At 31.6% G+C, this 121896-nt stretch overlaps 1 protein-coding gene across 3 annotated transcripts; it reads right to left on the minus strand.

Annotated features, from left to right (window-relative positions):
• Positions 1-17305: 17305 nt before the first annotated feature.
• On the minus strand, positions 17306-114614 carry hpo (serine/threonine-protein kinase hippo). Of its 3 annotated transcripts, none has more exons than XM_035362388.2 (12): positions 114401-114614; positions 93522-93602; positions 93242-93422; positions 92802-92864; positions 92504-92668; positions 91986-92153; positions 76123-76260; positions 67042-67158; positions 47910-48108; positions 47484-47821; positions 44648-44749; positions 38928-39066 (listed from the first exon to the last, which is right to left on the minus strand). In XM_035362388.2, exons 1-11 carry the CDS (start codon positions 114412-114414, stop codon positions 44669-44671), a joined length of 1545 nt encoding a protein of 514 aa, XP_035218279.1. In that variant the 5' UTR covers positions 114415-114614; the 3' UTR covers positions 38928-39066; positions 44648-44668. The 3 variants fall into 3 exon arrangements, with proteins under 3 accessions (XP_035218277.1, XP_035218279.1, XP_035218278.1); XM_035362387.2 differs by having other exon boundaries at positions 38929-39066; positions 44627-44749; XM_035362386.2 differs by lacking the exon at positions 44648-44749 and having other exon boundaries at positions 17306-39066; positions 114401-114612.
• Positions 114615-121896: the final 7282 nt, after the last annotated feature.

Here is a 121896-nt window from a genome sequence, read left to right on the forward strand (position 1 = left end):
AGCAAACCATGGCTTTCCAACATATGCTCGAAATGGCAGTTCTGTTCAATAATGCATGCGCATGCTCCTTTTGCCATGTTTAAGGACACACTGTACAGCCATCTATACACTAATGTTGTTAACCACCTCCCTAATGTTCCTCTTTAGATCCTCCAGTGTATACGGATTATTTGTATAGACATTTAACCGCCACAAGAAAATATCTGCGGGCAATAAATTAGATGAATACAGAGTTGCAATCCTTTCAAGTAGATATAATATGGGGGTTTGGAGCTATGTGGCGCTCACAGACGACGGACAAGGGGGGGAGGAAGTTTACGGAGGAGCCCGTGTGGGTTGATACGTCACCAACTACGGACGCGTCGCATCCTGTTCGTGACGTCATCACGCATTATCACCTCGGATTATCTTGCTATTGCTACGTCACCCGCATGTTTCATTCTGTTTGTGTTGTAATCCGGTTTCATGTCCGCAGTTATCCACTGACGTAGAACTCCCCGCTACTCTAATGTCATACTAAATCCGCAACCTGATTGCAGCATGCAGATACATGTTAGAATTTCTAGAACATTCTATTTAGTTCACCAATGGGCGCTAGAGGGCAGTAGTGTCCCCTTGCCGCTTTTCGATTGGTTCTCGTGGATCCTGAACAAGTTATTAACCATTATTTTCAATTGATTATACTATTTGACTTAATAATTAATATAGTTAATTAAAAAGTTCACCTATTTACATGTAAATTTTACTTATTTGTCCATCTATGGCATGAGAAACGTGGACGATAACACAAAGCTGTGCTTTTATCTCATGAATCATATTATTTGATCTTATCTATCCGATCGTATCTATCCTCTTTGTTCATCTTTGTGCAGCCGAAACCAGCATGAGACTGATGGATTGCACATAGAGAATTCTGTTCCAACTTGCTCAGAACTTTGTACATCCTCGATAATGAATGAATTCATAACTTTAAATTTATTTTATTTCTATTTTAGGTTAAGATATTTTAAATTTCTCATTTCTTTATCTTACAAACATAATTTACGTATTTTTCTTTTCTACTCGCCGTTAAATTAAATGTACTAATTTTCACACTATATTTTTTATATACAAACATAAGATTTTCTTTTTTTTCCCACCATTTTTAAGTTTTACGTTCTTTACCCCCTGCGTTTAACGTGCAAAAGTAATAGATTTTATAAAAGTAATATGTTTTCACAATTTTAATTTTTTTTTTCTCTTTTTATTTTACAAAAGGTTTTTCCTCTTCAGTTTAATCTTTCCTTTCCGTGTTTTACATTCTTCACTTTATTTGTTTACAAAAGCTGAACTTATTTTCTTACGATATTTTCTTTCTTTTTTACGAACTCGGTCTTTTTTTCCTATATTTTACTTCAAGAAGTCATTTTAAATTTTTCTTTTATATAAAAGTATTTTTTGTAATTCTTTGAAGAATTTTCTTCTCCCATTTCTTTTTTCTTTTTATTTTCCTCTTAAGGTTTTTCTTAATGTTTTAAATACTTATTGATGTTACACCTCCATTTCTCGAAGCGTAAAGTTACATATATATATTTCTCTGTCTATGAAATTTAAGCTGGAACTTACACGCATATAATTTCCCTCTAGAGGCTTTCATGGATAATATTTTCTGCAAATTTAAACTAATAAGTACGATGTTCCTTCCATATAGCTTACTTAGCATATTATATTTCTTCTTATTTTTTTACGCTACTAATACTTAAAATATACAAAACTTTCTCTTCTAACGTATTATACTAACTCTTTGAAACACTATACTAAAACGTCGCGAATTCTCTTTTACACATCTCATTCTTGTTCAAAGGATTCACGAAATGTGTCAAAAAATGTAAATTTTTAACTTTCTATTTTTCATTTAAACATTTTGCCTTACATTTAACCTTTATCATGTTTCTAAAACATATCCCTGTTAATATTTCTGATTCATTTTTTTTTTTCCTAAAAATAATTACAGACTTATACGGATTTTTCAAAGGTCTACTGACTTTGAATTAAACCTTCTAATTCAGAAATAGTAAATTTTCACAACATAAAATCTACTTGAACTAATATATGGAAATCTCTAGCCAGTTTAGTTCAAATACATACGAAACAATATGAAATTTCTTATTATTGTCTACCCAAGTTTAATACGTACCAACAGCATTTCATTTCTTATTATTTTACCCTACAGACATTACATGAATATATTCAGAACACTCCTTTTTATTGAGCAGGAGGTTTCAGATATATTACTAACACAGATTGACTCTTTGAAATATTTTACAAAAATATCTGGGATTTTCTTGTACACATTGTATTTAAATCACCGAACATACGTTAAATTTTGATTTCTATCACGTGAAAACTTCACTCGGATTCTTAATGTGATCCCACCATTTACCGCAGACCTTCATAAACACTGCTATATCTGAACTTAACACAGCCTTATTTTTTTAACAAGCTACAGAATGTTTAACTACAGATAAGAATATCCACATTGTAATGTAATATTTTAAATTCACTATAGAGCCATATTTGTGTAAAACATGTAAAACGAAAGGATGTTTGGACATGGAATTAATGTTCAGTCACGGAAGTGAAACTTTGTCATCTTTTTCCCTACTTTGAATATAAAAATTTCTCAGCTCGGAATATTTTTTTCAAAGAGTATGATCATTATTTTTACAAGTCTCAAAGCTTTTTAATATGTTCCTTCTAACTTAAGATATGCATTTCAAATTGACAAACACTGAACTCTTACAGCTTTTTGAGGATGATTTTTAAGTTATGATACATAGCAAATAAAATCCTAGATAACAGGGAATATTGACTTGAATTCCCAAATAATAATACAACTTCAATATATTCAATTTAACTTAAGATACGCATTTCAAACAGGCATTACTTTACTTAAGCTCTTTAAGTACATCCGATATTTAATTTTTCACAGATATGAGAAACATTTTTGCATAAATACCATACAAAACATATAATATTGACATGAACTCCATATTATGGTTAAACATTGGTAATTTAAATGAACCTTTAATACATTTTAGTGTGAATTAATCTTAAAAAGAAAAATTCAAATGCAAGTATTCAAACAGAAATGCTTCACAAATTTACATATTAAGCAAATATTCAAGAGAATACCTATATATCTAGAGATATTATTTACAATAGTTGGTAATGTAATTTATTAGAGCAGTCGCAGACGTATATGAGAGGTATGCAATATCCATGAAAAAAACTTACTGCCAAGTCAAAGAGCAATAGTGAAATATAACATATAAGAAGGGGAAAAAATGTCTAAATATGGAAAACATGAACAAGGAATGAATATTTTTTCTGAAAATATCTCGAATGGGATAAGTCAGGGGTAAGAACCTTAACCAGTTTCAGGAATAGGGCCTGAAAACTAATGAAGTATTTTTAATCATATTTTAGTCTATAATGCATTTATTTATACTAAAATATTTTGTTTGAAGACTATATTCTACACTTAGAAGGAATTTGATAAATCAGAATGATTTCATTTTCTGAAGATTCATGTTCAGAAATATTACAACTCAAAAGAAAAAAAAAAGGTTAGAGCAAGAATGAAGTATACTGTAACCAATAAAAAATGTTTTTCTTTCTAAAAAAATTAAAGTAAAACTTTTTCGACCTAAAAAAATCTAAATGAATTTTTTTCGACTTTTCAAAATCAAAGTGTAAACTTTTCCCCTTACACTTTAAATTTAACATGGGTTTCCCATAGACAAAATAAAAGTGGAGATTTTTCTCCCTAAAAAAATTAAATTGAAACTTTTTCCACCTAAAAAAATCTAAATGAAATTTTTTCGACTTTTAAAAAATTAAAGTGTAACTTTCCCCCCCTTACATTTTAAAATTAACATGGGTTTTACCACAGTCGAAATAACAGTGGTGATGTTTCGTCTTAAAAAATTAAAGTGAAATTTTTCCAACTCAGAATAGCAAACTGCTTCATTTGAGCCCTAACGGAAACTGCAGTGAGCAATTTTCGCCTTAAAAAAACAAACATATTCAGATATTATCATCAAGGTTTTCTACTCAGATATATTTTTCTGCTTTTCATACCATTACATTTCCAATGAAATTTGATTCATAGCCGGTTAGTTAAATGTTTATTATTTTTTCTTCGCATCCGAATGCATTTCATGTCTCACATAGGCTCATTACAACCAAGTTAGAAGTTAAGTTACTTCCTGAAATACTGTACATTTCATTCCGGAAAGTATCTTCATTTTGAATCCTCTAATTTTTCTTTTTTTCTTGCATTCCAAGTAAATTTTGTGCATAAAGTTTTCAGTTTCGATGGAAGTTATTTACGGATGACTATAGTGTTATCGTGTTTCCATAAACCTTTTGAAAACTTTGAGTATTACCAATTTTTAACGTTACGGCCACTGCAAATCATTGAATTTTCAAATATTTTCTTATTTATCTTTTACATTGCCTTGTAAAGATTTTGGAATAAATTTTTATTAAATAGTTATATTGTTTGATTTAATAACGTTTTGCACGTTTGGAAGATTTAGCTTCAATAACACTACCACGCTGAATCAGAAAATTAAGAAAGGAAATGTAATTTTTCATCTTAGCATACTATGGGAATGTTTTTATTTTATTCACATGAATGAAATTAATGTTTTCTTAAAATTTTATTATTCAGAATATTAGTCAATTATGGCAGAATGCCGGATTTGTTCCCAGTATTTAACATTCATTTGAACTTCAGTATTCTAAATCTCTCACGTAACTTTAATTTTTCCTATTAATAATAAGAAGACGAAAACACATCCACGAATTCTATCACAAGTGTCAATATAAATGATCTACAAATATATTTTTAAGTATTTAAATAACTCATAAGCTGAAGATAAACCAAGAGAAAATGTATCGAGAATCCATTGGCATATATCAACAACAAATATAAAATAGTTCCCAATAACAAAGATAAAACAGTTTCCAAGTGTTTAAAAGAGTATCGAGAGCACACTCTCTCAAAGCGTTTGCAAAAAGCCAACGACATTACAAATTCATAAATTTTATGGAACATGACATTATTTAAAAATTGTCGTTCTGATATAGGAAAATACTCATTAAATTATTAAATGTGGGTATTCGGTACGCGTTTTTAAAGAAATAAATGTACACATTTTTAGGGAAGTTTTGCATTCTATTTTGGTAATAATACTGATAAGTTAGAAAATTTTTCTGTATTGAACACATGTGTCTACGAAATTCTTTGCAAAAAGCAGATAGTAAATAATAATCATTTCGATACTTCATTAGAAATAAAGTGTTACAGATGAAACACAATTTAAAATTAACCAAGAGTACAACGGAGTACATGTATAAACTATTTTGCTAACCAGTTATGAACGTTTAAGTAGGATATATCCAGAATCTTCAAAATTAGTAATGAAAAATTCAGTTTAACGTTGAGATTTTACTAAAGTCTCTGTAATAGTAAAATGTTCGTTCAAATTGTGCTAACAGAAGGAAAAAATGTGCCTTTTTTTATAATATTTGCATGATATGTAATAAAAATGAAAGCATGGCCCCGGTTCAGCAATGCAATGCAAGGTGTTAAGAAGTAAGAAAAGGTTGTAAACTGAGTTTTTGTCACATACGAAAGACACTGAAAAAGCGAAAATTAGCAATATATTAGCACTGGACTAGGAAACAAATTTTCAAAGATAATCAGGTGGTATGAAAATTAATCAAAAAGCACAACATGTACAAATGTTTCTTCGCAATAACTTATGAATGTTTCCGTTTCAGTAAAATGAAGTCGGAAAGTACAAATTTGGTAATGAAACACTCATTTCAGCCTTTGAGATTTTATCAAAAACTGCAATAAACACATGTGTGCGTTAGTAAAATTCTACTTGAAAATGAGCATTTAGGGGAAAACATGACTTTCTTCTCATAGTCACTTAATAAGTTAAAATATAACACTGGTTCATCAATGCAATATATTACTTATATACGGTTAGTTGTTCACTTAGAATATGATAAAGAAGAAACATTTGAGTCAAATAGAAACATATTTACAAAACAATGGTTCTTAGTTTCCTAGTCATTTAAATCAAGGTGCTGATGTTTCTCATGAATGTCAAATGAAATTAGTATATAAACTTCTTTTAAGAAAGAAATAGACTACATGAGAAGAATCTATGACAGTGCAAGTCAGTGATTCTTGGTAACTTCGAGAAAATATTCTGTATGAGGTGGGTTAACAGTCTCTATTCCCATAGTATACTAAGATGAAAAATTACATTTCCTTTCTTAATTTTCTGATTCAGCGTGGTAGTGTTATTGAAGTTAAATCTTCCAAACGTACAAAACGTTATTAAATCAAACAATATAACTATTTAATAAAAATTTATTCCAAAATCTTTACAAGGCAATGTAAAAGATAAATAAGAAAATATTTGAAAATTCAATGATTTGCAGTTGCCGTAACGTTAAAAATTGGTAATACTCAAAGTTTTCAAAAGGTTTATGGAAATACGATAACACTATAGTCATCCGTAAATAACTTCCATCGAAACTGAAAACTTTATGCACAAAATTTACTTGGCATGCAGGAAAAAAAGAAAAATTAGAGGATTCAAAATGAAGATATTTTCCGGAATGAAATGTACAGTATTTCAGGAAGTAACTTAACTTCTAACTTGGTTGTAATGAGCCTATGTGAGACATGAAATGCATTCGGATGCGAAGAAAAAATAATAAACATTTAACTAACCGGCTATGAATCAAATTTCATTGGAAATGTAATGGTATGAAAAGCAGAAAAATATATCTGAGTAGAAAACCTTGATGATAATATCTGAATATGTTTGTTTTTTTAAGGCGAAAATTGCTCACTGCAGTTTCCGTTAGGGCTCAAATGAAGCAGTTTGCTTTTCTGAGTTGGAAAAATTTCACTTTAATTTTTTAAGACGAAACATCACCACTGTTATTTCGACTGTGGTAAAACCCATGTTAATTTTAAAATGTAAGGGGGAAAAAGTTACACTTTAATTTTAAAAAGTCGAAAAAATTTCATTTAGATTTTTTTAGGTGGAAAAAGTTTCACTTTAATTTTTTTAGGGAGAAAAATCTCCACTTTTATTTTGTCTATGGGAAACCCATGTTAAATTCAAAGTGTAAGGGGAAAAGTTTACACTTTGATTTTGAAAAGTCGAAAAAAATTCATTTAGATTTTTTTAGGTCGAGAAAGTTTTACTTTAATTTTTTTAGAAAGAAAAACATTTTTTATTGGTTACAGTATACTTCATTCTTGCTCTAACCTTTTTTTTTTCTTTTGAGTTGTAATATTTCTGAACATGAATCTTCAGAAAATGAAATCATTCTGATTTATCAAATTCCTTCTAAGTGTAGAATATAGTCTTCAAACAGAATATTTTAGTATAAATAAATGCATTATAGACTAAAATATGATTAAAAATACTTCATTAGTTTTCAGGCCCTATTCCTGAAACTGGTTAAGGTTCTTACCCCTGACTTATCCCATTCGAGATATTTTCAGAAAAAGTATTCATTCCTTGTTCATGTTTTCCATATTTAGACATTTTTTCCCCTTCTTATATGTTATATTTCACTATTGCTCTTTGACTTGGCAGTAAGTTTTTTTCATGGATATTGCATACCTCTCATATACGTCTGCGACTGCTCTAATAAATTACATTACCAACTAGTGTAAATAATATCTCTAGATATATAGGTATTCTCTTGAATATTTGCTTAATATGTAAATTTGTGAAGCATTTCTGTTTGAATACTTGCATTTGAATTTTTCTTTTTAAGATTAATTCACACTAAAATGTATTAAAGGTTCATTTAAATTACCAATGTTTAACCATAATATGGAGTTCATGTCAATATTATATGTTTTGTATGGTATTTATGCAAAAATGTTTCTCATATCTGTGAAAAATTAAATATCGGATGTACTTAAAGAGCTTAAGTAAAGTAATGCCTGTTTGAAATGCGTATCTTAAGTTAAATTGAATATATTGAAGTTGTATTATTATTTGGGAATTCAAGTCAATATTCCCTGTTATCTAGGATTTTATTTGCTATGTATCATAACTTAAAAATCATCCTCAAAAAGCTGTAAGAGTTCAGTGTTTGTCAATTTGAAATGCATATCTTAAGTTAGAAGGAACATATTAAAAAGCTTTGAGACTTGTAAAAATAATGATCATACTCTTTGAAAAAAATATTCCGAGCTGAGAAATTTTTATATTCAAAGTAGGGAAAAAGATGACAAAGTTTCACTTCCGTGACTGAACATTAATTCCATGTCCAAACATCCTTTCGTTTTACATGTTTTACACAAATATGGCTCTATAGTGAATTTAAAATATTACATTACAATGTGGATATTCTTATCTGTAGTTAAACATTCTGTAGCTTGTTAAAAAAATAAGGCTGTGTTAAGTTCAGATATAGCAGTGTTTATGAAGGTCTGCGGTAAATGGTGGGATCACATTAAGAATCCGAGTGAAGTTTTCACGTGATAGAAATCAAAATTTAACGTATGTTCGGTGATTTAAATACAATGTGTACAAGAAAATCCCAGATATTTTTGTAAAATATTTCAAAGAGTCAATCTGTGTTAGTAATATATCTGAAACCTCCTGCTCAATAAAAAGGAGTGTTCTGAATATATTCATGTAATGTCTGTAGGGTAAAATAATAAGAAATGAAATGCTGTTGGTACGTATTAAACTTGGGTAGACAATAATAAGAAATTTCATATTGTTTCGTATGTATTTGAACTAAACTGGCTAGAGATGTCCATATATTAGTTCAAGTAGATTTTATGTTGTGAAAATTTACTATTTCTGAATTAGAAGGTTTAATTCAAAGTCAGTAGACCTTTGAAAAATCCGTATAAGTCTGTATTTATTTTAATTAAATTAATTATTATTATTAAAAAAGAAGAATCAGAAATATTAACAGGGATATGTTTTAGAAACATGATAAAGATTAAATGTAAGGCAAAATGTCTAAATGGAAAATAGAAAGTTAAAAATTTACATTTTTTGACACATTTCGTGAATCCTTTGAACAAGAATGAGATGTGTAAAAGAGAATTCGCGACGTTTTAGTACAGTGTTTCAAAGAGTTAGTATAATACGTTAGAAGAGAAAGTTTTGTATATTTTAAGTATTAGTAGCGTAAAAAATAAGAAGAAATATAATATGCTAAGTAAGCTATATGGAAGGAACATCGTACTTATTGGTTTAAATTTGCAGAAAATATTATCCATGAAAGCCTCTAGAGGGAAATTATATGCGTGTAAGTTCCAGCTTAAATTTCATAGACAGAGAAATATATATGTAACTTTACGCTTCGAGAAATGGAGGTGTAACATCAATAAGTATTTAAAACATTAAGAAAAACCTTAAGAGGAAAATAAAAAGAAAGAAGAAATGGGAGAAGAAAATTCTTCAAAGAATTACAAAAAATACTTTTATATAAAAGAAAAATTAAAAATGACTTCTTGAAGTAAAATATAGGAAAAAAGACCGAGTTCGTAAAAAAGAAAGAAAAAATCGTAAGAAAATAAGTACAGCTTTTGTAAACAAATAAAGTGAAGAATGTAAAACACGGAAAGGAAAGATTAAACTGAAGAGGAAAAACCTTTTGTAAAATAAAAAGAGAAAAAAAAAATTAAAATTGTGAAAACATATTACTTTTATAAAATCTATTACTTTTGCACGTTAAACGCAGGGGGTAAAGAACGTAAAACTTAAAAATGGTGGGAAAAAAAAGAAAATCTTATGTTTGTATATAAAAAATATAGTGTGAAAATTAGTACATTTAATTTAACGGCGAGTAGAAAAGAAAAATACGTAAATTATGTTTGTAAGATAAAGAAATGAGAAATTTAAAATATCTTAACCTAAAATAGAAATAAAATAAATTTAAAGTTATGAATTCATTCATTATCGAGGATGTACAAAGTTCTGAGCAAGTTGGAACAGAATTCTCTATGTGCAATCCATCAGTCTCATGCTGGTTTCGGCTGCACAAAGATGAACAAAGAGGATAGATACGATCGGATAGATAAGATCAAATAATATGATTCATGAGATAAAAGCACAGCTTTGTGTTATGGTCCACGTTTCCCATGCCATAGATGGACAAATAAGTGAAATTTACATGTAAATAGGTGAACTTTTTAATTAACTATATTAATTATTAAGTCAAATAGTATAATCAATTAAAAATAATGGTTAATAACTTGTTCAGGATCCACGAGAACCAATCGAAAAGCGGCAAGGGGACACTACTGCCCTGTAGTGCCCATTGGTGAACTAAATAGAATGTTCTAGAAATTCTAACATGTTTCTGCATGCTGCAATCAGGTTGCGGATTTAGTATGACATCAGAGCAGCGGGGAGTTCTACGTCAATGGATAAGTGCGGACATGAAAGCTGATTACAACACAAACAGAATGAAAAATGCGGCTGACGTAGCAATAGCAAGATAATCCGAGGTGATAATGCGTGATGACGTCACGAACAGGATTGCGACGCGTCCGTAGTTGGTGACGTATCAACCCACACGGGCTCCTCCCCCCCTTGTGCGTCGTCTGTGAGCGCCACATGGCTCCGAACCCCTATATTATACCTACTCTTTCATACTTTTTTAGGACAAAGCACGCGAATGCTAACCCTGATGTACTATGGAGAATTATGCCTTCGTGGAGGACTTTCTAGTGGAAACTGACTCGTATCCACGTTACACATGGGGGGAGGAACTACAAAAACGCCCATGTAGCCAGCCTGTTCACCTAGATTCAAATCAAGGTCGAACTACCAGTGCTCAGCGACTTTGCAGCTAGGCCGCTGGTTACGGCTTAATCCTTTAGAAATGATACTGTTTCCGAAAAGCCCGCATAAAGCTTGCCTGATTTCACTGGATACATGACAAATAGCACTATCATATTGGTTTGATTTATGTAATTACGGCAAAACCTTGAGGACTATCTGCCTAAGGAGAGAGATGCCTTTGTGGAGGACTTTCTAAGAGAAACTGGCTCGTATACTCGCTACAAATGGGGAAACCCGCTAAAACGCCCATGCAGTCAGGCCGTTCGTGGAATTCGAACCTCGGACTGAACTAATGTTCAGCGACTTTACCGCTCGGCCGCTGGTGAGCCCCCCCCCCATGTTATTGGAATAATACTCATGTTCATCAACTTCAAGAAGCACAATACACTGCGTAATGATAACTCGATTGATTGTACACTGTAGCTTCAAATACTGTTCAACAACGAAAATTCACTACCAATGGAAAAACGAGTTAGCTACCTAATAACAGAAACAGTGATCTAAAGGAGTAGTCATATGTTTGGTTAGGCAATAGATGGCGTGTATGCTCGTTGTTAATATTCCTACAGTGCAATATAACGATAGATGATACAAATATTACAACTGCTTTTCAGTTCATAATAAGATACTTTCATGATGTACATAACATGACAGATATAGGTTATTTTTACTATTTTCTAGAACTAATTTCTAAGATATGCAGCAAGCAATTTTTGACATTAGAATTCTTATGGGCAAAATTACTTTGGTGCTAATTTTATGTGCAGTGCAGTTACACACATAAGAATGTATATTTCAAATAGCAATGAAGAAATATTACATTAAATCCAAGCTCATTCTATATCTCTGAAATCTAAAAAAACATTTTTGGACCATTTTTATCAGTATCTTAAAAACATCTTGGTTCCTGCGAGCTTTCGCATTGCTAGTGTATACTTCCAATTGCATGAATATTTTTTTTTTTTTTTGGTAAAGTTTGAATATATGTTAGAAAAGCAGAAATATCAGCGATGAATTAAGGGACGTCACTGAACTCGAGCTTTAGGAAGAGCATAATCTTGTTTCTCTACTCACCTTGGGGCATCCAAAAAAAAAAAAAAAAAAAAAAAAAAAAAATCGGTTCACCACAGTGGGTGAGAGAATGAAGACAAAATACGAGGTCAAAGCAATGCACAGGGGTTGAAGGAAGAAAAGCAGATGTGACTGCAATAAACTCTGGTCTGGAAACATCTGGTCAGATCTGTTAGGTGGCCGCAAGCAACGAAGCACTTCTGGGAATGGCTCTTTCATGTAACAGACTGAACGACGTCGCGGTGAGTTACAAAAGAAACTTCCTCCTAAACCTAAATTAGCGATTATCTGTTTTTGGTTGCCTTTTATTTCAAAAACTTTCCTTGAATAAGAAGGAATTACAATAAAAAAAAATCGCTTTCATCTGTAAAAGTAATTTTTTAGATAATGACATCCTACAGGGGCCTTGAGAATGCAGACAGCACAAGATGCTTTAAAATGGCTGTGAAGTTACAGAAATTGGATTTATACTCGCTTGCAGAAAACAAGTGTAATATGAGAGAAATTTGACTAAATTTAATGACCGAAAAATAAGAGTTCACGAAATTAGCGAGAAAACAGGCATAAATTATGGAAGAGAGCAGTTTATCATTTGGAATAAGCTGAATTTTCAGAAAATCATGGTAAGATCGGTGCCTGGAATCTTGAATGATAATCAAAAGGATGCAATACGATAAACTTGTCAGACATTTGAATTGCTATGAATTTTAGAATGCATTTTAACCTGAGATGGATATTAATTGTACCACTGCATTTCGGAAACTAAGCGGTCCCACATGGTTTGGCTTCAGAGAAACTGCTTCACTGAAAGCAAAATTAGGTTATTTAGTTGGCAAAGTTCTTACCATTTTGGAGGAAGATGTTTTGGAGGAAGTCGATTTCCTTTCTGAACAGCGTACAATTAGTTTTTCGTGAAAGTAAAAGGCAGAACATCGTCCATTTACTTGAAAAATGGCTCCATACAGCTAGTGTAAAACAACAAAAATCGCTGAAGGTTCACTGGACAAAACCTAAGCATCCTCCCTGAAGCCCAAACTTAACACCTTCGAACTATAATTTGTCTGAACTCATTAATCAAATGAAGTCGAAGGATTTATGTGCAATTTACATCATATACTATGTTTTACTTTTAATGTCACGTGGGGCCCAAATGTTGGGAAAAGTGTAGAGATAATAACAGAAGTTATGCAGAAAACTGAGAGTGAGAGTGATGTTATATTTTAATTATAGTTGAGAATATATATGCAAATTTGTGACATCGAAAACTAAGCGTTTTAGATAAAGAGTAAAAAGTGATCTGCAGCCTTCCTTCTGTAGGAGATTAAAAACAACTGACATGCATTGAATGTTTTGTAACAGTGAATACGATGTGTCAGCAAAATCACTTAAGTGAATCGGTAGCCTGGAGTGTCATCGGTCGTTTAGAGGCGGGTCAAACGCAATCAGTTGTAGCGGAAGTTTTAGAAGTTTCTCAAAATGTCATTTCCAGACTTTGGAATCGGTTTTTGGAAACTGGAAATAATCACTGAAGATCAGGAAAAGGACATACGCCTGCAATAACACAAAATGAGTACCGGTATTTAACACTAAGGAAAAAAAAAAAAAAACAGCACTATGAAGTCACTTTCTTGCAGCAGTACTTTCAGAGGGCTACTGGTACCAGAGTTTTGACGCAAACTGTTTGAAACCGACTCCACAATGTGGGTTTATATGTTCGCAGATCTATGGCTTGTGTTTCGTTAACACAGGACTGCCATGCTGCCCATAGAAGATGTGCATAGGAGCATTTTAGATGGGGATGAGCTGAATGGAGCAACGTGCTCTTCATGGAAGTGTCCCGCTTTAATATACAACCTGACAACAAGCGGATTCTCATCTGGAAAGAATCTGGTAGATGGAATAATCGTGCAACTGTGCATGAAAATGTCCGATTTGGCATAGGTGGAATTGATGACCGCACCCAACTACACATTATCAGAAACGGAGAATTAAGGGCTCAGCGATATAGGGATGAAATATTGTTGTCCTTTATGCTAGAGGTATTGGTATATTTTATTATGGAAAAGTCTCGAGGGCTATCTGCCTAAGAGGAGGGATGCCTTTGTGGATGACTTTCTAAGAGGAACTTACTCCTATACATGTTACACATGGGAAAAACCACAAAAATGCCCATGCAGCCAACCCGTTCGCGAGATTCGAACCTCGGACCAAACTACCAATGTTCAGCGACTTTCCCGCTCGGCCGCTGGTGGGCCTCCTTGATGCTACAGGAATCGAGGATTCTCATGGGTGATAATGCCAGGACAATTTCCTTTTCAACAAAGGAATTCATCAAATGGATTGGCCAGCATTTCCCTAGATATGAAGCCGATAGCGCATGTTTGAGACATTCTAGGGAAAAGGGTATCACCCCTAGAAAGCGAAAAGCTCTCATCCACAGAAGTGGGAGAGAATACCCTAGTCCCTTATTTATTACATGCCTCGTAAATGTGTGAAATTGCTTTTGATCAAGAGAAACCATACATAACCCTTATTGAAGCTCATCCGAGAAATCACATATTTTGCTTGTTTGTATAATATGCACAAATTGTGCATTTTTTTTTTTTTGTTTACTGACAAATATCGTCAATACAATTTAATTATTCCTTACTCGATGCTTTTCTCTTTTCACATCTTACAACACCTATAGATTATATATCAATCACCTTCATTACCTGCAGTTTATGTCCAAAATAATAATATTCCCTAAATGCTGTGGAGCAGTGTATTAGAAATGTGTTTTGAATGCAATTACCGCAGATTTAAAAAATACTTCACACATATACATAATTTACTTACAAGGAACCGACTTGTTGGTGATGTTCTAAAAGAAGGGTGTCACTCCCACTACACAGTGGAAACGTTTTTGTTATACGGAGATGTTGAAAATGGCATATAGCACGTTTGATGACTGGATATTAAATGTTTATAGAATTACTTATAACTACTCAGAAAACAATCATTATGAAAAAGACATAAAAGAGTAAAAATCATATTTGTCGAATGGGAAAAAAAAGTCTTTTTCATTTTTTATCGAACGACCTATGTATGGTGACATAGCATTCTAGAACTATCTGATTTGAAAGGGATGCTTCCATGGATGACTAGCTCTTATTTTCGTTACACATGGGGACAATCGCGAAAATTCCATGGAGGCAGCCATTTTTAGTAGCCGGAAGCCAAATTAGGGATGAAATTGTGTTCAACGATTTTATTCATTCGGCCGCTGGTAGATTGCTGAATGCTATTTAAAAAATGCCCTTTCCCAATTCAGTTATTTCAAAAAGCTGGCACTCCAATAACAAAGTGGATAAGACAGCTGAACACTGATAGTTTAATTCCTTGCATGAGCAGTATGGACATCAACTAAGTTTTCTTAGAAAATAAATTCCATGATGGTTTACCTACTCTTCCGCAGATAGCTTTTTCCTTGTATCATCTCTAACATATACTGTTTCGGATAGCCACTGATGTAGATCTGAACGTTATATGTAAACTACTTTTAGATTCCCACAAGAATACTGTCACACAGAACACACAGTTGATCAAAAATTGGAAGTTGACCATTAATTTGTGATTTTTGCAATGTTTAATTATTTTGATAAATTAAAAGTGGTTATGAAACAAATATATTCTAAAATTTTTTCTAACGTCGAAAAAGAATCTCATCAAATTATTAATACAACAGTGATATGATGATACACTGTAAACAAAGAAATGAAAGTTAATAATCCATAACATGGAATCTCCTGCTGACGGGAACAAAATAGAAATTCATATCACTGGTGGGCAAAATAAAATTAAAAAATCAAACTAACTAAGAAGCGTGTTTATATTGATTAAGGTGTAAAACTTTCTAAATGCTCCTCAAAGTACAAATAAAGTTGCCAACTTATTTATTGGAGATGGTTTGATAGATAAAATAGTAAACGAATTCTATGCAGTGTGAATGTAAACCTGTTTGGTTTAAATTTGTTGCAGACAAAAAGTTGAGGAAAAAAATGTATCCAAATAATCCTAAAGTAATAAAGGGAAGTTTTCATACTATTTAACATTTAGGAAAGTAGCTGAATTCGAATTATTTGATTTAGGCAAAGTAAGCAAGGGCTACCTGCCTGTTATTCAAAACATATTTAACATTTAGGAAAGTAGCTGAATTCAAATTATTTAACTTGGGCAAAGTAAGCAAGGGCTACCTGCCTGTTATTCGAAACAATTTAATGGAGATGTATGTGAAACTACTAGGTATTATATGTTGAATTGTATTGCATGTAAAAATAAAAAATTCTAGCAATAAAATACTGAAGGAGCAAACGCGAAACACTAAAACCGGCCATTGTTAGCCGATTAACCCAGTAATAGCGGCGCCTCTCATCTCAACAGTAATGACATGATATAGATTCCAACAAATTTTGCAGTTTTTCATTTTCACAGTAATTTAGAAACAGCACAAAATCATACAAGTTAGTAAAACACGTAATAAATTATGCCTGGAAGTAAGTAAGCAAAATTACATCTAACATATACACATAAATACGGAATGAAGGTCTTAAAAATTTGGTATTAAGCAACTTTTTAACAGGTAAATTTTTTAAACTAGAACAGTTTCCCCAAAACACATATATTTTGAAATACATTTTATAACAGTTATTCTGGTCTTCATGACATAAGGCTAGGACAATTAGCTTTTGAATTTCTTTGATCAGTATCAGAAAAATGAAAGAATTCACCACTTGTGCATATGTTAATTACGCAAGAATTAGTCATGATATTACAAACCCATCTTACATCAGACATAAAACCTTATTTTCCTTTTTAAAAGTATACATATTGTAATTAATAATTTTCCCTTTGATGGGTACATGATTTAACCTTTAAAAGACGGGTGGCCTAAGAATCAGCCAGAGCTGCAGTGTCTCAAAGAGACGGCCAGAGAATTCCCCCCCCCATCCTTCAGGGTGCGGAGACAGTCATTGTCCGAATAACCTCCCTTGCCACTTATGCGAGATGACCTTCGCGATGAACAGCAGAAAAGAGAACAAATTCAACAAATTCTTTTATATTATTCCCTAGTCTTTTACCTGAAAATTAACAAAGGTGACCTACAGGAAAAGTTGCAAAAGAGTAGTAGTTTTCCTTTACAATGGCAGCTAAAAGGAGGGTGGAAATGCATTTGGATTTCCCGTCTTTTTAAGTGAAACCTTCCCAAACTGCCCCGTCTCTTAAAGGTTAAGACTGATTTTTGGTAAAAAAAACAATTTATTCAGTGAGATGAAGCAGAAATAATGAACATTTGGAAAATAATTTTTATTAAACCTCACAAAAAGTTTTTCATTATCATGTTGATGAGTTAACTGTATTTTCATGTTACACACATTAAAACAGCATTGGCCAAAAGTACTGGACCAGAAACCTGATAAGAATACCCCGTCCCCCATTTTAAGAAATATTATGTGTTGGTTATAGTTATATATAACATAATAAATGAAGAAACTGTTATAGAATTCAAAGCTTCATGAAAAAATAAATAAGAAGGTTTATGAATAAACTTAGAAAATAAAACATGCATAAATATAAATCTCTATACATTTACTTACTCTGAAATCTGTTCTACTATTACAAAAATTGTACTCTTTTGTCAGTTCAATTAGTAATTTGCTTGGCCACCTATATAGCACCCATGTTTCTCACAATATATCAATGCTTTAAGATCTACACAAATCATACCCACCTTTTAATTCGGGGGGAAAAAAAAAAAAAAAAAAAAAAAAAAAACGTATCATTTTACAAGAAACTGCTGTCAAATATGCCAGTAATAACTCATGGTCCTGTACAATATTACATTATGAAAACTAATTTTGGAGAAACAGGGAGCAAAACATGTTGAGTGGATGTGGAGATGAAATTCTTATAGTTGGCATTCATTAGCATTAAGGTATCAAATAGCATAGGACCTCAAAAACCATTGAGAAATAAGAACTGGCTGAAATGTCCACACATGGCACTTAATTATAGATTGGAAAGGAAAGAGACCTGATCAAATGAAAAGCTATAAGAAATATACCTTCAGTATGACACACAAGGTTTACAGAATTTTATCTCTTAGGATGACAATGTTGCTACCTACAAAAGCTGGTAACAGATTGGTTCACACAAAGGAGAGATTGGGTTAGTTTATTTGACTATGGCAAAGCCTACCTATGACAGTGAATGCCTTAGTGGAGAACTTTCTAAGTTAAACTGGAAAACCAACCATGCATCCAAACAGGGTGCAGAGTATCAAACCCAAGCAAATCCAAACTAACAGCACCACAGATAAAAGAATAAAACTTTATGGCTTTTACTAACCATATAACAAATTTTTAGAAGAAATTAAAGACACCAATGTGCTTTAAGACCAGACAATATCTAAAAATGCAATGAATGGATCTGCAGCTGAAATTATGACATCAAAATTAAACTGCTACAGAAAATTTATAAAATGCCAACAGAAGTGCTATGATTTTAAACAAGCATGGTTCTTTATTCATCATGCATTCAGTTTTCGATTCATAACTTTAATTCCAGACGAACTAAGTAATAGCAATAAAAAATTATTATTTTATGCATGTGTGATCTGCTTTTCCATTACTAAATCCTTTAAATACTATTAATAGTTATTCCATGACTAAATAGTATTAACAGTTATTAAACTAATAATCTCTGAAGTAGTTTAGATTGGCAGAAAATTCTTATATATGCATTAGTTTTCCATTTATACAATAACTCTTTTACTACTAAACATTAGTAAATGAAAGAAATTGACCAAAATTATTTTATCCAGTAGCTAGTAAATGACTTTTGACCATCACTGTATGATGCAGAAGTTTTTTTGAAAAAGTATTATCTTAACCCACAAAAACTGGTATCTTAAAATCATTCTACCTGCCAACATAAATGGAAATAACAACAAATAAATATTTCATACCTCTGGCTGAGTAAAATTCTTTTAAAGCTTTATGTTATTTATTGCTAGTGAGACAATAATATAGTTAAAACCATACTACAATATATATTTATATACAGATTGTCAGAAAGGTGTGTTTAACTCCTTTCTAACTTGATTGCCAAGCTTTTGTTTTACACATTAGTAAATTAAAACAATTTCAAAAATAGTACAATACTAAAAATCCATTTAACCATATTTTAGAATACAACAGATTTGAGAAATAAATTCGAGGATAATTATTGCACCTGGAAGGGACAGAAACTGATTCACAGACATTATAAAACAATGCAAAAATTGCTGAGTTTTTATGTATGACAACATATCAATTCACAACAGATTTGTAATCTTAAATACGGTGTAAAAATCAAACTAATTATTCTTTTTACATTTACTTCATTTACATTGATGCTTTTCCTAATAAATATTAAAATCCTATAATTTATTCACATTCAAAATGCAATGTTCGCAGAATTAGAAATATCAAGTCACTTTCAGTACTTTTCACTGATGCTACTAGATTAACATCAGAAACAGATATATATAAAAATAGCATTATTGAAATTGGCTTTTCTTCATTAATTCTAGTATTTTACTTGAATAACAAGTTATCATTCATTGAAGTTGTCACACACTCACACACATACAGGAATATCATATTTACTGTTACAAATATATGCAAATAATCTGCAGATATCTGAAATACGAGATTATAACAACTGTGAAATGTTTTAGTTATGCAGTAATGCATAAGATTATGTAATATTTCCTAATGCATTTTAAACCATGACTATATACCTTTCAAATATATATTTATATTCTGAATGTTCAAAAGCATTTAAAACATGACAACTCTAATACATATAATTAAAATAATAACTTAAATCAATGATTTTTCAGTTTAAAAATAGAGAAAAATAAATACACACACAATAATTTTTGAGTTACTTAAAACTGTTTATGATGGCCTGCAATGAAATAATTAGAAAAGTTAAACATATGAAACAGGAAAACAAATAAAATATTATATAACTTTCATTAGTATAGTTTATTTTATACATTTCATAAATTTGTTCTTTGCTAAAACTTGTGCAGTTATCATACACTGGTACAGAACATTTGTATCATAAATGAAAAATAAATGTAATATGCCTCTAAATAAAATCATTTTATGATATGTCTATATTTAACCAGCTATCCTTAACATTTCATAGGCTTTTAATCTAATAGCCAATAAATGAAAATTCTGAAATTACTTTCACAACAGCACAAAAAATACAAAAATATTTCAGTAATATTGGAAATATATCTCTTCATATGATGAAAGGCATTTAATCAACCTGACAACCTGAATTTAAAAAGAAAGGCACAAATAACTGACAGCATCTTTATTATCTATATAACCTATACAAGCTAAAATGTCTTGTTTTTGCAGATGTAAGAGAATTGAACAGAATTTCTACATCTTCACTTCAGTTTGCTCATTTGAAAGAAATGCAACAGGATTCATTCTAGATACATTTTGCAGGAAGGCAAAAAAAAACCTGCTTCTTAAGTTAATACATATAAAAACTAAAGAATTGAAGCTAAATAAGTTCAGAATGCTGTTTCAGAAGACTGTGAATAAGATTTGATTCTAATAATTAAAGGATTAATAATAATTATTCTTTTCACTAACACTGACTTACAGAATGAAGCTGCATTTTACATCAGTTCACAACTAAACTTTCAAACTAAAAAACTTTAGTTGGGAAATATTTTTAGGAAGAATAATCTACCTCTTGATTGTCATAGCAATTTAGGAACCATCTTGTTTCAAACCATAGATACTGCTGCAATTAATAAAATTTCACAGGTATTGTTCATATTCCTCCTTCTCCCAGCTACTTCAAAATTTACCATCCCATTGAAGAAGATTGATTTTAGAATAAATAAAACTTAGAAGATTGATATGGTTTATTTGATTATGGCAAAGCGTGCTATGGCCATCTACCTTTGTGGAGGCTTTTCTAAGGTAGAAAAGTTTGTAGTACTTGTTTGAAGGTATGTTACAAATGAGAAAAACCATGAAAACACACCATGCAGCCAGCCTGCTTGCCTGGAATTGAACTAAGGCCAAACTACCAGTGTTCAACAATTTAGCACTCAACTGTTGGTGGTTAACTGGCTACAAATAGCAACAAGGAAACTACAGATTGGCCTATAGCAAAGGTAATTAACAGAGAAAACGTTGATCAAGCGTCTTGGACCTAAGTTAGCAAATTTAAATAGATGAAGGAATCATTTCAATCAGTCCTCTACTTGACTAATGAAATCTGCTGTTACTGTACGACTATTCAATGTTTTTTTTTTTTTTTTTTTTTTTTTTTTAGACACAGGTGTATATTCATGTTCTGCTTAAGCTGAAATCTAAGCATGATTACCTTTTAATAAATAATCTAATTTGAAAATTTTAATGCCCCTCTGTCACTAATAACACCAAAGCTGTAACTTTCTAGAATGCATCATGTTTATGTCAGAAGCAATTTATTTTAGTTAAAGTCAAAAAGACGTTACATCAAGTTACTAGGCTTATATCACTATAGACATATCCTGTGCTTCAGGCATACGTTAATTTCCAATACCAAATTTAATTGATCTGGATGTATATTTTCCAATTAAAACTTTTAGACCAAATGTTTAAACATAACTTAAATAATCAAAATCATAAAAACAACCTTGTATTTAGTGTAAGTATATTGAAACACTCAATCGATTTCGAGGGCAGCTAAAGGTCCCTCCTCATCAGGAGAAAGAAATACCTAGAAAGAAGAAAAATAAAGGGGAAGGAGTCTCAGAAACATGTGGTCCTTATCAGCACTGCACGTGGTTATAACCAGATTTTTAATCAGAGTTACACTGGCCGCCTACTTTTACTGAGCCAGGCTATCTGATCAAACATGAACACAAAGGACAAGAAAATTAGCGAAGTTAAAAATCTGAACAATACATTTTCCCCTGATTCATCCATTATTGGTCTTAAGATAGTTTACTGCACAAGCTATCTTACAAAATATCTTTCTCATAATGATGTTGCCTTGGACGGTATTGTAGTTAGTGGAGACTGCTAGTCCTAACACTAGAATGCATGCTTAAATCCTGCATAAGGGATTTAAACATGCAATCCTGAACTTAACATGGGCCTTCTCACAGGTTACTCCCAGGGGTGCAACAAGGATAAAAATTTCTTTGATGGTGAGATAGCTAAATGACAAATGAGTTTGGCCATTTTTAACAAATGCAAGTGTTTTGATACTTGATTTAAAAAAAATACTCATAATGGTTAGTTCAAGAGATAAAACTGATAGACCCAAGAGAAATACTGGAAATTAGAATCTCAAATGTAACTCAAATAATGCTTTTCTCATAGTGAAAGGCAAAAGGATGGGATTTTGACACTAGAATTGAAATTACGACTTTTGGAAGTGCATAGAACAATGACGATCAGGATTTAAGACTCCAATAATGTTAATGCAGTCTCCAGAAGTAAAAGAAATTTCCAATCACTACAAATAGCCAGATTAGTTTAGACCAAGATATGTAAATCGGTGATTTAGTTACAAAAAAAAAAAAAAAAAAAAAAAAAAAATGCAATAAAAGAAAACTCACATTTACAATCAGTGTTATGAGTATGATGGTAATCATTCTATTGTGGAAATGCAGGATGATTATAAATGAAAATGTCTCAAAGTTTTTATTACATGAGCACAAAAAGTATTTATACTGAAAAATTAAGTCATCTTACAATACCTTCATTGCCAGGCCTTTCAAATGCCCAGTTTTCACACAAGTACCCTCCCGAGTGGGCAGATGGGCATGGGTCCAGAGATAACATTAAGCCTAAATAACCTCCCACAGCATGCCACCTGTCAGATCACACGACCGGCTGAAAAGCATTCGCCTAGAGAATAAAGTTTCTTCCATCAATATGCACTCTAAAAGGATGATTTTTAATGATCTCAAATTAAGCATTCAAATTAAATTAGAGTAAGTGACAAACTGAATGAAGCTAAAGAAGCTCTCAGTGTCCTCATTGCTCTGGTTTCTATAAGAGACAATGAAAAACTTCAAGAACAGATAGACTACTCATCTGAGTCAAGCATAGCAAAATTCCTCCAAGATATCATGAACAATACGCTTATTTTAAGCTGTTCTCCTATGAAGATTGACATTTTATTATCGGAAAATATGTGGACTCTGCAATTAATATTACCATTTCAATTTCTGCCTTTATAGGTTTCATGGAGGAGAGACAGCAATATATGTGAAAAGTAATTTTCCCTTAATTGAAGGGTATGAGTAATACTAAGGTATATGAGGCACATAAAAGCTTTGTGAACCTCTGCAAATATGGAAATACAACTGGCTTGTATTCATGTTATACATGCTATAGGAAGGGACTATAACGTCAAGCAACAAGACTGGGGATGCAGTTGTATTAATAACAGTAAGTTAGGTTATTTGGTTAATGGCAAAGCATGTGGACTATCAGCCCAGAGGAAGGGATGCCTTTGCATAGGTCTTTTCTTAAGGAAACTGGCTCAGAGTCATGTTAAACGTTGGTACAACCATGAAAACTTCCATGCAGCCAGATTTAAACTCAAGACGAACTATCAGTGTTCAGTAGTTTTACTAATCAGCCATTGGCGGGCCTAATAACAGAGGAATAGCAGGACATTGGTATATTTTCAGCTTTCTTCATGATCTCTATTTCTGGAAGTACTTGCCTACATAGCTCACATTAGCAACAGATAGATGAAAATACTTAACATTTTATCTCTTTGACAGATTTTCTAATAGCCCTCTCTGAACAGAATGCATTTACTTCAGATCATCCTCAGGTGTTAACCTTCTTAGAATTTGTAAACCAGATATCGATTTAGACAAAAAATCATGAATCGGACTAATACCATCTCATGCATTTGGTATTGCATTTGCTTAGTAGATATATAACTCACATGAAATAATAAAAGAATAACGACACTACCTTTTATGTGAAAGATTTTAATTTCTCAAGATTTTATTTAATGGAAGCCTTTTGTTGCTATGAATGTCAACTCAATTCTCATTAATAAACATTTATGTTTAGGTTATTTGACTATCACAAAACACACAAGGGCTACTGCCTAACGGTATGGATATCTTCATGGAGGACTTTCTATGGGAAACTGGCACATATGCACACTACAGGTTGGTTTTTCATGGGAAAAACCATGAAAAACCAACCTTGCAGCCAGCTTATTCACATGGGATTGAGACCAGGTCAAACTCCCAGTATTCAAGGGCCTTAACCATTTGGCCACTGGTTGGCCAAAGAGAAAGAATGATAATATTAGTCTGTTTAAGGGGTGGTTCTTTTTAGGCATTTTCAGATGTATGATAATTTCCAAATACAATAACAAGCATTTGGACACATATATGAAGAAGAGAAAGACAAACTTTAGCAAATTATCTCAAATAACAGTCATTCTCAATGTTCAACCATCTTATCCCAAGTCTGAGGATCTAATCAAACAAGAAGTTAAGAACTGGTTACAAGCACCTATAATAAAAATTGCCCTAAATTCATTACTCTGCCTGAAATCAACTCTACATTAAAGTAAACAAATAGCAGCAGAGCTCCAGAGATTGATAATATTTATGCTATAGGGATAGTTATTATGATAATATTTATTTAATTTTTATATAGAATAACATGCTCATTAATTTTCAAAACTGCCAAAATTTGCAGCAATTTCAAGGCTTGTCATTTTTACTCCCATATCCCAGTTGTTTGGAAAAAAGCTAACATTTTACTCATCCTGAAACCTAGAAAGAAACTACAATTTGCAGATATTTTTGTGTGCTAATAGATCTTATTTCTTTACATGGCAAGTTATTTGAAAGGATTACACAACACAGAGCATTTATTCGGGAAATATGTATTTTTGTGCAATCATTAGATTTTTATAATGGACAATTTAAAAATAATTTTCACAAGTTTTTGACAACATAAAAAATAGAATTTTTAAACCACAGAAATGACACATACTCATCATCAGTTTTATATTCATGACATCAGTTTTATATTCATGATTTCTCCTGTTATGGTTATGACAGACATTGTCTTAACCACATGCTAGACACATGAGACTGACTTTCCATCAAAATCAAGACACTCAGACTATGTGATAGCCAGACTAATGAAGGAAATCCCATAAACTGATGACTAACATCTCCATAATGTCTATTTCTAATAAGAAAATACAAACAAAAAGAGACTGTCAGCAATATCATTTCAGAAGTCAAGGCCGCCTAACTATAAGAGTGATAATTAACACATTCTTTATGTAAAAAAAATCAGGTAAACAGAGTCAAAAGCAAGGCTTACAGCATGTCAATCAAGCCAATTCTGAATAAGAACTCGCAATTAAATCTTGGGGAGAGCATATTTTCTTAGCTGTTATATGCCAGATTATTATTTGTGTCTCCAGCCTGGACTTCTATTTCTGACAAGGAATTACCCCACTTTAAATGCTTTAGAACCAGTTTTTGACAATTACAAAGGAGCACTCCACTTCATAAGTGCTTCAGAGAGACCTTAAGCTGGAACTCCTAAAAATTACCTCAATGATTAATGAAAAATTCTTCAGGTAAACTTAAGCATTTGTGCTATCATTACCTGCTAGCAAAAAGTTGATTATCAGATATTACTAAATTACTATTACCCAAGACCATATGCTATGTGCATGATCAGAGGCCTCATTATGCTGTAGTGACTTCATTTTCCACAAAAAGACATGGCTTCCTCAATGTTTATTTTGAGGAGCTCTTTTGGCTCAACTGCTTGGGGTTTTATGTTGCAGCACTGGAGGATTGAAAAATGAACCTCCACTTTAACACCACAGCAATCCCTAACTGGTGTCATTAACTGCCAAACATCACAATTAACAAATCCAAAGTGTTCTCCAATAACAATGGGTTCCAACAACCAAATATAGATGGCTGTTAGACAACAAGGTCACATGGCAACAACACATGTACGAGCTGTTGTCATGTAAATTCTTCAATTATACAATTGTTTACACATTTCTTCGCGAACATACACATCAATGAATCTAATCATTTCCTGTACTGCATTCAGGCACCTACCTTTTTTACTCCTCCCATCTCAGCTTCCAAGCTCAACTATTTTTTAAGGAACCTGCGCTCATTTACTCTCATTCATCAAATTATTATCGGCAGATTGTTAAAGGTTGAATTATGCTTTTAATTATAACATAGTAAGGTATTATCTCACAAAAATACTTATTTTCACAATAAATATCTAAAATTTTATTTGATTTACAGTATAAAATTATACACTCTCTTAGCATTTCCTTCATGCTAAAACTATTTTTACATATTCTTAGCTTCCAAAAAGTTTCTTAAGATTTCAGTCAGTGTTGTATACAATTTCTAAAAATGTATCAACTGATGAATAATTATGCTTTCATTAAATTTGCTTAAAACAAAACTCAGTATGAGGAACAAACAGTGCTGGTCCTGAAGAGGATTAGATAAATTTACAACAGTAAAAGTATTCATATATATTGAATGATTCACCACACATCATCAACGTTTGAAAATTAGATTTAAACCTATGAATAATTTTCTACAATTTCTTCCTGATTTGTAATGCAGCTCATATATATTTTGAAAGATAATACTTACAACATCAATTGATAATTTCTGCCCCACTTCAATAATCATACGTCGCATACAATATTCATTCAACAGGAAACAAACAAACAAACAAAAAAAAAAAAAAAAAAAAGCAACACATCAGCTTGAACTAAAAAAAGAAGAAAACAACACAGGTCATAATATGCAATGTAAAGCAAAAAATTATACATATATAAAAGACAAAAGGGCCGGATCCATTCCCTTTGCTGAAAAACAGCAAGAGATGACATTCTGAAATATGTTTCAAGACAGACAATTGCTCCTTCACAGCTGATACAAAATATGTTTCTGAGCATACATATTCTTCTGACAAATAAAAGGAAAGAGTGGAAAAATCCGAAGTGTTCTGTTTAACTGAGTACGCTGTACATTAGATTATTTTGGTTATAGTAGAGCATGTGAAGACTATCTAAGGAAAAAGATGCTTCTGGACTTTTAAGACATTTTATGGAAGACTTTTCAAGAACTGGCTCGTAATCAAGTTACATATGGAGAAAACTATGAAAACTCTTGTAGACAGCCTGTTCACAACTATTTTAACCCAGATTGAGCAAAACTACCAATGTTCAGAGATTTTTACTATTCAGCTACTGATTGGCCCATATGCTGCACACAGCCATTACTTTCATATATTGTGGATTTAGTTCTAGTCCACTGCAATGAAAAAAGTCATTTTAATATTTTGATTTTGCCTTGCATTTAAAAGTTATATTTCATTCTACACATACTATAATTTCTACAGCAATGAAGCTCTTTCGCCTTCTCACTATTAAGTGTATGTAGTGAAGTAAGATTTTTTATTTCCATCAAATATGTTTGTTTGGATTCATATTTTAGCTTATAGTCTGAGAAACAACAATCTGCCTATCACAGCATTTAACAAGTTTTCTCTCTAAGATAGATCCTCTCTTCAGTTCTAGTTTTAAATTTACAATAAATGAACTATGACTTTTCCTTTTGTTTGAACACTTATAGGAAATTGTAAGATTATTAAGAGCCTTAGATTCAATACAAACTTCTTGAAAATGTTTGAAATATTGCAAAGGTTAACAATCTGTACACTACACAAATGCAATTTAACTGAATGCAAATCATATTTTTTAATATTTTGAAAACAGAAACTCATTAGGATTATTTTAACAACAAAAAAATTAAATAACAGTGTTCTGAAAAATTAGGTAAAAAATATATCACCACTGAACAATTAGAAGCAATTAAACGATTGCAGGGTGCACACAAACAGTCCCTGATTTCAAGATGTTACATAGTTACTGGAATATTTCCATGAAATTTTGCATGATGCACAATTAACTGAAAATATTTTCATATCTTTCTTAAGAATTACTAGTTTTGCCTTAGGCAACTAGAGTCACATCAAAAATAGCATTTACTGCACAGTAAAAAAAGCTGGTATGCACTAGAACTTGCCAAACATGCAGTGCTGTGATTTGTATATAGCTTTCTGAACAAGACAGAACAACAGCTTTATTTTCCAACCTGATGGATAGGATGAGCTGGACCCAATAATAATTTTTGCAAGAGATCATCCTAGGATCACCAGGCTTAACCACTTGAGACTTTTACTTTTGGGGGCTTGTTAAGGGCAAGGTCTATGTACCTCCACCACTCACAAGCTTGAATGATCATCAGGATTGCATCCATGCAGCTGCATCACATCAGACACACACCTTCAAGATGTAAGGTTAGAGCTAGATTATCATCTCAATGCTTACCACTTCACAGGTGACATGCACAAATATTTGCAATTCTAATCGATATCACCAGATTTTTTTTTTTTTCCTAGTTCATGTAACTAGTGTTAACATTTGGACCAGATAGCTCTTAGGGTATTAAAGAAATATCCTTTCAAAAGGACTGATCAGGGACTGGTTTTGTGCTCGCCCCATATTAATTAGCCTATTTTCTGCACAATGAAAAGTATGAAATGCAAGAATTATAATATGATAGAGATGCAAAGCAAGCAATATGCTTGGCAAAATAATCCCGACTCAGTAGTAGCTCAATGTAGGTTTGCTCCCAAACTTCTGTTTGGGAGGGGGGACTTAAATGCACATCAATAAAATAAAACTGCAAATGTTTATCTTTTCTAATGACCAAAGGCTTATTTTTTTCGGTTTATATAATCATAAAATCAAAATGAGGGGGGATTGCAACTTCATTCTGTTATAAAAATTCAAATATTTAGCTGCCTTTAGTACTTTCATTGATACACAAATATTGAGAAATGTGTTAACATATGTATGTAATGCACTTTAAATACTTCATATTGAAGTTACATATACCTTATATCAAATAAGTCTATTCTCGAAAATAAACAAATAATATACTTTTCTTAATTTCCCATATGAAAAAATTATAAATTTATAGCTTAAAATAGAATAAACTGCTGCAAGAAAAAAAGCTTGTGCTGCATAACATTCATGAATTTGAGTATAACAACTTCTTACATTCCTCAAAGTTTTACTAATAATTTATTATTTTAATGAAAAACTAAAAACAACTATAGATGAAACCTTCCATATCAAATAAATGCAGCTTCAAGACAGTCAATTAAATAAATATTAAAATACTTTTAGCAAAGTGAAATTTAGCATTTTTTCAAAGATTGTAATTCATCCTTTTAAAATGCTAGAATGAACCCTGAACATAAGAGGAAATCTACCTGTGCAACAGTATAAACACTTTGGCTTAGATGTTGAATCATACAAATTTTGTTTCTTAAATGACGAAATTTCAATTACATTATGGAAGTTAAAAACATGCATTAATTTAACAAAGTATTACTATTCTTAATATATAATCCAAATACTTTAATATGAAAAATTCAGCTTTATAAAAATGCCAAAAAATGTATGAATTGCAGAAATACAAAGAAGTCACTGAAAGAAAGAAATGCAGCATTTAAAATAACTGTATTTCAATTCAATCAAATATTTCAGTATTTTTTCCCACACAATACATAGCCAATTATAATACAATCATTCATTTAATATATATCAAAAGTGCATTATTCAACAATTAATTACCAAGTTACATTCAGAAATAACAAGTAAAAATTTTTTAATACATGTCAACAAAGACCTGCTTGCTAAGATTTATCCTAAATTCTAAAGTATTATGAGTAGATAAACTACCATGGTTACGTATATGTTTCAAAATGTTTTGTTAAAAATATGAAATAAACAGTTTTTCATGAAAGCAGCAATGAAATACTCAAATAAAGAATTATATAATAAAAAGTAATCCTTAAAAAAATCTAACTATTATTATCCTTGTGTATCAACTAAAAATAATTTCAACATTAAAAAAATTTTAAGCAATTATTCCTGTATTAAAAAAGGTATTAAATTGATGAATGGTCCAATTCAGTAGTTCCCATAAAAAAGTACATTTCAAGCACCAAATAATAAAATAATTTGGTACTTGCATAAATTTCTAAACTATTCACTCACTATACTGGTGACTTTAGTTAAGTTTACTATATTTCACAAAATATATATACTTCTGGCACTGGACACAGTTACTCAAGGCACACCTTGTAAAACTGATAAAATACAAGGTAAGGAAAATGAGCTTATGAAATGATTGCAAATGTTTAACATAAAAAATTTATTTCCTCACATACACAAATTAGAGCAATTTAATTTTTGACGCCTATAAAAAGAATTCTGAAAACAATAATCTAAAATGCTTGATTTCTGGGTACCTGCATATAGTTTGCTTACAACAAAGCAAAAGAGTATGAAAAATCGTAAATAATGTTAAAAAAAAATATATTTAATGAATTTCTGTGTTAAAATTCAAACCTTGAAAAGAATAAACAAAGCTATTTTTATCCGATTCATCTTATGCACATAAAAATGATATGCATTAATTAAAATTTGAATTGAAATTAAAATTTTTAAAGAAATACAAATTGTTCATACAAGAGAAAAATACAAGCTGTATTATACACGAGAAAATGAAATCCTGTTGTTTAAATTGTTTCTGCTGCACAAAACAGGTAAATAAATTTAAGACAGAGATAACTGAAATCACATAGTACATCTAAACAGCATTTCAAAACCAACTATGCCTTCTCCATGGCAAAACCAGAGAACTCCAGAGGAAAGCTGAATAAGATTTAGTTTTCTCTTTATGAATTTCTTGGTATTTAACACTCTAGAAATTGATGCCCCACTATTTGGATGTTCATTCAGTACTATGCAAAATTTCCAATCCACTTTACTTACTGCTCTGTACTTGGAAAAATGAATGATCACCATTAAATTTTTTCCAGAAGTAAGCAGCTAAACAGTTGCATAAAAGAAATAAAAAACACAATACTGGTATTACTTTTCTGCTAAATTATATTTATCAAATATATCATTTGATGAATGCACAACACTTTATGTTTCCCAAGTTAACTTCACCCTGAATATTATAACTGTAATAATGTCACCTACCGTTTAACTTAGAAATCAAGAGGAAAAATCTTTTTTTTCCCCAGCAATGTTAGTAAAAATAGTATATGATACGGAAGTTAAGAAATTTTACAGTTGGCAGTTAATGTAGGATTTATATAATTTCACACAAGAATTCCAGATGCCATTTTCAAACAAAAGCACAGTAATAAAGTTTGTTTTGTAAATAAATTTACTATTAAAAAGGAGCTTCTTACACAAGCTGATAAAAGGGCACACATAGTAAAGAATTTCCTGTCTTTAATTTCAAGCCATCGCTATGCTTGAAATAATATATCACTTGATAATAATGGTTTAAAATCTGTTCCAATTTAAAAAGAGGTAAAGTGGGAATAATTAATGCAATTAAAATGGCTAGGGGATCAGCAAAAAAATCCATAAGATACAAACATGTAAAGTATTTCGAAGAGTAAGGGTGCATGTCAATAGAAGCTTAAACAGTTCGTGAGAATTTGACCAATGATTAGGGTTAATTTAGACAAAAATCATCAAAGCATTTCAACAAAAGAATTCCCTCTGGAGTAAATTATTCAGTGGTAGAATTTTTTACATATGAACAACACAAAAGACATTGCTCGTCTCTTAAATTTGGATTTATTCCTTCTGGAGTAAATTATTCAGCTGGTAAAATTTTTTACATGTGAGGAAAGCAAAAGCCATTGCTTGTCTAAAATTTCCCCTTAACATTTCCATTTAAATTACCACCAAACAAAGATTCAAATTTCAACACTTACTAAAAGTAATGAGAATGATGACCTTTGTTAAACATTATGCCAATAAAAATATAATTGACTCCAGAATATATATGGCTCTTAGAAATATGGATATGAAAAGATTGTGAAATAGATTATTTTATGAAATGCTAGAGTGGATATGTTTATACTTTCAGAAACATTTCATTCATTAGGAGACAGTAAATGCAGAAATTAATCTACATGAATGTCTATAACTGCTTCTAAGTACCAGACATTTTGAATCTAAGCTTATATTAAAGATGCAAAACCAGTTGCAACTGGTTGGTAATGGTTTATTCTCTGTTTCTAGTAAAGGAGAGGGGGGACGAAAACTTTCTGGTTGTTCAGTGTACCAAAAATTTGAGTATTCACATACGAAATTTTTATTTATATTAGTATTTTCAAATTACAGCTTGAGAAGTGAAGTTTTAATGTAAAGATCTTACATTAAATGAATTTTAGTACATCTCTCAGTTCTTTTACTTCATAATGAATTGATACAAAAGGACACATAGTTTTCTAAATTTTTAAGAAGGGGAAACTATCAAAACTGGGTTAAAATCAGATTATTTGTTATAACAATACACCTGATCATAATCTGCCTAAACAGACATCTAAGTGAAAGATTCCTAAGGAAATAATTAATTATACACATTACACTTGGAGAAAGCTATGAAAATTCAAATGCTGCAGGCTAGTTATATCACCGAAACAAGATTTCATTAAAGTAAGCCTTCAGCAATGAAATGGAAACAATAAAATTAACTTGCTCAAAATTTTCATTACAACTTCCATCTTCAATAACTACACAATTATTTTGTATTGTCCACTGAAAAGTTTTACTAACAGGTGAAAGAAAAAAGAGAGCAAGTTAATAGAAAAACAAATGAGAATATTTTTGCAACATATCAAGACCTTTTGATAAGGAAAGTAATAGTGTGAAAAAACTAAAAACTGAAGGAAAAAAAGGGGGATTACATAATGCGAACATTTCAAAATAAACCACAAAAAATTAAACAGATTACACAGTTCTAAGAACCAAGCTTTCAATTGAATGGCATGAATATTTTGATAAACTTAACTGTGATAATTAATAAACAACCTATCACTCTGAATTTTGTGCCAGATGACTTATATGTTAAATGTGAAATCTCTGGTCTCGTATACAATTAATTAAAGGCATCCATTTTAATAGTGAATACTTTTCTTCTATTACTACTATGCAAATGATCTTAATAATAAATACCTTACTGCATGCTTAATTTTTTTTTTAAGCATCAGAAATCTCCCCTTTTATTTTGGAAAGCTGTATAAGTATTTAGAATCCTCCAAGACTGATTCAATGAAAAAATGCAAACACTGAACAATTAAAAAAAACTATGTCATCAGATTTGGATTGTTATTATGCTACTGCTTATACTTCACAGCCCTTATAAATTACACAGCAAATGTTGGTCCCTCTTTGTGAAGTATTTTCTTATGAAATTGTCTGCTAGCAATCCCTTCATGGAACAAAAAGAAATGTATTTTCAGTTTTAATTTTTCTGAGGGTAAGGAAGGAATGGTTAAACATGCATTTTTTTGCAAAACATTAGTGCTAGGTGGCTTTCTTTTAATTCATTGCAACAGAATGACTAGATATTTTATGATTTAGGTATTCGATCTTGAATGATTTTAATTCAGTTTTAAATGCTTACAAACATTCTATAGCCTTCCTAGGAACAGGTGTGGGAGACACTATATATTAGGATATGACCAACAAGAATATGAAAGAATACTAATCAGGGATTGGATTATTTAATAAGGTCAAAAGCACACTATGGTTATTTACTGCGGATATCTATGTGTGGTTTAACAAAGGCAACTGCAATCCCATGCAAATTTTTTCAGAAGTATGGCTGCATTTACAAACTCACATGACATCAGACTACTAATACAATGCTCAATAATGAGCAGGGAGATCAAAGCACAGCATTTATAAAACTAAGCACAGTACAATAAGCCACTTCACAGAAAATGTATAATATATGAACTTTACAGAAATGATATATATATATATCCCTTCTATTACCACATTGCAGATTTCCAGCTTAAAATGACCTGCAGTGAATACAGATTACAGCTTTTAAATCAAACAGGAAATTTTGCATTGATAGATTCATGGAAGAACTACAATTAAGTAAACTTCATTTTTTAAAACCCCTCTCCTGTTAATAAGATTTTTTTCAATTTTTCTACATATTTTAGCAAATAAAATAACTAAATTTTGAATATAAAACATTATTATGAAGATAATAGCGACGAGATATTAAGCAGAATTACATGGGTTTTAAAAAACTTGATGGAATAATTTATGCAACAAGCCATACTCAAAAAAATTCTTTCATACATATGAAAGGCAGAAGATTCTATGTATAAGATCTTTGAAAGATCAGAGAAATGCTTTAATTGATCAAATAAAAAAAGTGTGCAAAAGTCAGCACAAATTTATAAAAATACTTGTTTAATTAAACATAACTAAATCTGTGAAATAAACATGTATATAATTAAAATAACATTTCTGCAAAATATTTACAAAGTATTACAGTTTAAATTTTTTCTAGTTGATAACTATTTGACTAGGCAGGCATTATAGGCAGAATATTCAGAATCTTTACTTCATATTATATACTTAAAAGAAATCAAAACGATAAGTGTATTCTTGTAAATCACTTTAAATGACAAAAGTTTCATACCTTAACACAATGCTCGCATAACAGAGATGCAATAAATATAATTTAAAAACTTTCTTACATTGAAATTCCCAAAGGTACAGATATAGGAGAAAAAAACCACGAAAAGCAATATCAGAAACAGAAGACATGTTAAACTTTAGGTAAACAAACAAGAGAAAAATTATATAATGAATTATGAAGAATAAAACAAAACAGAATTTAAAGTTTCATTACTTTTTAATAAAGCACTTATGCAAGATACTTTTATTCTTGCAAGATACTTCTATTATACTTTCAGTTTACCTAATTAAAAATATTCTAATAAACCTAAACAAAAAAACAAAAACAAAAACAAACTTTAAGATAAAGCTTACGCTGCTTGGAAAATTTTAAAAAATAACGACAATGATCTTAAAAGCTATTTGCTGGAGACTGCTCTTTGGGTAGGACTTTTTATCACGGAAAACTAGTTTATATTTAAATGAATATAACACAAAAGTTCTTGAAAACAACTATGTCATCATCATGTTCACAGCTAGGAAAAGAATACAGAATAAAACAACGTTCTACTGTCTCAATTATTTGTATATTTAGGGCTCCGCTTATAAAACAATCTTCATTGCAAACTTAAAACAATAATTTACATGAATTTCTAAAAGAAAACAAAATGCATGTTTATATAGGGTTCACAGAGTATTCTAAACTGAATTAAAAAAAAATAATCTACATTGTTAATACGTCTTACTTTCCCAACAAATGAAGTCCTCCAAGACATTCACTTTAATAAAATCATTAAAAAGAAATATTTGCACATATGGAAGCTGGAGGAAAGTTGTTTTGCTGCCATTAAAATCCAGATCTCAGTCTCATGTGTCATCTATATTTGGCAGTCAAAACCAACTGTTTATTGATCAATGTTGGTTGCACTTGTTCATGACAGATAGCACAAGAGAAAATCAATGTCATCTTGTTCTTCTGCTCATGTTGAAGACAGAACATGTGATCCACTGAATGACAATTCTGATTGTCCAAGCGACTGCACAAGAGTTCTTTTACAAATACGAGGATCTGAAGTGGTCTTTTCTGTGTGACAAGCAAACCTACCACAAAGCCTTCTTACAGTGCCTTCATTTAATAGACAGCATATATATAGCAGTACAAACAATGAGCAAGCCCACTCAACTTCAGGACATTTTAACCTAATGGCAAACTTCGATCTGTCGGCATGTGTTCCACCATTGGACTGTGGACTGGAGTGTTAGCATCTAGTTGATGTTACTGTGATGCAGCTGGTTGTGTGCAAGGAGGCAGCATATCACATACAGCTTATGACTGTGAGGCAGTCTTGATGACCATTCAGGGCCCACTCCAGGAAATAGATCCAAATATCAGCAGGACAAGTTGAAGCACACTTTTGCCTGGCAGTATGATATTAGGTTTGCAGGAGACCTGAGTTCAACCCTCAAAGTCATTTCTGACCAACTTCATATTGAAGCACCCCTCTTCCCATCCTTACTAATATGTGGCAGTAGCTGCGAAGACAGCAAATGCCTGGACTTGCCACCCACATATTTTGTGGTTACTCCAACGTTAATAAGCAACTTCATAAAATCAAAAATATAATGAAATTGAGGTAAAAATTATACAGTGGACTTCATAACAATATGAAATGCACAATCAAATCACATATTGCATTTTATAGTAAGTAAAACAGCAATGAACACATAAAATGAACAAAAATAAATCCTATTTCAGGAAGCCATTTTCAAGACCAGCCCAAATGGAGGTGCTCTCTTACATTAATGCAACAGAAAACATATTTTCTAAGATTATTATACTGAAAAACTGTACAGCATTTTTTAAAATGAATATTACAAAATAATGAGAACTTTGGCATAAAACTGTGACTTGAGGCATTATTTACATATGCTACTGTACAAAATAACATGAAAAATAAATAATTCTTACTTTTAATGAGAGCTGATCCCATATTTTTAAACAACTTGAATACTACAGAATTTTTTTTAAATTCTACAAATCGTACAGATCTGGATCTTTGATTTTAAAAAGCAGGAAAAGGATGAAATGCCTAAAAATATTCCAAAATAAAAATAAATAATAATAATAATAATAATAAAAAAAATCCCACTAACACATATTCTACAAATATGTTTTAGCAGAGTTTTTTCCTCTCTAGCCAAATACACTTGACCCAAAAAACTGAGACTTTTGCTAACAATTTTTTTCTACTGCTATTTTCTGTTTATCAAATTTGTCCATAACAAGTGTCAAGAACTCAAGACTTCAGACAGTGTCAGGAACCCCAAAGCATCTAAAAACTGAAGCTCTTAATTTGAAATAGAACAGATAAATTTCTTCTAGCCAGTATTGATTCAATAATTTTCTTCAAAGATACTAGACAGGTACAAATATATAACAAGATAAATGGCAACTAAGGTCTCATTTCTTCTCTTGTTTGGGATAACAACATGCATATATATCATGCAATTAATATTTATGAATTTTCAAAATTATTGCAAACATATATGAATATTGTATGGACAAGCAGAATACCAAGAGCTTGGCACATTAATATTTACTGTTGAAAATGTTTGCCACTAATAATTATCTTGAAATATTTTTTTAAGATTAAATCTATCAAAGTTTAAAAAAAAAACCTTTACATTTCTTGCTGAAACAGCAGATAACTGAAAAAAGTAAATATAAAAGAAACTGATTCACATACATTACATTTTAGGAATACCAAGACAGTGTTTTGTAAATATGAAAACTAGATATTTTGACTGTTTTTACAAAGCTTTTCCGATTGCAGGCTACAGAAAAAAACGTTAAAACACCCAATTTTCTTCTCACAAAATAGATGATTTCCTGACCTCAGTAAATTTGATATGAAAAACATTCATACAGTAAATATAAGGAAGTATTTATGCAATAAACAATATACAGAAATAATTTTTTAAATACATTACTTTTGAACTCATTAACCAGTCATATTATTAAACACCAATGAATTTTAAGCTTCATAAACAAAACTGATTAAACCACTTGTTTCATTTCCTCAATCTAAGCCCCTTTATCTTGATCAAAGCAATGCATTTGTTGGGACAAAAATTCACGAAGCTAAGTATTTAAAAATATTAAAAAATCTAAAATCTCTATGTTTTCATAGCTACAAACACATATATTTTGAAATTTACTACACTGATTTTAACATAACTGATTATGATGAAAACAGAAAATATTTCACACTACTTTTCATCATTTTACGGCATAGTTGTTGATTTTATTTACTCAAAATGAAAGAAATAACAAAAATAACCATTCCATCACTAATGTAAGCAATTGTAAGATACACAATAAAATAGTTCCACATGATTTTAGGAAAAGAAGGAAGCTTAACTGGCAAAAGAGAGATTTACGAAAATATAAAGCAATAAATTACTGCACAGACATCACTGAATTACATTTATAAAGTTTATTTTTTAAATTTTTTTTAGGTTTGAATATTTATGACAATGAAACAAAAACTTATAATCTGAAGCATAGAATAACATATGGAGAAAGTAACTATAACACACCAGATAAAATCTTTATTTTCTCATAATGCAAGACCATTCTTGGCATTACTGATTAGAAATTTCACTCAAGATATAATAAACATAATTTAGTAAAAACTTTTCAGGAACAATAAATCTATCATCATGCCTGGCACTTGGTTCCAGTAGGAACTACTGCAATATAACATTTTAAAACTGACTAGTGACAAGCACCACCTTTCAAGTTTGCAACAGACATTAACTTACAATTTGTATTTATTGAGTTCATATTTGAACTCATTCAACTGTTGTACCATTGGTTTGGATGTACATATTTTAGTTAACTACATATGCCTTACATGTTACACAATTTTCACAGCATCATTATTTGTCAAAGTTGTCAAAGTTAAAACCTACAAAAGCATAAACAAATAAATTCCAAGTTTCTTTAAACTTTTAATAGGATTATTTTATATGATTGTGGCATTTGATAAATTTTCCAATTTCCTGCCAGCAGCTTTCTCAATGATATAAGATTTTCAGGCAGGCGTGTTTTTATAATATATCACAAATCCCATCACAAGGCAAAGGCTTTAGATAACAGCCATTTAGTCAAGCATGCCACACTAAAAAGCAAGGTTCTTTTGTCTTGCAATTTCAAAAAATATAGCACTCAAAAATTTTGTTGCCTTTTTTTCTTGGCATCTATGGCATCTAAAATTGGTTGTCGTTTGGCTTGATAACGGCGCCTTAGCTCTTCAATTTCTCTCTCCATTTCTGAGTCTAAGCTTGCCATGCGCTTACTTAGTTCATCATAACTTAAGAATTTTAGCTGAAACAATAAATCTGCTATTACTAAACATGTTATCTGAATACTAAATATACAAGTTTTTAAATAACTTCCCTTACTCTTTTTTATTTTAATTAATATTAACAAAATGACAACAAAACATAAAAAAAAAAAAAAAAAAAAAAAAAAAAAAAAAAAAAAAAAGCACAGCAAATAAATATTTATCACATCTAATATTAAACTCAAAAACCAAAGTAACTACTGTTCTTTTATTTATGTGACCAATATTACCTATAAATTAGGTACATAAAATTTATCAGCCTTCATGAACAAAACAAAATCCAGAAACATATTTCAATGGCATTTATTTAAATACATTTTATGTATTAATCTATAAAATTACAGAGCTAGCACAAAAGTTCAACATTACTTGTCATGCATGAAGTAATGTTGGGCTACCCTGTATTTTCACTTCACAAGCATTAGAAAATTTACTCATTACCAAGTTGCAAAGCAAGAATTGGTTGATCTTTGGATTATGGTAACTTGGCGATTTTTTTGGCGAAAATTTGGCGACCAAATCTACTACAGCAACCCTCTACTTTTTTTCCCGCCCCCATTTTGTCTTCACGAAGTAAAGACATATTTCTTTTCTTTTATTTACTCAACACTTTTTCCAACAATCTACTAGCCGAATGACACTTATGCTAGAAATTTTATGTAACAAAACTGCTTAATCATGACAAATATTAACTGCAAAATTGGGAAAAAGTGCACAATCGCAAACTCCTTGCGCGTTTTTCAGAATAGCACATACACATAAACCATTTACACGTCGACTTATTTTTACTTAAAAAAACATCCCAGAATTGCACAAAAATGGCATTGTACACACTCTTAACTTTATCCATCTACACTGCTATTTTCTCATAAATTACAAAAATTTGCACGAAAATGCAGGAAAATTTTGTGAATCTTTAAACTCGGTAAAAAGCACATATATGAAATTACCTGATCGCGAAAAAGTATATACCCTTTCCAAGGATGAACATTTCCACGTATAAAATAAATAAAATATCCAAAAGCTTTTACCTCTAAATTATCTATTATATTATAAACGTCACCAACGAATTTATACGCAAACGTTAAAAATAGTTACAAATACTTAGTGTCAAATATTTAAATTATTTCCATACACGTTTACCTCAACTGAAATGCATACCAAATTCCTACAAACATAAAATTCACAAAATAACTATCATTTAATTAAAATATCACTAAACCATGTACACGTCGACTTATTTTTACTTAAAAAAAACATCCCAGAATTGCACAAAAATGGCATTGTGCACACTCTTCACTATATCCATGTACACTGCTTTTTTGTCATAAATTAGAAAAATTTCACGAAAATGCATGAAAATTTTGTGAATCTTTAAATCCGGTAAAATGAACATATATGAAATTACTTGATCGCGAAAAAGTATATACTTTTTCCAAGAATGAACATTTCCAAGTATAAAATAAATAAAATATCCCAACACTTTTACCTCTAAATTATCTATTATAATATAAACGTCAGCAACGAATTTATACACAAACATTAAAAATAGTTACAAATACTTAGTGTCAAATATTTAAATTATTTCCATACACGTTTACTTCAACTGAAACGTATACCAAATTCCTACAAACATAAAATTCACAAAATAACTATCATTTAATTAAAATATCACTAAACCATGTACACGTCGACTTATTTTTACTTAAAAAGAATCCCAGAATTGCACAAAAATGGCACTGCGCACTCTTCACTATATCCATGTACACTGCTTTTTTCTCATAAATTAGAAAAATTTCAAGAAAATGCATGAAAATACTCAACGTATACTACTCAAACGTATTCCAAAATACTCTCACAAAATCACGATCATTAAATTAAAAAACACTACTTAAAATATAAATAAGCACATACATTAAATTAATAAAAATTAGATTACAATCCTAATTACTTTAAACTAAATCATTGCTAATAACAATTTTCCAATAATACCATTTTAATTTATTTACTCCTTACATTTAGAACAATGCATAAAAATAATATCCTCAAATGATTAAAAATACTAACTTACCTAATCTTCTTCAGAATCTTCATTACGTGGCACGCACACTTCCCAACACATTCCAATCGGCTGCAGTACTACTGCTAATTTCTAAATCCGAAATCCAGTAGTCAACTTATTAATTATTACGTATTAAAAATTTAGAATTCACTTTACATAGCGCCATGCAATCCGAAAATTAATCAACACTATTTCACACAACACACAATGAAGCTTAACACAAAATAATTTTTCCAAATTTACCCCCCCTTTCCGATTAAAGAACTGTAATTCGTCCATTAATGTCACATGACACATCTTATGATCTCTTATTTCCCTCACACAAAATAATGCGTAATCGGAACTGAGTGCTTTTCACATTATTACCAAAGTCCTAGGTAGTAACCTTTATCGCCTCCAAAATTTCGCCAAACTACCTCTTACCATATTCCAAAGATCAGCCCAAAAATTTTTCAACGAAATATAGTACAAACTTTGAGATACAGACATCCAATATCCGGAATGATCTAAAATCCAGACCTCAAAACCGCCAACAACCTTTTTTTAAAATGCTTTATGCATGCACATTTGATTTTTTCCCCTTATAGATAAAACATGTGGAGAGTCCCGATTCTTAAATTTCCCTCCGGCACTAAATAAATACCCCATTATTGAAGAAACAATAATTTAGCATAAATTTGTGTGAATGATAATTTGGCTCTGTAGTTGCGTATCTGCTTGGTATACATCTTAATCACATTATTCTAGATAGAATGTTTGGGATTGTTGATTTTACACCTACTAATATTTTATATCTCTAATATTAATCACTTTTTGCAGGCTGTTTTTATTATAGTAATCTGATGAAAGTTAAAGTTTCAACTTTCGATAATGTTGAAAAGAGTTTCTAATTCTGGAGCTACAATAGAATCTATAAAGTGAAAGCATGTTTCAATGTCCATTAAACAAGAAGTGGAACTGTATATGACATAACTGTCAACTGTATGACATAACAGAAAAAGGACCTTTTTTAATTTTTTGTGGATTATGACACTCTGCTCACAACGAATAACAGGAAAATTATTCGTTATGCTAGAAGTGAAGATGATAATTGAATACAACAAAAATAATGATAATTTAATGGATAAGACAGCATCGCAGCGAGGGCGTACCATTGACGGGTCAAATGATAATGGCGCACGCTAAAATATTTCACAAAGAAATGAACTTAAAAACTGAGTGCACATATTCGACAGGTTGGTTAACCAAATTTAAAAATCGCCTTGGTATAAGGCAATTCAGAATTTCAGGTTAAAATGATACAGAACTATTTGCAAATGAATACATTGAACTCATTAATAGTTAAAAGTTATCTCCAGAACAAATTTACAATGTTGATGAAGCTGGTCTTTTCTGGCAATATGTACCACAAAATGAGGCTCGGTAGAATTCGATTGGTTTACATGATAATGCAAAAATCGTCTTGACTGTAGACAACTGATCAGCTCATACTTCACTTAGAGTTTTAGTGAAAGATATAATGTATCCATATTCTTTCCTCCAAATTGTGTCAATCATTCAGCCTATGGATATTGGAATAGTGCACATGCTGAAATGCAAATATTAAGTAGAATTTTTAAAATCCATGTTAAATTTCTTGAATAATGGGAAGACTATTAAAAATTTTTCGAAGCATTTTAGCGTAAAATCTGCTTTGTGGAGAATCGCAAAATCGTGCGAGGATGTGTCTTCAGATACTTTAAAAACTGCTTGGCATAATTTATGGCCAGCTAGCATATTTCATATTCAGGTTGATGAACATGATAGCCACAAATGTTAAGGTTTTCGGATATCGTAAACCAAAGGTTCAATTTCCCAATTAAAGAACTTTTTATTCGGTTTGGGTGTATATTGGAAGAAAAGGATTCAAGGTACAAAATGAAAGAGTAATTTTTTAATTAAAATCAAGAAAATACCACTTATTCATCACATTTTGAGGAACTTTGAAATTTTCGAGCTGAACCCGTAACGCTTGGAGAGTTAAAAAAATGTGGAGAATCGGTAATAAATGACGATGATATAAGAGAAGTTTTTTATTGTGATGACAATGCTCCAATAATCAATGAACAGATGGTGAAATCTCTAGTATGGTTCTAGATTCAGAAAATACCGCTAACGATGGTGAAGAAAGTGACAGGGATTACTGAAAACGAAAAAAATTTTCAATTGACAAGTTAGTCAGAATTCTTGACACAGCAATTACAGAACTTGCACAATGAAACTTTTTATCTGAATAAGAAATTATGTCTGTCTACAGAATTGAAGAGAAACGACTGAAAGAAATGTTTAATAAAGTAAACAAATAAAGATCCAGTTTTTTTGGGGGGGGGGTAAATTTTGTTACCTTACTTACCCTTTAGATGATAAAAGCTTCATTATTTCATAAATCACGATTTCATATTTCTAATTTTATAATTTCTACATGCTATCTTACAAACTATAAACTGATGATTCGGAAAAATCCCAAATCCGGACTCATTGCTCGGACTTTGTACTGTATTGTATTTACTCACATATTCCCCCTCCCCCAATTTTTTAGTACAAGGTACTGAAAATATTTTAAATATTCACATAATCTTCCCTTTCCTCAAGGTATTTGGAAATGAGTTCTAAATTTTAAGTTGGTTTTGTCCATGAAGTGATTGTTTTTATCTAATAGATCTTCTTGTGAAATTTGGATGCATGGGCTCTGATTAATGAAGCAGTAATAGTGAAAAGCTTTAAGAAAATGAGGATATCTAATGGTCTTAATGGTTCTGAAGATCATTACACATGGGAAGGACTGAACAATCATGAATATAATGAGAACGGTAACAACGTCAACAAATTGCAAGCTGTAGCAAACAACCATTTATGCAGCATTAAAGGATTTTAAGTCTAGAAAGTAACAATGGACCACAATAAGAGCAAGGAGATTTCAAAATACATTCAAGTATAAATGAATATATCTTAGAGATTATAATGATAATATTATTATGTATTCTAATTACAATGTAGATCTCTTTTAAATAAATAATACTGTTATAATTATTGGTGATTTACCCACAAAACTTATAATTTTGGGGGCATACATTTCATTTTGGGGGGGATGTTCCTTTAAACTTTTGCAGGAATGACTGGCAACATTTCTGCCAATTTTTCATGTTTTGCACGCTTTCATAAACGGATAAGGCCTATGAAATACACTGACTTTTATAAGACAGAGATGCATTACCCCCTTGAAATCTTAATTTTAAATGTATCGGGTTTTAACGAAAGTATCCCGCCACTGCAAATCTGCTCTGCGCAGACAGTTCCCGTTGGCATGTTTAGCCATATTTTGTCAAACTATTTTTGGCATTTCAAAGAGAATTGCTTTAGAACACTGTGATGCGAAAATTTATAAAAAAAATATCGTTATCATTAAGTACAAGATGTCTGAAATGAAATTGCCATGCTACCAGATTAGAACCATCATTTACTTCCAGTTCTGTTGTAAAAAGTCAGCTACAGAATGTTACCAAATCATGTCTACAGAGTGATACATGATTACAAAAAAGATAAATTACAGCACCTCCATTATTCTGAAAAAAAAAAAAAACAGTTATAACATTATAAAATGTGTAAATGTAACGGCATAAAATGTAAATAATTTAAAAGTAACTCACAAATATTCAGATAATTATAAATGTTCATTTTGCATATTACTGTATTATCTTTTTGTGGCAATACTGATTTTGTTTTAGAATCCAATGTTTTGTTTTTAAGAGAAAAAAATTAGTTTTGCAACCAGAGTTGAAAAATAAAAGATTTGATATTAATATAGCAATGTTCTTTGTAGTTCAGTAAAATACCCGTTGTGGTAGTTAGCCTTTATCTGCATTTTATTACGTAGTATCAGCTAAGAACGAACAACTGGCAAACCGTAACATTCAACTTTATTTAATATGACTACAGAAAGCAAAACAGAAACAACTACATTAATGGATGCTGAAGCAAATAAAGTAAGCATTAAAAATCCATTTAATTTGTCAAAAATAACCGGATATTTGTTTTCACCAAGTGAAGCCCAGTTTAAAAAATAATCACCAGTGAAGAAGCTATATTCAGTTATTTACTATCCCAGCTCGATGCTGAAAATATATGGGGCATTATTAAAGACACTAAGCCTAATACATATTATATAGTGACAGACTTTTAAATATTTTCAAAGAAAATGAAAATAAATAAATTCAGCGTCTGGTTACTGGATTAGAACAAGGAAATTATCAGCTAAGTCAGCTTTAGCAGAAAATGAAGTATATCTACAAATGACTTTCCGGAAAAAAGAGCTAAAACCTTTATGGCTGGATAAATAGCCTGATTTTATAAAAAAAAATAGTTCTCTTGTAAGTGATGAAAATTTAGACAAATTGACTACAATGTCTCACAAAATTCATGAGACCAAAATCTGAAAAAGAAATTTATGCTGTTTCACCAAAAAGAATGTTAATGATGAGCTATTTGCAAGAATAGCTAGCTGCCTTTCAACAGCAAATTACATGTTCATCAGAATAAAAACAGTGAACTGCAGAATGCTCACTGGCAAATTAAATCACAAATACCTTCAAGCTGTTAATTTATCAGAATGAATTTGAAAACTATAGTCTACTGGCTACAGACTCTTAGCCTTACTCTGAGATGTAGGACTTTATCTGTGTACATATGGGTGATTATGCAGCTCTGGTGATAGATCTGCAGATCAGAGCATCTATTTTTTATGACTTTTCTCCACAATCCTTCACGATGTAAACTGCCCTACAACAAACATTTGATGGAAATCTGTGTGCCCTCATTACTCTTCAGGATGGTTGGTTAGTTGATTATAGCAGTATACTCAACTGTCGTCTGGCCTAGGCCTGACTATTATCTACCTCTGATACCTTCATGGAAGACTTTCTAAGTTCAACTGACTCATATTTATGTTATAAATGAAGACAACCATAAAAACTCCAAGCAGCAAGCTCATGCGCCAGGAGTTGAACTATAAAGAACTACCACCTTTCAGCACTCTTATCTACTAGATTTCTTCTTCAAAGTAAAATACATTGAGAATAAGGAGAAGTAATCTGACTTTTAATTTTATTGATTAACACCTCTTGTATGGAATTCTTAAGTGTGGTGCCATTTTGGAAATGGCTGTTGCCTTTCGTGCATTAGCTTGGCAAATCAATGAGTTTTCAAATACTCCCTAAAATCCCAATGGGTTTTGCTACTTTTCAGTGGAGGTGTGGATAATAAAAAAATATAGAAGTAAGTCATATGGGCAAGTGGAACAAAAATATGCAGCATGCAATGAAAATGTAACATATTGTTTACATAATAAAAATTTGGTTGAGAGACACAATAGATTGAGAGCTATTTTCTTGAAAATCAGTGCATTCAGATATATACTGACGGCAATTTATATGCATTAGTGATGGATTTACTAACATAGGTCCTCTTCAAAGCCTGTATCTTCTTAACCTCTAGATCATTCATTCAGTTTCTTTAGAACTTGTGACTCATTACTGCCAGAATCTTTTAAATGCTCTTACCGACTCAACAGCATTAGAGTGGGTCCCTGCTCATTGTTAAGAAGTAAATGAGAGTTCAGATTTCCTGGCAATGAAAGGAACGGCTGCCCTCAAAATCCAGAAATTTTAAGAACTTTCATTTTGTTAAGAGATTGATAAATATAGAATTGAGCAAGATTTGCACATAAAAGCTAAAGAAACGGCTTGGCAAAGTCTACTGGACAAAGAATGTAATATCCTAAATTCTTGTGCTACAGCCATGGTATCATTCCACCTTTTGACTAGACATGATTACTTTAATATTTATCTGTTTACATAACACTCAATTCTCCAGTATATTTTGTTTGGGACTCTGGACAACCCATTGACAAAGAACATTTAAACACATGATCTGCACTTCACTACTTTAAATCTATAACTCAGAAGCATTAGAAAGCAAGAAGGCCAAAGCAAGAGCCAGATACTTCTAAATATATAAATAATGCGATAAAGATTTTGTATGGATTTTTCATCACATTTCATTCTTGAGCATGGATTGAATCATTCTCAACGTAACAATTACATGAAAGTACTATTTTAATAGGAGTATGGATTTAATTAGTAAATTTAAGCAATCTGAATAGTTGCTTTTATCAGATATACATAAAATATTAATATTTTCAAATGCAAAAAGTAAGCACTTCCATGGGATTTTTAATCTATGTAAGGTTAAATATGAACTAATTGTAGCATCTTCAAGAAATATTTTAAAAGTTATACTTACAAAATCAAAATCACCTTCAGTAAAAGAACGTTGAAATTTGGCTGGTTCATGTAAAACAGCAGAGGGCCCAACACTACTAATCTGACTGAGTTGTCGCTGCAAATGATTAGAAAACCGCCTTTCAGGTGTTTGTGAGAGTTTATTCTGCGAGTTTGATTTTAAAGCATTTTGTTGAAAATGATTTGGATGGGGTGTTCCTGTATGAGGCAGAGGTGTGGAGATATTATTTAGACAAAGCTCATTTCTGTGCTGCTGTTCCTTTTCTTTCTTATCAAAATGATCCAAGAAATATGGACGGTAATTTTCTTTCTTTTCACCAGGAGGAGCTGTATCATGCCCTAAAAACAATAAAATGCATGAATGCATAATTCTGAATTCTTAATAATAATTAATAAAGAAATGTTTTAAGTGGTTTATGAATCTCACTTTTCATAGTAGAATCATCATCTTCTCCATCACTATTGATTACAAGAGTACCTAGATCTGATTCAATATCACTATTTGCTACTAGAGTATTACTATCACTATGAGCAATCATTGTGCCAGATTCATTATTGCTTGGCACTAATGTGCCTGAGTCTCCCATGAACTCAACCATAGTTCTAGAGTCGACTTCATCATCATCCTGCAAAAAGAAAAATCTGGAATTTAAATTTGAATCTAAGTTATTTTTCAATGTAATATACTTGCTCTAATTAAATATAATGTGGTTTATAGGAATTAAATGGTAAGAATAAAGTAATGTAAACAACGCATTCAAATTATTAAGATTTCATTTATGCATTTAAATTTTTTAATCGTACAAACAAGATAAATTCTTTATGCTTTACTTATACATTAAATTTCTGTTAACTACTTGAAGTGAATATTTAATGTTAATCTTTTACCTGTAGTACATTTTTAACTCTTTAAATGAATAAAATCAGATGACCCAATGACTTGAGAAAAAGAACACTACTTGTTTATTTTCTATCAAATCAAATAAAAAAAAAAAAATCTACCAGTTGTTGCTGGGCAACAGTCCTATGTTGCCATCATACGAAAATTAAAATGTACAGAAATTAAAGATAAGATGAAGAAGAAACATTGAGGATGCTACATCTATACTTTTAGATTTTTAATCAAACAAACAAGATAACTTCTTTATGCTTTACTTATACATTAAGCTACTATTAACTACTAAATGAAACAAAATGGTAACATATTTAACAAAACCATCAGCTTTTCATACAGTAAACCCATTTAGGATCACCAATATTTCAGGCAGTTCTGATCTTCTGTGGAAGTGCTCATGTTATAGAAGACACACACTGGTGATAATAATTATAAGCTTGAGAGAAGACAGTTACTAGTGATAATAACTATCAATTTGTGTAATGGTTTACCTTATTGAAAGTCCTTAGGAGTCTATTATAGAAAAATACTAAAAAGTGGTACATCTATTTATTAATAATACTGTTAAATGAATGAAATCAAAAATTAATTATTAAGAATAAAGTTGTAGCTAAAAAAGGCCATCAGAAAATTATTTTTACTTACATATTTTAAAACACGAGTTTATTCACAGTATAACTGGGGGTAAGAAATTTGCTTACCATCTTACCAATGAATATTGCGTATTTTACTTGTTCCTTCCTTATAAGTAGAGAAAATTTATAAATACAGCAGCAGTTTATTTCTAAAAACTACTCTTCTTAGAGGTATGTAGTAAAGATATGCATCAGACAAAACTTTTATCTCTAATTCAGGAGGGAAAGAGATAAAAAAAGGGCTTGAGTTATTGTTCCCAATACAGGGTTCATACCATGGAGGTAGGAAAGGGAGGAGGGGCCATTCCACGCTAGAAGTGAAGCACTGCTTTGAAGCTTGGGTCACCAGAGGGGGTGTTCTTTGTTTACATTCAGAAGCTCGCTTGACAAGATTCTGATAGTATTTCGACACATGACAGTTCCATAGAAATCGAAAAAGGCACACTCTCGCATGAAAGAAACATTCGTAGTGTGATGGATAATAGCAATTTGTATAGTTTACTGACATTTACGCAAAACTCACATCTTGGTTATTTTTCGATAACAACAGCCATTTTGATTATGAATTTGTTTTATAAAATTATAAGTTGTTGCACTACAAAAATATAGATTTTAAGAAAAATGTTATGCTTAAAGAATGAAAAATACCTTACGGTACATTTAAAATTGTATACGTCTTTCGATACCCTTGATAGAGTATTCGCTACTTTTATTTTATTTTCCAAACATCTAAATGTTTTAAATAAAACAAATTTTTTTCACATCCATATATTATTGTAACATGTACCTTTTAAAATTTTTTAGAGCAGAGGCTTTACTGCTGCTCATTTTAAACCCATCGTTTTAATTTTATATATCTGAAAAATAATCACTTTGGGCTTACACGTTTTTCTTATTTGGGTTAACTAAAAATAAAATTACCATCAAATGCTGCAATCCTCATCAAAATTAATAAATATACACACAGATATGCCGACAAGTTAGGTTTCTCTTGATTTGGAATCACACATTTGTGTAAAATTATGTACAGTTTTACACAAATGTGTAGAACAGAAGAGGGATACATTTGCGAATTTGGCGGAAGTACCATGTGCGGTCAAGATGATGTGACCATGCGAACGTGCTACATCATCAAGACAGCTTATTCAAAATTTGAAAATAGGGTAATCGACGGACAATTGTGAAACAATTGTGAAAGTACTGTGAAGAAATCTAATGATTCAATGTATCTAATTATAATGATTATAAATGTTATCTAAATATATAATAACCTTAATATTGAATTGTAAACATAAATTGAAATCCTGTTGACAAATACGTTATAAAACTATTTAAGCAAGAATTGTTCGTATTGGAAAGCAATCTGTTAAAAGGTATTGTAAAGCAAATGTTTTGAGATGTGCACTTAAGAACGTAATAAAGAGTTTTGGAATATGTATTGTTGAAATGAAGAGTAAAAAAAAAATCTGATAAGTATAATTAAAAGAATTATTCCCCTTACATTTTATAATAACTCAGTTACAAGTTTTAAATAATACTTAAAAAAAAAAAAAAACTTATTTTATTCCCTTTCAGAAATGTTCAGAGAAAGTCAAATGCTATTTAATACCTATTTAATTATTAGGAATACCTATTTAATTATTAGGAAATACTTATTTAAAGTATTTCGCTAATTCCTAATAATTCTCTAATTTAAAATGAACCGACTAGAGCATTAATTATAAATTGACTTACATTTTTCGATTTAAAAGATGCCTCAGAAACCAAAAAATCATGTATTATTTAAGAAAGTATTTTAGGAAGAAGCTCTATAAATAGAAAAGAAATGATGCATAATTTTAATATTAATAATACAATAAACTTTGATCTTAATTTTTGTACCTTAACCGAATAAAATCGAATTACCTTAATTTTTTTTTCTAATGTAATTAACGAAAACTTGTGAAAATATTTCATTCAAATTAAACTATTCTGAGAAAACTGTCCTGTAAAAAGTATAGCATTTAATTCCATTCAGAATGAAATGTTGTTTAAAAATATGTTGTTTTCACATACTTAGGACTCTGAAGTGTTGTAGAAAAAGAAAATATATACATTTATATGTATATTTGCGACGTAATTACAAAATATTTACACCCGAACGCGTCAAATCCCATAGATTTCAATGGTAAATGACCCAATGTTTTGGTCACCACGTAGGGATCGCCGGTGCTTCAGAGCAGGGTACGGAGAAACTTTTTTAGGGCGACTCCATCTTACTTCCTACCTCCATGGTTCGTACACATTTCCTTACATGAAAATTAAGGACTTTTAAGGACCATCAAAGAAAAAATTAAGGACCTATCAGCAAACAAAAAAACGAATAGAATAAAGCAATTATCCATACAACCGACTTCATGCTTGTAATTTCACTTTAAGAAACTAACAGAAGTGTGTATTATGCACTATTATTAAACTCACTTTAATACTTACCACAAAACAATTTTGAAAATTAAACTAACTCCTTACAAGTTATGAAGAAGATAACATTAAATTCGGAACATAATTTCTTTAAAAACATGTATAAGTGTATTTTACACTAATAACAGTCACTATCTTAGAGATTTACATGATTATTATTTAACTTACTTGATATTTATTTAAACACAGTCAACTACTATTATAATCACAATGTAAGAATATTTTGCAGATTAAAATAACTGATTGTGAAATGTCCTTCTTGCAGCATTTATCATTCATTAACTGCTCAGCAATGAATCCCAAATAAACTTTACTTTTATCATTATAACAATTTGGATCATTAAAATTAAATTTATAAAGATTTTCTGTTTTACTTATTTTTGAATATTCTAGTTTCAAAATTTTAAAGTGCTGAAGGCAATCATTTACAAGTTTTAAGATATCTTCAGCAAAAAATGGAATAAGTGGTTTATCACTTTGATAATATTAAAGGAAAGGCAATAATATTTTCGACAGAGAGAGAAAAAAATTTAATTTTATAAGAAATGTTTTATCTTTAGTTGCCTCCAAAATATTTGAGAAGGATTTCGATGAATTTTTTTTAAACTTCCCCATTTCAACTTCTTTAATGTACAGTGGCAAGTCATCCCATATTTCAATGGCTCTTTCAACTGTTGGGACATTTTGCAACCATCGGTAAAAGCAGAACTTCACAGGTAGCTTTTTTAAGCCAGATATACTTAATAAAGCTTCATGTCTTGCAGGAGAATCTTTAAAAATCCAATATAAGGAGGATAAGAATGATGGAATGTCTCAGCCAGTGGATGACATCCTATGCTTGAAAGCATTGTTAAGAATGTGTAAACGGCATGTCCCTAATGTCAAGCATTGAATGTTATATTCCTTTGTCAAGTCCTGTTGCAATAAATCATAAAATTTCCAGTTTACTGCAGGACCATCCATTGATATTTGTAAGAGTTTTGACAAGTCTAGCTTTTCAACACATTCATAAAATTTGGATAAAATAATTTCACTTGTTGCATGCCCTATAAATGCAAAAGTAAGGTACTGAGTTCTGACCTTATTTTCGTGATGCCAGTACTTCACATACATATCTAGTTGCTTCTTTTGATTTGTCAGATTAAGAGTCTATCAAATAGTAATGTAAAAAACTCAGCATTTTTACAATGCTTTAGTAAAAAAGTTTTAAAATAAGGGCCAAGACCAAAATAACAGATATAAGCACATTCCTTTTCACCACATGAAAACTATTTTGCAATGGAACTATCCGGGAACATTTTAGTGAATAACGGCCCAATATCATTGCACGATTTAAAAGAATAGTGGGTTTTGATGCAATTAAAAGCCCACAATATTTCTGCATCTGTAACTTCAGATTTGAAAAGGAAAGAATTGATTTTATTATTTTCTACACTTATTGATGTTGAATTAGCAGTTACATCTTTTCCGGAAGTAGATGGTTCTTCTAACTTCATGATACTGACAAAATTCATGATACTGTTAGAAGAAACTCTGCCGTTGAGAAAGGAAAGATGTTTTGCAGCTAAAAGGGGCATTACATGCAAGGCATTAGTAAAATTAAGTATCGCATATATATGTATATAATGTATATATATATATAATAAGAAATGTATACTGAAAATATACATTTTTTACTATATATATATATATATACAGAACAAATTCCGAGATCCGGACATCCAATATCTGGAATGATCTAAAATCCGGACCTCAAAGCCACCACCAACCAATTTTTTAGGGCTTTTTTGGAGGGAAGGGGTATGCTTTACGCATGCGCATTAGATTTTTTTTCCCTCATCATAAAAAAACATGCCGGAAATCCCGATTCTTAATCTCAGTTTGGCGCTAAATAAAATATCTAATTATTGAAGAAATAATTATTTTAGCATAAATTTGTGTGATTAGTAACTTGATTCCATAGCTGCGTATCTGCTTGGCATAATCTCATACCGAAACATTTGTTAATTTTACAGCAACTAATATTTTATATCCTTAATGCCAAAATTGCAAATCATTATTTATTGTATTTTGCTTTCATCACCGCATGTTTATCAACGGATGACAACTTGAGTGATGACTCATGCAGCGACGCCAAATAACAGAGTATTATCCGATTACAGATTTAAGTTTAATGCGGTAAAATGTTGACAAGGGGAGATTTAACAGAAATTTCTTTCCTTATGCTAAAAATAGATTTTGTTAATGATACTCATAGGACAAACGATTATATTTAGTGCTATTTGAATTAAGAATAACTGATTTGTTATTCACATAAAGCCAGAACCAGCGCCAGAGCTCGCATGGCCACACCAGGCGGCAGAATTTAGGGAAGTTAAACAGAAGTTTTTCATTGCGATGACAATGAATCAATCAATGACCAATCATCAATCAATTAACAGAGGGCGAAATTTGTAGTATAGTTCTAAATCCAGAAAATACAGCTACCGATAGTGAACAAAGTGAAAATACAGCTACCGATAGTGAAGAAAGTAACAGAGAGGTTAATGAATGAGAAAAAATTTTGATTGACAAGTTATTCGGAATTCTCGACACAGCAATTACAGGACTTGAACAATGGCACTTAATAACTCAACAAGAAATTATAGGTCTATAGTATTAGTCTAAAGTATCAGCAGAGAAAACAAATCAAACACCTCACATTGAGAGAAATGTTTAATAAAGTAAACATATAAATATTAAGCTCTTTTCTTTTGTAAATTTTGATAGCCTTTAAATCATAAATGCTTCATTATTTCATTAATCACGATTTCATATTTTCAATTTTATAATTTCTACGTGCCATCTTACTAGATTTAAAATGATCTAATATCCGTAAAAATCTCAAATCTGGGATCGCCGAAGTTCCGACCTCGGACTTTGTACTGTATAAATATATATAATACGGAATGTATATTTTCAGTTAAACTTCTACCCAATAACTTTAGTAATTCATGAAAGTTAATTTTGCGTCTAGTTAATTCAGGAAAATTAGTTTCAATTAGTTGTTTTCAGCTTTAAAAATATTAAAAATTTTTTAATTAGTTAGTTGTTTTCAACTAATATTTGTATCGCCATTAGCAAAAATAATGCATTACTATCAACAGCATAGGATTAAACCAAATACTTAATTGTCTATTGAAGCTTCAAAACGTATTTCCAAACTTCACTTTTTCTCGGCTAGCGTTACCGAATTTGCCCTTGGCAACCTAAAATCGAAATGGAGCCAACAGATTTCCCGCGAAATCGATAACAGACCCTCTGCAGAAATAAACTCATAATCCCGATATCCCATACATATAGTATGTGCAAAAGAGAATAAACTCCGTAGAAGGTGATAAAAAATTAATTTATGGCTTAATTGAAACAAACACAGAAATTAAGCTAAGCAAAACCGTGTAAAAACAAATTGAAATGATAAAACAAAACTTAATTTTCATGTGAATTTTCAGCGCTGATTCTCCCATTATAGAAATTTCAATTTGTTTCAGACAAAGACCACATTTAGCTTTATAAGGATTGTCATCCATCAATATCCAGTCTTTGTAGTCAGCTTGATGAAGCCACAGTTTATTGAAAATGCACTTTCAAGGCATCTCGTTCCTATTGGCGTCGGAAAGGTTATGGCCTTCCAGGTTGGGATTGCTCTAATTTTGGCAAATATTTTCAGACCCCCCTTTTTTTTCTCGAGCACCTTCATCATCACTTTCACCTCTTAAAGAACTTCCGGCTTCACGCTTTCGTCACAATCTGCCTAAATTTATGGATAACACCTGTTTCGAAAGATTGGGTGAATAGCCAATCAGACACCGATACTTTCGTTCGGGTAGCTAATTGTTTTTTTTTTTATCGTTTGCAACGCAAATCCGCCAACAGATTGGTTAAGAGCAGTGCAATTTTAATTCCATATTCACGAGAAATCGCAATTCACACATAGAATGGCAATCATTAGAAATGATAAGAAATGTCAAATGAGCAAAATTAAGGACCGTTTATTAATTTTGGCCAAAATTAAGGACCAAAAATCATTTTTGAAAAAATTAAGGACTTTTAAGGACCGTACGAACCCTGCAATATCAATATTTTTAACATTCACAGCTTCTTTTATATTAACAAGTAATCCTTCCAGTGTTTTCTTGAAGAGCATTTTCATTAACAAAATGCATGACTCATTGGCTTTATCAATAATTTTGATTATTTGACTAACAAGATATGCATGAGAGTTGAATTTTCTTGTAAAATTTTTAGAAACTGTTCAGACACAAAATCAACATTAAACAGATAATAATGGACACAATGGCATAAATAGAACTTTTCAAATTTTAGCTGTATTTCCATAAAAGTTACTTTTCACAAATCTACTTCCTTTCCTAGCAGGATTTTCTAAAAATATATTTTTGATGATGATAACAAATCTAGAGTTATGTTACACATCTTTACAAGAGAAAACTAATAATTGCTTCATCAAAAATATAGTTCCTTCTTAAATTCTCTAGTCTCCATAAAATCTTTACCTAATGAAAATTTAGCAAAACCTGGAATGGAATTTGTTTAGAAAATTTATTATATTTGTAAATAATTTTAATTTTCCAGCAGTGTGGATATTGTGAAAATTAGAAATGCCAAAACTATGCAATTCAAAATTGTTAATCTGCTTCATTTTCTTATCTAATAACAGAAGTACAGCTTTATTAACAATGGAATCATATGTTCCTGTCAGCAAATAATCCAAGGTACTATTGCATGATTTCAATATGAATTTTATGCTTGCTGAAATGTTCATGCCTAATATGGCCCAGCAGTTCACTACCAATACATCTTTCCCAAGTTTTGAATTCCAATACTGCAAATATATAATCAACAAATTTCAAGTTCTGCTAATTATCAAACAGTACAGTGAAAAATCGAGATTTGATTCCTTGCAGAATTTATCAGTTACCTGTGTGATGAACTATGGACCAAGTCAATATAAGATATTGCACAAGAAACATTCAACAAACTTATCTGCATTCCTTGTGACTAAGACAAATTGGGGAATTTTTCTAATTTTGTCAAATTTGTCCAACATACATATTTATTCACACCCTCTCCTCAGAATTTATTTATAACTATTAACAGTTTAAAAAAATAAAATTTAGGATGTAAGTTGCTTTAAGACAGCCATACAACAAAAAGGAATAATTATTTACAGCTACATGGATGGCTCATAAAAGGTCAGCCTGGCACACTTTACCATCTTCACTAACTTCCCTAACATTATTTAAAATCTAGATCGATGCCTTGATTTTCTGCAATGTGAATCAACTATCAATGAAAAGTCTTTCATCTAACATGCATTCCTCTGCTTTGTAATACTAGCATACTGCATTAGTTAAACTTCTCGGTTATTGTCAATTCTTATCGTTGTTTTATGCAGCATGCAATATACTGAGTAATCATTCTCTTCTTCATATCCCATTTGAGGATTTTGGCTATATTTTTATCAATCAATGTCATATGCTATTCACGAAATGTTTTCCCTTTAACACATCATCCTAATTAATTTATCTGATATCCAAATAAAAATAAGATAATAATCTTTCTGAGAAAAAAATAAAATTTAGGATGAAACAGAATAAACACCGATGACAGAATCCCCAATACATACAAGAATATATTTACTCACATGCCGCTAACCAAATTTGTTTATAAATATTACCAATTTTACGAAAATAATAATGCAAGTGAAATTTCCCCACAGAGAAAACAGAAGTCTTTACTAATATCACTGAAAGAAATGGTGAGATAAATTTCACATTTGATATGCCACTCTTCAGTTGAGATACAGCAATAAAGGAAGACTTACAATGATATCAACTTGATTTTTCATTTGAAAGTAAGGAGGGATCAAAACACAAAATATGAATTCATAAAAATTTTTAATGTGAAGAAATATACAGGTAAAATCAAAATACAACATAATTATGACTATAAACAGGGTGGTTATAAAGTTCCTATTTGAAAAGGAAAACTACTGGACCAAATGTTATCAAACTTAATAATTGTGTAAAGGAGATCATGGAAATTAATTGTCTGCCAAAAAGAGATTAAAAAAGTCATCACTAGGGGGAAATGGTGCTGTATGCAATATTGTTAAACAAAAAAGACACAAAAACATTGCTTTAAAATGTGTTTAATCAGTTCTGAAATGTGTTACAAAGCATGTTCAAAGTGGCATCCACCATTTTTCAAAAGAAAGTTAAATTGTATTACTGCATTCTCAGCATATCAGGAGGAATGTTACGGTCACGTTGGTGTATCGCATGTCTCAATTCGACCAATTGTTTACATATCATCATAAACCGTGCTTTTGAGATAACCCCATAGTCACAGACGTTAGTTATAGTCACAGAGTTAAGTCACAGACGTTGAGGTCTGGTGACCAGAGTGGCCAAGAAGTGGAGAAGTGTTGGCCTATAACCTGCTCATTTGTGAAATACTGCCTACATAACTGTGTGACACATGTACCAAGGTGCAGTTCAGCCCCATCCTGCATAAAAAATTTAGTGTCTAAAATGCCACATTGCTGCAGTTCAGATACCACAAAACGTCTTAACACTAAGTGAGCTGCAGTCACAATGAATGCAACCAGTGCAGCTTTCGACTGCTCTTCAAAGAAAAATGCTCCAACTATGAAACTAGCTGTCATATCACACCAAATGGTGACTCTAGGATAATGCAATGGAACAGGGTAGATTACATGAGTGATTTGTTTGGCTCAAACTCTGCAGTTATGGGTGTTGACATCCCAAGTAGCACCCGATGTTGCAAACTAGTCCAAGAGGTTGCAAAGTGGTTGTGGTAACTTTTACGTCTTTACAACATTGTGAAGACAAAAAATATTTGCCGTTGCATCTTGGCATTTTGTCGACGCCACTGAAACGTCATGATATGACCACTTTTAGACGTGGTCGTTTTAGCATATTTTTTATAGTTCATCAGCATTACTTTTAGAATGAAAAGAGATTAAATCTGCCCTTTCAAGAATCTGGATGTTCACATAAGATTTACTTTCTTTCATTACTTTATTTTATCTAAATACATTAATCTAAGGTAGATTCATCTAATGAAATGTAAATTTAATATTAATACTTTTGATTTATTAAATTTAATTAGTACTAAAATTAGATGCTAAATATTTGTTTAAAATTTTGTTAAAATAATTAATACTTAAAATATTTTTTATAAATATTATAAAAAAATATTTAAAAATGAAAGTAATCTATAAAATAAGTTATTAAGTTATGCATTTTATACACTAAAAAAATCATATTTCCGAAATCATTGCAAATCACATGTTAGCAACTATTTCACTACTGAAATATGACTTTATTTCTTATTTTTTAAGTAAGGACGAATTTACGGCTGTCCTATATATATGGCGGAAGGAGAAGCAGACCTGTACATTATTTACTGGATGCTGATATAAACGAACATCTCGAGACCTGCGCGCTTTGGCTACCTTCCAAATTCGAACAACTGCGGAATTAATTCAGATTCTAGAAATTTTCAAGTCTTTGGGTAAAGATGCCATCTGTAAGGCATTTGAAAAGACTTACTTCAAGTTTGAAATTGAATCAAGCAATGGCTGATATAAATAATATTGCTTACATTAAAAGTAAATGTAATGCACTGTCAATCAAAGAAAGCATTGTAAATTTTCCCATTGTTCTGTTCAACTGCCTTCAGCGAGTGAAGTTCCATTACTGTGAGCTCCTGTTTGGAAGCCTCTGAATTGAGGAGAAATCATCAAGAGAATGCAGAATTTGTGCTTATTTTGTTTATGATTATCTGCTGTACAAGAAATGCTACAATGCTAATCGTGAATATAGTGTTCGTGAAATACTGTTGTGTTTTGGTGTTTTATGTGTTTCTGGTGATTAAAAAGTTATAAGGTGGGGTTCTCCAATCTCTGTGGTTCCAGCGGTGCAATATTTGGATACCCTGATTAACGTTGTGCTTCGACTATAACGTCCTAAGAGCTATATTGTATATCATTCATATTAATCGATTATTGTGTTCATATTGAAAGGCTGTTTCTCAGAATTAATTCATATAAAACCAAAAATAGCATACAATTTTAAGGCACTTTCCAGTTTTGCTGAAAATGCAATCAATACAGAAGCAACAATTCAAGCTGTTCTGGTATGTTCATTATTTTCAGAATACAAAGAAATTTTTGGACTGGTACCAGTACTTAATATGACTGCTGAAGATGAATTAGATATATATAATAACAAAAAGCAATACATTAAAATTAATAATGCACATTCTATAATATGTCTTTTGTATAGTATGCAGAAAAGGTTAATGATTTTAAACAGTGTATGAAATGTAGGATACAAAAAAAAAAAAACAGTGTTAGAGACATTAGCATTTCTATGAAATATTGTACAAAGTCCGAAATCCGGACTCGTCGGGACTTCGGCGATTTCGGATTTGGGAATTTTCCGGATATTAGATCACCAATTTAAATCTGGTAATATGGCATGCAGAAATTATACAATTAAAAATCTGAAATCGTAATTTATGAAACAAAGAACAATTATGATCTAAAGGGTATCAAAATTTACAAAAAAAAAAAAAGCTTAATATTTATTTGTTTACTTTATTAAACATTTCTTTCAATGTAAGTTGTTTAAGTAGCTTCCACAAAAATTCAAAAAGTTCTTTTTTCTTTTGTCATATACAGTTGACTTTCCAATGCCATACTTCTCGGATATGCCTTTATAAATTTTTTTGCAGCAATTCCACTATATGTTTAATGGACATCGAAACATGGTTTCGCTTTGTAGATCCCTTGGGAGCTCTAGAATTGGAAACTCTTTTCGACATAGTAGAAAATTCAAGCTTAGCTTTTATAAAATTGCTGTAATAACAACAGTCTACAAAAAATAATAAGGTGGATCAAACTAGAAGATTAGTGAGCAGCGCAGTCCGCTACATTAACGAAATGCCTTAGAATCAGTAAAGATAATTTTAGTCTAGCTTAAACATTTGTTATACATTATTGGCTGGGTATCACAAGATTGGCGACGAAAGCCAAGTTGTTTCATTAAATTTTCTTTTGCTCCTATTGCATACTGAATTAAGCCTAAATTGAATTAGTTTAGTTATTTACTATACCTACGTTTATTTCTTGCACATGCTTAAAACTAATTTGAGTCCTGAATAAATAATTTTATCTTTATCTAGGGCCAGCGCTAAATACCGCCTGGTGCAGTCTCTACGGGTCCTAAATTCTGCTACAAAATGCCTTCCTAAGTTCTAAATTTTCACTACACCTAAAACTTTGCATCCCAGTGCTTACCCTAAATCAAAAAATACTTCTCATCCCTTAATCCCGGTGCCTGCCCAAATTCCAAAAATTTTGTCTTCCCTAAATACAGCCGCTTCTGGGTTTATGGTGAATAACATATCAGATATTCTTAATTCAAATAGCACTAAATGTAATCTTTTGGCCTATGAGTTTCATTAACAAAATCTATTTTTAGCATATGAAAATATAATTTTATTTAAATTTTCCTTGTCAACATTTCTTAGAGCATTTAAAAGTCTATGATCATCGCCAAGCGTAATGTTAGCATAAAAGATTGCCATATGCTTGTTATTCACTTACTAATATAAAAAAAAGTTTAGACATCACCGCATGAGTTATTACTGAAGCTGTCATGTATTGATAAACATGCAATGATGAAAGCAAAATATAATAAATAATGACTCGCCAGGTCAGCATCATTCTGAGCACTCTGTGATTAATGAACTTTCCACTAACAAAGCTCACCCCAGTGCTCACGTTTTTTATTATATTTCAGCACTGATATGGACTTTTTCATTGAAATTTTTACTGTATATACTAACTAGGGACTCTTACATCCTTCAAAAAAATATGTTTTCTTATTATAAAATCTTAGTTCTTTTTTAAATTGTAATTATTCAAGATTTCAGTCCACAGCCAATGGCATGGACTCTGTCATCACATGACGAGGCTCCCAAATGGACTTTGATTCTCTTACATAAATACTGTACATCTTATATTTAACCTTCCAGCATGCGTGTATATGAACAAAATTTACAACAAATTCAGTTTTTAAAACACATTTTTTGAATATCGAAGCCGAGACATCTTCAAGTTATTTCTATTCCTCCTTTATACCCTTCCCCACATCATGGAATGTGCCAACAGGAAGTCATTTGACTTTTTTCTTTTTTAACTGGGCTTTTGTGCCACGTGGCAGCGTTTTCATAAAATTTACGACACGCACATGGTTGTGTTTTAAAATTCGGAGAATATTTTTTCCTCAAATATTTTTTAATTTTGTGTTATTAATTGCCAAGTATTATTTTAATTTTAATACATTTGGCTCTGTAAATTTTATATCGGTTTTCATGGCAAAAAAATATGTGCAAACAGCTGATTTTGCTCAGATTCTTCAAGAATTATCTGATGAAGAAAAGGAAACCTTTTGATGGGAGAACAATAGCGATTTCCATTCCTTATTTTCTTTTATTTCTATTTTTTAGAAATAAATAAAAACATTAATGTTAGTTTAAAGTGCGTTTTTGTAACCAGTATGAAGTAAAATTCCTTGCAGAAGTAAGTAATTGTAAACTTCCTTTTTTTCCTACCAACGTGTTTTCCTTTTTTATTGTCTATACTTGTCTTTGGTGAATATTGAAATTAGCTTCAATTTTAAAATATAATTATTAAATAATAAATTTAAAATTTTCTATAATAAAATACATCATTGCATTTTCATTTCACTAACAAAAGAACTTAAAAATAATTTACTTATATTTGAATATGATATTTATGTTTTGCAATAATAAGATTAATAATAAGATTTATATTTTATTTCTTAACAAATTTATTCACTCATTTCTGTCATTTTTCGTGCCAAAAACGGTAAAATAACGGATGTCTTAAAAAATAAGACTCATGCGTGCTCACGTAAAATTGCCGAGAGCACATGCTGGAATGTTAATCAAGACTCATTAATCGGAACTTTCGTCTGAGGAACTATGTTTTTTGCTATTTGAAATTATCTTTAGTATCTTCTTAATGTATGTAAACTCATCTTGTACTCGAATTATATGTTACACCACCCCAAGATGTAAAATTCTACAGTGGCAATGTGCCACCTTTCTTTTTATTATTCACATTTTGTCTCTGTGACACCTTTATACATATATTTACTTCTAGGATGCCATTTATGAAGACAACTGGCAAAAAGCCTGCAAATTCCCCCAGGCTAGGCCCAGTATAACAGTGGTAAATGGAATGGAATGTTTGAGATGTATGCCAAGCAGATACTCAGCTATGGAGCCAAAATTTTAATCTAAAAAATGTATGCTTACATGACTGTTTTTCCATAATGAGGTATTTTGTTTAGTGCCTAAGTGAAATTAAGAATTGGAATTTTAAATGAGAATCTCCACATGTTTTATTATGGAAGGCAAATCAAATGCGCATGTGTAAAGCATAAAAAAAAAGTTTATGGCTTTGAGGTCCAGATTTTGGATCATTCTGGATAATGGACGTTCGGATTTCGGACTTTGTACTGTATTGTAATCTATAATTATGTGATATTTAATTGTGTAATATTAAAAAACACTAAATATTTTTTATTGATTGCAAATTGCAAATTTACTACTTTTCGTTTGGTATCTATTCTTCCAAACATTGTGCATTTCATGTTTTTTTTAAATATTGCCTTTATGTATGTTTATTAGATTATCTCAATAAATGAATGTTGGAAAGAAGGTTTTATTTTTTATCAAATTTAAGTATATTCTATTTTCTTCGCTTACTTTTTATGTGCTTGTGATAACAAAGAAATTCATAATAAATAGAAACAAAAATTTTCATCGTGTGCTATTTAACGAAGAGCTTACTTTAGCATACTTAGCTTACTATTTTATACTATGTTATTTAAATTATTTCTGTACAGTAACAAAAGGAAAGTTATTGATTATAAAGAGTGCATGAAATAATCATTGTAATCTACCACTATTCTAAAGTGTGGAAACTAAAAATAAGTAAATACATTAACATATAATCAAAAGAAATGGTGTTAAGAACCATCAGCATTACTAGTACATACTGCAATCCATAATTATTGCACTTTTAGTTGCTTACTATTTAAAAAAATCAAATATTATTTTATTAATTGGAAATTTTAGTTCTGTTACCTTCCTTCTGCTATTTGTACTGTCAAACACTACTAATTCATGTTTTTTTCTTAAATAGTGCTGGAATGCATGTTGTTTGTTAGGTTATTATTTCCTTTTAGACATAAATATGGGAAGTTTTTTTTTTTGGTTATTAGATTTGGGTATATTTTTGTATGAAATATTTTTGATCAGATTTATTAACTACTTTATATAGTCTTTCATTTGCATATATCTTGGCGATATAGAAGTTACTGGTTATATTTTTTACTTTGAAATATGAAAAAATTTATACTTTGAGGTCAGGTAAAATACTGATTACGTTACCTTAAGAACCACTTTCTATCATGACAGGGGCAATTTTCAAAGTCTCTGAGATTTAAAAGAAATAAATGTGATAATGTTGTTATCATAAACACTCTTTTTTTTACCCACATATATATCTTTACTTTTATTTATGTCTGATTGAGTTTTATTTACTTAAAAACTACTATTAATGTTATATATTTATAATAAACACTTTCATAATTACTCTCACTTAATTAAGGCTATTATTAATTATGCATATTTAGTCTAAAGAGAAATTTAAAAACTATAGTTTAAAAGTTCTGAAAATAAGGCTTTATTATTAATTATGCATATTTAGTCTAAAGACAAAAAATTGTATTATCTTTTGGTTTTTCAGGAAATGATAAAATATTTAAACTTTAGATAAATACAAGGAATACAAAATTTTAAAAAAGAAGAAAAATATATTAATTATTAAGCTTATTTTTCTGCATAAATCAATGTATAACACAAGGACATAATAACAACATTTTCACAACTGTTGCAAAAAGGTAGAATTCTGCAAACATTTAGGCGTTGTTAAGACGTCATGATACGATGCTTTCACAATCAAAATATCACCTGCGAAAGATGCAATAACAACATCTGTGTAACAAAAACATCATCTGCAAAGACGTAATAAAGACGTCTTTGCAACAGTTGCAAAACAGTCGAGTTTTGCGGACATCTGGGCGTCTTAAAGATGACATATTGCAACGTTTTTGTAACATGACTCGCGACCAGTTTGCACTAAACAAAACGCGACCAGTTTGACGTCGTTACGACATTACCATGCTACTTGGGATCACCAATTAGACTAAAATGGGCCTATCTGTCCACAAAATGTTCCATGGGCAATGTGTGTCCACTTCCATCCATGCAAGAAATTCAAAGCAAAAGATTCTCTTGCAGGAGTATCGTTAAATTTCAGTCTTCAAAAATCCCAAATTAGCAATCTGTAGGAAAACGATTTCCAGAGTGCGCACACTTTTGCTACTGATTTGCAATCTCACATTTTCTAATCTCTAATTTGGGGTTTCTACAGAAACATTTCTCTGCTACACAGATGGCGCACCCAACTTTTATCGCCTTTAACACCTTAAAATGGCAATTTTGTTTAAGTCACTGTTTCTTAAGGATATGCAGCATATTAAGCCCCTGTAACAATAGGTTAAGTTACATTCCGACCCTTATTTCATTTAGCAATATTGCATATCACCCTTTCCCTCCTGGTGGTGAGATTTTTAAACTTTTTTCCCTGCAGAAAATAAATTCCCATGACCTCCTTTACATGATACCAAGTTTGATAACACTTGGTCCAGTAGTTTTCCTTTTATGACCATTTCAAGGTGGAACTTTAATTATAACCACTCTGTAAAATACGGGGTAACACAGAACATTTTTTCCCACATTAAAAGCAATTAATTTTCATAAAATATCACTTCAAACATTTTCTTAAAAAATTTATTAAAATCAACTGTAATTCTTAGTCAAAACAATTATTGGCCACAGATAGATTTAAACACAACTGCTGAAAACTATGGAATGTCAAACAGTATAATTTAAAACTTCCTGAACAAACTTTTAAAGGATACTTAGAATATATCAACAAATTGCATTCATTTACAAGTATTTATTCATTTACAAAGACAACACAGAGGAGTTCTAAGTAAAATAAAAAGTAAAGAATCACAGACTGCATTACAAGACATTTCCTAGAAAATGTTTATAAGCTGTTGTAAGGCATGTAATGCTCATAAGGTGCTTAAAGTACTTCCCATCAGAAGCACTACCCATGTCAGAATGTCAATACTTGGATTACCAAACATGTCTCTGGCAATGTAACCAGCTGATTCAATGATGTGCAGCAAGATCAGCAACAGATTTAATGAATATCTCAGGGACATGGTCTGTAAGTTAAACTCAGAAGAAAGCAATAGCATGTATACTGGCTGATCATAGTGGCCAAGCAACAGATCTTCCTCAGTTAATTTATCATGCCAAAAAAGTTCTATTCGGATAGTCTCACACATCAATGTAAAAATGTAAATCCTTGTTTGCTGAAACCTTATACTGACTGTCAACACCTTCAGAAATAGCATGCAGTATTTTTCTCCGAAACACTGATAATGAAGCATTACTGCAAAGCACTAGAGTATGTATACCCTGGGTTGTCATATTCCCTATAAACACACTGTGAACTTTAAACACCCTCAAGCAAGATAGAAGCTTGACCAGAGAAGAAAATTCACCCTGGAAAGCCCATCTTCACAACACTTCAGTGTGACTTCAAGACACTGCCTCCAATAACTACCTCCATTGCATGTGAAAGGGATATAAGCATTCTTTGTATAATATTTCCCAAGGATTCCAATCTGAAACATCAAATATCATGTAAATCAATTAATATACTTTTTACTACATTCAGGTTGGACTACAACTATATCTTCACATGCAAGTGTGCAGGTCCTTCATTCCTGACAGTTTTCTAAAAATACACAAGCATTTGATGATGGGACATGCACATGTTTTGGAACTATTCAAAATATATGATGCTTCACCTATTTCTGTTTAAATGCAACAATATGGCTGTTACATTACAATACACAAGCATTTGATGATGGGACATGCACATGTTTTGGAACTATTCAAAATATATGATGCTTCACCTATTTCTGTTTAAATGCAGCAATATGGCTGTTACATTACTCACAAATAAATAACATAACAGCTGTTTCCTTCATTCATGCAGAAATGCATCCTACTCAATTTAATGACTCAGAATGCTCACCTAATTTACTGCCTAACAGTGCCACCCTCTACCTCCTACAAGTATTGTTTTCGGATATATGTTTCCAAACAAATGGTGTATGCCAAACCTACCCTTTAAAATCAGAACAGGAAATTTTGAATCATTCTGTTAAAAACAGCTGTTATTAAGTTAACATAAATACATATATAATATTTGTTAATATATAAAGACTGTTACTCACAAATTCCAAATTATTTATCCTGTCTCTCCGATACGTTTCATTTTCTTGAATTTCTCTAGCTTCTGCAATCATCTGCTGAAGGATTGTCACAGGTTTGGCATTTCTGATATATTCATGCTGAAAATGGCATAAATATAAATTAAGGGGGGCAAAATGCTCAAAAAATATTTTACACATCAGGACATTCAAACATGACTTGACGAATGGCATAACTGAAAAAAGAGAATAGCTGCTACAAACTTGCAAAACAAGTCTACTCTCACACTGCTGTGCTGATACTGGGAGCTATAATGAGAATATTGCAGCCTGTCCCATTTTGCCAGAGAGAGTTCGCTTATAAAAATGTATTCTTCATTATCTGTAAAGACTGATCAAAATCAGGGAGCTTTAGATTTCAACAAAGGGACACCCCTTTATATTTCCAATAAAAACTTAACTATAATCTCTTATTACATGAATCAAGGTATTACCCACTCATTATCATAGGCACAACATATGATGGTCAGAATATCCAAGGTCATTTTTGGTATCACTGTAATCAGTGCATGAAAAATCCAAAACTTTAGGTCATATTTGAATGCCTTAGAACTTAGAATCTAGATTTTGTAAGCACAATGAACTGAGAATAAATAACTGCTCTTAAATGTTAAGTATTTCAGTTGACACTTTAAAAATACATATACAAAAATGATATAAAAATGTAATTATTACCCCTCCACCTTCCAAATGAAAGCACTAAAAAAGGTGCATAGTTTCATAAGAAAATAATTTTCCAGCTGAAACAACTCCACACATTTACTCAGTAATATTTATCGCTGAAAAGAAACTGATTTCCACTACTGCACATTTTCGGAGATAATAATTTTTATAAACTATAAATCATTCTTATGAGCTGCATATGTTTAAAATTCATAATACAGAAAAGCATTTCATAAGGAAGAGAGCATTAGCATGTTCAATGAAGTCACTTCAAGAATTCCTTTTGAAACAAACAACTATGGTCGTTTTGAGTAACTAAAAAAACGATAAGCTTGATGCTTTCTGTCTTACAATATATATACATATAACCAGGTGGCAAGCCCACCAGAGGAGCAGGCTGTGATCAAGCAAAATTTTTAAATTCTATTCCATAAAAAATTTTACTCGACCTCTGTTTACAAAAGATTTTAAAATTCAACCTTGTACGGGCTTCAATGCAGCATGCCAAACAGCAGTGAAGTTGAATGAAAAAAGCAACTCCCAAGGTGTGAAAATTAGCATTTTCAGTTTCTTAATTAATATCTCAGCTGATCAAAGTCATATGAAGATAAGAATGGTCGAAATGGCTTCCTACGAATTTTTGGAATCTGTGTGTATCTCTCTCGAAACTCAACTCTCTGCTGTTCTGGAGAAGATGATGTTACAAACAAACAGACATGTGCAGATTTTATTAGCATTTATCACAAGGAAAGGATGAAATACACAGTAGTAAATTAGTTCAAATACTTTTATATTTAGCTGTGTTATAAGCCAATCATGACTTCTGACAACCAAAGAAAGCTATCATATTCCGTAGCTTTTACCAACAGCTTAAGGTCAAACCTTTGCTTTCTTAATCAAGAGACAATGCGAAAGCTGGATTCTGTTAATAAGATGGAAACTAAGCATGCCATTGATAGCAACCTTACACCACAAACCACATCAGATATTCTCATTCATGTCTTCATCCACCAGATTTCATAAAAGAAGGTAGCCAGATTTTATGATTTGAATATGAGCCAGTTTTTCTGAGAAAGTACTATACAAAGGCATTCCTTTCCCTAGGCAGATAGTCTTCATGTACTTTGCCATAATCAAAGAAACCAAGCAAATACTTCTTAGAAAAATTAAGGAAACTGATTGGTTTTAGATTACAGAAGACAAAAAAAAGCCACAAAATTTCATACAGGCAGCCTGCTGGTTGAACTGCTGCAAATGGAATGCAAAATATATTAACAGTTTTCCACTGCTTTAGCTATTTAAACATTAATCAATGTTTATTAATAGGATCTATCTAGCCTGCTGTAGAAAGCTTTCTTGCTTTCTACAGCAGGCTCAAAATTACTTTTTTATCAAATTAGAACTCTTATAATTTGAATATAATAAGCATGCACTTGTAAATAACATGCCATTTAACAGCTAAAAGGCTAAGGTTGGTAAGCACTACTAGTCTGATTCAATGTTTAACCCTGGCAAATCAGCTGGTAAAATGGGAGTTTTTGAGGTTTTCTTAATCAGCCAGTTTATATACGAAAATTGTCCACAAAGTCCATACCCTCAGACAGATAGCCCTAGTGTACTTTAAAATATACATTGTAAATCACATAAATAAAAACTAACATTAATACCTTTTTGAACATAATGTAGGTAAATTAATTTATTTTAATTAGCTCTTATATTTCTAATAAATATTTGAAATAAAGTTCATTATCTTTGCACATTATGCTATATAATTATTTTCTATTCACCATTTTCTTAGAAACCATAAGACACATTTTTTAGCCATGTTTTATCCACTCAGAGAAAAAAAAAAAAAAAAAAAAAAAATACTGAAATAACAGATTTCAAAAAGCTTTTATGGGGTATTCTGTGAGAAAGATACTAACGGTTTTCAAGTTAGTCAACAAACATGAAATCAAAAATAAAACAAAACACACAGTTTCCTGTCTTTGAATAAATTTATGTGATGCACTCATAACAAAAGCACACATAGCCTCCTTTTCAAAGATTATTAGATCATCCTTTTAGGAAAGGCTGAAATCTAGTGAAAATTTAATAACATTTGTGACAGAGTTCATCATCAAATCAGAGTTTCACATAAAGCTACAATTGCTATACTTTTGTAAAATATTTCTTTTTTACTTTCATACATAATCCAAGCTGAAAATGGAATTACTAAACAGAATTAATGACAAGGATTGCTTATCATTCTTATAAATTAACAAATGCAACCAGAAAGGGCTCACTATTTTTTTTTTTTTTTCAAATTCAGGGTTCCTATTAAAATCCAGTTTTTAATTTCCTAACTAGCCTGGCCAAACATGATGAAAAGGTTATCAAATTAAATAACTGAATAATTCAATGCATGTACCACAAAATACAAAGAAACAACTAAGAAATATAAAATTGCATTACTTTTCCGAGCAATGTCTAGATTTTTCTTCTAAACTCCTGTATAACCAACCTTCCATGAAACTAATCTCTATAATTTTATTCTCAATTAAGATAACTAGTTTAAATCATACCATAAGAATTAAGATAATAATTTCTAATCAAGTTTTTATATACTAAAAGACACCTTTCTGAAAATTCAATTGAAGAAACTATTTGCATGAAAAGAATATACACTGTCACAATTATTCAGCTGTATGGGGAAAACACTTGATGACTTTTGAACGACTGGCATGATTCAGATAAAACTTGGTGGATGAATGCAGGGCATGTTGGGAATTTGTCTGAACATGAGTACTGTTCATTTTCACTGAAAACATCCAAATATGATGTTTCTGAACATATATTCATTGTCAAGGCCTGCTATTCAAGCAATAATAGCACAACTACAGCTCAAAGGAAATTTGTGGCGAAGTACAAGCTGAAAAAAACTGGTTTAACTCATTAGCCGCTGGTGTTGCGTTGACGCAACGGTCAAAATAAATGCGTATATAAATATAACTACCTAAGATATTTTATACCAGCAGATGATTTTGTGTAGGGAATATTATGAACATTATTTCTGTAAAAAAATATTTGCCTTCAACAATTCTTTTGTTTATAATAATTAATCTCATACTTTAAACAAAATTTATGCAAAATTTTCAACCGATTAATTTTTCTGAAAATATTTAACGAAAGAATCGCCGTCTTTATGAGTGATCTATTTTTAGTCATGGTCACCGTTTATCAGAACATTACATCCATCAGATGTTTATATTTGTGTTGGGAAGCAAGGCAAAACAGGTGTTGCGCTGACGCGACGTCAGCAGGAAATGGGTAGTCAATCTCCTTTTTCACTCATTCCTTTCGATGTTCTGGTTGTTCAAAAATGCCTAGAACGAGGTACCTTATATTAGAAGAAGGCCTTCAAAGATTTTTTGATGAAGAAACAGATGATGATAATGTTAATAATGACCAGAATGAAACTGATATTCTTGTTGTTTCCCCAGAAATTGCAGAAACTAGTGACGAAGAAGAAAGGAATGGCAATGTTTTAAATAATGATATTTTACTAAATACTGCTGGGAAAGTTGAAATTCTCATAAGAAGTTAAGTTTCAGCCTTCTAAAAGCAGTTATAGTCATACTAAAAAGTTTAAAAAGCAGAAGATTGAAATCTTGAAGTGGATAAAAAAAGGAACTGTTAGTTATGTCTCAGGAAGAACAAGAAGAAAGAGATAGAAGAGAAATTATAAAAGACAAAATGCAAGGTAAAACTAATGCACAGATTTTTGATTTTCGTTTTGGTTTAGACATTTACTCTCTTCTTGTTGAACAGATAAATATATACGCTCAGAGGGGAAAAAAAACAGTTTTTATTGCATCTGAAGCCTATATGAGAAGATTTATAGGAATAGTATTGCTTGTAGGATATTATTCTTTACCTCAAAAAAAAAAAATGTATTGGTCTTTTGATAAGGACATTTCTGTTCCTGTTGTACGAGAATTGATATCACGTTTGCAGTACAGGAATATGAAGCAGAATTTGCATTTGGCAATAGTCAAATTGACAATACTGATAAATTATATGAGGTGAGACCGTATCTAAAACTTTTTACTACTGCAAATATAAAGTCTCTTTTAGATTTCAGATGCGAGAATGCATTATTCCTTTTGCAAACTCCTATTGAGAGTGTAGAATTAGCCATAAATAGATCAGCAACAGGAAGACCTAGTAAATTCAAAACCATTGCATGGAGATAGTAGACATTTTATCGTAAAGTCCGTTGATAACAAAAGACTTTGTTGTAAAGAGTACCATAGCCAGACTGTTTATAGATGCAGAGTATGCAATGTAGCTTTATATCATGATTGTAATCAAGCTTTTCATGCTCGAATCTTTCAATTGAAATACTCTGTATTTGTAAAAGAAATATAATGTATATTTTAATATTAAATTAATTACAAGTAAAGTGATTTGTAGATTTATAAAACGTTATACAGCTAAAAAGTAATCCTGCGCTCCACTCAAAAGAAACATCACACGAGTACAATCCTACTCACTAAACATCCGTAGTCTTATTCCGCTGACGTTGCGCAAACGCAACACTCGCGTTTTCCACAGGTAAGAGCATTTTTTAAATTTTCAATGTAATTTATGTTATAAATGCTTAATTTAATATTTTTTTTATTATTTTCATGAGAAAAGAAACATTCCTTGTAGTTTTGGCGGTTAATGGGTTAAGTGTTATGAGAAACCAAAATCTGATTAAGAAGTTCAAGAAAACTGGTAGTGTTTGTGATGACAATGTTGTTTGTCGAGCAAGTCTGAAAATAATGAGAAAACATAAACTGTGTTTCATCATTGCCCAATCAGACAAGCTTCAAAACAGATTGGAATCAACTTAAGATTTTGCAACAAATTGTTGTTCAAGATCTGCAGCTCTTTCCATAAAAAATTTAATAATCCATGCAATATTCATTGCAGGCATGGTGACTGCTGAATATTATGTTAAATTTTAGAAAATGATCTCATCCTTCTATCCAAGGTGACCCAGATTTCGAGAAGATGTGGTTCATACACTACCGCATTAGACCCACAGTCTTTGAAATCCTAGAAGCACTTTGGAAAGCACAACCTGCTTTTGGGGTAACTTACAGGCTACTGGAATGGAAACTGCTTGGCCACCATATTCTCATGATCTCAACCCTTGTGACTCACTTTTGTGAGGCAATATAAAAGACAAAGTTTACACAAATAACCCTGAAACCATCGCTGGGCTCAAAACTGCTATTCCAGAGGTCATCAAAAGCATCAATATATCTTAAAACTATACAGGGTGATCGTAAATTACTTTCACAAATTAAGAGGGGTAATAGTATTCCTCCAGATGAGCAATAATTACCATAGAACATAGGGTTGCTTCCACTCTGAGAGGCAGAAAAGAAGAATATTAGAATTCTAAACTTACAACAGTTGGCAAGGTCTCAACCTCGCAACAAGTTAATTATGTAATCAAGGGCTGAATATTATCAACCAACTCCAATGTCTGTTGCATGCTGAGATTAGCATGAAAAGCTCGGTATGCGTTCTGGCTGTCAAAACTTCGTATCCCATAGAAGGGTGCTTCAAGTAGAATGAGCACAGCAGAGTAAGTCCAGGAAGACAGGATAGAAGATGGCTAAGAGAAAAACAACTGCTACCTTAATACTTGAATCAAAGTAGTTTTCCCTCCAATAGATAATTTTCCCCTAATAATTTAGATAATTAACTTGTTACAATTATTTGCAATGTGCAATTGAGTGTTATCCATCAAGTCTCAGCTCTAATTAACACTCGAATGCCAAGTTTTCGGTTTTATTCATTTTGTGCACTCTCTGCGAGGTTTTCACTATTCATTGTGCAACATTTGGTCTCATTCATTTGCTCTCCCAACACTGTTACTTCTAATATTCTTCTTTTCTGCCTCTCAGAGTGGAACGTGACCCTATGCCCTATGGTAATTATTGCTCATCTGGATGAGTACATACTTGTCAACCTATGACACTCAAAAATCAGGAGGGTTTTCACAAAGTTAAAAAGACTTTTTAAATGGTGAAAATATAGTTTTTAATAATGAATCAACTTTAAATAGTAACTAATTCTTAAATGCAAGCAACACAAAAATACCTTACACATAAGAAACATTTTTATTACTTGCATCGTTTAAGAAAACAAAACGAAACAAAAACTTTAATCATTTTTCGTACAAATGTTATAAACAGTGGCAGATTTTGATTTCTTTAAGAAACTTCATAATTTTGTTCATAGCAATTGCCCCGTACGCCTGCTTTCACTAATAAAAGTTTTTCTAATGTGTCATCACTAATTTTAGATCTAAATTTAGTCCTCGGTTTCGCAACAACACTGAAAATCCTCTCACACTCTGCATTACTATGGGGAACTGTCAAGACGGCCAAGATAATTCTAGACAGTTCACTATATTTTAAAATTCCATCAGCATCTTTCAGTTTTCCAATTAAACTCCACTGGGTGTCAATCCCAGCTGATTTTATAACTTCATCCAAGTTTTCTAATTGTAAACTGCTGTTATGCAGCTGTTGGAAATGTTTCAATTTTTCCTTCCTTTTAGAACTCCTTTCAAGATAATAGTAAATATCAACAATGTGGTCATCCACATTTATTGGTAAAGAAGCTGCCCCTTTTTCAGCTGCTAAATTTAAGAGGTGACAGGTGCACCTCATAATCTGAAAATCTGAATTTTAATTTCTCAAGATGCCTGCAACACCAGTCTTCAAGCCTACCAATACTGGTGCATTATCTGCACCAAGTGCTAAGCAATTATCCAGGGCGATTGCATTTTCTTTTAAAGTTTTAATAATTAGCTGTGCTATAGTAAAGCCTGTCAAATGTCCTTCTAAAGTGCAGACAGAAAGTAAACTGTACTCATTTTCTGAAGACTCTGGATTAAAAAAAGAAACAACAATTGGATACAGTTTTGAATCGGTTTTATTGCTTTCATCCGTAGAGAGGCAGAACAGAGCTGTTTTAATGCAATCAATAACTAAAGATTTATTTTTCAAATCCATTTCTTTAACAATTGCACATGTTTTGGTTCTTGCACTTGAGTATTTCTTTGCGATTTCATTATCGGGAAACATTTTTCTAAATAAAGCTGCAGCGTGATCCGATGCATTCAGTGGTAGGTTGTGCTCCAGTAAAAAGGAAGAGAACAGACATTCTGCATTAATAACTTTTTGGTCCTTTGTTTCCAAAGAAAAATTTAATTTTTCGTTTTTTTTTTTTTTTTTTCCAAAACAACTCATGTTGTCCTTGTGTTTTTGTGTACGCACATGCTTGAGAACATTCGCCCTTCCACCATGCGAAATCGAAAAATAGCAATGACAGGCGGTACACATCGCAAATTTATCACATTTCCTTGAGGAAATAATGGAAGGAAAGTCAACTGTGTACGATTTTTGAAACGTACACGAGTATTTCACCTTTCTCGCAGACATAACAATAGATGATAATTTCTAAAACTATTTTCCGAAGGCACGTGTACTCACACCAACTCAAGACAAAATGACCGAAATAACTAAAGAACATCCAAATAACAGCTTGCTCTGTCCTCATTGGTTAATATATGATGCCAGGTGCCACGCAGTGGAGCACGATGCCCATTGGAGAACTGGAGAATGACATTTCTGGATACGTACATGCTCTCACTCACAAAGCAGAAGTTATCTAATTCGCAAGGTTTTGTTTTAGATATAATCTAGAGAAAATTCAATTGCTTTCAGATGTCCAGAATCACTTCTTTTGTTCATATAACAAAGTATTAAGCCAAGTTCCATAAAAATCATGAGAAATTTTAAGAATAAGAAAAAGTCGGGAGAAATATATTGTAAATCGGGTTGGCGGGAGAGCGGTCGAAAATCGGGAGCGTTGGCAACTCTGTGAGTACTATCACCCCTCTTAATTTGTAAAAGTAATTTAGAATCAACCAATATATACATCAACACTAAATATTAATAACAAATAATAATTATACAATAATAATTATTTAATATACATACACAAAACAGAAGATAATTAGCTACAAGCAATTATCAATAATCCCAAATAATAGTCTGCAAAAGAAGTTATAACTTCTTTCACATACTGATGCTAACTGTTTAGATTTGCACGTAAAAATTTTATTTTTTCCAGTCAATTACCAAGTAACTAATTTGTATAACTTTTTTCCCCTTTGGTTACAAAACAGGTACCTAATATATCCACACACACATCAAGTTATTTGGAAATGAACATTAGACGCTGCTCATAACTTATGGCTTCTGTTTTCCTTTCACCACTTCTTCCTTGGCAAAACTCTTAAATTAACTGTGAACTGCAAAAGGGACTAACCTGCAACAGTTCTGAAGCAGAAGCTCGCTCATCTGGATTTTTAACTAGGCACCTAGACACAAAATCTATAAATTCAGATGACCATCTATCTGGATCCCGAAAAGATGGTGGCGGCTTTGTAGGTATCATGAATATAGCCTGAAATAAGTTTTTTAAAAGATATATTATTAATTAGCACATTAAAAAATTCCTATGAAAACATGACTTTGAAAAATTTAAGGCATATATGGAACAACATAAAGGGAAAAAGATTTCTTTTACAAAATATCTTCTACAACAATCTAGAAAATTTCTTAACTGCACTAATATTCTCAAAATAAAGGTTACAAAATAAACCGATCCAAACATTTTCTTCCTCTTAAAAAAAACTAAACTATCAGTAACCCAAGTAGCACGACATCTCAGAAATTGACAATAAAGATAGTGGAAACTTTTTTGATGTTTTTACAATGCAGTGAAAGCACAAAATATCTGCTGCTGCACTTAGCAATTTGTTGACATTAATGAAACGTTGTGATATGACTGCTTTTAGACGTGGTCATTCTAACTTCTCTTCATAGTTCATCAGCATTACTTTTATACTACTAAGATAACAAATTTAAAATTCTTGTTTTTTCCACATTTTACCAACACTCCCTGAAACGTAACTCAAGGCCACTGCGCACAGTTCATGATGTCACTGCAGTAGGGATCCTTTCATCCATTTGACAGGCTTATAAATAAGTTTAACTTCAATTTTCATATTTAATTCTCATCATTTATGAATCTGAGAAATACCTTGTTTTCATTAGAATATGAAGAACCAAGATTTTTATTTTTAAAATGTTTTTGATACGAATAACTAGAACTTTTTAATTCCATTAAAAGTTATCATTACTGATTTTACCAAATTTAATTGCTGAGAACCTCTTGTTAACGAAAGAAACTTCACACTTAATGAAACGGAATTTTATTTGTATGCAATAATTAAACAGAAAGACGATTTAAGACATGATGACAGGATATAGATCCTAAAAGATTAAGATATGTCCTAACTTATTTAAATTAGGAAGCTATTTTCCCTGGAATCATTAATTGAAGACAAAATTAATCAAAGATGTTTATTGGTCAAGGCTCGTAGTAATTATTCTTACCACAATTTATGCCTTGACTAAAAAATATCTTTGACAAGTATAAGTAATATATCTTATTTTTGACATATGTTGCCAAATAATAATAAATACTCATATCTGAAAAAATAACAAAATATGATAATTTCTTGCTTGATATAAATAGCTTGCAATGATATAAATAAGTTTTCATAATTATGAGACATTAGTTGTACAGAGAGAATTACATATTATATTGCATTCTAAATATCAAACCTCTGATAGATGTCTGATATAGATCTAAATAGCAAACCTCAGATCTCTACATGGAAATTTTATAACATGATTTAGCAGTATTATGTGGAATGCAAGTATAACAAATCCTAAACTGGGATATTGAACACAACAAATGAAAAAGACAATTATCATTGCATTATTACTGTCGAATAAAACTACTAAAATATAATGCCCTTAAGATGCACTAAATTATACATTACAATTCTAAACAATTAATACAGAAATACTTTAGATAATATGAACACGCTTATTTACAATCCAGTCAACTCACAGAGGAAGGATTGTTCGAACAGAGGAAAAGAAGAGAAAGAAGAAAATCATCGAAATTAACTTTGCAGTCAATTCAGAATTATTCAAAACTGGTCTATAAATGGTGAATGATATTACTTTTTCATCATTTACTGCATTTCATCAAATAAAAATGTATGCCATAATATTTCGTAAAGACTACAGTTTAAATTCTTTTAAGACAGCACTTTACATTCGATTTACACATAACATTTAACTTACGTATATATATAGTATCTTAGATTTTTGCTTTAATGTAGTTCATGTATTAATTTACTTGGTAAAATTCAGGTCTTCTGTGATTAGTTGGACCTAACGACACTTTTAAACTTATACATGTACATGCATGCATATATGTGTATGACAATATATTCGATTTTGCACAAAAAATTATATGAATTAATTAAATTGAAAAATTAAAACATAATAAGAAAATTTGCTTTATGCGCTTCATCATTATCATATAAATTATATATTTATTATCGTCAAAACACTTGTATGCAAAGATTATTATTATCGGATTTAATTATCTAAGCTAGAATTAAATACAACATTTTGTAAAATTTCATTTTTAATGCCTGACGTTGTATTAAGTGAATTTTAAGAATATCAGACATTAACTCACATAAATTTAAATAGTGTATTTTTTCACATTAATATTAGAAACAAAATTGTCATTAAGTACAGAGATCATGTCTTTTCAAAATCTTCAGATTTTGAGACTTCAAGGTCTTCTGATTTTGAGACTTCAAGGTCTTCAGATTTGGAGACTTCAAGGTCTTCTGATTTTGAGACTTCAAGGTCTTCAGATTTGGAGACTTCAAGGTCTTCAGATTTTAATAAATACACTGTTGCTGTGACAAATGTATTGAGGTATTTAAATGCAAGCATTTTGCAACATACAAATTGTATTTAAAATTTCAAATTTTTATTAGTCCTACATTTTATCTAATCCTAATTTTAAGTCATACATTTGTTCAATTTACTTAACTCAGTAAATAATGCCATTTACTAAAAATTAAGTGACTAGCATGATGATAAATAAGGCCATCTGCTAAAAATTGAATGATTAGCATAATGATAAACAATTCAATCTGCCATAAATTTAATTAATAGTTTGATTAAGTCATCACATTCATATAATCACTATTATGCTTACAATAAGATTAAATATGTTTCTTTCTATAAATGTATGTACTCGCTTTAATTTATGATAATTATAATATATTTAACACAGAAGCAGTTTTTAAGCACAGATAAGCATAAACTCATTCATTAAAATAAAAAGCACTTAACATTCGAAAATTTCATTAGCTTGGAATTGTTTCTATGAATCACATTTATCCATTTGTTTAACAATTGTTTCTCTATCGGAAAAAGAGAAAACCTGTACTTTTGGACCATTTGGGTAGCTGCCTTTGCAGTTGGATATACAGCACGTGTAAACCATATTAAAAATTTGAAGAATAAATAATGTGAAAGTGGAAGTCTTAAAATATCTAAAAACTGAAAGAGAATGTCGACTGTTCTAACAAATGCCTAGTGACCGCCAAAACTCCGAAAATCCACCTACCACATGCCTCAGTGGGAAGAGTTGAGTGAAATGCTATCCCTACTAACACTGACATCACAGCTGCTCCTGGGAAACATGTCGTGGCCTTGTATCCAGAGGGTCCTGGTTTTACCTCTCTTTCTCTTGCAGCCTGCTACTGTACTTCTGGTTTTTGCATTTGGTTTATTCTGAATTGAATATGGGATGAAATTTATTTTGGCACATTTTTTTTTAACAAATCAAGCACAAACTCGCTTTTTGTGTCTTGTGCAGGATGAATAAAATCCTTATTTCCAAGGTGGTGGATTTCTAAAAGTGGACTTGCTCCCATGGCCTTATTATACTAGATTTTTTTCCATAAAGCATCGTTGACTAATCTTGACCAACTCAAGGAAAAAGTCACACAAGCAACTGCAAGCCTTATGTTAAATGTCCTCGCCAAAATAAAGACTGAAACTGAAATGCTATAACTTCTGCCATATTCGTAATGAAATACATGTTGAAACTTGTTAATTTTGCACCTGAGTTTTGTGTGTGAAATAAATGTGCTTTTAGTACATCTCAAGTATTCATGCTTCTTGGAGATTTCATGAAATCCAAACACTCATTCTCACAAAGCTTGTTTTCGATGACTTGTAGTATTTCAAATGACCAGTCATATATACTATGAAAACTGATAAGTGTGCAAAGCCTTGTCATCAAAATCTTTAATCTACTGATAATTTTTAAAGGATTTTAATTATTACTGTTGTTGCTAAGTTATACCTAATAATTTAGCTCCAATTTACAATATAGTATATAATATAGTGTAAATTATTTCTTGCCAACTAAGCATGTGCATTTCTATGATATCGTTTACAGTTTTTTATCTTTTAGCAGTATATGTAATTGATATAATTCTGAACATATTTAGTTTGTAATATATTAGTAACTTGTATGGGCATTTGCTGCTTTATGGTAATCAGGATTTAGTTTTTAGCTTTTATTATGAGCACAGGTAAGAAATTTTGTTTTATTTATATTACATCCCGTTTATGAATAAATGTCTCTTCATAAAATTTTTTAAAAGATTTGCTAATGCTATATATTTTATAAATATACTGTCAATGCAATTAACACATTAAAGGTGGGAGTCGTAGTAGTACGATTTATCTCGACTGTAGCTTAAAGGTGGGAGTCGTAGTAGTACGATTTATCTCGACTGTAGCTTAAAGGCGGGAGTCGTAGTACTACGATTTATCTCGACTGTAGCTTAAAGGCGGGAGTCATAGTACTATGATATATCTCGAATGTAGCTTGCACATTTATCTCGACTGTAGCTTGCGCATTTATCCCGACTGTAGCTAGCGCATGGATTGCGCAATGTGGATTGCAACCACATTGTGCAACCTATGTGCTACTTTACATTTGTATTTAGTATGTTTTGTGGTTTGAAGCTGTTCGGTTGTTCAAATTTTACTTACAGTAAATTTTGAAATCCTTCAATATGGTTTCACGTGAAAATAAAGATATATATGCAGACGATTTGATGGACATTGAAGAGCCACAACCTGGTACATCGAACTCAGCACCACGGACTCCACGATATAAAATTGATCCACCTGGACGTCTTTTGCTAGACATCAAAAAGCACAAATTAATTCGGATAGAAAATAAAGGCAAAAAAGTTAAATGCCCAACGAAACTGCGTAGTTTGTGTGGCACATAAAAAAAGAAAGTTGACTTGCTTCAAATGCAAGTTTTGCAATGCACCTCTTCACCGTGGCGTTATCAACATTATCACAATCATAAAAAATACTAGATTCTTCACATAAATATGTACTTTGAAACATTTTTTGTAATTAGTGTTTAGTTCTTTTTTAATATTTCTTGTAGTTTCAAGAGTTTAAATAAACTTTTTTAAGTCTAAATTTTTTTTATGATTATACAAAATATCGCCTGCTCTAGGATGAAAAACGAGGCGAAGCAGTCGCCATACTTTTGTCAAGATCCTCCCCCCCCCCACCTTTAATGTGTTAAAATTATGCCGTCTTTCGTATTTATTTAGGTGTTATGCTTGGGATATCAAAGAAAATTCCTCACATTTGGTGGTTTTTGGATGCAAATATATCAGAAGAGAATGTTTACTTTAAGAGGATAGTATTAATTTAAGGGTAATAAAAGGATTATTTATATACAGTCAAAAGTCGTTAATTCGGACACCCATAATCCGGACCTCAAAGCTACAAACTTTCTGCGCATGCGTCGCGTTGATGCATGCGCGTAAGGCCTTTACGGCTGCGAATATGCGTGTGCGCATGCGCATAATACGTTTACGCATGCACGTTTAATGTATAACGGACGATAAGCTAAGCTAAAATTATCTAATTCAGTTAATGTTGCAGATTGTGTTGTTCCTTAATCTTCGAATTGGATCTGGCTTATTATTTTTTGTAGACTGTTAGAGCAATTTTATAAAAGTAAGCTTGAACTTTCGATTATGTCATATAGAATTTCCGAGATAGATTTACTAATATGTAAAGGATCTACAAAGCGAAAGTACGAGGGTTGGAAATAGTGGCAACACAGCTGAAAAAACGTTATGCAACAAAACCAAAGAATATCGAGTACACCACACGTGAATTACATACCTACCTTACCTCTCAGTAAAAAGACTCGTCCTGCCTACGTCACGCGCATGCGGAGTGACGCGAAGAATGAATCCTTGTATTAGCTTGCGGTCTAAAGTAAGTGTTGTCAGGATGTTTTCAAAACAAGAACGATGTTGGATAAAAATTGAATGTGCCAGAGGTCGTACAGCACGACAGTGTCATCAAGGGCTTCAAGAGGCTTGCGGGGAATTTGCATTGCCTTACAGAACCGTAGCAAGATGGGTGAAAGCATTCAATGAAGGACGCCAAAACGCGGCAAACATGCTGCGGCCAGGTCGTCCGAGTGTCAGCGATGCAGACGTGCAAGCTGTTGCCGCACTAATGGACAGTGATTGCCGCCAAACCATTTGTCAGCTGGCCGGACAAAAAGGATTAGCGCATACGACTGTGCTGCACATTCTGAAGGAACGCCTGTCCATGTGAAAAATTGCTTCACGATGGGTTCCACATCAATTGACGGAAATGCAGAAATGGCTACAATACGATGCTGCCCGAACCCACCTGGAGCGCTATGAGCGTGAAGGAGGTGCTTTTTTACGCTGTATCATTACGCTGGATGAGACTTGGGCCCGATCGTACCAGCCATAACTGAAACGCCAATCAAACGAATGGTGTCATCACAGGTCACCACGAAGTTCGAAATTTCGTCAGAACCCCAGCAATGTGAAAGTTATGGTGATTCTCGTGTACGACTGTGATGGTGTCATCCTAACGCATACCGTTCCCCCACAGCAGACCATCACTGTGCAGTATTACTGCTCATTTTTGGAGAACAATCTCCGACCAGCTTTGAGAAAAAAATGGCGACACTTTCTGCAGAGCGCTCCTCTCATTTTGCATGACAATGCTCGGCCGCAGGCAGGGCAAGCTGTGACTGATTTGTTCAAGCGATGGGGCAGGGAAGTGCTTTACCATCCACCATACTCCCCAGATCTAAGCCCTTGTGACTATGACTTAATTCCTAAGATGAAGGAACCACTTCGTGGCACTCGCTTCCAAACTGTTCCTGAGATTCTTGCGGCAGTAGACTGGTCCATTCAAACTATCAACAAAACAGGCGCTGCTACAGGTATTCTGCGACTTCCACATCGTTGGAAACAGGTTGTACACAATGCTGGCGACTAAATTGAAGGACTGTAAAACATGGTGACATAAATCACTTTTGTATTCCTTGTAAATAAATAGTTGCCACTATTAAAGTTCCAACCCTCGTATGTTTTGAAGTCCATTAAACAAAAAGTGGAACTGCTGCAAAAAATAGATAAAGGCATAATCCTTTGTTTACTTAACCATTCCGAAACCTGTTAATCAATTTCACGCTGCTCTGTGGCCGGGGGAGGGGGGGAACGCCACGGCACACAATGAATTGGAAGTTAATCTGTCAGCACTATCCTTATCTTCAGGGCAGATGTTTTTATTTTATTTGGCTTATAATTCCTTACTAAATGTAGTATTTCATCTTGATGTACTTTGTCCTTGATATGATTTAAATCAAATTCCTCGTCATTATAATTCGCTTCCGATAGTGAAAAAAGTGACACAGAGGTTATTGAAAAAGGGCCCACCAGCGGCCGAGCGGTAAAGTTGCTGAACACTGGTAGATAAAAAAAAAAAAAAAAATTTCGATTGACAAATTAGTCGGTATTCTCGACACAGCAATTATAGGACTTGAACAGCGGAACTTTGTAACTGAAGAAGAAATTATGTCTGTTTATAGAATTAAAGAGAAAGTATTATCACATAAAACGAAGCGACTTAAACAACTTACATTGAAAGAAATGTTTAATAAAGGAAACAAATAAATATTAAGCTTTTTTGTTTTGCAAATTTTGATACCCTTAGATCATAATTGTTCTTTATTTCATAAATTACGGTTTCATATTTTTAATTTTATAATTTCTGCATGCCATCTTACCAGATTTAAACTGATGATCTATAATCAGGAAAAATCAATAATCTGGAATCGCCGAAGTCCCGAGGAGTCCGGATTAACGACTTTTGACTGTATTTCATTAAAAAAAAAGTTGAAATTTTATCATAAAATTATGAAAAGTTATAATTTGTTTTGTATAAAATTTCATAATTAAAGTTGCCTTAATTCTTATTATTAACATATGATATACAAATAGTGTTGCATTAACGTATGCTTACATGAATGTGCACATGCATACATTACAATGGTATTTTTTATATTTTTCACTGTATGAAAACTTTACATAAAAAATTTTATGTATTTTTCATTAAAGATATTTACCATCTAACTGGAATTGTGCTGCTTTTAAAAATGAAATTAACTTGGTATACTTAGGTATTTGTATTTTTCACAATGATATGTTGCATTTGTAAGACTTTATTATCAAAGGAATATTGTTGTTAAAACTTGAAAGCGAATTTAATAGCTATTTATGTATCCTATCATAAATACACATCCTATCATTATGTGTATGTCTCAACCCTAGATTTGTGTATTTTGAAAGTGTTTCCTTGAATAAAAGCGCATTGCAAGAAAATTGATCAATAGCTAATTGACTCGAGAAATGTAAAAATTCTGTAAGGTTTTAATTTTAAATATTTCTTTCTTGGTGATTTAATTAAAAATTTGTGCTTATGATATGTGCACTGTGGTTACATATGCAGTACAAATTCTGCTGTTTGTAAGTTTAGAAAGTGTCATAATAAAAGTTTTTTAAAATACAGCAAGAAAACGTTCCAAAATTATGTAATAGTCAAGCTTTTGTAAGATGTTAAAATACGCCCTCAAAAATAAACTGTATCTATTTTATACATTTGAATTGTGTGTGTGTGTGATTATGGCAAAGCCTCGAGAGCTATCTGCCTAAGGAGAGGGATGCCTTCGTGGAGGACTTTCTAAAGGAAACTGACTCGTATACACGTTACACATGGGGAAAACCACGAAAACGCCCATGCAGACAGCCCGTTCGTGGGATTCGAACCTCGAACCGAACTACCAGTGTTCAGCGACTTTACCGCTCGGCCGCTGGTGGGCCCTTTATACATTTGAAGAAAAACTAATAAAGCTCATATTTCTCATTTTGTATTGATATTTATTATCTGCTGCATGCTATATCTTACTTTATCATTTAATATTATAATTTTTATTGCATGCTTAATTCTTTGAAAGTAGTTTGAATTTGCCTACTGACAATGGAATAAGCATAAGTTAACTGGACATTCTTCATTTGAATTTCCTGAAAATACTGCACCTTCATGCTGGTTTTCCTAGCTTTATATGATAAATAGGAGTTCTAGCTTTGCTGCTTGTAAATGAAATTAAAAAGATTTATGAGAAAACATATTCAAAGCAGGCTGCTGAAGATTTTGTAAGTATGTTTATAAGAACCATATCAATAAAGCATATTAACCCGGGAGCATGTGCGCTCTTTTGAGTTACAAGAGCGCGGGCCCTGTGTTCAAAAGACCCAGTTCCTGTTTTTTTGAAGAAAAAACTGTTACTCTTCAGGTAAAAGTGTTACATTTATGCCAAAATTTTATAATCAAACTTAAAAAATATGCAAACTATAAAAATTAAAAATTTAATTTCTATGAAATAAAATTTTTTAAAGGAATAGAAAAACGTATTACATTAATATAGAATTTATTAGGAATTCATTATATTATTATTCAGGTTATTCATGAATTATTATTCAGGTTTATTAGGAATATACTGCTTGAAAGAACATCTTCCTCATAAGGCTTCAAGTTTTTCATTAATTGTTATGAACTCACCAAGAGTGTAACATTTCTAGCACATATTTACAAAATCTTCAAAAAACTCTTATTGGTGTAAGTTTATCTGATTCGTTCTTGATGACGTGAGTTCCTATGTGATCAAAACGAAAACATCTTTATAAAAAAAGAAAACATTTGTAGGACATAGTTTTGTAGAAAATTTCCAAGCCGGTTTTGTCTACTGCCAGTAAATCCCGCACATTTACATGAGATAACTTATGTCACAAAAATATAAAAGACCTCTAAAAGTGTGAATTTCCATTAGAGTTGTGTTATGAGCATCTCTCTCTCTTTGAAAGCTGTCAGAAATAGATGCAATATAAATATTTGCATAACTGACGACTTTCAGCAACATTTGTTCACTTAGCAAAATTTCCCACGATTCATTTGTAGTCTACATATATTTTGCCTTACCAATGTTTCCAGGCAATTTAGTAATAATATTATGGAGCAGGAGTTCTAATATCAGCTTTAGACTTTCTTTTTAACATTGGGTTTTTTTGTCTTTTCCAATAAAGCAATAAATGTCATTCTCATTTTCGTAATGCATCTCGATTTCTGAATCAGTGTCATGAGAACTAAAAAATTCATTATAACTTTCATCATCAGTTTCTTCAATGGAGTCAACAGTTGATACATCAAATAATTTTTGCAAACGTAACATTTCTTCCTTATAGGATAAATTAGGTCACATGTTTGCAGTTTTCTGTGCTACCACAAATGAACTATCTTACAGCAATGCAAATGGCGTGCTGGGTCTGAAAAACCCGATCCGATTAAAACAAAACTTCGAATAGAATTTCCGGCAAAAAACTTCAGAAACATAAAGAGGATGACCTTGGAGACTACACTGAATTATAACCACTCGGGGAAAATAGGGGCGTTTTCAGAAAGGTTTCTTTAATCGGCCGGGTTCACTGGACCCAGCACGCGCGCTCATGGGTGAATCATTTTTTCTGAATTTTACAATTGTGCAGATTTAATTTTATATGCTTTTCATATTAATTGATAAGATTTATCATAATAAAAGATAATTTTTAATTTGTAAGCTACGAATGGAAGATGACGTTTCATTCGTAGTTTCGGAATTTTCTTGTGGATTTTGGATTCAATAAATGATTTACAGAAAATCTGAAATGTTGGATACTCTGAATTTTGTAATAACCTTTAATGTTGCATAATAGTAACATTAAAGGTTATTCCTTCACACTAAAATTCAAAAGAGGTTATTCAGTTCAACTAATGGCTATTCCTTTAGATTAAAATTCAATAGAAAGGGATTTTCAGTTTTACACTTTCTGTAATATTTCTGTTTAAAAAACCTACCTAAAAAGGAGAAAAGCAGCACTGGAAAATCCTTTTCGTTTGTATGTTAATACTGTTATTTATATAGTATGATATGTGAATATAAATTAATAACAAAACTTGCGGAATTCGATTATATTTGATTATCATAGGAATACTTTTTAAGTGTCATTAATTAATAAAACTCTGGTATACATTGAAAATGACAAACATTGAAAATTTATGTTAAGTTCCCACAGAAGCAGATAATTAAAATAATAAAAGCTGCAGACAATTCATATTGTGAGAAAACATAGGACAAAAGGACAGAGAATTTGAATAACAGTCAAAATGTAGTGTTTGTTTAAATGAAAAATATTAAAAACTCAATACATACAAATAAAACAAATGTATGTTCAGCAGAAATAAACAGATATTTTACTATACTCAGATTTATAAGGAGAGTGCTTTTATATAACTTTGTAGCCAAAACTTTACCATATGATAACTTTATAGAATTTTTAATTTCATAACAGATGGCTGAAGGAAAGAGGATTCATGTGAAATCTATTTTATAAACTTTATAAGTTTTTATATACAGAAGCAATTATAATCCAGCAGTTAACAGTTACAATGATGCTTATATTATTAGGTCAATTATATTGCATACTGGAAGATCTGAAGATGTCTGCAGCTTTTATTTAGGTTCATTAATTTATAAATAATTCTTATCTGTTTAGCAGTTTAAAATATGCAGTTTTATACTGCCTCTGTCCCAAATTAGTTGTTACAGTTAGGTCAAAAATTCCGTCCCAAATTAGTTGCCTCATTTTAAGTAGATGGAGTCATAAATAACTTCTGATGCAGTTTAGTAGATCGACGTCAGGAAAATTATACTACGTACAACAATGAATATAACGCAGTATACTAAGCAATGTTAACTTGAATGTGAAGTAATGAGAATAAGAAATAATGTGACTCGACCTAATAAAAAAAGAGATGATAATTCTAATTATGAATAATAATTTTGAAAATACAGTAAAGAAGGAAATGAATAATAAAGAGCATAATGCTGTACTGTAATTTTTACTGCAACATTTGAAAAATGATAAACTAAACCATGGTGCAATGAATGCTGCAGTGATGAAATTTAATGTTCATCGTAGCACAATATTCCGTATGTGGAAGCAAACAAAGACATCAAAAATAAATGATGATAAAATTTACAAAGTAAAAGTTCACAAAAAAATGGTAAATGCGGTTGGGAAAAAAAAAAAAAGATAAAAAGATTTTTCTTAGCAACTGAGCTAAATCAAAATCGTCCCAATAAAACTAAGACAATCACTGCAGAGTTTATCATGCGCTGTTAGTACTTTAGTATTTCCTAAATCAACATTACACACGATTCTCGAGGACAGAACAAATTTGAAGCATATTCCATCCACCATCAGGCTAAGTCTAACAGAAAAAAATAGCTCAACAGAATTTGATTTTGTTTACAGTGTGTTCAAACCAATGAATGCTTTTCCGAAATGTTGGATCATAGTCATATCGATAAAAAATGGTTTTATATTACAAAAACTAATAATTTGTTTTCGATCACCGTAGATAAAGCTAAAGCTTTGAAATATTGCAAAAGGTTTATTACCAAAGTAATGTTTACAGTAGGGGTGGAAAGGCCAAAATGGGACTCCAACAGAAAAGAAATATTTGATGGAAAAACTGGAATACGGCCTTCTGTTTATTCAGAAAATGCAAAAAGAAACTTAAAAAATCGTGAAAAAGGAACTGTTGTGACAAAAGTTGTAGAAGTTGTTGACAAAGAAGAAACCTGAAAAATGATTATAAAAGATGTGATGGGTTATACATAAAAAATTTCCAAGTATTGAAAAATCGAGTCCTATATACATACAACAGGAGAGTGCCAAATCTCATTTTGGACGTGAATGACCTCAGTATCACAGAAGAATGTTTAAAAGATGGATGAAATCTGCAACTGCAATGTCAACCTCCGAATAGTCCAGATTTAAATGTACTTGATCTGTGGTGTTTTAATTCAATATAGTCATTGCAACATCAGATGCTCACAAAGAATATTGCCAACTTAATTGATGCTGTTGAAGTCGCTCTTCAAAATATAGGAGTAAAAAAGATTGACAATGTATTTTTAACTTTACAAACATGTATGGGAAACATTACGATGTCAGGCAGAGGCATACCACACTCATACAAAATAATCCATCTCAATAAGGAAAACCTTCGTCCTCAAAATCTTCTTCCTTGAAATCTGGCATGTAATCTCGAAGTTACAAGAAATTCCTTAAATATCAATCAAAATTGCTTTATTTGCAATTAAAATTATTTCAACTTGGTATTTGCATTCCCGTTTTTTACTTTCCACAAATGTAGCACTTATTTTGGGACAATTTTTTTAAAGCAAATTTACACAAAATGGGAGTCTACCGCCAGTATACCAGAAAAATCTTTTTCTTCATAATGAATTCACAATTCATTAAATAGAGGATTGTTTTATGTGATTACTGGTGAAAGAGACCTTACAAAATGGGGCATGGCTTAACCCCTTCACGAAGGGTGTATCATATATGCATCAGCTTTTTTTTATGAATTGTTTTGATTTTTTCTGTAATGATTTCTAACAGTAATATAATCATAAATAAAAAAAATAATTAAAAATTAAAATCTAAATGCAAAATAAAAGATTTGACTCATCTTGATGAAATGTTGTAAAAAATTTACTTAAATCTATATCTAAACATACGTAAAAAATAATAAAATATATGATCAAATATTATAGCAAAAATGATTCAGAAAGGAGACTGTCATAATCTAGTCACTAGCATTTCATTAGTTATGAAACACATTTTCAGATCAAACGTTTTAATTCCATCCCAGCAGAATAATTAATCCTAGGAATTCCCTCATTTTAGGCACATCTAGAGGAGAATGTTGATTTTGGATGAAGATGGATTTTCACTCATCTTTTGTTCATAGAAATTACTAGTTTCTTCATCTATTATCTTCATTTATTATGTTCATTTGATTTTGAAAAAATGGTGAAAAAAATCAATTTCTTTCACATAACTTTGCATTAAGTTTACTTCTGCAATTGCCATATATTCATAAGCTTCAATTACACTTAACATACCGAGTTCACGACGGGAGTAGCCACTGTTCTGCTGGATTGTGAAGTGAAAGCAAAACAAACTTCCAATTCAGTCTCGGAGGAAATTACGGTATCAAAATTGCTATTCTCACTTAAAATCTAGAGTTTTTATTGTCAAAATAGTCACTCATGGGCTTTACAATTCGAATATACTCTTCTCCTGTTAAAAACTTCTTTCTCTTATTAGTTTAACTCTCTTAACCGGTGCAAAAAAACTTATGTCTGCTATCGAAAGAAGATGCAAACTGAATATAAACTGGAGTTCCTAAAAAGCACAGCTCCACTCCTGATATTCCCACAGGAAAAAAAAAAAAAATCTGAAGCACCAGAAACTGTTCAATGTCCATCATATGAAGCCAACTGTGCATCAGCTGGGTTTTGTTTACATTATATCATCTGGTTGTACAACTAAACAAATAACCAGAATCAGAAAGTACTTTGCGGACACAAGGTCAACAATGTATATGGTCATATAAGCTAATTGTAATGGACACGAAGGGCCATCTAGTTATTTAAAAAAATTCTATAAAAGAACATGTATGTTTGAGAGTGCATATATGCCAGACACATCTGAAAAATTAATGCAAGTGCAGCACCCAGCTGCTAGTGACATTTGAGACTGATGCATGCATATATGACATACCCATCTGCGGAGGGTTTTTAGTTTAGCAACACACCACTGTGAAAGGGTTTAGAGTGCTAAACCTGAATTTGTTTAAACTGATTTGGTATTGATTTAAGGAGGGAATGCTTGGTAAGTAAATGTTGACTGATACCACAGCACTCCGAAATCTATGAAAAATGTTCAAACAAAATCATAAAATCATCAATACCAATAATCATCAGTACAAAAGTATTCAATTATAGCAACTAATTTGGGACAGAGTGAGTATTAAATATGCACTTTATTCAGATATTCTGAATAACAAGTAAATACATGTCAGAATTTAGAAAAACAGTGAACTAAAAAATTAAATAATATCTTAACAAATGCAGTGGATCAATGAAATAGACTATATTTACAAAAAGGGATTATAATAAGCCTTTGCTACAATCTCAAACAATTACAGAACTAATAGGGTATTAGTTTTGTAGCATACCTTTTTAGCACTCGAATTTCACCAAAAAAAGGGTAGATTCCAAAAACAAAACATGGCTATGTGACGTCATTACAGCTTAATATCCTATGTTTTTGCGATGAGAATGTGGTATGCAAAGGAGAGAAAGTGACATCATTGCATAAAAGGAAATGATGGTAAAGACCTGAAATCAATATCTTTCCATATGTCACAAAAACGTAGAATTTCGCAGACATCTGGGTGTCTAAAAGACATTTCTTTACGATGTTACTCAGGATGCCGGTCCTCTTAAACAAATGACATTAAACTCAAATAATGATATCTATTATAGTCAACATATAAATAATAACAAGTTGATTAATCATCTCTGACCCTTTTTTTCTCTTTTTTTTTCAAGAGAATTAACGAGAACAGGATTTAAGCAAAGCACTAAAAAAGAGCATTAACAAGACTTGATGTAGAAGATCATATAATAGTACAACTGCTTACAAGTCCTAGTGAAATACAATATCAATACTTTACACTTCTGTTGGTACAGTATTTCACTAGTTCTAAGCAAAATTCTGACTCTATTTAAAAAATTTTTTCCATCATATACATTTTGCCAGCTACTATTTTGAAGGTTGGGTTTATATTTACATTTATTTAGTATCATATAAAAGTGATTAAAGGAAAACACTGAACACATACCCTCATAGGATGTATATCTCCATATGGGGGCTTTCCTTCTGCCATTTCCAGTGCTGTTATTCCAAGACTCCATATATCTGCAACACAATCATAACCTATTTCTTGAATGACTTCTGGTGCCATCCAAAAAGGAGTACCAATCACAGTATTTCGCTTAGCCATTGTATCCTAAAAGGTAATTACACAAACATTAGAGAAATTTCTTCAAAATAAAAAAATAATAATAGTAATAAAAACTAGATCTTTTTTTCACATTACCATTAGTAATTTTAACTGTGGTAAATCAATTTAGTAATTTCAACTGTGGTAAATGAGAAAACATTAATATATCAGTATTTAGATATATTAGCAATGCCTCTTAATAACAAGTTTCACTTTACAAAATTCAATAAATATTTCAGTTAAGTGATTTAAATTACTTCATTTATAAAACATATGTAGCTTTCTTTCACATGAAATAAAAAGCTAACAAAGGCAAATAAAAAGCTCTAGGTTAAAACAAATTTCAAAATACTAACAGTCAGCTGTCCCGCAACTCCAAAGTCAGCTAATTTCGCATGACCTTCCGTATTTAGCAAAATATTGCCAGCTTTAATATCCCTGTGTATTTTTCTTCTATAATGCAAATATTCAAGTCCTTTAAGAGTATCACATAGAATAGTTGCAATTTCTTCTTCCATGAGCTATAAATGAGACAAATATTTATAAAAGGTTTAGAAGAAATATGATAAAAGCAGCAGTCTGCATTTAACATCAATCAGGTTTTACATATTAAAAATAAAGACAAGAAAAAAACAATGTTGTAGCTTTACATACTGTTTTCTTCCTTAGGCGCATTATATCCGAAACAGATCCACCACCGCAATATTCCATAACAATCTAAAAGGTTTTTTATGCATTAAATACAGCTACAAACAAGGCTATTTATTATAAAAACACATATATAGTTATGAAAATGTTAAATATTTCAATGACGTAATATTTCCGTCATATTTATCTGTGAACAGAATCAGGGTTTAATTCAGCAACAAGCTACCATAGCAATGCACTGGTATTTTTAAATGAAACTGTATTTTAATTCATTTTTAAATATCTTGATATTTTAAATCATTCTTAAGTATTTCCTATTTATTCTATAACTTTTTATCTATCTCGTTAATTTATTATTTTAATAAGCTTTCCATATTAGTCTTCACTAGGACTATGGCACTGTTAATTAAAAAAATTAAACCCTGGATAGAATAAATTATACTAACCCATAAATCTGTGCCTTTAAAGTAACTTCCATAATATTTGACCACATATGGACTGTCACACTGTTGCATAATTGAAATTTCTTTGATGATTTCCTGAAGATCCGTATCAACAGGTACTTGTTTGATAGCCAAGACTTGACCAGACTCCTTGTGAAGAGCTTTGTATACACTGCCATAGCTCCTATAATGAAAAAAGAAATACAAAAATTACTTGTTCTTTAATATGATGTTTAAAATACATATATGGTAATAATAAAAAACAGTATTAAAGCTTTCTTACCCTTCACCTAATTTGCATATGATATCAAATACTTCTTCAGGCTGCCGCGTCAAACTTTCTTCACTTAATTTCTTTAACTCACTATCAAATTAAAAGTTATGTTATAATCAGAGAAATAAATATGATGTCAATAATCCAAAACAACATACTAACTACAGTTAAATTCTAATCTTTCTTTTAACCCTTTGAGGGGTGGTATATAAAATAATTTAAATTGTGGTACAATTTTGAATGAACTGTAACTTATAGACCCTTAGGACACAAAATTGAGACTTAAAAAAAATTTAGAGTGAAATCCTGAATTTTGAAGGGCTGGTATACATTTTATACCGGTGCCCCTCTATGACATTTTTTTCCCAGGTAGTTATCCGCAATTGTTAATTTTTGTTTCTTCATCTATTTCTGTGAACTTTTGATGTGCATCTATACAGATGGGTGCTTGAGTACAGTTAAGTAAGTCTGAAGGCAAAAAACTTTTAAAATTTTGCTAGAAATTTAAAATTAGAAAATAAAATTTATGTTTTTCGCACTTTGATGATACCACCCAGATGAATATACTTCTGTAAAATATGGGTAAAGAGATTTTAAAAGTGAATTAAATTCAATATAATTATTTTATGAAAAATTTTAGCAAATATGAATGTATTACTGCATGCGGAAATCGTATCATGCTGTAATTGAGCTAGTATAATGTTACAAGATGTTACTCAGGCGAAAAATTAAAAAAAAAAATTAAAATTATGTTATATTTTTAAAGTTATTATATTTTATGCTTTAGGTACTATGTAGAAAGAGTATGCTTCATGCTATGATAGCAAGAATCACCCCCCCACACACACACACACATACACTTTCGATTATCAGGCCCAGTAAGGGGCCCTTTTTAATTTTTTGTAAATATAGTTTGCAATATATCGTTTTGTTCAAGAAGAAAAGCTGTTAGAAAATTTTATTATTTGATACACTTCAAAGCTGTTATTTCTATCAAAATTTTAAAACTCAAATATTTGCCCCATTTTTTCCATTTCCAAAGATAAATAAATGTTTTGCATCTAAAACTGGCTTTAGAAATATTTCCCTCCTTTCAATAGCTGTGAAGACTAAACCATGTACTTGTACCCTAACCCAGAGGGAAAATGTTTCTTGTATTCCATCTGAAATTAACAAAGACTTGAAGAATAAAAGCATGCTTTCAAATCAGCAGTTTTTCCATTGCACTAAGAAATGAACCTAAAGTGAATTTCAATTTCCCGTACATTTAGAGCTTTCCCTCTGTGTGATATTATCACAGTCCCTTTGTAAAGATGGCATGACCCCTGTGTGACAAATTTATTATCCGTCACTCTTTCCATTTCCACAGCATTCTAGGATTTTGGAAAACACGAAATAACAGGTGTGTTTGGGGCTAACAATGCTACATTTAACCCCTACAGTAGTGTAACGTTTTTTGAAGCCAGACGAGTCTTTCTCGTGCAAAAATTAAAATTTTAGCTAAATAGAGACAAATGAGAAACTTGAGTGGTGTAAACAAGGAATAAACAGAAACTAATATACTTGTATTCAGTTCTAGGACAGGTTCAGTAAACTTCCCATACCCTCATGAAAATAATACTGCATCCTAAAGAACTTGCAAATTAATCATAAATAAATTATTACATCATAAACTATTATAATGTAAAGAAATTCTGTCATCTCACTGAGTAGAGAAGGAGAAGCCTGGTGCTGCCATCTATTGGCGAGGTATCCTCAGTAAAGGCGCCAGTACATATTATGTACCGGTATTAAAAATATATACATAATCATCTTTTAATTATCAGTTTTGAATGAAATGCAGTAAAAATAAAAGGTTCAGCACGTGTGCATCATATATTTGAAGATTGTGAATTTTTTCCTATACTCCAATGGAATTTATGAATATTCAAACATGATACCTTTCAAAGAGGTATATTAATTTCACAACTGCAAAATATTGAGCATTTATAGGGTAGTGCCGCCATTTAGAATTAAAAGAAAACAGTGCGAACTTGTGATTACAGCTTTTGGTGTAGAAAAATTAGCATTTTTAAGAGGTTAAAAAATTGACAAACATCTATTATATATTATATACCAGTGCCCTTCAAAGGGTTAAACATATGATGAAATTACATTGCATAGTAAAAATCCTTAAGCTTTCATCGGTATAAAATACAGAAAACAAGGAAAAATATAAAAATTAACCTACCATTTTAAATTAAATAAATGCAAAGATACTCTTTTAATGTCACTAAATACACATGCATTACACAAAACTATCACTGCAGAAAAACAGTTAAATATATATATATATATAATCTAAAAAATGTGTTATATTATGAATTTTTTTTGGGGGGGAGGGGGTTGATAAAGTTGGATTTAACTTCAACTAAATTTATTGACTGCAGTTTTGCAGTCAATAAATTTTTGCTTTTATTTGAGCTAATTTTTATGTTAAATTTCTTTATCTGTTTACTTATTAAACACAAGCAATCAGTCCTTTAACATGAGTGTTCTATCTAGTTCACAATGAATAAAATGAATCAAATTATATAGTACCTCCACTACCCAAGGCAAATGGGACCATAATCATATTGCATAATCGAAAACTCATTTATCAGAGACTAAATGTTAAATCATGGTAATTTTTCTTTCAACAAGTTTTTCTAAAATTGTTTATTTGGAATTCGAAAAATAACTGCAAAAGTACTAGCATTAACATTTTAACAAACTTCTTTGGTTTACTAAATTCTCCATATCAGATTTTATTTCATTACAAAAATATTTATGAAAAAAAACTAGAATAAACAATTTCCATCAAAATGTAAGCAAATTTTGCAGTTTTATCAAATTTTTATACACTTTTAATTAGATATTTATTTATTTATAAAAAAGGCCTCATAATTTTTTTTGATAGTCCTATAACTCGATCCATCACTGCACTGGCAAGCTACATTTTGATCAATGTAAGATACAAAGAAGCATCAGGATGTCCTCCTTTGCAATCGTATTAACTTTATACATAGGTATCCATGCTGGTTAGAATTAATTTTCATTGACAAAAAATAATACATAACATGCAAGACTATGAAGCTTGTTGATTTAATATAGGGTGGGGCAACCACCCTGTATAAGATTAGTATGGTTCTTTACCGCAGTGGCTGACAGCAGACATATGACTGGAACTTAGAAGAGCTTTGGAGCCTGAAGGTAGATATACAACAGCCAAAAGGTTAAACAACTATGCTGCAGACTTCAACACCTAGTAGTGACCGAGCAGTAAAAACCTCTGAATATTAGTAGTTTGTCAAGTTTCAAATCTCAGCTAACAAACTAGCTATATGGTTTTTCCTACCTATATGTGACATCTATACAAGCTAAGTGCCCCCTTAAAGTCTTTCATGAAAGAATCACTCTCCTTAGGAAAAGACCCCATACCTGCTTCACCATACGCAAAATAAAACCAAAGCCAAAATGGCAAATTTTAACATTTTTCCGTTTCTTTTTCATCCTCAGTTCATTGCAATTTTCAACATTCTCCAGAACTTCACTACAAATGATTTCTTTGTCACTGTAAACTGAAAATTTAGTTTGCTGTTTTTTATATTTATCCACTCCAAAACATCAACGTTTTATCCTTTGTAAAAGATCTATGAATTACCAGCATTGCTTTCATCTTTATCACACGTCAGACACATTTTTGTAACATAATGCACAAAAGGAAGGCCATTAAATGTCCCATTAACTAGGAAGAAAGGCATAAAAATCAAACCACTGATAAAATTTTAAAATGCTACTAAATTTTGTTATATGGAACAAACATGGGAAAACATGTTTTTACTGTTTCTTCAGACTGACTACTGGCTTGGTAGATAAAGACCTTAGCTGAATGAAATAATTAAAGGTTCTACTGTAGCTACATACAATTAAATTAAAACTTATTAAGTACATATCAGATATGACTTGAGAGATATTTGCTTCTTAGAATGTGCTGACAAAAAAAATTTCATGAATTAAATTACTTGCATGTTCAAAAACATTTTATTACAGTTTATTAACTGTCATAACCCTTTATTAAGAAAATCATTTCAGTTCAATTGTTTATAACTATTCACTTCATTAAATTGTCAACTTTGAGATTTATTTACTGCATTTTAAAAAGTTAAACTTATAGCATCATTATGAAAATAATGAGTACAAAGTTAAATTCACTGATAAGCAAAGGTTGTAAGTGACAAGAATTTTCCTACTTTTCAAATGTTAGGCAGTTTGCTTTATGTTCAATACTAAGAACAAGGAAAGCTCTAGGGTTTCTAAAAAAAAAAAAAAAAAAAAAAAACTCATATTTTTTTTTTAATTTAAATTTTTATTTTATATATTTAGTTTTTTAAACTTACAGTATGTTTTAAAAAATAAAGAAATCTATTAGAATTTTACTAACATCAAATATTGCTACAAAGAGTTATTACTCTAGTAGAGATTGGTGTTATATTAAAAAAAAAATAAAGATGTTTAGGAATAGGCTATATTAAACAAAACATATAAAAGTAAAAATGCTCAAAAAGCAGAATTTATTTTTAAATGTTTTACAGAAATGTGCCAAAAATGAGAATTTCTTGTATTTTTTTTAAAAACTGCGTCTAAAATTTTAATAGGCCTTCTGGACAACAGAAATTTTTCAGGAACTCCATTTAAGATGAAAGAAAGAACCACTAGATAATTAAAAGTTTTACAATAAATATTTAAAGAAATTAAATAAAGTCATTTTTCATTTTGCACAGTTTTGGATATTATTTTATAATTATTTAGTGAATATTTAACAAATGCAGAATTTCAATTAATTTCTCTATTCCTATTTATCATATCATAAACAGCCATAAATACATACCATTTCTTTAAACATAACTTAAATTTGTATTGAAATGAATTTTCAAAATTGAGCTACCACTTTACAACAGTCCCAATATAATAAACTTTTCTAAATACCATTACAGATTTAGATCAGCAAACTATTACATTTCCCAGAATTTTTTTTATGAGCTTGGACAGAATTATTAATTTTTACTTTTTCATTAAAGTCCTTAAAATTGACATGATTGCTACAATTTTAATATTTGGAAAATATGGTATGAATTGTAATGCTTTATAATAAGATTTATTTTCGGTAGTTTCTGCAACTTTGTTGCCTCACTAATCACTTCCAGAGTCCCTCGGGCTAACTCAGTCAGTCTTCCCCCAATATCCTCAATTTTCTTCCTTTCCTCATTTCAGCTCAGCTGAATAGCTGGGACAATATTTTTCATTATCTAAAAGTGTACTTGAAAACTGTAATGAAATTTCCAGTGCTAACTTAAGTTAACTGTTTATTAATAATCATTTCAACAAACTTCCTGCAAACTTTCAAATGTTATGCAAATGCAGATATCAAGCCTTTTGGCATATTCCTGCAATATACGAAGGAACATTAAAACGCAACATTATTACAGCAATAAAAATCAATACAGACTGGTGGAATTTGAATATTCTTTCATTATGGCATCAATACACATAAGCTCATCACACAGATGAAGCCAAAACAGCCACCTTTTGGAAACCCCGCATGGAAAGGAAGACCAAGCAAGTTATCCAAATTGTGTATTGTTTCAGCAGGTTAATTACAAATGGACAGCACAAACAGGAATTCACTGCCATTAAGTAAAATACAGACAAATAAATAAAAGAGGTGATTGTCAGTCTTTTTAAAACTTACTGAACTGTGGACACACTGCACTGAACACAGTAGGGACTGTATCATAAAAAATGACAAAAAAAAAAAAAAAAAAAAAAAAACTTTTAATTTTATTTGTACATTACTAGTTAGAGAAAAACTAATACCCAAAATTATGTTTATTAGTATAAAAATGGAGATTCCTCAAAAAATAATGTTGTTTATTGTACTATACAAAACAATAAACAACAAATGAATAACAATATGAAGGTTCGAAAGTATAATAGTATGATTAGAGCTCCTAGAGATACAGCTCAGATTATGTAACTAAAATAAAAATCCTAGAGTTTGACTGACTGTAACATTTACTGCAGAAATGGCCCTATGGCCAGACAAACCAGACCCCTGTCCAGGGTGGAAAATTTTGAGCGAAGTATTTTGGCTCAAATTTGTAAAATTCTTTTATTAGAAAAAATTTTTTTATAAAATTATTTTACAAAATATATTTCTTTATAGCTTGAACGCCTATCATATAGTTATTTCATATATGCATATTACTATTATTTAATTGAAATGCCAACCAGTGCAAGTAAAATTTGTAACATACTGGTCCTTTTTTTTTAAAAAGAAAGAATGCACTGGATAGTGATATGTAGTAACAATTATATGGACAACCAATGGAACATAGATATGCTTGTTTGAATAGGATTTTCATTGCCCTCTTATAAATGAAAAAACAGCAATTCTATTGTTTTAGTTTATGCTATTACTACATTAAGGATAAGTGCATACAAAATTGAGTTTTTTTATGCAACTAATGATACTGAGAATAAGCAGTGTTGTGAAATTATGGAGATGAGTAAAATAAATATTTTATATTCATACACAGTTTGAAAAAGTCTGCATGCTATAGAAAAAAATTTTATTAATTCATTTTTAGATCATTTTTGTTGGCTGTCAGTTTATGCTTGGGAAAAAGATTAAAAACAACATAGACTACAATGGTCCAATGGTTTAAATTAATGGTCAAAATAAATTTCTTTCCAAAAAATATTAAAAATGGCCTTTGGAGTCAAGATATCAAAAAGTTTATAAGAGTACAGTCAAAAGTCGTTAATCCGGACATGTTGGGACTTCGGCGATTCCGGATTATCGATTTTTCCGGATTATAGATCATCCGTTTAAATCTCATAACATGGCATGCAGAAATTCTAAAATTAAAAATATGAAACCGTAACGTATGAAATAAAGAACAATTATGATCTCAAGGGTATCAAAATTTACCAATAAAAAAGCTTAATATTTATTTGTTTACTTTATTAAACATTTCTTTGAATGTAAGTTGTTTAAGTTGCTTCGTTTTATGTGATAATACTTTCTCTTTAATTCTATAAACAGACATCATTTCTTGTTCAGTTACAAAGTTCCGCTGTTCAAGTCCCGTAATTGCTGTGTCGAGAATACCGACTAACTTGTCAATCGAAATTTTTTCGTTTTCACTAACCTCTTTGTCACCTTCTTCATGTCTTTATCCATTTTTTGCAGCAATTTCACTTTTTGTTTGATGGAAATCGAAACATACTTTCGTTTTGTAGATCCTTTGGGAGCTCCAGCATCAGAAATTCTATTTGACATAATCGAATGTTCAAGTTTACTTTTATAACATTGCTCTTACAGTCTGCAAAAAATAATAAGCCGCATCCAATTCGAAGATTAAGGTACAACGCAATCATCAACATTAACTGAAATAGATAATTTTAGCTTATACGGTCCGTTACACATTAAACGTGCAGGCGAAAACGTATTCTGCACTTGTGCGCACACGCATATGCGCAGTCGTAAAGGTCTTACGTGCACGCGTAAACGCCTAAGTTAGTGCCTGTGCTCCATTACTATTTGGTACAAAATCGTAGATCCAATAAGTAAGCAACCATCTGCTAGAGAATTTTTTAAAAACTGTAAAGATTTTTTTTTTTTTTTTTTTAAGGATATTCGATCGGATGCAGCATTTAATGAAATACTACGTGACATAAGAGAACTGGCGGATGAGATTCATATCTCGGCTAAATTTGAACTGACACAGCCAGATTACAGAGTTTGATGAAGAAATATTAATTCTGATTATGAAGCATGATATTATCTGGTGGATGATCCTAAATTCAAATGCAAGATAGTTTTATTTTTTACAACAGATCAAGCATTGGAATGCATATTAAATTTAAAATGAGTACCCACAGCAATTATTTTCAGTTTTTGTACAACATATATGATTTAAAAGACACCCCTAAAAATGTATAAATTAAATACTTTAAAAAAACTGGAAATAAAGTTTACTGAAGAATCAGGTGACACAAGCATGCTTAATCTAGCAGATAAAATAGTGCCAGTTTCAGCTTTATCAGGTAAAAAGGAAAGCATTGTAAAAAGGTAAAAAGATAAACCAAACTAAAGTTTTAAAATTAATTCCAACATTAGATTTTGCACCAAATCTTGCTTTCTTTGCTAATAAATGTGGAAAACGGAGAGAAGAGTTTCTCAAAATTAAAATTTATAAAAAAGTTCTTATACTCCACAACTGTTCATGGTATGTTAAATACAGTCAAAAGTCGTTAATTCGGACACCCATAATCCGGACCTCAAAGCTAAAAACTTTCTGCGCATGCGCACAGGCGTTTTACGCGTGCGCGTAAGACCTTGACTACTGTGCATATGCGTGTGAGCAAGTGCAGAATACGTTTTCACCTGCGCGTTTAATCTATAACGGACGATATAAGCTAAAATTATCTAATTATCTATTTCAGTTAATGTTAATGATTACGTTGTTCCTTAATCTTCGAATTGGATCCCGCTTATCATTTTTTGCAGACTGTAAGAGCAATTTTATAAAAGTAAACTTGAACTTTCGATTATGTCAAATAGAATTTCCAATGCTGGAACTTCCAAAGGATCTACAAAACGAAAGTATGTTTCGATGTCCAACAAACAAAAAGTGGATTTACTGCAAAAAATGGATAAAAACATGAAGAATGTGACAGAGAGGTTAGTGAAAACGAAAAAATTTCGATTGACAAGTTAGTCGGTATTCTCGGCACAGCAATTAACGGGACTTGAACAGCGGAACTTTGTAACTGAACAAGAAATTATGTCTGTTTATAGAATTAAAGAGAAAGTATTATCACATAAAACGAAGCAACTTAAACAACTTACATTGAAAGAAATGTTTAATAAAGTAAACAAATAAATATTAAGCTTTTTTTTTTTTTTTTTTTGTTTTTGTAAATTTTGATACCCTTTAGATCATAATTGGTCTTTATTTCATAAATTACGGTTTCATATTTTTAATTTTAGAATTTTTGCATGCCATCTTACGAGATTTAAACTGATGATCTATAATCCGGAAAAATCGATAATCCGGAATCGCCGAAGTACCGATGAGTCCGGATTAACGACTTTTGACTGTATATATTTATTATGCTGTTTTTTGTTTGCAAGAACTATTTGCAAGAATAATTAGAAATTCCTCTCAAACAGCTGAAAAACTGGTGACAGAGTAAATATTTTAAAAACTTTCTTAAGATCTGAAATTTAGAAGATAATGACTGCAGTTGAATTAAATTACATAAATTCTTCATCTTTGTAAAGTAGATTAACTTAAAATTCGAGCTCTAAGTCAATAGAGACTAAAGTAAGATAAAATAGCCTCTGGGGCCTTGGTATAAAATCAAAATATATAAGTTTCATAAAACCAAAATGCAATTCAAATCAAAATTCTAAAAACTGCATTGCTCTTTAAAAAATGCTATAACCCTCTGCTTTCCTGAAAACATGTAAATCTCATACATAGTAATTCCTAAACTCTAGAGATAGCCAAAAACTCATTTCATTGAAATACTAAACTCCTCAAAACAACAGGGATGGATAACCCACACGCATGAGAATTCAATCGTTGAGGGGGGGATTTATAGCGGACCTTTGTCCATAGCTGTCCATCCATCCATGTCCTTTACAGTCATGTCGACCTTCAAACCCAAGTGGGTGACAGCATGGCAAAAATCACCTGAATTTAGCTAAACTATACCTTTTGGTAGCTTTTTAAGAAATATATTGCATTTAGAGAAAACTGTGCTCACAGTTATAACACATGTGATAACATGAATTTAAACGTGTTAACACAACACATGTTAGGAGATTAAGAGAGAGTTGCTGAAAGCTGATAAAATTTCAAAGAAATGGGGAATTGAATTTACTCCTTCTAATGGAGGGTGAATGGCCTCCATTAGAAGGCCTTCTAATGAATAGGCTGAAGTGTGGCATTTTACTCTTATCTGTCCATAAACAGCACAAATTTAAATTTAAAGATACCAATAAAATAAATGACCTGAAAACTCAAATTTTACTAGGCTCGCATTCTAAATGTGAAATACATTTTTTCATATTCTACTTCAAAAGAATCATGCAATCACTTTATTTATAGTGCTTCACCATCCCACAAGTATCACACCATACTTAAAATTTACTGAATATCTTTTGCAGTACACTCACAAGGGATAAAAGGAAAGGACAGTTCTATATCTCCTGTTCTACTGGGCCAATTGATGAAATTCCACTTGAGTGTTTCATGTCTCGAAAGCATGACTTAGGATATATATTAGATTTATATATAGCATTGTTCTAACACAGGTATTTTGACATAAAATTGGACTTTTTCTGAAATAACATATCAATTTCTGTCCATATTTCCTTTCTACGACTCAAATTATGCCTAAGTGCCAGGTTTTGTAAAAATCACATGAGTAGGTTTTTAAAAAATAAGCTCTCAAAATTTTAGCTCCTCCATGTTAATTGAATTTGGTATATATGTGGCGTTCCGACAGATACTTCAACTTCTATTCATGAGATGGCGCCACGTGTAAAATCCAGTTCTTAATCGGAGCAGCAAAGCGACGTCATTACTCACTCAGACTTCTCGTCAGACAACTGTACGCGACGGTAGCATGAACTGTGTTCCGAGCTCTGCGTTGATCTCTGCAATGTAATTTAAATTGTAATTTAGTACTTAATATATTCTTTTGTTATAGGAGATTGTCTACTCTTATTTTCTTTAATTATATCATGCATTAAGCACACACGACCACCAAAAGTGGTGACCCGGATGTGATTGTGATAAATACTCCAAACTGAAACAGCGGCTCATTGAAATCTATTCAGAAAGTGAATCTTCAAAAATACGTACTTTACTACAAGGACTTGAACTTGGAGATCAGCGACCTTCACACTTGCTGTCACGAATGCGTGATCTGGCAGGAAGCCTTTTTAGTGACGACTTGTTGAAGTCACTATGGCTTTCGTGTCTCCCTAATAACATACAAATAATTCTTGCTGCTTCCAATGAAGATCTAACCTGTTTAGCAGCAATGGCTGACAATATTAATGAACTTGTTACTCCAGCTTATGTCAGTGCTGCTAATGCTGCACCTTCCAGTTCATCCCTCGAACAACAAGTGGCTGAATTGACCAAAAAAGTATCTGAACTCTCTACAAGTCTTCATGCTTCACGGAGATACAATCGATCAAATCAGGGCCCACGTAATAAATTTCGTGCCCGAAGCAGGAGTCGATCTCGTCACAATACTCGAATGCAGTACAAAGAACTCACAAGTGGCATTTGTTTTTATCATATGAATTTTGGCGCGCAAGCTCGCAGGTGTGCCCCTCCATGCACTTTTGAACAAGCGGGAAACTAAATGGGCGGTCTTCTGCTGGCCAACAGAATGTCCGCCACATCGACAGAATAGTACTGGCTGATCGTTCAACTCAGTTATGTTTTCTAGTAGATACTGGAGCTGACATATCAGTGCTCCCGAGAACTAAAACAAATGCTCACCAACTTAATAAACTTGTACTGTATGCAGCCAATGGTACCCAAATTGCAACCTACGGCACCAAACTATTGACACTTGATTTAAACTTGCGCCGGACTTTCAACTGGCCTTTTATTATTGCGGATGTAACTCAAGCAATTATTGCTGTCGACTTCTTGACACATTTCCACCTTCTAGTGGATGTCAAGAATAATTGCTTAATTGATGCTACAACCCAGCTGACATCACAGGGCCAAGCTTCTCACATATCGAACGTACCTACCAACATAAGTGTTGTATCGGGCAGCACACGGTTTCATCGGTTATTAGCAGAATTCCCTGACATTTTAAACCCATCCAAATCAGGTCAGCATACTCATCAGCCAGAAGTGTATCATCACATTGAAACACATGGCCCACCTGTATTTTCCAAGCCAGAGATTTTTCTCCAGAGATGCTAAAAGCTGCTCGCAAAGAATTTGAATTCATGCTAGCACAGGGAACCATTCGCCCATCTAAAAGTCATTGGGCCAGTCCACTTCACATGGTTAAAAAGTCTAATGGTGACTGGCGGCCTTGTGGAGATTATCGTCGACTTAATGCTGTCACAGTCCCTCACAGATATCCAGTCCCACGTATCCAAGACTGTACCCATCTTTTTCATGGAACAAACATATTTTCTACCCTTGATCTTGCCAGAGCATATCATCAGATCCCAGTGCATGCTGAAGATGTGCCAAGACCGCAGTGACTACACCATTTGGTCTCTTTGAGTACTTATATATGCCATTTGGCCTTCGCAATGCTGGCCAAACATTTCAGCGTTTCATACACCAAGTACTGTCTGGCCTCGATTTCTGCATCCCATATTTTGATGATATCCTGGTTGCATCTACAGATGCGGAAGAACATTTTCAACATCTAGGTCAGATTTTCACTCGCCTTAAAGATCATGGATTAAAACTAAATCCATCCAAATATGTACTTGGTCAACCCTCAGTTTCCTTTCTTGGATGTCTTATCACCCAGAATGGAGTTAAACCTTTACCGGAAAGAGTCAAAGCAATTAACTACCTACCTCAGCCCAAAACCATCTCTGAACTGAAGCGTTTTCTAGCAATGTTAAATTTCTACCGACGCTTTCTGCCAAATGCCGCAAAAACACAAGCCTGCCTACATGAGTTTCTGAAGAATAGCAAAAAAAAGACGATCAACGAGCTGTCCCTTGGACTGAATCCGCATCTGCAGCATTCGTGCAATGCAAACACGATCTGGCAAATGCAGCCACACTTTCTTATCACTCACCTAGTGATCAGCTCTCTATAATGGTAGATGCATCTGACACGGCCATAGGAGCAGTGCTTCAAGCCCATACCACTAAAGGACTTTCCCCAATGGCATTCTTCTCCAGAAAACTTACTACTGCAGAAAGGAAATACAGCACATATGACAGGGAGCTACTTGCTGTGTACTGTGCTGTTAAATACTTCCGGCACAACTTGGAAGGACACGACTTCATCATTTTCACCGATCATCGACCATTAACCTTCGCTTTTAGGAAAAACTCTGACTCATGTTCTCCTCGTCAGCTTCGACATCTGGATTTCATCGCCCAGTTTAGTACAGATATCAGATATGTCTCTGGTACTGATAATTGTGTCGCTGATGCCTTGTCTCGGGTAAACAATATCAACCTCACTACCCCAGATTTCTCTGAAATTGCAAAAGCTCAATTGCATGATGAGGAACTCAAGAACCTAATCTCAAATCCACAAACCTCCCTTCAGTTACAACCGCTGCACGTTGATCCAACGCTTAAAATTTACTGTGACATAGAGAACAATAGAATACATCCCTATATTCCTGTCAATTTTAGACATGAAGTGTTTAATGCCTTGCACAATTTGGCACATCCTGGAATCCGTGCCACCAAAAAGCTGATCGCAGACAGATTTGTCTGGCCAGCAATGAATCAAGACATCACAGAATGGACTCGTTCATGTATTAGATGTCAATGGTGTAAAGTATCCCGTCACACTCACAGCCCCATTCAACAATTTAACCTTCCAGCAAGACGCTTTGATCATGTGCACTTAGACTTGGTTGGCCCATTGCCTCCTTCAAATGGTTACACTTATCTCCTCACTTGTATTGATCGGTACACAAGATGGCCTGAAGCCATTCCTATTGAAAATATATCCGCTGAAACTGTAGCTCGAGCATTCATCTCCCAGTGGCTTTCAAGATTTGGCATGCCTACCACCATCACTACTGACCAAGGCCGACAATTTCAATGTCACTTGTTCGCATCCCTCACCTCTCTTCTTGGCATTCGCCATATTCGCACAACACCATACCATCCATCTGGAAATGGGATGGTGGAATGCTTTCACCGATCTCTCAAACAAGGTCTGAAGTGCCACAGTAGCACACACTGGACAGAAGCCTTACCCCTAGTCTTGCTTGGTCTTCGCACAGCATTCAAAGAAGACGTTGGTAGCACTTGTGCCGAAATGTTATATGGTGCAACCCTCCGTCTGCCAGGTGAATTCTTTCACCCAGAATCTACTCCAGTTATTGACCCTCCAACATTCCTTCAACGTTTACGTGAGACCATGAGCAATATCTCGCCAACTCCAGCATCTTCGCATAACCAGCCAAGCTATTTTGTACATCCTGCGTTTGAGACATCTTCGCACGTATTCGTGTGCAACGATGCAATTAAGCCAACTTTAACACCTTCATATGATGGTCCATTCAAAGTTGTCAAACGAACACCGAAACATTTCACCATCATCTGCAATGGCAAACAATCAGTGATTGGAATCGATCGTCTCAAACCAGCATTTCTAATGCAAGATCCAACAACTTCCTCATCAACATCACTCCCGGAAGAAAGCTTACATCCCGTTAAAGAGCAACCTAAAACTACCAGATCTGGAAGAAAGGTTAAATTTAACCCGAAGTACTTATAACGTACCGATGGTACTTGGGGGGGGGAATACTGTGGCATTCCGACAGATACTTCAACTTCTATTCATGAGATGGTGCCACGTGTAAAATCCAGTTCTTAATCGGAGCAGCAAAGCGACGTCATTACTCACTCAGACTTCTCGTCAGACAACTGTACGCGACGGTAGCATGAACTGTGTTCCGAGCTCTGCGTTGATCTCTGCAATGTAATTTAAATTGTAATTTAGTACTTAATATATTCTTTTGTTATAGGAGATTGTCTACTCTTATTTTCTTTAATTATATCATGCATTAAAGCACACACGACCACCAAAAGTGGTGACCCGGACGTGATTGTGATAAATACTCCAAACTGAAACAGCGGCTCATTGAAATCTATTCAGAAAGTGAATCTTCAAAAATACGTACGAAAAAAATGCATGGCAAAGTAACACTCAATCATAAAAATTCCTTCTGCCTGGAAAAAACTCATTTCCATTTTGACTGAACAAACACTTCTTAAAGCTAAAAGCTTAAACTTCAACTGAAATTTGAAAAAAAAGTATTTCTCGTAATAATATAGGGTTGTCATCCACTGAAATAATTTGCCATTAATATCCATTTTGTAATTTCTAAAATATTTTTAAAGTTTGATGTACACGACTGCAGCATGATCCTGTATAATCTGGGTTTGAAAAGCTTCATATAGCAGATGAAATACTTGAAGTCCAACTTGGGTCAATATCACAGTTTCTCAATGCGGATGTATCACCCAGTAGAAGCAATGAACTGGAGGGGCATTATTAGTCCAAGAAGCAGTAAGTAGAATTAAGACACAAATGTGCAATATGCACATGCCTGAAAACTTTGGTTGTCAGAATAATACCTTTGAAACATTTAAATATTCACTTCATTAGGCAAATAATATAGTTATTCATCTTTACAAGAATTACATGTGGAGTTATCACCCAGCAGAAGCAATAAACAAGCAGTAAGTGGAATTCATACACAAATGGGCAATATGAACATAGCTGGAAAATTTGGTTGTCAGAATAATGCTTTTGAAACATTTAAATATGCATTTCATGAGACAAACAATACAGTTATTCACCTTTACATCTATTTACTATGTCAGCTGACCTTTCATGCAGGTTCACTTCTCTATTCTAAGGGAACAAAATTATAAATCTAATCTTCTAAAAATGTCCACAAATCCATATTTGCAGTGATATTTGGTATGATCATATCATATTAGATATAACATATACCACTGCTATCAATCCTGGGCTGATCTTTGGAATATGGTAACTGGTAGTTTGGCGACATTTTGGAGGCGATAAAGGTTACTACCTAGGACTTTGGTAATAATGTGAGAAGTACTCAGTTCCGATTATGCATTATTTTGTGTGAGGGAAATGAGAGATCATGATATATGTCATGTGACATTAATGGACGTATTATAGTTCTTTAATCGGAAAAGGGGGAAAATCTGGAAAAAATCTGGAAATTTTGTATTTAGCTTTATTCTGTATTGTGTAAAACAGTGTTGGTTAATTTTTGGATCCCATGGCCCTAACTAAAGTGAATTCGAAATGGGTATTTAGTGGGATTGAAAGGGGTAGTAATAAGTGTTTTTTTAAGGTTGTGCGAGATAGAAGTAAAGATGTTTTATTAAGTTATTTATTTTACCTGGTACCTTGCTATAAGTATGATTTTAAAGATCCTGAAACAGGCGCACATACGCTTGCTTTTTATTTAGCGGAGGAAATAAGAAAAGTTTATCGGCCACGTAATCAAGATTCTGAAGAAGATTAGGTAAGTTAGTATTTTTAATTATTTGAGGATATTATTTTTATGCATTGTTCTAAATGTAAGGAGTAAATAAAGTAATATGGTATTATTGTAAAATTGTTATTAGCAATGATTTAGAAGTGATTAGGATTGTAAGCTAATTTTTATTAATTTAATGTATGTGCTTATTTATATTTTAAGTAGTGTTTTTGAATTTAATTATATTTTAATTAAATGATAGTTATTTTGTGAATTATATGTTTGTAGGAATTTGGTATACGTTTCAGTGGAAGTAAACGTTCATGGAAATAATTTAAATATTTGACATATTTGTCACCATTTGTAATGCTTGAGGTAAGAATTCGTTGGTGACGTTTATTATATAATAGATAATTTAGAGGTAAAAGTTTTTGGATATTTTATTTATTTTATACGTGGAAATGTTCATCTTTGAAAAGGGTATATACTTTTTCACGATCAGGTAATTTATATGTTCTTTTTACCGGATTTAAAGATTCACAAAATTTTCATGCATTTTCGTGAAATTTTTCTAATTTATGAGAAAATAGCAGTGTACATGGATATAGTGAAGAGTGTGTGCAATGCCATTTTTGTGCAATTCTGGGATTTTTTTTTAAGTAAAAATAAGTCGACGTGTACGTGGTTTAGTGATATTTTAATTAAATGATAGTTATTTTGTGAATTTTATGTTTGTAGGTATACGTTTCAGTCGAAGTAAACGTGCATGGAAATAATTTAAATATTTGACACTAAGTATTTGTAACCATTTGTAATGTTTGCGGTATGAATTCGTTGGTGACGTTTATAATATAATAGATAATTTAGAGGTAAAAGTTTTTGGATATTTTATTTATTTTATACGTGGAAATGTTCATCTTTGAAAAGAGTATATACTTTTTCACGATCAGGTAATTTCATATATGTTCTTTTTACCGGATTTAAAGATTCACAAAATTTTCATGCATTTTCGTGAAATTTTTCTAATTTATGAGAAAATAAATTTTTCTAATTTATGAGAAAATAGCAGTGTACATGGATATAGTGAAGAGTGTGCGCAATGCCATTTTTGTGCAATTCTGGGATTTTTTTTTAAGTAAAAATAAGTCGACGTGTACGTGGTTTAGTGATATTTTAATTAAATGATAGTTATTTTGTGAATTTTATGTTTGTAGGAATTTGGTATACATTTCAGTCGAAGTAAACATGCATGGAAAGAATTTAAATATTTGACACTAAGTATTTGTAACCATTTGTAATGTTTGCGGTATGAATTCATTGGTGACGTTTATAATATAATAGATAATTTAGAGGTAAAAGTTTTTGGATATTTGATTTATTTTATACGTGGAAATGTTCATCCTTGGAAAGGGTAAATACTTTTTCGCGATCAGGTAATTTCATATATGTGCTTTTTACCGAGTTTAAAGATTCACAGAATTGTTTTGCATTTTCGTGCAAATTTTTGTAATTTATGAAAAAATAGCAGTGTAGATGGATAAAGTTAAGAGTGTGTGCAATGCCATTTTTGTGCAATTCTGGGATGTCTTTTTAAGTAAAAATAAGTTGACGTGTAAATGGTTTATGTGTATGTGCTATTCTGAAAAACGCGCAAGGAGTTTGCGATTGTGCACTTTTTCCCAATTTTGCAGTTAATATTTGTCATGATTAAGCAGTTTTGTTACATAAAATTTCTAGCATAAGTGTAATTCGGCTAGTAGATTGTTGGAAAAAGTGTTCAGTAAATAAAAAGAAAAGAAACATGTCTTTACTTCGTGAAGACAAAATGGCGGCGAAAAAAAAATAGAGGGTTGCTGTAGCAGAGTTGGTCGCCAAAAAATCGCCAAGTTACTATAATCCAAAGATCAACCCAATCCTGAAATCTGGAGATTTTCGTGAGAAGACAAACTGGGAGTTTTTTTATGCTGTGCAGCAGTGACCTCTCAAACGAACTCCTGACTGACTGAAATTCACATTATGATGCATAATTCAAGTTGTTAAATTATTTGTAATATAATTCTGGTGCAAAATATATCAGTATTTAATTAGATATTCTTAATTTTATGCTATCTGGCTATTTTCATTTTGTAACACTGAGAAAATTCCAAACTGGGAAAAAAAGCTTTAATTTATTGAAGCACTTTTAAAACCAATGAAAATATAATTAATAATTAATGTACATAACATTTATCACAACAAACTTGGTAATGTACTACATAATGAAGTAAAATAAATACAAATATTAACTGATTAAATACTAGTTGAATCTTCATATAAAAATCTACAAATGTCTGCAGCAGATTAAAATAAGGCATATAAAATGAAATTTAATAAGAAAAAGCTCATTAAAAAGGAAAAAAATACAGTTCAGATGAAAAAAAAATTTAAAAGAAAGATTATTCTGAAAATCACAATGGAAAAAGGGATAGAAGTTGCACAATTTAAGTTTCAATCAATCAATAAAATTTACTTATTGCTGGAAAATATTTTCCTTAACTAGGAGGAAACGAACACGAACAAGAACAAGAAAGGCTCTCAACACATCAAGCGTGTGAGACTGTTATTAAAACAAGCTCCAAAGAACAAACAGATCTTACATGAGGCTATTGGAAAGTTCTTTTACAGTTATAATATTCTATTCTCTACCAGCAAGCACCTTTTAACTATATGATCACTTTAATAAGACAAGCTTACAACTTCTATTAGAAAACAACTGGTTAAAAACCTGTTAAATCATCACAAATGTGTTTGACTTAAGAAATACCCAAATGCTAAAACCACAAATACCAGAATTACAAGCGGAACAGTCTAATATGTTACTTATTATCATTAGTAAGAAAAGTTCTATTAGTACATATTAGTTAAAAAAATACTTGAAAATCATGAAGATGATAAAGATGAAGAAGTAGTAGTTGAGAAAAATGGTATTCTTTATTAATGAAGTAAAACACTTACTGCTGCTACACAGGATAAAACCCAGAAATATGATGAAACTATATTGCAAATTCTTTTGAAATGTGATCAGCATGAATAGCTCATGTTAATCTCCTAGAAATTATGAGAAAGTGATAAAATATGGATTCAGCCAGAAAATAGCTCAATACCATATGCTATGTGCTTCAATCAACATATATGAAATCAGAACTGTCCAGTGAGGAGCAAGAAAAGGCTAGAACATTACTTCATGATAGACTTACATTTCCATATGCTTTGCTTTCATAACCTCTGCTTTGCTAGCAAAAATTAGCTATTTTCTTAATAAAGTCTTACAGAATGTTTTAACTTCTACATCGTGATGTAGTTTAAAGAAAACAAATGCAAATGAGGATTTCAAACTGTTGTTTGCATAATGATGATTCTATCAATAAGAACTGCTAGGTTTGAAAGAACATTCTTCAGATTTTCATTTCTTCACATTAATCTGGGAAATTCTTTGGATTTTGAAATAGCAACTAAAATGTTTTTCTGCTATAGACTACTTCATGGTAAAGGTAAGTTGAAGTGGAAAGAATGTAATCTTTAATAACTGTTATGAAACCTTTGAATAAATTTTAAAATAATTTTCCTCTACAGCTTGGTTATGACCAGTGGTTTTACTTACTTTGGGAAAAATCTGCCAAATCTAATATATATGCAAATAATGCTATTTTTATACTAAACTAGATAAAATTTAAATTTCAAGCACTTTTAACTCATATCCCACACTAGTTTAACTAGTTTTATGATTTATAAAAATACTTTCTTTCCCCCTAAAAATTTAGACTACATATAAAATCTAACTTTTATAAAAACTTGTAGATATAATAGTTACACTACATATCTTCTCATAGAAAGCTACTAACCATACAAGCAATCCATAGATTATTCTAAAAAACAGTCATAAAAGAAATACCAACGCTTTTTATGAGAATAATATTCATTTCTTCACAATGAATCAATTCATAGATAATTCATCGGTTATTCTCAACTTTATTTCTCATTCATCAATTACTTATCAATTTTTACCGGCACAGAAAACAACGGTGAGTTTGAATAGATTACAAAAAGAAATAACACAAAACCCAATTCTCAACACTGTTCGAAATAACAACTTTACACACAGCTTCAATTAGTCGTTTCAAGATTATTTATGAGAAGAGAAAGTTATAACTGATTTTCACACAACCGTAAAATTTTCATAAAAGAATACTTTAACATGATATGTAGCGGAAATCCATACAGTGCAGTCATCAAAAATAAGTTTTAAGAGTTAATGTGAGTTATGGCACCATGAAGTTAATTTTAATAATATACATTATCCCTACTAATTATGCTTTACATACACATTCAGTGTTTTAATTCTCATCTTGGCATGCGTGCGGGGAAAAAAAAAAAAAAAAAAAACCTTCCGAAGCTATGGACATAATTTATTCCACAGTTCCTTAACATTGCACTGTGTAAACTTAACAACAGAAATTGAAACGCTAACCAAAAAGTTCTTATCTCTTGTACCGCACAGGAAACCGTCAAAATTAGTAGGCTTAAAAACAGAATCTCACCTCTTGGACGACATGATACATGTAATCGGATAAAATGAGCATAGTTCTTAAACTATAAAGCTTCTTTTAAGCATGGACTAGCGAAGCAATTATTTGGTTTGAATGTCCATGCTACCTTATTTTATCAAATTCAAACCATACATCCATTATATTTACGCTTTGACAGATTTCTTTACATATGAAGAACAAAAACAACAATTACATCGTATGTTGCCATCTTATTTTATGTAATATAGTGGCTTAAAATTAGAAGGACCAAAGGTCTTGTGGAAGGCTCACTACATAGTAGCAACCATATAGTGATGTCATTAATTCTGGGAGCTGAAACGCATGCAACGTCGCCTTGGGTCTCAACAACAGCCAAGTGAGAAAGTCGCTCAACACTGGTAGATCGACCGGGGTTTGAATCCCAGCGAACGTGTCAGCTGCATGGACATTTTCGTGGTTTCCCCCGTGTGTAACGAGGCAATTTCCCTTGGAAAGTCACCCACGAAGGTATTCCTCCTTTTAGGCAACTAGCCCTTGAGTGCTTTGCCATAATCAAATAAACCAAACCAGATCAACGTCTCCTCTAAGTCCCAAACAGTCGCATTTTTCATAAACTATTTTACCTGCTATTTTACTATAATAACCGATAATATAATTGAATAATTACATACATATCTTTAGTTTTAAAATGATGAATGGCAAACAAAGTTAAATGTTACCAGGCACAGTGAACAATAAAATAAAATAATACGAATAAATAAATGACGAATGACATAATATAAATGAAAGAAAACAGATTATAATAAATGAAAGAAATAGTTTCTATAAAAAACAGGGTATTTTTCCGTTTCGCCGGGGCAAATCTCGCCAAGCAGACTTTATTGGCGACAACACACACTATACACATAAAAAATGTAGACAAATGTTAGTTGCAAGAAATTTTATTTTATTTTTTTTAATGGCGTTTCAAATTTTGTAAAAAACCAATAAATTTTCAAAAAGACAATTTAAGAATTTACAATGCTTTCATGGTAAAACATGCTGATTCTCCGGTTCATATCACGTGACCCCAAGTGATCCCCACGTGACCTCAAGTAAACTACGTTACAAAAATCTAATTCTCTCAATAATTATCTACATTAATTTCAAGTGAAATCTTAATTTGGAATTAAAGTTTAAATGCAAGAATTATTTCAATTCTTAAGAATAGCTTACTCAGAAATTATGTAAAACCGCAGTGCTTTACTTCGCTAGTGCATTCTCATTAGAATTGATGAATTTAACCCTTGACTTTGCCTTTTCTATATTTTCGCCATCGGGTGAGAGGTGTGATTGCATCCTAATTGACTTAATTACTGCCCGCGAATGGCCTTAGGGCATACAATTGAACTACCTCGTAAAAATTCTATGTAACTGTATGCAGTATTGAAAGAAACAATTAATCTGATAAGAAATGGCTGCGAAATGTTTTGAAAATAAGGCGTAAAAGGTTACTAGCGAGGATATTCCATTCGGCATCGTTTATACCATTATTGGTGACTTCATCGCCTGTGCCGGCAAAACGGAAAAGTACTAAAAACAGTTAGCATAATTTCATAATTTTTTATCTTAAAAGAAAATTCAAAATTTCAGTATTTGACTAAGAAAAAATACATACAAATGAATGAAGAAATAGTACTATTATTCCTCAAAATCATTTTCCAGTAAAAGTAGTCATTGGGACTACTAGTCCACATTCTCTCGAAATAGAATAACTGGATGGTTTTTGAAGATAGCTAAAGTCTCTTATCGTAGTATCCAAAATTATACAAACCGTTTATCCTTTCTGGGTTTCAACAGTAATAGTTAAAATTCAAAATGGAGGCGGTGACGACTGCTTTTAAAAGTAAATTTTGAGAAACATGAATGCAGCCTTTTGGCAATAGATGGCGCTGACCGTTACACTGGATTTTTGACATTAGAATTACGGGTTGTTACCCTTGGCAGCATTCTCGCGGAGGTTAAAAATGGAATTTTTTGCCAAAGATATTGCTAATGACCCGTGGTAACCATAGCAACACCGCATTAGGATTTAAACAAGGTTCTTTAATACATTAAATAACACGGCCCCTTAAGCTATAAACACCATCTGGAATACTGGAGAATGGAAAAGGACTTCGTAGGAAGTCTATTGGCTTGTTTCAAAGCAGAAAGGATGTACATTCAGTGATCTTCTTAGAAATTTTGCAATGTTACGCTCGTAATGAATTAATACTTTCTGTTCGTTCATTGCCTTCTTGCCTTCTGTAAATTTAGTAAATTTCATTTGCAATATTTAAAAACGCTAATTCGGTTTTTCGATAAGATTATAAACTCTAGGACAGCAATTATTAATAATTAAAACTATCTTTTTTTTGTCCCTGTGTTGCATTGCTAATATTTTTATTCTTGTCTTATTTAGGAATTTTGATTTGCTCATTGAGCGTCGGACATTTTAAAATTTTTACCACATTAAAAGTAGTCGGAGAGGTAAAATAAAAATATCGTTCAATCGTTTTATAGTCAAATTTTTTGTGTGATAACTTAAGACGACCTCCTCTTAAAACGACCAGTCTTTCTGAACATATACATAAAACATTGTTTTAAATATCATTGTTTTTAACCAATCGTCGTCGTAGAAAACCAAACCTTTTGGACATGTTGAAGATTGCCTTAGAAAGGCTATATTCTGTCCTGTAAATTTCTTCAATTTAAATGCTAAATCAGTGATTAAAGGTGATATATATATTCATATATTATGTCTGCATAGCTAGAACATTTGCCGCCCGGGGCGAACCCTGAGTGTGTCCGCTTAGGCAGTCTTTGAATTTGTCGCTCCTCTTGGTCTAAGCAAATGACTGAATGCAAAAATGACATAGAAGAAAATAAATTAAAAATCTACCTTTTTCTTCTGAAGAAAAATATTTTAATTCCATCATTTTAAAGTTGTGTTATTATTAAATTTTTTTGCAAAGCCACCTATTACAAAGTAATATTCTGATAACACAGAACTATTTCTTAAATGCAAAATTAAACATTTGTAGTTCTAAAATAATTTTTATTTAAAAACTCTTATCACAACTAGAAACAAAGCAATTGTGAAAAACATTCTCAGCAGGATTACATTATCTGAATCTGTATTTTAGAACAAATAACAAAATGTCATCAAGATCCACCTTCCACATTCCTGTTTCGTTTTCTTTAGCAATATTAACTGAAATAAAACTTTGAAACACTTCCCTCTAACTGAGGAATTCTTCCTTATTAACCTTTTGATAGTGCTCAACGAGATCAGCTTATCTTCACGTTACGCACCGCAGTGGGCGCAAACGAACGCAGCTCGCATTACAAATTTATGTCTGACAGATATCTTTCGTATTTGGAAAGAAAGACTTGCTTAATCTCGCTAACCCCCGTAGGTTTAATTCACAGAAATCACAATCTAGTTAATACGCGCCATTTTCAAGATTTGAATTAATAAAAATGGTATAAGAGTGCGTAACTGCTGAAATCTTGCGGTGATTTCTTTGGATACTGATCTACAGAAAATTATATTTTTCTTCTCAAATTAATTTCATACGGTAATTCAGAATCGTATTGTTCTTTATTTGCCTGAACTATCCATGGGACTAACCTCCATCAAATACTATTTCACATTAAATTGACTCCTCCAAATTATACGTCCGTAGCGGACCAGCCCCATCTAGCTACGCTACTTTGTCTAAGATCACATGAATTAAAGGAATGAAGAAGAAATTTTCGTATATAAATAAAAGCTTTAATTTATAAGAAAAATAAAAAGAAAATGGAAGCAAATTATTTGAATAAAAATGTATGTCTGTGAGTTATAAGATATGTGAATACATTGTAAATTTAAGTTCTGATTTCTGTATTTCGGCTCTTTATTAGCACTTGAAGTAGGTCTTACTATTTTTACTCCGATAAGAAAATTAAAACTGAACTCTTTTCAGAATAGGAAACGTTGCTAAGCCACGTACTGTAATACCTATGATAAGGCACTCGCTGACCAATTATCTATTGATATGCAATATACATCAACTTATGCACCATAAAGAATATAAGTAGCAGTGTTGGAAATCCTGCATTAGCTTCAAATTTTTACCAGTATCAAAACTATTGCTAAGATCCATCAGCTGTCCACAGTAATATTGCTGAAAACAGCTAGGTCAACTCCAGTTCATATCCCGGCGAATGAGCTGTCTGCATGGGAGTTTTTCATGGTTCCTGCCCCCTCCCTTTTTCCAAGAAAAAATTTATATAGCTTATAACGTGTAAAAGTAAACTAGGATCTCTTGTAGCGAAGCGTTTAACATTAGCAAAATTGGACTGTTTTTATAAATGAAGAAAAAAAGGATTAAAAAACTGTATGACACAATGTAATATAATACCTTGTTTAATTAATGACAGTAACTGAAATGAAAATCGAACTTGCATAAGGATTCCCATAATCAGTTTCAAGGGAGAAATTGATCTTTAAGTTTGTGCACGTTACCTCCTTTACGTCTACCCATTTTGGAGTTAGAGATCAACAGCGAAGTAATAATAACACGGTCAGAGCTCAAATTGCGCCTGAGCCCACTGGAGCGCAGCTCCGGTACTTCTTAGTTTTAGGGACATATTCCAATTATAGCCTTAGCGCACCGGAGCCCTAAATCAGAAAGATCCGACACTTTTTTTATGTAACTGAACAATTATTTCAGTAGAAATTTGATCTAGAAAATTTTACTTTTAGCAATAAAACTATATAAAAAAAATCGCTTATTAAATTGTTATTTATCTCTTTACATTTTATTTAATTTTAATAGTTTAATTATTTTAATAAATAATAATAAATTAAGTGTGCATTAATTAAATAATGATTATAAACTAAATAATCATTAATAAATATTGATTTTTATAACAATTAAATAATTATTAATTAATTTGATACTCATTAACTATTTAATTTTTTAATTATTAACCCTTCAATGCATGGTGATGCATATATGAATCATACTAATCTTTACTGAATTTAGCATTAAAAAAATTACAATGCAAACGGTTTACTGGGCTGATTTTTATCTTAATATATCTAATCAATGTTTAGCTGTTCTTTTCCCGAATAGGAGGCAAAATAAAACTGCACGCTGTATTTCATTAGTGCCAAGAACACAGAATTCATTTCTGTTTTTCCGAGAGTCAAGCTAGCTTTGTGTTATTCATAAATTCGATATTAGAGGCTTAAAAATTTTATTCTATATAGCTGAAGGTATGCACTTCTCATTTCTGTGTAAAGATTTAGCCAAGGAATTGTTTTAAAATGAAATATTTAAATTTTTTCTGTTTGGTTCATATATGCATCACTATGCATTTATGATTAGGCTTCACTTTAGAGGGCAGTTTGATGCATATAAGAATCAGGTTAAAATTTAGAGTGGAATTTTAATTATAAGACTTCATAATACCTTTTATTTCATGCTTATTTTTATATCAGCAATACCCACTCGATATTTGCATGCATTGTTGTTATTTAGAGTCAAAATATTTTATTTTGTCTCTAATTATGTAGTATGTATATTGTTCGTTTGTCCTGAAAATTCCTTTGACCTTTTTTTATTTATGTTCATTTGTGAGTAATTCGATGGATTTGCTCACAAGTTTGATGTATACTCAGGCCAAGAAAATCTACCTCACAATTGCTTAGCAAATGAGACAGGACTGGACGCCAGTGGAAGTATTGTGATTAGACTTTCTAGAGAGATTCCTCGAAATCAAAACTTCAAATTGTATTTCTACAGCTTTTATACTTCAATTGACGTAATGAATTATGTAGCGGATGAGGGCATTCTTTGTTTGGGAACAGTGTTTAGGAACAGAATTCCAGGTTGCAAGAGATGAGCAACTGAAGAAAGAGTTGAGGGGAACAAGCATTGAATACGTTGCAAACTGTGGTGGAACTGAAATACGCAATTTATTGTGGAAAGAAGAGAAGAATATGCTCCTGTTGTCTACGTTTGCTGAGAAACATCCCATTGAACAAATACCTAGATTCGATAGCAAGAAAAAAAGGGACAGTTACTGTGGATTACCCAAATGTTATAAAACAATACAACAAACATATGGGGGCGTTGATTTGCTGGATAGCCACATAAGAAAATACAAAATAACTCTGAGATCAAGAAAGTGTTACTTTTTTACCACTTCTTAGACATTGCGGTCATAAATGTGTGGATGCTGTAGAAAAGAGTGTCACTATAGAATGGAGACAACCCCAAGGATTTGCTATACTTGGCCGCCTTTCGGGTTGAGTTGAACTGTACGAAATGGGTGAAAATTCAGTTTCTAAGTGTGGAAGATCGCGCAGTCTTTTACAAAATGATTACATTGTGAAAAGGCAGAGAGGCTCTGCATCAAACATTCTTCCAACTTGCGTCCAACAGGGTAAAATTCAACATGTTCCCACATGGAACAAAAATCGCACTGGTTTTAAAATGCCAAATTGCAAATTCCAAATATTTATTGGACGTGAAAAATGCACAGTAGCTTGTCTAAATAAGAATAGAAATTGTTTCAAAATTTTCCATACAACATTAATTGCACAATAAGTGTACATGTACAAAATATTCAATATGTCATTTTTATTTAAATTTTCATCATAATTTATAAAGTCTAAACATTTATAAAGTTTTCATAAAGTCTGATCATGATTAAATAGAATTAAGTTTCAATAAAAGTTTAATTAAACAATAAATCATCTTCTAAAAACAATAAATATTTAAGTATTTTATGCCAATATTTTTTAATTATATAATTGCAAATGATTTTTTTTCATGTGGTTTACATTTTAGTGCTAAACGCATAACGATGCATATATACATCAAACCTAAAATTTACAACAATGACCAATAAAAAGTGTTAAATAATTTTTTTAATATTTTTCAATATTTATTCAAACCATGACCATAATGAAAAAAAAAATTTTTTTGGTAAAAATATAAAAAATCATGCATTGAAGGGTTAATAATTTTAATAGTCATTTTATTTATTTATTTAGTCTTGTTACTCTTTCCTGACAGTCTTCCATAGGGCTCCGGCACTTCTACTTTTAGAAATTAAGTCCTGAACACACCCAAGTAGCGCGGCAACGTCGTAACGACGTATAATAAAGTAAATGGTATAAGAGCATGGTCCTATTTGTTTCTAAATTTCTAAATTTGTGCACTCATTTATTGATTTAGTATTTGATTTGTTTTAAGTTATTTACTATAATTATTGTTTATGTTGTTTGTTACTGTATTGTAATATTTATTATTGCATTGATGCTTTAGTTGTAAGTATGGCTTCCTGTCTAGGGATCGTACTGTCCGGGACGTGCAGTTCTTGGAAAGAGGGCTATGTTACGAATTTTGTATTTAGATAGGTAATTTTAGTAGAGTTATAACTGAAATTGTTGTATTTTTTCTGTGTAATGAAGCGCGAGACAAATTTTT

This window comes from Stegodyphus dumicola, chromosome X2 (genome assembly GCF_044657685.1).
Source record: "Stegodyphus dumicola isolate Sdum_Otavi_A_Nest chromosome X2, ASM4465768v1".
In the NCBI taxonomy this organism is placed as follows: Eukaryota; Metazoa; Arthropoda; class Arachnida; order Araneae; family Eresidae; genus Stegodyphus; species Stegodyphus dumicola.

Bases quoted from the DNA above. Each gene is read 5' to 3' on its own strand.
- hpo (XM_035362386.2), bottom strand. The intron at 67,159-76,122 runs GTTAGTCCCTTT...TGCCATTTTCAG, and splicing joins CTGCTTCAGAACTGTTGCAG to CATGAATATATCAGAAATGC. The intron at 39,067-47,483 runs GTAAGTATAACT...TTATTGTTTCAG, and splicing joins CTGAAGGTGATTTTGATTTT to CTAAAATTCTTAAGTTATGA.